At 41.1% G+C, this 121,896-nt stretch overlaps 4 protein-coding genes across 4 annotated transcripts; all 4 read right to left on the bottom strand.

Annotated features, from left to right (window-relative positions):
- Positions 1-8,395: 8,395 nt before the first annotated feature.
- Positions 8,396-23,104, bottom strand: LOC108415505. Its single transcript, XM_037533869.1, has 9 exons — positions 22,801-23,104; positions 20,441-20,534; positions 20,059-20,113; positions 18,581-18,714; positions 16,854-16,970; positions 11,781-11,897; positions 11,025-11,079; positions 8,723-8,778; positions 8,396-8,582 (listed from the first exon to the last, which is right to left on the bottom strand). Exons 1-9 carry the CDS (start codon positions 23,081-23,083, stop codon positions 8,522-8,524), a joined length of 972 nt encoding a protein of 323 aa, XP_037389766.1. The 5' UTR covers positions 23,084-23,104; the 3' UTR covers positions 8,396-8,521.
- Positions 23,105-23,571: 467 nt separating this feature from the next.
- LOC119262341 lies at positions 23,572-54,042 on the bottom strand. The gene is made up of 5 exons (XM_037533790.1): positions 53,932-54,042; positions 41,449-41,808; positions 40,673-40,927; positions 23,761-23,932; positions 23,572-23,575 (listed from the first exon to the last, which is right to left on the bottom strand). The coding sequence occupies exons 1-5, from the start codon at positions 54,032-54,034 to the stop codon at positions 23,572-23,574; spliced, it is 894 nt and encodes a 297-aa protein (XP_037389687.1). The 5' UTR covers positions 54,035-54,042.
- A 7,318-nt stretch (positions 54,043-61,360) lies between these two features.
- LOC108415195 (cell adhesion molecule 4-like) lies at positions 61,361-69,334 on the bottom strand. Its single transcript, XM_037533872.1, has 8 exons — positions 69,207-69,334; positions 68,435-68,692; positions 66,129-66,222; positions 65,739-65,793; positions 64,259-64,392; positions 63,967-64,021; positions 61,688-61,743; positions 61,361-61,547 (listed from the first exon to the last, which is right to left on the bottom strand). The coding sequence occupies exons 2-8, from the start codon at positions 68,673-68,675 to the stop codon at positions 61,487-61,489; spliced, it is 696 nt and encodes a 231-aa protein (XP_037389769.1). The 5' UTR covers positions 68,676-68,692; positions 69,207-69,334; the 3' UTR covers positions 61,361-61,486.
- A 22,939-nt stretch (positions 69,335-92,273) lies between these two features.
- Positions 92,274-109,973, bottom strand: LOC119262357 (sialoadhesin-like). The gene is made up of 5 exons (XM_037533870.1): positions 109,863-109,973; positions 97,591-97,953; positions 96,819-97,073; positions 94,550-94,628; positions 92,274-92,390 (listed from the first exon to the last, which is right to left on the bottom strand). The coding sequence occupies exons 1-5, from the start codon at positions 109,963-109,965 to the stop codon at positions 92,318-92,320; spliced, it is 873 nt and encodes a 290-aa protein (XP_037389767.1). The 5' UTR covers positions 109,966-109,973; the 3' UTR covers positions 92,274-92,317.
- Between the last annotated feature and the right edge of the window lie 11,923 nt (positions 109,974-121,896).

The raw sequence follows: 121,896 nt of genomic DNA, 5'->3' as shown, positions 1-121,896 counted from the left end.
AAAACAAACCTAGAACTATTCATGCACCCTTAAAACTACCTCAAACTAAGTAGAATCAAAACTCAAAATGAAAAAAAAAATCCTAAAAACAAAAAGTGATGAAAATGTCAAAGCTATAATGAATGTATGAAACTAAAGGGGCAGCAATAATTCCAGTGTGAGCAGAGTCAGAACCAGAAGCTGTAGCGTTTTCATCTCTCTTCTGGAGCGCATGCCACTTCTCAGAAGGCAGTGCAGGTTCTGTGAGAACATGTGCTCAGTGTGGGGTCTTGTACTGACAGTGAGAACTAAAAGAGCTTCTCCTTATAGAACAATAAAACAAACCATGTCTTAAGAAGGAAGTCCACAAAGCCGAATACCACAAATGTATATTCCCAGCATTAGAAGGAGAGGCGGAGACGCACAACCTCCTGCAAGATTTCATATTTGCACCTTCACCACATCTGTGTTCTTTAAAACATTACATCAGAATGATGCACAGGCCCAAAATATGACATTGTTAAAAGCTAAAAAAAGTTTTTAAAGCAGGGAGGACAATAAAAACAGGCTAAAATATGGTGCTTTGTGCTTATGACAATTTTAATAGGCATGAGCGTCACTAATTAATGACATTCTATTAAAAGACTGGTTTAGCAAGAGAGACACTGGAGGATTTTCACTTAAAATTAGTTCATGAAGCGAGTCTTGTTACAAAAATGATAACAGGACATTAGAGTCATAATTACTCTTTTAGTACTTTTACTTTCAATGCTTAAGTAGATTTGAAGGAAAATACTTTTATACTTTTACTCAAGTTGAGGTCTAATGGGAGGAACTTCTACTTTTACTGGAGTAATATTTTACCTTAGGTATCTAAACTTTAACTCAAGTACGTGGTTTGTGTACTTTGTCCACCACTGGATAATTCACTCACATCCTCAGAAGACACAAACTTCACCAAGTTTAGACTGAGTTCACTTTGAATTCTCTTTCAATTGTGAGATTCATTTGCTTGGGGAAGGGGTACGAACAACAACCCACACTACTAAATGTTCTTCATGCAATTACACATTTCCACCAAAGAGGTCTCCAAATCCCCAAATCTTACACAGTGCAGTTGTAAGTAAGGTGAACCACTTTGTTTGTTGCTTAAAAATGTAGGAAATGACTTTAGAGCAGATACCTCAACTGAACCAATGATGGAACAAACATATATTTATTTTATATGTAAATTATTACATTCTTAATTTCCTTTTAAAATAATTTTGAAGCATTTTAGTCCAAATGTATAGCATAAAGTTACAAAATACATTTTTTATTTTTACACTCCTCTGGCCTAAAACAATGGGCCAAGTCCAAAATATAATGGTATTAACTGATGGTTTTGGTTGTTCAAAGTCCTGAATTAAAACCCTATAGAGAATGCTTGGTTAAACACAAACCAGCTTTGCAATGTTTTTCAGCTGTATAAAGCCATCAGTGCTGAGTGAAACAATATTTATTCTTCTTTCTGTAAAAAAATGAACATTTTTAAAGTTCTCTTTAATCTGATCTGAAGCACAACCCATGCTACAAAATGTTCATGCAGTTACACATTCCCACCAGAGGTGTCTCCAAATCCCCAAATCATACGTAGTGCGTCTATAACTAAAGTGAACACTGACTCTTCTTTCTGTAAAAGACCATCTGCTAGTTTAAACTTCAACTTTTAAAGAAATCTAATAGAAAAACTGCCCCACTTACGGCAGCTGTTTGTTTAATTCTGGCTCATTTACTGACCAGCAATTTATTGTTATGACCATTAAAATCTTAATGTTGTTTCATTTTTCATTACATTGTTTTTATCATTGCACTTTGGCCCCTCCCTACAAGACAGAATATTTTTGCACCCCTGTTTCACGTGTGGTGAATTTGATCTTATTAATTCTATAGTCATAACATTATTTTCTATCATATTGGTTATACTGTTTAGATTCTGGTTGAGTTTACTCTGTGGGCCTCTGACTGAATTGGTAGTGGAGCTGCTGCAGGAGGCAGCTGGACACGATAGGGGCCCCCTGAACGTCAACAATGCTATATATGGGGGTTAGACGACCGGGGCCATTTTGGAGAAGAACGTATGTTTATACCTAATATGGCTTGAGAGGATCCATACATCGAACTAGGGGCTATATTAACAGAAACCAGATATGAGCTACATGTTCACGGCAGGTATAAAACCTGGAGTTGTAAATGTATGTGTCAGAGAAACTATTGGCGGTTCTCTCCAAGGTGTTTCGCAAAGGCTTGTTTGTGACTTCGACCTCTCAATGCTAATAAACATCTTTATATGCAAGAGACGAGTGTCACCGAAGAGTTTGTTCCTACACCTTCACAGCATCGCTACTAAAGAAACCACACACGTTTGTCCTCACTCTTGTATGTTTTCACCAAGTGAGGTTTCCACATCTTTAGTTTCAGGATGTTTGGCAGTGTTTCTCACTTTGGTAATTTGGTATCTGACATCACTGAACTGCAACCACCATCAATAACCCATCCCCCCTCCACCCCCATAAGACCAACGTCTTCCTCAAAACCCGCTCCCTGTTCGCTTCAGTCCAACCGCAGTGCAGATAAACCTAAGGTGGTGACCACTGAGGCCAAATTTGTCACAAGATAAGGATCAACTTTTTTGTGCAGTGTCGTCTGAGAGCTGGTGACAGACAGCAGCACCTCACCAACTCAAACTTAACAACACCAGGCCTCATTCGCCAACTGTTCTTAAGAAGAAATTTCTTCTCATGTTGGATTTATTCTTAGATTATAGAATATAGAAAATAATCTACACACACTGAAGAGCAGAAAGGTGAGAACAGTTCTGTGCTTTAAGAACACGTCATGAATCTGACGCTGACTTTTTCTTAGGACCTTTATCATGAACACACTTAGGAAGATGTTGGTGAATGAGGCCTAGTACTGTGCATTCAATGTTATATGTTGATGAAGATCTGATTCACTTCCATCCAAAAAGCAAAAACCATCGTAGTTTTGCTGAGGAACCTCCAGAAAAGAGAATATGGGATACATTCCAGCTCATTTCAGCCTCTGATTATTGTTGATATGAGTCAGTTACACATTCCTAGAAATCATCACATGCTGAAGGACCCACAGAAACAGTTCAGGAGGAAAATATGGTTTATTTAATGCTTACATTCTCAATCCTATAGTCCATTCAAGAACTCTTAAGGCCCAAATAGCTCATATAGTGATAAGCAGACCAAAGATCTCATCAAAGATCATCATCAAAATAATCATAAATAAGGCACCAAGCATGAAATTGTCATAAATCAGAATCTAGCTTTTGTTCCTATAATAGTTTATTATGAAAACCAGCATAGTGGAATAAATAAACAAGTTCACAGTAATAAATATATCTGTTGTGTGTCTTTATAATGATAATGACTATAATTAGGCCTTTTGTGTACTTTTGTGTTTAAAGGCATTATTCTGTGGTCACTGTACTGTAGATAACGGTGGTGTAGGTGTCTTCTTTCTGCTGGTCAGTGCTGACAGACCTGCAATCACAGAAGCCCAATTAGCCCAAAAAGCACATTAACACTATTAACACCACAATATACACCGATCAGGCATGATATTTATTTTGACGCTCATTGTCCATTTAATCAGTTCCACTTACTATATAGATGCACTTTGTAGTTCTACAGTTACAGACTGTAGTCCATCTCTGCACACTCTGTTAGGCCCCTTTTACCCTGTTCTTCAGTGGCCAGGACCCCCATGGACCCTCACAGAGCAGATATTGTTTGGGTGGTGGATCATTCTCAGCACTGCAGTAACACTGACGTGGCGATGGTGTGTTAGTGTGTATTGTGCTGGTCTGAGTGGATCAGATACAGCAGGGCTGCTGTGTCACTGTGTCACTGCTAGCCTGAGAATATTCCACCAACCAAAAGTATCCAGCCAACAGCATCCCTAGTTTGTACAAAGGAGTTTGTAACTGTCCTTGATTGCGGTGTAGCAGTGGTCAAGAGTCTGTTCTCCTCGGGTGGGAAATTTAATGTGCTGGTAGTATTTTTGCAGAACCTTCTTCATGTTTGCCCTGTTAAAATCCCCAACCGCAATGAAAACAGCCCCCGGGGGGCGAATGTTCTGAAGTCCATCAATGGTCTCGTGCAAAACTTCCAATGCACGTGACTTATCTGCCTGAGTGGGATGTAGACTGTAGTGAGAATGACTGAGCTAAAGTCTCTGTGCAAAAAAAAAAGGGTCGAACTTTGACTGTTATGAGTTCAATGTCTGGAGAGCAGTGACTGGCAAGAACCGTTACATCTGTTCCCCATTGAGAGTTCACCATAACACATAATCCGCCGCCTCTGCCCTTACCAGAGTCCAGAGTTCTGTCCTGGTGATAGATGGAGATGCTGGCTGGTGTGATGCCATTATTTAGTATTGCCGCAGAGAGCCACGTCTCTATGAGCGCTAAAACACAGCAGCTCTCAATGTCACGCTGAAACCTAATCTGTGCATTCAGCTCGTCTACTTTTGTTTTGCTGGGATTGAAGAAGAGCTCCAAAATTCAGTATTATGAAGAGAATTCTGAAGAGTTTGGAGGGCAAGCCAGCACAGCTACATACACTATATTGCCAAATGTATTCACTCACTCATCCAAATCATTGAATTCAGGTGTTCCAATCACTTCCATGGCCACAGATGTATAAAACCAAGCACCTAGGCCTGCAGACTGCTCCTCAGTCTTCTCAGCTCAGTGAATTCCAGCGTGGTACCGTGATCGGACGCCACCTGTGCAGCAAGTCCAGTCACAAAATTTCCTCACTACTACATATTCCACAGTCAACTGTCAGTGGGATTATAACAAAGTGGAAGCGATTGGGAATGACAGCAACTCAGCCATGAAGAGGTAGACCACGGAAAATGACAGAGCAGGGTCAGTGGAGGCTGAGGCCCGTAGTGCGCGGAGGTCGCCAACTTTCTGCAGAGTCAATCTCTATAGACCTCCAAACTTAATGTGGACTTCAGATTCAGATTATGGAATAAGTTTCCAAGGCCGAGCAGCTGCATCCAAGCCTTACATCCAAGCGCAATGCAAAGCGTTGAATGCAGTGCAGCGGAGACGTGTTCTCTGGAGTGACTAATCACGCTTATCCGTCTGGCAATCCGATAGATTATTTCCAGTGCAAGGAACATTTAATGCTTCAGCAGACCAAGAGACTTTGGACAACTTCATGCTCCCAATTTTGTGGGAACAGTTTGAGGACGACCATTTCCTGTTCCAACCTGACTGCACACCAGTGCACAAAGCAAGGTCCGTAAAGACATGAATGAATGAGTGTGGTGTGGAAGAATCCTTTGGGATGAATTAGAGCGAAGACTGCGAGCCAGGTCTTCTCATCCAACATCAGTGCCTGACCTCACAAATGCACTTCTGGAAGAATGGCCAAAAATTCCCATAAACACATTGTTGAATTCATTGTTGACAACAAGCCTTGTGGAAAGCCTTCCCAGAAGAGTTGAAGCTGCTATAGCTGCTTCAGATGGGTTAAATGCAGAGGTGGGCCAACATCATATTAAATCCTTTGGATTAAGAACCCATGCAGATAGACTGGTGATGTCTGGACACACAAATCAGATCTGATCACTCGCAATTAACAGAGAGGTCATTTGTCTCAAAATATCTGATTTGAGAAATAAATCTGATTTGCCTGCAGTCTGAACACAACCTGGAGTATCACAAACTCATTCAAAATCTTTGTTCACCAAAACCTGCAGCCTGATCAAAGTACGCTACACATATGGGAGGATGTTCCAATACAGAATGGCCCTTATTCATCAGAGTTACATGAAAAGAACATAAAATGGATGTATGCGTATTTCAGTCATTACTGGTTTCTTCTGTGGTGCAACAGGAATAATAATAATATCTATAATAGCTGCACAGAATCTAACAGTTTGAACATGGTCAACATGTAATTTGTAAATGTGAACTGAAATTTGTCGATCTGGATGTTCATTCGATCATTAGCTCTTCATTTGAGTAGATTTCTAAAATCATACAGCATATGTCCAACTTAAAATGACAAGTCGTCATTCGGGACAGGTTAGGGACCCATCCCTGTGTCCAGAAGGTTGCTGGTTCGATCCCCTGAGCCAACAGTACATGACTAAAGTGCCCTTGAGCAAGGCACCTAACCCCCAACTGCTCCCTGGGTGCTCTGGATATGGCTGCCCACTGCTCTGGAGAAGTGTGCTTACTGCCCCCTACTGTATGTGGTATTTCACTGCACAGATGGGTTTAATGCAGAGGCAAATTTTCTAGTTGTGGGATTATTAAAGGATAACTTAAAAGCTTAAGGATTGGGCACACATTCATCTGTTAATGATGTCTGTAAATTTTCTTTTTACATTTTTTGTTCATTTTTATTTAAGATTATTGTGCTTATTGTATTTAACCTTTGAGAATTTAGATAGATAGATAGATAGATAGATAGATAGATACATACATACATACATACATACATACACACACAATTGATCCCCAAGGAAATTCTGCAGCCAGTAGCACGCACACAACACAGGACATTAATAGTAAAAAGAGTTCAAAATATTACACAGAAATGTGGAAATTTTGCCTAAATTCTACAGCCTTATTATTTGCTAATGTCATATTATTCATATGGGAAACAATACAAGTTATGGTAGAGGGGAGTGGAAGTCTGGCCTGGCCGGTGGCTCACAATCATTTGAGGGGACACAATAAAAAGTGTGTTTAGACAAAGTGACAGGTTCACACATTTATGCTAGCAGTGTGACTTCTTAAATATAATCCAGTATAAATAACAGGGTTTAAGTGCAGAGGGAGGTGTTAAGTAGTTACAGGCACTTCTACTTTTCTTACTTCAATTCCTACTAAAATATACGTGTCTTTGTAAACATTTCTCTCTTTTCTTAGATTTAACTTAGTTCTGCTGTGTTGGTTGAGCGCCTGTTCGGATTTACTGTTGATCACTCCTTTCATTTTGTAGCTGTGGGGTTTTATTTTACACCAAAACAGTCTAAAAAATGAGAAGAGTCGAATAAACTTCAGCTCTTATATTACAGATTAAGAACTTCCTCTGCAGTCGTATAGGGGAGGCTCTGGGCCTGAAATAGTACTAAAGTCACTTTTTACTTTTACCTGAGTCACCATTTCAGTGAAATAACACTTTTGTTGATTTTAACAGATTTTAGTGCAGTTTTATTCTTCTCTACGCACCTCCGTGTTTGTTTATGTGGACGGCTGCTCTGCTCCGTTGAGTCTACTTCCGTGTTATCGCGTCGTCGCCATGGTAACGGCTGAAGCGTGAGTTCTGGCCTCTAGTCGGCGATAAAGTCGGGAAAATAACGCGTGTTGTGATGAAAACAATACTAGAGAACTTGCAGAGAGGAGAATTACCACAGCCGGTTAACGAGGAGCCTGGCCTATTTGATCAATTTTATCAAAAACACGGCTGCGAAACGCCAGAGGGCGCACACGAGCGAGTCCTCAGTGAATGGGAGTAAATGAACGGATAAAAACGGAAAGTTCAAATACTTTCTTATCACTCGCCCAGGACTTTCCTTTAGTTTTAGAAAGTAGAAGGGTGTATTTTATTTTAAAAAAGATAAGGAAACTATGTTTAAGAAAACTGTTTATTTTATTCTACAACAAACGGGTTTTGGGCAGCAGGAGGCGGGCTTTACTGCTACTGAGTGCTGATTGATTGGCGAGCAGAGCAGCTCATTGGCTGTTCGCGCCCTCTGACGTCATGGACCTACATGAGGCGCCGTTTTAAACTCCTATAACCTATAAGCTCTTAAAAAATATAACAGCGGTGCTAAAACGTTTTATGCTGTTCTGTGTTCAGTAAAGGATTGTATTCTTATGCATTAAAAATGTTTAAGTATTTATAAACTACAATTTTGCTCAAATGCTCCATCTTAACCCATTCATTCTGGGCTTGCTCAGGAGCGCCCTCTAGAGTTTAGAAACCTGGAATTCTCCTCTCTACAAGTTCTCTGGAATTAATAATGTAACGTCTAGTTAGCTAGCCCAGCATTCTTGTACAAGTTGCAACTACAAAATATAAAACCACTTAACATTTAATTTACAAATAAAAATCATTCTGTATTTTATTTGAAGTCAACCGACTCCAATTTAATGTTAATATCCACACATTCTCACGGCTCTTCAGATGTTTGAGGACTCACAGGAACAGTTCAGGGAGGCAAATACTTTAATGGTTACAGTACATTTTGTTTGTACAGTACATTTTTATACCAAAAAGCTGTTTAAAAAAGGTCATAAAAATGTATATCTCTTATAAAAACTAAATTAAAACAAAGAAGCAACTAAATTATATCAGAAAGTGCAAGGTTTAAGTTTCAATAAATTTCTTTTATAGTTTCCACCTAGTGGTTCACAGCAGATGTTTCATAGCAAGCGATTTTCTAATGATATACAAATACGCCCAAATGCTTTGTGGTTACATAACGTGCGGAGCTGTGATCAGTTTGTCTTCACTGCGCTGTAGATAATGGAATCATCTTCTTGGACAGTGTGGACAGGTCTGCAATCACACAGAAGCTTATTTATGAGCAACAAAATGCTTTTGTGTGGTTAAATTGCTTTTAGCACCTTAAAGCAGATCATTGTAGAGAATGAACATAGAAAATACAACTTCCTTTACAGTTCTCCATCAGTTCTTACCCTTTTTTAGGTATAGTGGGTTGGATGGACACAGAAGCGTACATCACGTCTTCATCCTGCAGCAGAGATCCAACATCAACCTGATCAGATCTGCAGTAAACCTGCTGACAATCTACACTGATGCTGTTCTCAGGTTTAATAATGATTATAATATAGCTTCATTCAGTGGTCACAAAGGTCATGTTCCACCAGTTACAGCACAGAGTTAAAATACATGAATCATGAATAAACACAGTTTAAACTAGTGAGAAAATGTAACGTCAGAACTCAACTTACAAAATATCTAAATGACTAAAGTCTTAGCAAACCAAACCTCAATGTGATTAAATGTGGACGATATTGATCGGACTATTCAAGATAGATTTGGATGTAAACTCTCACATCACTCCACTGACTTTCACATAGTTGCAGTTATTGCAACATTTCTGCTGAACCTCATCTGTGATGAAAGCTATATGACACCAAAACAAACCCGAGTGTGTAGAGGAGGAGATACATCCCTCATATTAAACATTTAGCCATAAGTAAAAAACATAATACCTATTTTAAAACTACACTATGTAAGTTTTTGGGATTTGGAGACCTCTCTGGTGGAAATGTGTAACTGCACGCAATGTGTGGAAGAACACTTTGTAGCACGAGTTGTGCTTCAGTGCCCTTCCCTGAGCAAATTATTCTGATTGAAAGAGAATTTGAAGAGAACTCAGAATCAAATTTAGGGAAGAACGCAGCTTCTGAGGATGTGAGTGAATTATCTATTGCATCTTATCTTTTGACAGCTGGGATAGGCTCCAGAAGGAGAAGCGGCTTAGACGATGTGTGTGTGTGTGTGTGTGTGTGTTTGTGTGTGTGTGTGCGATCATATCTTTTTTATTAGCATATCAATTTTCTCCCCAATTTAGTTGTCTCCAATTCTACCCGCTAGTTAGGACCTCCCCCAGTCACACGACACTACCAACGCTAGGAGGGCGAAGGCTAACATAGGCTTCCTCTGAGACCTGTGAAGCATCACCGCATCTTTTCGAACCACCGCTCACGCAACGTCATTGGACAGCCAAACGAGTTCGGAGGAAAGCGGCAACCACCAGATCTGTTACATCAGCTAAGAGACGCCTGCGCTGACAACCATCACGTTGAGTGATGGAGGGAAAAGGGGGCCATCCTACCCACCCAGAGAGAGAGAGAGAGACCAACTGTGCTCTGTTGGACTCTGAAGCATCACCAGGAATCAAACTCGCCATTGTGTCACATCTTCATCGGAATATCGTTGATTTTGCATTTGAGGCCTAAACATTGATCTGGACCTTCCTTCTGAGCCTGTGCATGTGACGTTAATGGTTTGTAAGTGGGACTATAAATGGACTGGCCTTTATACACCTCTTGTAAACGTCTGTGTTCAGTCTTAGACTAAGAACTTATTTGGGCTATTTTGAGCAAGAAAACATAGGTAATGATAACAGACTGGGTGTGTTTATTTTTTGTGTAATCAAAGTTTTTACGAGAACATTTCATTTATAGGCTAAGCAATAACGTTCATTAGCTTAAACTGTTTTCACGTTGCTAGGTAGCTAAGTTAACACCGTAGCCATGCACTAATAACTAATGTAGCTTTGCTGAAGTTAATTTGCTAACAGCATTTTCCATGTTGTAATGCCATATATCACTGCTGTCAGAACAAAACCTTGTATCTGTCATTTTTCAGTTGTATGGCATAATTTGAAAATACATGAAAATACATACAATATTTCAATATTTCAATAGATCAATACAGGTCCAAAATACTTAGACAAAAAGTCTGATTCCATTGGCTTCCAGTAAAAGTAAATTATGTTTTTCCTTCTCCTGTAAAGTTACTATTTTGGAGATTGGAGGTTTTGTTCCAACAGCAGCGATATATTGACATTATGGCAAAAAAAAACCCCCAGAAAGTCAAGCTCTTCTACGACAGCAAAGAAAGACAAATGGAAGTTTAGTAAGCAATATTAAAACATCTAAAAGAGATGACCTTCTGCTTAGAATAGCAGATATTTATCTGTAAAAAGTTTGCAACACAAAAAAATACAAAATAGACATCATTTCAAATATCACATATTTAGTTATTTGACAACTTGTGCTACATTTTCTAATTATATGTAACACTTTTGTCCAACCTCACAACAGTAGCTATGGAAGACCACATTTGTGGGCGGAGCCTGAACAATGTAATTCTCAGATTAAACCTGATGTGCTGAATGTGCAAAACAGTAAACTGCAGCACTGCATTCACACAGGATTGGAGTTTTAACAGTTATTTAGGTCAAACCTGGGTTTTCCAGCCACTTCTGCTGTTCTCTTCTTCTTCTCGAGCGTTTACCTCCCTGATAGATGCAGAAAAATACACAGAGGAAAGAGCAGCTTCAGTTAGATCCAGTGTAATCTCATACACCTCAGTAACCACAGAGATCTTTTTTTTTTTTTTTTTTTTTTTTAACCTGTCATGTCTGGCCATTTTTGCAATCGGAATGGTAATCCGAATGTACTGATGTACCAAACATATTTGTTTTCACAAGAAAAAGCTCTATAGGTTACTAAAGCCTATTCTTGTTAAAGTTTTTATTTTATTTGTTTGGCCAGGCCTGACAGGCAATAAAAAAGAGGACAGGAAAGAAAGAGAAGAAGGGAGGAGAGAGTAAAAAAAAAAAAAAATAATAATAATAATAATAATAATAATAAATCATAATAATGATAATTAAGTAAGTAAATAAATAAATAGAAAAAAAATTATAATAATTAAAAAAAAAAGAGAGAAAAAACAAATAAAATAAGTAAATAAACAGACAACTAAATAAAAATAAATAGATAAATAAGTAAGTTAAAAAAAAAAAAAAAGGGGAGGGGAAAAAAACAATTATACAGATATACATACATATACATATTCACATATACATATATACACCCAGACATAATTCTACTATTTGCTGCTTGTGATGAGGTCAGTAGGTCTACCCCATCACCAGTGTTATAAAAGATATTTAAGTACTTGTTTTTAAATTAAACGATTGATGTATGTGATACTTACCTGTGATCTCTTCGGTCCTGTTCCTTAGGGGAACGCGGGCGCCTTCCGGGGCTTCCCTTATACTGGCTGGTAAAGCCCACAGCCGTGTGTAGAGGGGGGGAGGCGAAATCCGGGAACCTAAAGGGGAAAGGAAAGAGAATGGTTATAAGGTGTAGAAATTAAGATTCATCACTAGATCATGATTGTGTAGGGTTGTTGTTGTTATTGTTATCTGTGTAAGATGGCCATCGTGTTATGTTGTGTGTGTTTTGTATGTTGTAACCCCTGCTAGCCCGGGAATGGATCATGCTAATGTTTGGGGTGGGGCTAGAGGTTTATAAGGGGGATTTTTCTTTCTTGGTTTTTTTTTTCCCCTTTCCTTTGGGTAGAGGACAATGGTCGTGTCTATGTGGCCTTGCGGCCACCGACACTAGCTGGCTGCTGGATGCCGGTGGAGACCAGCCAGAACTGCATGGATTGGTGCTGGCCGATCAGTTCTGGATTTATTTGGTTTATTTATTTTCTCTTTGCTCAGCGTTTTTGCTTTTCTACTTGTATCGTCTCTACTTGGAAATAAAAGTGCTCAAGTGTGCATCTGGCTCTTGGAGTCTGATCCGATTTTTGTAAGGTAAAACCCATGCTCACGCCAACACTACCAAAATGGAAGAAATCCCCTTAACATTCCCACAAATGGTGGCAGCGGAACAGTCTTGAAGGCGGACACAAGGAAGCGACATGAAGTGAAGCCAGCTGGAACTCAAGACAACTCTTAACGGAAAATGGCTCCAAAGAAACAGCTAGCCACACAGAGTTCACAACCAGGTGAGCAGAGAGCGGAAGAAGACGATTCAAGTAATCAACCCATAGAGCTAACACCGAGCAGTTCGGTATATAATCTCGAGCAAGTATGCGGTATGCTGCAAGACTTCATGAAGGAGCAGAGAGGGAAAGAGGACCTCATGCGAAAAGAAGCAGCTAAAAATGAGCAAAGAGATGGCGGACAATGCAGCACCAGTTCAGCTTGCTGCAAGGAGAAGTGCACAGACGCAACGTGGAAAAGAATCAAGGGAGTCGAGAGAATGAGGCGGGCGAGGAGCCGAACGAACCAGCTCAGAGTCAGATCCTGCGAAGAACTCACACAACCAGTGGTACACAGCGGAGTAACGCCGCAAGTCCACCCCAACAGCAGTTTGCAACAAATGCGATGTGGCCGTCGCCAAGAATGCCAATGCTCAAAGAGTCAGATGACATTGAGCAGTATTTGACTATGTTCGAGCGTATGGCTCAAGCGGCTAAATGGCCAGTTGAGAACTGGGCAGTACACCTTGTCCCCCTGCTAGACGGCAAAGCACGAGCCGCCTATGTAGCCATGGAAGGAGAAGAAACGGGAGATTACAGCAAAATCAAGGGCGCTATCCTGCGAAAGTATGAGATCAATAAAGAGACTTACCGCCAAAGATTCAGAGACTGCGTAGTACAAGATGGCGAGACCCCAAAAGAGCTGTTCACTAGGCTCAAATCCTTCTATGAAAAGTGGATGACCCCGCAGGCAAAAAGTAAGGAGGAGATCGGAGCCACGATCATCATGGAGCAGTACCTGAGCATGGTAAGCCCTGAGCTGAGGCGCTGGCTCATCGAGCGGAATCCATTCACGGCTGAGGAAGCCGTAGACATGGCGGAGGCGTCTGTAGCTGCGAGGCTAGCGGACGGAGCATTCACGCTGGGGAAGACTGTAAACAAACCACGCCATCACTATGAATCAGGTGGGTCTGGGGGCATGGTCTGGGGTGGAACTAAGCCGCAATTTAGCAATACAGCTACACAGGGGAGCTGGCGTAACTCGAATAGACAAACAAGCAGGGATTCAGCTTGTGGTAAAAATCGCTCGGAAAAAGTTTTTAAGTGTTTCAATTGTAACCAATTTGGACACAAAATGAGTGCATGCCCTGCGTCACATAATAGCTCAGCTCGTCTGTGTTATTCACCAGTGAAAGAGAATAGCTTTATACCTGCAGTAGACAATAAAGAGTCTGTAATCAATGTAAAAATAGACAACAAAATGGTTAAAGCATTGATAGACACGGGAGCCAGTCAGACGTTAGTGGCAGCAAAATGTGTACCAAATGTCCAATTGAAACATGAATCTCAGTTGAGAGTCAAATGTATTCATGGGGATGAGCAAATTTACCCAACTGCTGATGTGAACATTGAAATTGATGGTCAAACTTACCTGCTGAACGTAGGTGTTTTGGAGAAAACGCCATATGCAGTTATTCTGGGTAGAGATCTGCCCATTCTAATTGATTTGTTAGCTGCTACATGTAATACAGCAGAGGCTTATGTGGTCACTCGTGGACAGGCTAAACAGAGTCAGATTGAAAATTCTTTGATAATGCAAGAACTGCCCTTTAATGAAACCCCTAAATCCAAAAAGTCTGTAAAGAGAGGAGGAGGGATAGAGTTAGAGGCACGGTTATGGTAGAGCAGCTAATTGAGCCTGAAGGTAGCACGGGAGACATCCCAGGTAACATCAGAGAGCTACAGGAACAAGATGAGTCTCTAAAACCTTTGTTTTTAAAATGCAGCCAAGGCAACAGTTTGAGTAAATGTGACATGCAGTTCGTTGTGAGAAACAACATTTTATACAGAGTGAAAAATGATGTTGAGCAGCTTGTAGTACCTACCTGTATGCGACAGAACGTGCTAAAAATGGGTCATTCGGAGCCGTGGGCAGGTCATTTGGGACAGGATAAAACTCTGAACAGAATAGCCGCCAGATTTTTCTGGCCACGTTTACATTTGGACGTAGTAGAGTTTTGTAGAACATGCCCTCAGTGTCAATTGACAGCTCCTCAGAAGAAGTCTGACAGGGTCCCCATGATTAACATGCCCATAATTGATGTTCCATTTGCTCGTATTGCTATGGATGTGGTTGGTCCTCTTCCTAGAAGTAGGACTGGTAACCGTTACATTCTTGTGATTAGTGATTATGCCTCTAGATATCCGGAGGCGTTCGCACTTAGGAAAGTGAAAACGCGGCAAATAGCTAACGCTTTGATTCAGCTAATTTCTAGAGTGGGGATACCGCGGGAGGTATTAACGGATCTGGGCACCAATTTTACGTCTAAACAGCTTAGAGAGGTCTTCTCACTGCTAGGCATAAAAGGCTTGAATTCCACTCCATTCCATCCTCAGACTGACGGGCTCGTAGAGCGCTTTAACAAAACTCTGAAATGTATGCTCAAGAAGTTTGTTTCAGAGACTGGTGCTGATTGGGACACATGGCTGCCATACCTGCTCTTCGCCTACAGGGAAGTGCCCCAAGCATCTACAGGATTCTCACCCTTCCACCTCCTGTATGGTAGAGAAGTGAGAGGCCCTCTGGATGTTTTGAAGGAAACCTGGGAGGGGCAAGGCAAGGAGCAAAAGAGTAATGTGCTGTCGTACGTGCTCAAGATGAGGGACAAGATGGCTCAGTTGGTGGAGTTGGTCAGGAGCAACATGGAGGATGCACAGCATCGCCAAAAATGCGGCTATGACAAGCTTGCAAAGGACAGAGAGCTGCAGCCAGGAGATCGCGCTCTCATTCTTCTCCCCACTTCAGACACTGCGTTGCTGGCAAAGTGGCAGGGCCCATATGAAGTGTTGCGTAGAGTTAACAAGACCACATATGAACTGTTGCTTCCCGATAGGAGGAAACAACACAGAACTTTCCATATCAACATGCTGAGACTGTGGAGAGAGCCCAAGCAGGGCACTTCGGAACAGCTGTGGATAAGAGCAGTTGAAGAAGAGGAAGAATTTAAAGAGCAATACTTACCAGGTACAATAGGACATAATGTCCCACTCGAGCTGTCACATCTCAGCACACAGCAACAGAAGGACCTTGTTAGCGTGTTTCCTCCAAACCTTTTCAGGGATGAGCCTGGCAAGACCAGCATTATGCAGCATAACATTCGTCTGCTGAAATCGGATCCAATCAGACAGACGAACTGCAGAGTGCCGGCACGCCTGATTCCAGACTTGAAAAAGGAGGTGCAAACTATGCTAGAGCTGGGAGTGATCGAGCCATCAAAGAGCGAGTGGTGTAGTCCGGTGGTCTTAGTGCCTAAGAAGGACGGTGGCCTAAGATTTTGCATTGACTTTTCTAAACTCAATTTGGTCTCTGCTTTTGACCCATACCCCATGCCTAGAGCAGATGAGTTGATCGAGCGACTTGGGAAGGCGAAGTACCTCAGCACTCTGGATTTGTGCAAGGGGTATTGGCAGGTGCCGCTCTGCCCAGCAGCTCGTGAGTTGACTGCTTTTCGTGTTCCATCTGGGCTGTACCATTTTGCGGTCATGCCCTTTGGCCTGCATGGAGCGGGTGCAACATTCCAGAGACTTATGGACAAAGTGTTAAAGGGGACAGAGGGCTTTGCGGCTGCGTTTATCGATGACGTGGTTCCGAACTTCTCGGACCGAGCGGCGCCACTGACTAACTTGACTAAAAAGGGCATGCCTCAGCGCGTTAAGTGGACGCCGGAGTGTGAGGCGGCATTCAAAGATCTGAAACAGACTCTGTGTACGGAACCGGTTCTGCGCAGCCCTGACTTTGAGAAGCAGTTTGTGGTCCAGACTGATGCTTCAGGGTGCGGGTTAAGGGCTGTGTTGCTTCAGGGAGAAGCAGATGCGCTGCAGCCAGTCCTGTACATCAGCAGGAAGATGTTTCCACGAGAGATGAACTATTCTACAGTAGAGAAAGAGGCCCTTGCTGTGAAGTGGGCTCTTGATTCCCTTAGATACTACCTGACTGGCGCTGACTTCATCCTGGAGACCGACCATCGGGCGTTGCAATGGATGCAGAGGATGAAGGATAGCAACGCTCGAATAACGAGGTGGTATCTTTCATTGCAATCTTTTAAGTTCCAGGTGCGTTACCGGAAGGGGGCGCATAATGTGACTGCGGATTTCCTCTCACGTCCCTCTAGTGAGTGACTTAGTCTAAGGGGGGGGGTGTGTGATGAGGTCAGTAGGTCTACCCCATCACCAGTGTTATAAAAGATATTTAAGTACTTGTTTTTAAATTAAACGATTGATGTATGTGATACTTACCTGTGATCTCTTCGGTCCTGTTCCTTAGGGGAACGCGGGCGCCTTCCGGGGCTTCCCTTATACTGGCTGGTAAAGCCCACAGCCGTGTGTAGAGGGGGGGAGGCGAAATCCGGGAACCTAAAGGGGAAAGGAAAGAGAATGGTTATAAGGTGTAGAAATTAAGATTCATCACTAGATCATGATTGTGTAGGGTTGTTGTTGTTATTGTTATCTGTGTAAGATGGCCATCGTGTTATGTTGTGTGTGTTTTGTATGTTGTAACCCCTGCTAGCCCGGGAATGGATCATGCTAATGTTTGGGGTGGGGCTAGAGGTTTATAAGGGGGATTTTTCTTTCTTGGTTTTTTTTTTCCCCTTTCCTTTGGGTAGAGGACAATGGTCGTGTCTGTGGCCTTGCGGCCACCGACACTAGCTGGCTGCTGGATGCCGGTGGAGACCAGCCAGAACTGCATGGATTGGTGCAGGCCGATCAGTTCTGGATTTATTTGGTTTATTTATTTTCTCTTTGCTCAGCGTTTTTGCTTTTCTACTTGTATCGTCTCTACTTGGAAATAAAAGTGCTCAAGTGTGCATCTGGCTCTTGGAGTCTGATCCGATTTCGGCAAGCAGCGGGGAGCGGTGGGGAGGGGTAACTCCTGCCCACCACCATGTACCACAGATGTCCAGGCTCAGCAAGTCATAGACCCAGGCCCAGCTGTCCACACACACATGTTCACATGCACCCACACACACCCACACCCACACTCGCACACACCAGTCACCCACTCATGCATACACACGGAACATACATGGACTCACAGTATCGGCGGGCGGACACCAGCACGGGTCAGCGGTAACCCAGGGAGGCAGCCACCCCGGCCCCGAATGACCGGCCGGTCTCCCCACCAGGCAGGGTGCACCAAACCGGGGTGTGAGAGGACCCGCCCACCCCCCCCACACACTCAATATGTGTGTGAAATGAAAAGAATGTGTGTGAGCTACAGTGCAATTAAAATTGGAGGGACAGAGGCAATGTAGTACTGAATAAGAGCACACTGCCACACTGACCCCCAAGGCCCTCAATGTCTAATGTGTAAATAAAATTGAGGGGCAGGTAGCAGTGAGCAGATAAGTGAGGTCACATCAGCAGCGCCACCCACCATCCACTGAGTGATACCTGCCCCCCAAAGCCCTGTGTGTACTGTACTGTGTCATGAAATGTGTCATTGTAAGGGGGGAAAAAAGGGGAGGAGTGGGACATCACGCATCACAGCGAGCAGAGCCAGGTAGGTGGCCCTACTCACTGTAGCATGGGCCCCCCTCCCCCAGAACCCCCATGTGTAGTGTGATGTTTGACTGAGTGGGAGGAGGGGAAGGGTCAGGATAAGAAAGACCGAGAGGCAGAGAACTACCCCTCGGAGGAAGAGAGCCAGCTGGCGCTAGCTCACTAGGCACCCCGGTTTCCTACACCCGGCCGCGGCGCAGGGAAGGCCGGCCCTGGGCCCGAAGCGGCCACGACCCCAGGACACCACCGTGCTCCAGGCCGGCGCCCGCCCACACAGCTGACACAGCACAAAACATACACACACCACAGAGATCTCTAAACTGATGTTCCAAGTATTCTTTGTTTGGTATGAAGTGCATTATGGACTTTTTACAGTCCCCTAACCTGTTACAATGCTCTTGGTTCATATCAAATGAAATATGTCTAGAAAGGAATTAGACATTATATATGATGTTAGTTCTTACCTTTCTTTTGGTTTATTAGGTTTTGTGCACACAGAGGCATACGTAATTTCGTCCTCCAGCAGCTCGGCTTCAGCAGCCTCATTAACATGGTTATCCTGAAGCTTTGTTTGTTTACCCTGTGTTCTTTCTCCAACCTATAAAAACACGACCTTGTCAGCATTAGTTCATAACATAAATACACAGGTGCTGATAATCTGGCATGAGTCCCTGTCCCATACACTATATGGACAAAAGTATTGGGACACCTACACGTTACACCTACAGGAGCTTCTGTGAATTCCATTCTAAATCCATAGGCATTAATATGGAGTTGGTCCCCCTTTGCAGCTCTAACTGCTTCTACTCCTCTAGGAAGCTTCCTACAAGATTTTGGAGTGTGTCTTGTAACGATTGCCTACATGTATTGTACTACTGCGCATGCGCGAGGGAGTTGTAGCCCCTCCGTGCAAGATGGTGAGCTGCTGTATCCCAGCCGCCGGTCTGCTGTAACTATCTTCTGAGTTATCTGGACAGTGATGGTGAGATAAGTGGGTGACCTACCATTAAATACGTCTTCTACCCCGCACGGAGTGTATTCCTCTCTGTGTGCCTCCAAAGAAGCCAGGAATCCTTGCTATCTCTTCTACCACTCGCCCCCCCCCTTTTTTCACCATTACAGTCTGGGAATTTTTGCCCATTCATCCAGAATAGCATTTGTGAGGACGAGAGGGCCTGGATCACAATCTCTGTTCTAGTTCATCCCAAAGGCATTTGATGGGGTTAAGGTCAGTGCTCTGTGAGGGACAATAAAGTTCTTCCACACCAGACTCACCCAGTCATGCTTTTATGGAGCTGCTTTGTGCTCTGGGCCTCAGTCATGCTGGAACAGAAAAGGATCTTCCCCAAATTGTTCACAGAAAGTTGGAAGTGTATGTTGTCCAGAATGTCTTGGTTTGCGGAATCATTAAGATTTCCCTTCACTGGAACTAAGGGTTCTAAACGAACCCATGAAAAACAACCCCATAATCATTATTCCTCCTCTACCAAACTTTACAGCTGGCACAGTGCAGTTAGGCAGATAACGTTCTTCTGGCATTCGCCAAACCCAGACTCATCCATCCGACTGACAGACAGAGAAGTGTGATTGGTCACTCCACAGAACACGTTTCCACTGTTCCAGAGTCCAGTAGTGGCGCTTTACACCACTCCATCCATCGCTTGGCCTTTTGCATTTTGATCTTAGGCTTGTGTGCAGCTGCTAAATGACTTACTTTGTGAAAGTTCACTCAGTTAGGGTACATTTGTCATGTAGTCATGCTTTTTAGGGCTAAACATTTGATTGATATGCTAACATTGCTAGCTAGCTACATTAACATCATAGCGCTTTTGTGAGTGGAGCATAAATAGATTAGTAATAAGACTGAACCAGGTGTGTTAGAGTAACAGTAGCACTGCAGCCACATAGAAATTAAATCTAGAAATGCTTTTCTGGGTCTAACCTGGGTTTCCCTGTCACTTCCTCTAATGTCTTCTTCTGGAGCTTTTGCCTTCTTCCTAATGGATACAGAAGAGTATGAAATACAGTTGGAGGAACAGCATCTAGGGCATACAGAATCATCTGATACATCTCTGATTAGACTGTTTTACTGACCACAGAGACATTTAAACCAATACCCTTTTGAATATCTGATGTTAGAAGACCAAATCTAATCTATTAAATTATCTGTATTCAGCTGTACAGTGTCACATGTCAAAGTACTTCAAGTAGCACCCAGTATAGTTATGAATCCTGTAGGCTGATTAAAGTGTAACACACTTGTTGTCATCTTTTAGTTTTACACTGTATACATTCGTAATGTGTGCAAATATGTTCAGTCTCACCTCCTTTTGTAAACTACAGCTAAGATAGCCACAAGTAGCATAAATAGAATTACTCCAAGGACAATCCAAACAATGCCCAAAACTGGGAAAGGTCCTGTTGAAAGAAACAAATAACAGTTTGGTTTTGGTTTAACCAGTTAGTTTAGTTCACTGACACATATGACAAGACCCAAAGATTTATTACACGCTACTACACAGTTAGAAATAAAGGTTCTATGCAGGTACATTTTTCTTTCATCAAGGTACAAACAGTGTAAATGTTCCCTCAAAGGGACTACAGTGGTTTTAAGGTCTGATTGTGAACTTTAAATGAGTTTTTCCAGGTGAAAAGTTTGTATTTGTACCTTTTCATAACCGAATGTTTTAAAACAGAACAGTAAAATAAATGTCCTGGAGAAGAGACTAAAGGTACTGAGCTGTACCCTCGAGGGTCCCTCCTCAGTGACAAGAGAGGTACTGCCCCAGTGACAGTTTACTACCTTTATTTCTGAGACTCTGTAACTAAGAACAGCTCAGCCTGTTTGCGTTGAAGCCCCTGTAGTTTCTAAATAATAAGCCTTAGTATGTAATAAGCCTGTGATTTTAAGGGGTTATACAGGTTAAACTCTAAAGTAGGCAGTTATTTTGGGTAATATGATGATAAGCAAGTAACTCAATTACACTGAAATACCCAACAGGTTCTAGATATGAACTGAGTAAGTGTGCGGTGAAAACTGTTATTTTATTAGTTAAAAGATTGTAGATGAATAAAGTACAGAGTCTTAAACAGCATATGGCTGTTTATGATCTATAAACTAAAGTGAATCTGGGCTTCTTTTTTTTTTGGCTCTACTAGTTTCATATTGTTATTTTACTCCATATAACTTCCTTGTTACTTGGAGGTGTTTCCTAATTACTTTCCTGCTTAAATGTGTGACATTACAGTGAAAATGTTTTACTGACCAGCTTATTACTGCAAATAATTATGGGATATTGGTCTCACTTTATTTGGATAGTCCACTATATTCCCCTATAGATCAACTACAGATGTTCAAATTGTTAACAAACTATCCGTTGAAACCCTAAACAGTGGTGGTGTTAGGGTTAGGATTTGGTCCAGGATTAGGGCTAGCAGCTGGGTGAGGGTTGGGTTTAGGTTTTGGGTTGAAGTTAAGGTGAGGGTTAGGATAAGAGCAGGTTTAGAGTCAATGGTCAATTTAGTAGATATGTAGTTGAATGTAACTTGAATGTACATTAAATATTTACAAAGCATTCAAAGTGGACAATCCAAAAAAAGGGTTACTGAGATATTTTGACTATGTAAAAGCTTTATCGGCTTAACATCTAGATGCTGTTAGCCTCTCATTCACCAGCTTCTTATTTGAATTTTTCTGTTCCACCTTAAATGGTGTCTAAGGCGCTAGAACTGAGCTAACCGTTGCACAATTTAAGGTGGAATGTGAAAATTCGAACAAGAAGCTGAATACAGCTTCATGACTTTTTAGTGTTTGTCAGTTTCTTGTTGAAGATAAAACGTATCAGGAAACCAGCTGGAGTGAATATAAACGCAAATAACTCCATTCATCTCCAAATTATTGATGTTCATCTAAAATCCTTACCGTTTCATTAGCTACTAGCTAGGCGAGACAGTTGTCTGCGTTGCTATGTAACCAACAGTCTGATCTTCATGGTTAAATGTCAGCAGATTAATTAGCAGTTAATTCAGCCATTTAAGACCATTTATTGTTAAACTATGTTGAACGATCAGCAGAGCTTTATTTTACTGTAAAGGAGGATTCTTTTATTTTTACCTATAAATTCTGCTGTGGAGCCACAACAGGTGCATATTGTCGACCCCTGCTGTGAGCTAAGGCTACTGTGAGCTAGGCTAGTGTATAGTAGCAGCCGCTAAAAGAAGATTCTTGTGAAGCCATGAATTCTGATCCAAGAACAGCAGAACAGTTGCTAATGCTAAAGCTTCAGTCTTGAGGCTGTCAAGGTCACTGCTGCTTGTTAATAATTGTTAGCTGCTGCTTGTTAATTAAATATTTGTTCATTTCTAGAAAAACATGATTCAACCACTTAAAATCTCAGGCTTGTTTTATACTAAGCCTTATTAGTCAGTAACTACAAGAATTTAAGTGCAAATTAGCTGAGCTACTCTTAGGTTTTAGAAGTGTGTAATAAAACCAGTGGGCCCTGGCCATTTAAGTGGTTAATAAAACTGTAAAAAAAATTATTTTTTGTCCAGATTCTGGAGATATAGTCTGCACGAACATGCAGACCACTGAACTAGCTAGTCTTAGTCAGTTTACTTCAGTTAATGTAATTATAATGGCTGTATTTGTTCTGTAGACAATGTTCAGAGCAGCTTGGCCTACCTTCCACGTCAAGGCTGATCATTTCAGACGTGAAGGTCTCGTAGTTCCTCAAAGCACAGGAATAATTCCCAGAGTTCCTCACAGTCAGAGCAGGGAGGTGAAGAACAGAGCCTGATTCAGGTAAACGGTCTGTATTCTGAAACCACACAAACTGTGGAGAGCTGAGAGTGCAGTTCACAGCGCAAGTCAGATTTACAGAGTCTCCTTCTTTTAGAGTCCCGTTTCCAGACAGTCTGATCATCGACACCTGCACAACTTTTAGAGAGCAAGAAAGAGTCCACATGAGTGTGACATTAAGAGCTTATTACCACATGAAAACACTCTGCATGTTTGTGAAGATAATAATGCTTTTTCATATGCAGCCACTTTATCAGAAACCCCTCTCTTGTAGCTCTACCTTGTTGGTGTATAGATAGAGACTATAGATCATCTGTTAATGTACAGTTTGTGTGATTAATAATCAGTTTCTGAACACAGATCCTCTCTTGTCTGGAGGTTTTTTGGGTGGTGCTCCACTCTCAGCCTAGTTGAGTGTCAGTGTTACTGCTGTGCTGTGCTGAGAATGGACCAACACCAAAATAATACCTGGACAATAGCACCCCTGTGGTCAGAAACTGACCAGTGATGAATGGGTAGAGGAGGTGATAAACTGTACACCTACATAGTGGTGCTATAAGGTAGGTGTTTCTAATAAAGTGGCCAGAGCGGAAGCACAAAGTAGGTGTTTTTAATACACATTAATAATTTGGAGCTTGATTTTAATCTGAATGCTTACCTGTCACGTTAAGAGTCACTCCAGGGTCACCTGTCCATTTATTGACATTAGTTATAAATCTGAATCTATACTCTCCAGAGTGATTGAACTGTACATTACTGATTAATAAATTACAGTTTGATGTTTTGTCACCAACATACTTAAAGTCTCCTGAAGCTGCAGTAGAGGTACTGTTATAAACATACGGTCCGTCCAGACACTTTCCTGAATTTGAGTTCATTGAGCACCAGAGAACTCTTTCCACCTGCTGCCCAGACTTTGGGTAGAAATAAGTGCAGGAAATGATGACATCAGATCTTCTCACAGCGCAGATCGGCACAGAATAATTCACACCATATTCACCATCTGAGAGAACACCTGCAAAATATGAGTGTCATAAAATCTAAGAAATCAGTGAGGACTGAAGAAGAAAAAAAATGTTTTTTAACTTTTAACTCAAATCTTCTCTCTCACTCTAACAACCTGTCAGATACTTAAGATCATTAGTATTACATTTAGTTTTCTTTTTAATCAGTGTTATCTGCCACGCCTCCTGCCAAGGTTACCTCCTCTGTCTGCTCCCTTTCTCCTGCAGAGTCACTTGAGTACATGGACTGACTAGAGGACTCCAACTCCCATGAGTCAGTGGGAGATCACATGACTCCCCTACCATCACCAACCACCAACGAACATTCATTCCAGCACTCCTCCTCACTGGAGTTCTAATCTTTCACGTCATTTCATGCCATTAGTTAGTTAGAATAAAAGCCCAGGCTTTAGTCTAGTTCTTTGTGAAGCATTGCAAACCCCTTTGGTTGCATAATGAGCTGTGTTTTTTGTGAAAAAAGCCTTTTTTTTGTATGACCTGCCATTTTGTGCTGCCCTTTTGGACTGAATTGCTGTGCATTACTTGCTCTCTTGGTTTTCAATCCTGGACTAGTTTTGCTTTTTCTCTAGATGCCACTCTTGTTTTGGTTATCCTGCCTGTCCTTAACTGTCCTGAGCAGTCAAGAAAACTTAAACCTTCTGTTTTTATCTGCGAGTGTCTGATCTGCACTGACTTTGCAACATTAGATGGATTGTCCATTTTATCAGCTCCACTTACTATACAGGTGCACTTTGTAGTTCTACAGTTACAGACTGTAGTCCATCTGTTTCTCTGATACTTTGTTAGCCCCCTTTTACCCTGTTCTTCAGTGGTCAGGACCTCCATGGACCTTCACAGAGCAGGTACTATTTGGGTGGTGGTTCATTTTCAGCACTGCAGTAACACTGATGTGGTGGTGGTGTGTGTTGTGCTGGTGCGAGTGGATCAGACACAGCAGTTCACCTTCATCAGTGGTGACAGGACGGTGTATGCTGGTGGACTATTCTCAGTCCAGCAGTGACACCGAGGTGTTTAAAAACTCCAGCAGCACTCCTGCATCTGATCCACTCATACCAGCACAACACACACTAAAACACCACCACCAGTGTTATTGCAGTGTTGAGAATGATCCACCACCCAAATCATTTTTCAATAGTTAATTTATAACATATTTTAATATATATATAGTTTCAGCTCACAGACCAATATCCTGGCATTGACAAGAATGGAATAGAATTTGCTGGTATAATTCAGACAGAGTTCATTGTTCCATCAATGATGGCAAGCCGTCATGACCCAGATGCAGCAAACAGGCCCAAACCATGACACTACCACCATCATGTTTCACACATGGGATAAGGCTTTTATGCTGGAATGCAGTGTTCTGCTTTCTCCACACATAACGCTACTCATTTAAACAAAAAAGATCTACTTTGATCTCATCCGTCCACAAAACATTGTTCCAATAGCCTTAGGTTTGTCCATGTGATCTTTAGCAAACTGCAGATGGGCAGCAGTGTTCTTTCTGGAGAGCAGAAGCTTTCTACTTGCAACCCTGCCATGCACACCTTTGTTGTTCAATGTTCTCCTGAAGGTGGACTCAAACATTAACAGTAGCTACTGTGAAAAAGGCCTTTAGGTACCCTGGATTCCTTTGTGGCCTCACAGACTATTACACACCATGTTCTTGGTGTGATCTTTGTTGGTTGACCACTCCTGGGTAGCGTAATGAACTTGAATTTCCACCATTTGTACTATAGTCTGTCTGATTGTGGATTGGTGGGGTCCCAACTCTTTAGAGATGGTCTTTTAACCTTTTAGAGCCTGACAAGCATCAACAGCTCTTCTTTTGATGTCCTCAGAAATCTCCTTTGTTCGTGTCATGATACACTTTCACAAACGTGTTGTGAAGGTCAGACTGTGACAGATCCCTGTTCTTTACATAAAACAGGTTGGTCACTCACATGACGAACTGAACACAGAACTCCAAACAGACCAATAAACAAATAAACAAAACTCTTCAAACAATACATACACTTTGAACAGTACATCCAACAAACCATACAAACAAACAAAGACCAGCAAAACACAGGGTTTAAATACAAACCAGGACAACGAGGGACAGGTGGGAAACAGATGGGAACAATCAGGGGTGGAGCCATGAAACTAGACGGCAGGACTGAAAACCAAAACAGAAGCACATGGACAGGACTGGAAAGTAAACAAAACAAGCACATGGACTAGACTGGGAGGGGCCAATCGTGACACTTTTATATTGTGTGTAAATTTCATGAAAGAGGGACCAAAATAAATGGCCAAAAATGACTTGGACAAAAAGGTCTGGTTCCATTGACATTGAAAGTAATATATGTTTGTTTCCTTCTGTAAAGTTTCCATTTTGGAAATACGAGGTTTTGTTCCGACTGCAATGATATAAAACTCAGAAGACACAAGTAAGCTCACTGGTGGTTTAACAAATAAAATTCCCTTTAAAATTGTATTAAAATAAAATTCTCCATTCCCAGCACTTGTAGAAACAAAATGAAAAAGACAGGAAAGACTGACTGGCAGGCGAGAGATTTTTTATAAATAAATAAAATATCTATATGTGTGTTGTAGTCATGGCGACCCCTGGTTCCTATCACCACCACTGAACCATTTCACACCAAACCACTCTGAATCACTCTGTTTACATCTCACACACTGATATTATGCATAAAATGTGATAAATTAGTGGCCTCCCCATTATTTTCTGTTCTCTTTCATTTACTGCATAATTTTTTTGTAATTGTTTTGACCACATTTAACGATTTACTTTACATAATTGTTCTAATTTAAGAATCAAAACTTCACCAACAAGTTAACTACACACCTTTATACTTTCAACAACACTTTTAAAGATTGTAACAAGATTATAACAGTCTGGCAAAGAATGCTAGACAATATGCAAATGAGACAAAAACTGCAGTGCATGAGATCTGCTCTCCAGCAGAGAGAGAAAAAGAAAAGCTCGGCCAGAAGAAGAACCTTCACGCCAGTTTAGCAATACTTTGGTTTCCAACCCAATGAATGTGAAGCTGTACTGAATGTTGCTTAACAGTCTTCTCTCTGTGCTTGTATCTAAGCAGCAACCAGCTCCAGTTACTCAGTTACATATATTTTCCAGCAAATCTTTCATGGATTTGCACTCAGTATTTACAAATAATAATAGTTTTACTTAAGTGCAGTTCACTCACAGTCATAAAGGTACTAACTACTCACTGGGGCAGTTCCCCTCTTGTCACTGGGGTGGGACCCTTAAGGGTACAGCTCAGTACCTTTAGTCCGGGAACATAACTGTACCCTAATCCACTGAAATGATGGTTTCTAAGCTGTACTGACTCCACACACCCCGTCTCATCTCCAGCCTTTTTATTTTACTGTTAAGTTTTAAAACATTCAATCGTGAAAAGGTACAAATATGAACTTTTCACCTGGAAAAACTTGTTTCACCCTTTCTATTCAATTATCAGGGTGGCATGGTGGCACAGAGGCACAGTGGGTAGTGCTGTCGCCTCACAGCAAGAAAGGTCTGGGTTCAATTCCCGCATTCAGCCACAACAAAACGCAGCAAAGCGTTTATTTAAATGCAAATGGTGATGTGTTGAAGACTCTGTTGTATAGCGCGAGCAACTGTGGCCACTGAGAAGGACACTCTGTGTTCTTTTTAAAGAATTTTCTTTTCAAAGAGTTTAAATATGAAAACGTGTCTTTTAACATCTTTAATTCTAGTGTTCATTTTTTCGAATCCATTGTGTGCATTGCCTTTTTAATATGATGGGGTTTATATACACTGCATGTCACTGCTGATTGAGCGACACCTCTGACACATGCAGTACACCAGAGGACAAAGCCTGGTCCAAGCTGGAAACCATAGCAAAACAGTGCACAACAGAGATTAGACGTGCCCCAGGTACACGACAAACACTGTCCCCGTCAGGAAACAAATCAAACAAAGAAGCTGAACAATGGACTGACCACCCCAGAGTTCAGATCTCAATAACAATAAATACACCAGGATTATTACAGAAAATGCTAAACCATGGTTTGCAACCCAAATGCCAAGAAGAGCCATTTTGTCCTTTCACCAAAAATCAAACCACCTTGGGAGTCACCTTGGGAGTTAATGTGCATTTTACCATCTTGGCTGTAAATATGTCTCAGTATGTGCTGATGTGCTGGTAAAGGCTAATAAATCTAATATAAATGAAAACACAGACTTACTTTGCTCTGCTTTAATCTTTAGCTCAGCTACAGCCACTTTTCTCACATCTCCAGCAGGAAACTTTTCCACAAACGTAGAACAGTTTCTTGTAAAATGTCTCAACATTCAACTTTTTTGCTTCTCATTCGCCAGCTTCTTGTTCAATTGTACCCATTCCACCTTGTTCTGCAGTTACATTCTGGCACCTCAGACACCATTTAAGGTGGAACGAGAAGCTGGAAACTGAGAAACTGACTTCAGCTTCATGACATTTTCATTGCTTTGTCAGTTTCTCATTGCAGATTAAACATATCAGGAAACCAGCTGGAGTGATTATAAACACAAATAAGTTTGTCTCCAAATTATCGATGCTCATTTTAAATCATTCTCTTTGCATTTCATTGGCTACTAGCTAGGCAAGATTGTTGTCTGCATTGTTATGGTGACCAGCAGTCTGTGCTGATCTTTGGGGTTAAAGCCTGAATTAGCAGTTCTACATTAACTCCAATGTTTAAGATCATTTATTGTTAAAACTGTGTTGAACAATCAGCAGAGCTTTATTTAACTGTAAAGGAAATATTTTATTTTTACCTAAAAATCTAATTCTCATGTGGAGACATTTTACATGAAAGTAAAAGAGCCACATGTTGCCGAACTTGGGCTAAACCAACTTCTAAGACTGAACTTTGGAGGTGTGCCTATAGATTCTTTGAGGAACTGAAAGTGAGTCTCGCGAAAAGAATGGAAGCTAAAATAAAGGTAAAGAGTGATTCACTGACTGAACACAGCTGAGATTAGATGAAGTAGTTGATGCTTCTTTTTTTTCTTGATGTTTGATGCTTTTGTTTTTTTCTTGATGTTTGGACATGAATAATTTGTACATTATGGCTAATTTGACTAAAAATGTTATAAACACTAATGCAGTCTCTGACTTTTACGCGGTACTGCACATCTGTGAAGAACATAATCTACTTCAGACTCAGTTTCAATTTAGCCAATCACACTTTTTTCTGTTTCTATTATGTTGGTGACCTATATTCTGCATTATTGTTGCTCAGATCTCTCACGTTGCCTCAGCAAACTTCACTTCCTGTACAGACTGACACTTGGTGGAGTAAGAAGTTCCTTTAAGATAAAAATAAACGTTGCTAAAAGTTTACAGACTTTGGTGTGTGGACTCACATTCAATTTGACAGACTTATTACAGTCTAAACAGATGTGTGGAAAGCAGCCTAAACCCATATTCCTATTCTTCTTCCTGTGAAATAATCATTCATGTAAAAGCACGTTTCCAAAAACCAGCTTGAGTAGAAGAACAAAAGTGCTGAGTAATTTGTAGAAGCGCAGTGGAACGTCTTACTCCATCCAGCTTCTATCAGCATAAGAAGTGAAATCTTTTAGTCTATTCTTCCCTTTTTTACAACTTTTTTACAACAAAGCTTCACATTGTAACAATAACAGAACCCTTCTTGGTGCTATATGCAACCATCTAAAGTACAGTCTCCATCCATCTGAAGAACCCTGTCACCATGCAAATAAGGGTTCTTTGAGTGTTCTTGCTTCTATATAGAACCATTTTCTTTACTAAAGAACCCTCTTTTTTAAGAGTGGACGCACCGGGAGGATGTTTAGGTCTTTGCTTTGGCTTTTTAATAATGCTACTTTAAGAAGCTCTTCCACTTTCATTATTCATCATTTGTTATGTGCAATCTTCTCAACCAACGGCAACATCTTTTATAATGACCGTAAATTACATTAACTTTTTTTGCAGTATTAACATGTAGCAATGAAGAACTTGATTGATTTCTGACCTTAACTAACCACAAACAAGTGTCTGAACACTTCTTTCCCCTCACTGTACTGTATCAGTATCACCAGTTAAAAATACTTTAAGGGGTTAAAAAGGTTCTTCACACTTGCTCACACCTTCTTTCATTGTTTTTATCTCAGATTAACTAAGTGACTCTACCCATTTCTGCATGTAAGAAACTCAAAGAGCAGCAATAATTCCTACCGGTCAGTGTGAGCAGAGTCAGAACCAAAAGGTGCAGCATCTTCATCTCTCCTCTGGAGCGCGAGCCACTTTTCAACAGGTGGTGAAGGTTCTGTGAGCGCTTGCGTCTGCTTATCTCTGTGGGAACTTAAAGTGCTGGTTCTTACAAAAAAAACTGCTTCTAAAGAAGAACAAACCCAAACACCACAGCTGTTCCCTCCCCTTCACACTTTAGAATCAATGATGCAGACAGCAAAACTACCACAAAATTTTATGCTTATATCTAAACTGTGCTCTATGGCCACATCTGGGGCCGTATTGCAGAAACTTCTTAAGTCAGTATCACAGAAACATTCTAATTAGACTAAACCTCCCTAAATACTGTCCTAAGTATAGGATAAACTTTCTGTTTAAGGTCCGTTTCTATGGTTTTTAGCCAGCTGTGTCAGGCAGCATAGCTCACTACCAGCATAATGAGCTACATTTATTTCTACTTTAAAATGCTGCTTTCACTGTAAGATGGTTTTCTTTTCTAACTCTGTGTTTTAAAAATCTCAAACGCTGCAGACTTGAACTCAACTATCCCTCTTATTACCTTCGTGTGTTAATGTTGGTGATGAAATATTACAGTGATGATGGTGAATAATGAGGAGAAAGAGCTGAACGTCTGCCTGTTTATTAGGAGGAATAATGTTAGCGTGCTCAGCTAAAGCATTTGGGAAATAGAGACTGAAACTGGGGACACTCTGATAAACACCACAGAGTGCAGCCACCATATTCTTAACTTCAAGTTTAGCACATTTTAGTTTTTTTAACCTTTTTTACACCAGTCTGGCTAACTAACTTGATTATCCTAATTATGTGTTCATGTTTCAGTTGTGTTTGTGGTCGGTTGCTAGGTAATAGACATGACAGTTGATTGTCGACTTTAATGAAGTGGGATTAAGATTTCCTAACTTGGGGGCACAGTGGAGCAGGCAATGAGTAGGATGTGTAGAACATGGCTCCTGCTTACTTACTCCTGCTTACTCCTTACTTCAATTACTTCTTTATTTTATTGCACATTATTTTCATAAGTACGGAATAAGTTGTACGTCATTGCATGTAAGAACACCTCAAAGCTAGTCAGAGTTATAAATATTACACCTATGGCCGCCAGTCTCCGTAAATACAAACATAACGGGACCACAAGTAGCAGGCCTAAAACGCCAGTATCGCTAAAAGTGTGTGAGTCAGCAGTGGACACCGCGGCCCTGAGAACAGACGTCCTTGCCTCATTGAAAATGGACATCTCTGCAATTATCAAGTCAGAGCTAAAGAGTGCACTTGCTGAAGAATTCAGCTCTCTGTGAGCTGAAAGAAATTAAGGCCGAAATTGTAAACAACACAGCGGCTATTCGTACTGGAATGGACCCCATGAAGCACACCGTCAGCGACATGGAAGAGGGCCTGTCTTCATGGTCAGTGAGGTAATTGAGCTGCGGACTACAGTGGCGGGGCTCAAAACCGAGATGGCTGAACTGAAGGAGAAGTGCGAGGATTTAGAGGGGAGAATGCAAAGATGCAATATCTGTATCGTGGGGATCGCGGAAGAATCCGGCTCATGATCAATTACAGTCTCTATTCTTCTGAAAGAAGTGTTGCATCTGGAAAAAGACATTCGTGTCGACTGCTTGCACAGGGGTCTAACTCTGGGAAAGCCAAACGGGAAAGCATGTGTTGTTATCGCCAATCTCTATTACTACCAGGACTGTGTCACGATTGGCCCCTCCTTGTCCTGTCCATGTGTTCTTGTTCTGGTTTAGCCCATGTGCGTTTGTTTTGGTTTAGCCCCCTCGTTTCATGACTCCACCCCTGATTGTGTCCACCTGTTTTGCACCTGTCCCTCATTTTGCATGTGTATTTAAGCCCTGTGTTTCCCTCTTGTCTTTGCTGGTCTTTGTTTGCTGTTTGTTTGAATCTCTTTGCTGTGTTGGTGTTATCTGCATTGTTGTGTGTTGGCTGTCTTGTTATTTGTTTGTTTGTGATGTTATTCTGGTTTTTGTCATGTCTGCCCCCCCGATCTATCCGTATTGGCTCTATGACCCTGGACTGTCTTGACCCTGATTTTGGATTTGCCCATGATAAAAGTCACTTATCTCTGCACGTGCGTCCGCCTCCTCGCTCCCTGTCACAGACTGTGTTCATGTGCTGTGCCGAGTTCGGGAGAGTGGACCACTTCGCTACAAGGGAGAACCATCTTCCCAGACTACACCACAAAGGTAGCCAAGGCCTGCGCGGCACTCAAGGATGTTCATGCGAGCCTCGAAGGAGATTCCCATGTTCGCTATGGTATAATATTCCCTGCTCGGCTCCGCATTTCATTCAACGGTGACATGAAGGAATTTCTGGATCCTCAAAAGGCGATGAACTACGTGAAAGGCATCACTGCATTTTGACTCATTTTGTTCTGAATGCCTCAGTTCATGCGTTTTCTATTTCAGTCAGCGATGATCATACAGACGGGCTCTTCTTGTTTCTTTGATTGTAGAGGGTTTGGCAGGAGCCAACAGGCTGGTCACTGAGTCGTTCCCCATTGCTAAGACGTCATGTGTGAACTTTATTGTGAGGGGTGTGACAGTCACCATGTTCTTTTGGTTAACAGGGTTGGGGACCTATCAGACCTGTACTTACAACTGTTTATTTTGCTAACTAACTCTTTTTTTTCTTTATGTGCTTTTGATTCTATTATTTGGTTCAATGGGTCAGAACTGTGATTGTTATTCCTTATTATGCCCAATGGAAGATACAAATAGCTTAAGAAGACCTAAAGGTTGCTTGGTTAACTTTATAAGCTGGAATGTTAAGTCTCTAAAGAATCGATTAGGAGTATGTAAAGCAGTGGATCTCCTGGGCCAGATGGCTATCCCTCTGAGTTCTTTAAAGCATTTTCAGAACAACTTGCTCCACTCCTTTTATCTATATTTCAGGAATCGCTTGCCTCTCAGTCCCTCCCCCCTACTGTGCGTGAAGCAACCATTTTGCTTATATTAAAGAAGGACAAAAATCCTCTTCAATGCAGTTCATATTGTCCAATATCACTCTTGAATACAGACGTAAAGATTCTTGCAAAACTTTTAGCCCTCCGTCTTGAACAGCCTCTACCCTCCATTATCTCTACAGACCAAACAGATTTTATGAAGAATAGATATTTTTTCTTTAACAGTAGGCGTCTTCTTAATATTCTTTATGACCCCTCTCCATCCGCCACCAGAGATTTTACTATCACTCGATGCCGAAAAAGCTTTCAACAGGGTGGAGTGGGGTTATCTTTATTGTACACTCGAGAAGATTGGTTTCGGATCAAATATATATCCTGTATTAAGACAATATATTCTTCATTATTCTATGGCTGTGGTACGCACGAATAACAACCTGTCTGCTCACTTTCATCTACAATGAGGCACGCAACAAGGTTGTCCATTATCCCCCTTATTGTTCAATATAGCTATCGAACCATTAGTGTCAGCCCTGCGTCAGGATATTCTTATAAAAGTATTTATCATGGGGACCAGGAGCATAAATTATCACTTTATGCTGACGATTTATTACTTTAAATCTCTGATCCTATGGAGAGCCTTCCTAGGTTGTTAGATTTATTTGGTGAATTTGGGAAAATATCAGGCTACAAGATAAATCTTTCTAAAAGTGAACTGATGCCAGTTAATGCCACTGCCAAGGGCTTTCACTACAGCTTAACCACTTTCAAAATTAGTAAAGTGATGTTTAGGTACTTGGGAATATGGATTACACACAACTACAAAGATCTCTGTAAATTAAACTTTCTTCCCATGATATCCTGCTTAAAACAGGATTTCAAACATTGGGATTTGCTACCCCTCTCTTTATGTGGAAGGATCAATACAGTTTAAGATTTTTTAAGAAGTTTTATATTTATTTCAGAGCCTTCCTATTTTCTTAACCAGTTCTTTCTTTAGATATTTGAATGCGCTAATTTCAGACTTCATATGGAATAAAAGACTCCCGAATTTTCGATTTTATTAATGGGCAGCCAATATTAGAAATTTGCTGTACTGGATGGAGAGTATAGAGGAGTCTCACACCCCTAAGCGGGTGATCTTAGAAAATTCATCCTGTAACTCCACCTCCTTGTCAGCACTATTATGCTCCAGGCTCCCATGGGAAAAGCCTATCTCCTATTACAGCAAGAATCCCATTGTTATACAATCAGTTAAAATTTGGAACCAGTTTAAACAGGCTTTCGCTCTTTTCTGTGCCTCAGTTCATACTCCAATATTTTAAAAAATCATATGTTTACCCCCTCAATAGTAGATGGAGTATTTAATAACTGGTCTAGGAATGAAATTTCATCAATACAGAATCTATATATATAAATAAACATTTTGCATTCTTTGAACAGCTGGTGAATAAATTTAATATGCCTAGGACACATTTTTTCAGTTATTTACTCTTTGATTGCTTTCACTCGTACCCTCCTCTTTCCCTACTAGACCTCATTTTAAAACTTGGGATAGACTCTAGACAAGCTATAGGTAGGATATACGAGCTCCTTATTTCACACAACACAATCATTTTAAATGATCTTAAAAGCAGGTGGGAAGAGGTCCTGAATGACCAAATCCCAGAAGAAATGTGGCACAGAATTATTCGAAGATCATCCTCTATTTGTCAACGACATTTTGTAATGCAGTTTAAGGTAGTACATCAACTTCACTGGAGTAAAGTAAAATCAGTTAAGTTTAAACCAAGTCTGGATACAACATGTGATAGGTCCAAACAAGATTCTGCTCATTTGTTACACATGTTTTGGACATGTCCATAACTATGTCAATTCTGGCAGTAAATTTTCAACACTCTTTCGAGAATTTTAGAAATCCCAATAGACCACTCTCCTTATGCTGCATTATTTGGTGTCTTACCATTAGACTCTCATCTAAGCACATATAACGACAATATGTTAGCCTTCTGCAGGCGACTGATACTATTCAGGTGGAAAGATCCTCATCCCCCTACTTTCTCTCAATGGATCAAAGAGGTTATGCAATATCTCAAGCTTGAGAAGATAAGATACTCTCTTCAAGGGTCACTACAGAGATTTTATACAATCTGGCAGCCCTTCTTAGTTTTCCTGGACAACATAGAGGCTGAGAATCTGACCCTATAATAGGTATTTATTTTATCTTAAAATGCTATGTGTTTTAGTTTTATATAAATATTGCACAGCGTACAAGGTTTTGTTACAGGTCTGAGGGCTGGGTGGGAGTGGGTGGAACTTGGGAATGGGATTGTTTGTATTTTGCGTATTATAAAACTTCAATAAAAAGACTTTGATTAAAAAAAAAAAAAGATTTCCTAACTTGAGATAAGATGCTGTAAGATAAGATCTCTAAATTGAGGCAAGATTTACTGTAAATATCTTAAGTTAAAATAAAATGGTAGGAAGCCCCAGGAAAACATGGTAACATTAATCACTCCAAGGAAATTTTTTAGAAAGTGGGCAAATGTTGCACCCATGAAGAACAAAGAAGAAATGGAGCGGCTTTCATTGTCAGTAAGGATGTTACCAGGGCTGTGAAAGATCAATTTCTTGCAGAACCACTCAGAATTACAGTCATATAGGTTTACAAACCAAAAATAGAAGAAATCAAGCCACTTTATGATGAGGCTCTGTCCTAAATTGATATCCTGCAAACATGATCTACTGATTGAGATGGGAATCAGGAATGTCAAGGTTGGAAATGAGAAAGGAACAAAGCAGGAGGACGACTTATCAACTTCTGCAAACAAAATGACAGTTTTATTACTAATATGCTCTTCAAGCAACCAAAACAACATCTGTACACCTGGACGTCACTTGATGGACACTAAAACCTACCTGATTAGATGCTTTAACCATGGAAGAGCTCTGTTTTGATAGCAAAGACATTGTCCCTTAGCTGACTGTGGGACAGATCGCAACTTCTGAAAGTGGAGCTGAAAAAACAATCAAGCCATCAGATTTCTGGAGTATGATGAAGAAGATATCAGAATATATTCCCTTTCGTTAAAGAAAACATCGGGAACCATTTTCAGATAATGGACAGAGAGCCAGAACAGCTGTGATTGGAACTGGAAACCATTTTCAAAGAAGAATCACAGAAAGGAAGAATGACAAGGAGAAATAAATTAACCCCTCGAATGGCCAGGGTCCAACTGACCAATATTGAAAATGGACAAACTTAGAATACATGTGAAATAAAAAATAAATTTCAGGATACGCTAAGAGATGCCAACAAGGAAGTCATAACGAAGATAATCTAAACGAAGATAGAGGAACAGACTAACTCTAAAAAAAAGTGTTGAGGTCAGCTATGCAGAAGAGAGAGTGCTATAAAATGAAGTCAGACAGGCCTTGAGATCATCACAAAGAAAGAAACCACAAGAACCACTAAGATTGCAACAGAAATATCTCAAGTTTCTGATGAAGATTCAGTTGAAGTGCTGACCAAACTATTCCACCAAATATGGAAAACCACTCAATGGCCAGTAAACTGGAGGTCAGTTTATATCTTAATACCAGAGAAAGGAGACCAGGAAGAATGCGTAAGCTTACCCTTCTATCACATGCAGCAAAATCACGCAGAAGATCAATCTATGAAGACTAGAGCCTTTTAAGAATGCTGCCTGGTGTGTAGCAAGCAGTATTCAGGGATATCAAAATAACAACAGATATCACTGCTGGATGTTTGCTGGATAATTTAACGCTCTGGGATCCACAAACACACCCATGCGTCAAATTCAGTGTTTTTATATTTGTTTCTGTGTCTTTGAGATGATCGAGCACAGAAATCCACTTCAAACACTTCCTGAATCTGTAGAGTCACCCTTTCCATTCCATCTTATCACGAGATCATACGAGACTCACATGCGGAGTTATGAGCCTATGAAGAGGAGCTGAGATACACATCATCTGCCTCTCACCATGCGGAACATATGGATTCATGTGTCCATCTAAATTCTGTGTGAAACTGACCAATGGACACACAGTAAATCACTAAGGACTGACCATCACCCCAGAAACCCTTCATTCTTCATTCAGTCCACATCGAAGACACATTTGAAATGCAGAGAGTTTACAGCTACTGAAGTTGCAGCAGCACTTTTGGAATGTAGTGATGAAGATAACGGAGCATTTTGATATGAAAAATATGAGGATCATGTGATATGAAGAGACTTTAAAGCAGAGTTTAAGAAGATATGAACAAATCGAGAAAATGACCCCAGGTGGTTAAAAATGTGCTTTATTGGCTACAGTAAAGCCTATACAGCAAGGACCCGAGCTTCGCTGCCCAGGCCCCACTTCCCCGGTCTGTAGCGAGGGTGCTTCACTACACCTCACGTTTGGTGAGAAGGAGGCGGAACAATGAGCACTCTTTCCCGAAAAGAAAAAGATTAGTGTCTGAGCCCCCATGAGTGTCACCAATGGCAACAGTGGCAAGGACTCCCCAAGAGCAAGAGGAAGAAACGTTGAGAGGAACCAAGGCTCAAAAGGGGAACCCATCCTCATCTCGTCGACAGTTTTAAAAGCCAGTGAAAAGTGACCAGCTTAGCTTTGGATTTGGATGAACACAGATCATTTGGAGACAAATGGAGTCACTCCGTCTGGTTTCCTGATATTTAATCTGCAACTATAAACTGTCAAACACTAAAAAGTGTCTCAAGTCACTTTTCATTCCCCAACTTCTTGTTCAAATTTTCATGTTTAACCTTAAATGGTGCAAGAGTTAGCTACATAGTTAGCTACATACTGGCGCCTCAGGCACCATTTAAGGTGAAACAGGAAAATTTAAATGAGACGTGACTTCAGTCTTATCAAATATTGAATCCTGAATATGTATTGTAGTGTTCATGCGCTGTTTCTTGAAATATGAGGCACATGCATTTGCTTTGGCTCTCTATTGGAAAAAGTATTCAAATTTCCATTTCACCAAAATCACAGTCCTCAAAGGCTGCGGTCTTAGTAAATGGCCCTCAATCAGGCTGCAGGTTTAGTCAGAGAAGAAAGACCCCTAAAGACCCCAGGGAACCTAAATCTGTATGTTCTTTTTTATTAGGTTAATCTTGCTCTTGAGTCATTCTACAGAAATGTACACGTTTTTATCTGTCCCTAGGAGTCACTGGTGTTCGTCATAGGTGTTACACTTAAGAAAGGTAACACCAGAGACAATTTTAATGAACAATGCATTTTACAAAATGGCTGCTAAAAGCATCAAACCACCTGTGGTCAAACACGGAATGTCCACTAAAATATGTAGTTTAACCCATTTGTATTCTATTTTTTTTACAATTACCTCAGAATAAAGTCGGTCACACCAGTGACTTCAGCTAAAAGCTTCATATGAAATCATGAGCTAAATGAGAAAATCTCAGATAACGGAAAGACACAGTGGACTCACCATGTGCTTTTCTTCATAGATCCTCAGCAAACAGGTCAAAGGAAGTCAAGTGATGTCATCTGTGTGACTTTTATTTGAAAATAAGATTTCCTGTCATGTAGTAACACCAGTGACATGACCCCTGGGAAACTTTCATTATATACTTTATAATATTAATCTGGCATTTGTTTTCTTTGTTATTTAAATCATATATTCCATAGTCAGTAACTAAGAACAGCTCAGCCTGTTTGCGTTGAAGCCCCTGTAGTTTCTGAATAATAAGCCTTAGTATGTAATAAGCCTGTGATTTTAAGGGGTTATACAGGTTAAACTCTAAAGTAGGCAGTTATTTTGGGTAATATGATGATAAGCAAGTAACTCAATTACACTGAAATACCCAACAGGTTCTAGATATGAACTGAGTAAGTGTGCGGTGAAAACTGTTATTTTATTAGTTAAAAGATTGTAGATGAATAAAGTACAGAGTCTTAAACAGCATATGGCTGTTTATGATCTATAAACTAAAGTGAATCTGGGCTTTTTTTTGGCTCTACTAGTTTCATATTGTTATTTTACTCCGTATAACTTCCTTGTTACTTGGAGGTGTTTCTTAATTACTTTCCTGCTTAAATGTGACATTACAGTGAAAATGTTTTACTGACCAGCTTATTACTGCAAATAATTATGGGATATTGGTCTCACTTTATTTGGATAGTCCACTATAGTCCCCTATAGATCAACTACAGATGTTCAAATTGTTAACAAACTATCCGTTGAAACCCTAAACAGTGGTGGTGTTAGGGTTAAGATTTGGTCCAGGATTAGGGCTAGCAGCTGGGTGAGGGTTGGGTTTAGGTTTTGGGTTGAAGTTAAGGTGAGGGTTAGGATAAGAGCAGGTTTAGAGTCAATGGTCAATTTAGTAGATATGTAGTTGAATGTAACTTGAATGTACATTAAATATTTACAAAGCATTCAAAGTGGACAATCCAAAAAAAGGGTTACTGAGATATTTTGACTATGTAAAAGCTTTATCGGCTTAATATCTAGATGCTGTTAGCCTCTCATTCACCAGCTTCTTATTTGAATTTTTCTGTTCCACCTTAAATGGTGTCTAAGGCACTAGAACTGAGCTAACTGTTGCACAATTGAAGGTGGAATGTGAAAATTCGAACAAGAAGCTGAATACAGCTTCATGACTTTTTAGTGTTTGTCAGTTTCTTGTTGAAGATAAAACGTATCAGGAAACCAGCTGGAGTGAATATAAACGCAAAGAAGTCCATTCATCTCCAAATTATTGATGTTCATCTAAAATCCTTACCGTTTCGTTAGCTACTAGCTAGGCGAGATAGTTGTCTGCGTTGCTATGTAACCAACAGTCTGATCTTCAGGGTTAAATGTCAGCAGATTAATTAGCAGTTAATTCAGCCATTTAAGACCATTTATTGTTAAACTATGTTGAACGATCAGCAGAGCTTTATTTTACTGTACAGGAGGATTATTTTATTTTTACCTATAAATTCTGCTGTGGAGCCACAACAGGTGCATATTGTCGACCCCTGCTGTGAGCTAAGGCTACTGTGAGCTAGGCTAGTGTATAGTAGCAGCGGCTAAAAGACGATTCTTGTGAAGCCATGAATTCTGATCCAAGAGCAGCAGAACAGTTGCTAATGCTAAAGCTTCAGTCTTGAGGCTGTCAAGGTCACTGCTGCTTGTTAATAATTGTTAACTGCTGCTTGTTAATTAAATATTTGTTCATTTCTATAAAAACATGATTCAACCACTTAAAATCTCAGGCTTGTTTCATACTAAGCCTTATTAGTCAGTAACTACAAGAATTTAAGTGCAAATTAGCTGAGCTACTCTTAGGTTTTAGAAGTGTGTAATAAAACCAGTGGGCCCTGGCCATTTAAGTGGTTAATAAAACTGTAAAAAAATGTATTTTTTGTCCAGATTCTGGAGATATAGTCTGCACGAACATGCAGACCACTGAACTAGCTAGTCTTAGTCAGTTTACTTCAGTTAATCTAATTATAATGGCTGTATTTGTTCTGTAGACAATATTCAGAGCAGCTTGGCCTACCTTTCACATCAAGGCTGATCATTTCAGACGTGAAGTTCTCGTGGTTCCTCAAAGCACAGGAATAATTCCCAGAGTTCCTCACAGTCAGAGCAGGGAGGTGAAGAACAGAGCCTGATTCAGGTAAACGCTCTTTGTTCTTAAACCACACAAACTGTGGAGAGCTGAGAGTGCAGTTCTCAGCGCAAGTCAGATTTACAGAGTCTCCTTCTTTTAGAGTCCCGTTTCCAGACAGTCTGATCATCGACACCTTCACAACTTTTAGAGAGCAAGAAAGAGTCCACACGAGTGCGATATTAAGAGCTTATTACCACATGAAAACACTCTGCATGTTTGTGAAGATAATAATGCTTTTTCATATGCAGCCACTTTATCAGAAACCCATCTCTTGTAGCTCTACCTTGTTGGTGTATAGATAGAGACTGTAGATCATCTGTTAATGTACAGTTTGTGTGATTAATAATCAGTTTCTGAACACAGATCCTCTCTTGTCTGGAGGTTTTTTGGGTGGTGCTCCACTCTCAGCCTAGTTGAGTGTCAGTGTTACTGCTGTGCTGTGCTGAGAATGGACCAACACCAAAATAATACCTGGACAATAGCACCCCTGTGGTCAGAAACTGACCAGTGATGAATGGGTAGAGGGGGGTGATAAACTCTACACCTACATAGTGGTGCTATAAGGTAGGTGTTTCTAATAAAGTGGCCAGAGCAGAAGCACAAAGTAGGTGTTTTTAATACACATTAATAATTTGGAGCTTTATTTTAATCTGAATGCTTACCTGACACGTTAAGAGTCACTCCAGGGTCACCTGTCCATTTATCGACATTAGTTATAAATCTGAATTTATACTCTCCAGAGTGACTGAACTGTACATTACTGATTAATAAAGTACAGTTTGATGTTTTGTCACCAACATACTTAAAGTCTCCTGAAGCTGCAGGAGAGTCACTGTTATAAACATACGGTCCGTCGTGACACTTTTCTGAATTTGAGTTCATTGAGCACCAGAAAACTCTTTGCACCTGCTGCCCTGACTTTGGGTAGAAATAAGCGCAGGAAATGATGACATCAGATCCTCTCACAGTGCAGATCTCAGGCTCAGGATAATTCACACCATATTCACCATCTGAGAGAACACCTGCAAAATATGAGTGTCATAAAATCTAAGAAATCAGTGAGGACTGAAGAAGAAAAAATGTTTTTTAACTTTTAACTCAAATCTTCTCTCTCACTCTAACAACCTGTCAGATACTTAAGATCATTATTATTACATTTAGTTTTCTTTTTAATCAGTGTTATCTGCCACGCCTCCTGCCAAGGTTACCTCCTCTGTCTGCTCCCTTTCTCCTGCAGAGTCACTTGAGTGCATGGACTGACTAGAGGACTCCAACTCCCATGAGTCAGTGGGAGATCATACAACTCCCCTACCATCACCAACCACCAACGAACATTCATTCCAGCACTCCTCCTCACTGGAGTTCTAATCTTTCACGTCATTTCATGCCATTAGTTAGTTAGAATAAAAGCCCAGGCTTTAGTCCAGTTCTTTGTGAAGCATTGCAAACCCCTTTTGTTGCATAATGAGCTGTGTTTTTTGTGAAAAAAGCATTTTTTTGTATGACCTGCCATTTTGTGTTGCCCTTTTGGATTGAATTGCTGTGCATTACTTGCTCTCTTGGTTTTCAATCCTGGACTAGTTTTGTTTTTTCTCTAGATGCCACTCTTGTTTTGGTTATCCTGCCTGTCATTAACTTCATTCATAACTGTCATTAACTAATCAAGAAAACTTAAACCTTCTGTTTTTATCTGCGAGTGTCTGATCTGCACTGACTTTGCAACATTAGATGGATTGTCCATTTTATCAGCTCCACTTACTATACAGGTGCACTTTGTAGTTCTACAGTTACAGACTGTAGTCCATCTGTTTCTCTGATACTTTTGTTAGCCTCTTTTACCCTGTTCTTCAGTGGTCAGGACCTCCATGGACCTTCACAGAGCAGGTACTATTTGGGTGGTGGGTCATTTTCAGCACTGCAGTAACACTGATGTGGTGGTGGTGTGTGTTGTGCTGGTGCGAGTGGATCAGACACAGCAGTTCACCTTCATCAGTGGTGACAGGACGGTGTATGCTGGTGGCCTCACAGACTATTACACACCATGTTCTTGGTGTGATCTTTGTTGGTTGACCACTCCTGGGTAGCGTAATGAACTTGAATTTCCACCATTTGTACTATAGTCTGTCTGATTGTGGATTGGTGGGGTCCCAACTCTTTATAGATGGTCTTTTAACCTTTTCCAGCCTGACAAGCATCAACAGCTCTTCTTCTGATGTCCTCAGAAATCTCCTTTGTTCGTGTCATGATACACTTTCACAAACATGTGTTGTGAAGGTGAGACTGTGACAGATCCCTGTTCTTTAAATAAAACAGGTTGGTCACTCACATGACAAACTGAACACAGAACTCCAAGCAGACCAGAAATAAACAAAACTCTTTAAACAATACATACACTTTGAACAGTACATCCAACAAACCATACAAACAAACAAAGACCAGCAAACACAGGGTTTAAATACAAACCAGGACAACGAGGGACAGGTGGGAAACAGGTGGAAACAATCAGGGGTGGAGCCATGAAACTAGAGGGCAGGACTGAAAACCAAAACAGAAGCACATGGACAGGACTTGAAAGTAAACAAAACAAGCACATGGGAGGGGCCAATCGTGACACTTTTATATTGTGTGTAAATTTCATGAAAGAGGGACCAAAATAAATGGCCAAAAATGACTTGGAAAAAAATGTCTGGTTCCATTGACATTGAAAGTAATATATGTTTTTTTCCTTCTTCTGTAAAGATTCCATTTTGGAAATATGAGGTTTTGTTCCGACAGCAACGAAATAAAACTCAGAAGACACAAGTAAGCTCACTGGTGGTTTAACAAATAAAATTCCCTTTAATATTGTATTAAAATAAAATTCTCCATTCCCAGCACTTGTAGAAACAAAATGAAAAATGAAAAAGACAGGAAAGACTGACTGGCAGGCGAGAGATTTTTTATAAATAAATCAAATATCTATATGTGTGTTGTAGTCATGGCGACCCCTGGTTCCTATCACCACCACTGAACCATTTCACACCAAACCACTCTGAATCACTCTGTTTACATCTCACACACTGATATTATGCGTAAAATGTGATAAATTAGTGGCCTTCCCATTATTTTCTGTTCTCTTTCATTTACTACATTATTTTTTTTGTAATTGTTTTGATCACATTTAACGATTTACTTTACATAATTGTTCTAATTTAAGAATCAGAACTTCACCAACAAGTTAACTACACACCTTTATACTTTCAACAACACTTTTAAAGATTGTAACAAGATTATAACAGTCTGGCAAAGAATGCTAGAGAATATGCAAATGAGACAAAAACTGCAGTGCATGAGATCTGCTCTCCAGCAGAGAGAGAAAAAGACAAGCTCAGCCAGAATAAGAACCTACACGCCAGTTTAGCAATACTTTGGTTTCCAACCCAATGAATGTGAAGCTGTACTGAATGTTGCTTAACTGCTCTCTGTGCTTGTATCTAAGCAGCAACCAGCTCCAGTTACTCAGTTACATGTATTTTCCAGCAAATCTTTCATGGATTTGCACTTTTCTCAGTATTTACAAATAATAATAGTTTTACTTAAGTGCAGTTCACTCACAGTCATAAAGGTACTAACTACTCACTGGGGCAGTTCCCCTCTTGTCACTGGGGTGGGACCCTTAAGGGTACAGCTCAGTACCTTTAGTGCGGGAACATAACTGTACCCTAATCCACTGAAATGATGGTTTCTAAGCTGTACTGACTCCACACACCCCGTCTCATCTCCAGCCTTTTTATTTTACTGTTCAGTTTTAAAACATTCGATCGTGAAAAGGTACAAATATGAACTTTTCACCTGGAAAAACTTGTTTCACCCTTTCAATTATCAGGGTGGCATGGTGGCACAGAGGCACAGTGGGTAGTGCTGTCGCCTCACAGCAAGAAAGGTCTGGGTTCAATTCCTGGCTGGGCGAGTTTGCATGTTCTCCCTGTGTCTGTGTGGGTTTCCTCTGGGTTCTCCGGTTACCTCCCACTCTCCAAAGACATGCAGTCAGACTAACTGGACATTCTAAATTGCCCCTAGGTGTGAATGCGTGTGCATGTGTAATTCACTCTCAAGTCGAGATCACGAAACCAAGTCGTTCTTTGTATTACGGGCTTTAATCACACAAAGCATGATAGTGTGCTGTGAGAACTGTTAAGACATACAGAAAGAAAAACAAAAAAAAACAACTTATTTCCACATAAAGACTTCAAAGGAACAACGCGACCGTACTGTTACATGAAATTCGTCACATTACATCTTTACACTCTTACAAAATTACAGTAACAGAAAACATTAAATGTACCTCATTGGCCACTTTCCCTTGAGAGAAAATTAGAAATCTTCAGTCCTTAAACGCACTATGCACTTTATCCAATCTTCCTTCATCACTGCTGATCTTAGGCAGGGGAATCAGCGAGGTGTCTGCCTGCTAGCTTGGTCCAGCATGTTACAAGTATAACCCTCAAAAGTAACACCCTATCAAACCGCGGCAGCAAACTTTGGTTCCCCCCTATCAAAACAAACAATATACATGAAATATATGAAATTATGCTTGTAATATTTAACTATTTTACTAGAAATGTATGTATTTATGAACTCTATATTTTTTAACCTAATATTTATTAATCTATTATTTATTTATTTATTCTGACTTCGATGGCAGCTACAGCATGTATGTCTGTCTGCCTGCCCTGCAATGGACTGGCGACCCGTCCAGGTTGTATCAGCTGGGATAGGCTCCAGCGACCCAGATAGAAGATATGTATTCAATTATCTGTCAAAATGACAATTAATGTTTTCAAAAGGTCCTCTGAGTGTTCATGGTTCTGTATTTGCACATTACATTTACTGATGAAGCCTTGAAGAACCATTTTTTGAAGAGTGTTACAGCCATGCAGGACCTGAGCCGCATTCAGCCACAACAAAACGCAGCAAAGCGTTTATTTAAATGGAAATGGTGATGTGTTGAAGACTCTGTTGTATAGCGCGAGCAACTGTGGCCACTGAGAAGGACACTCTGTGTTTTTTTTAAAGAATTTTCTTTTCAAAGAGTTTAAATATTAAAACGTGTCTTTTAACATCTTTAATTCTAGTGTTCATTTTTTTAGAATCCATTGTGTGCATTGCCTTTTTAATATGATGGGGTTTATATATACTGCATATCACTGCTGATTGAGCGACACCTCTGACACATGCAGTACACCAGAGGACAAAGCCTGGTCCAAGCTGGAAACCATAGCAAAACAGTGCACAACAGAGATTAAACGTGCCCCAGGTACATGATAAACACTGTCCCCGTCAGGAAACAAATCAAACAAAGAAGCTGAACAATGGACTGACCACCCCAGAGTTCAGATCTCAATAACAATAAATACACCAGGATTATTACAGAAAATGCTAAACCATGGTCGCAACCCAAATGCCAAGAAGAGCCATTTTGTCCTTTCACCAAAAATCAAACCACCTTGGGAGTCACCTTGGGAGTTAATGTGCATTTTACCATCTTGGCTGTAAATATGTCTCAGTATGTGTTGATGTGCTGGTAAAGGCTAACAAATCTAATATACATGAAAACACAGACTTACTTTGCTCTGCTTTAATCTTTAGCTCAGCTACAGCCACTTTTCTCACATCTCCAGCAGGAAACTTTTCCACAAACGTAGAACAGTTTCTTGTAAAATGTCTCAACATTCAACTTTTTTGCTTCTCATTCGCCAGCTTCTTGTTCAATTGTACCCATTCCACCTTGTTCTGCAGTTACATTCTGGCACCTCAGACACCATTTAAGGTGGAACGAGAAGCTGGAAACTGAGAAACTGACTTCAGCTTCATGACATTTTCATTGTTTTGTCAGTTTCTCATTGCAGATTAAACATATCAGGAAACCAGCTGGAGTGATTATAAACACAAATAAGTTTGTCTCCAAATTATCGATGCTCATTTTAAATCATTCTCTTTGCATTTCATTGGCTACTAGCTAGGCAAGATTGTTGTCTGCGTTGTTATGGTGACCAGCAGTCTGTGCTGATCTTTGGGGTTAAAGCCTGAATTAGCAGTTCTACATTAACTCCAATGTTTAAGATCATTTATTGTTAAAACTGTGTTGAACAATTAGCAGAGCTTTATTTAACTGTAAAGGAAATATTTTATTTTTACCTAAAAATCTAATTCTCATGTGGAGACATTTTACATGAAAGTAAAAGAGCCACATGTTGCCGAACTTGGGCTAAACCAACTTCTAAGACTGAACTTTGGAGGTGTGCCTACAGATTCTTTGAGGAACTGAAAGTGAGTCTCGCGAAAAGAATGGAAGCTAAAATAAAGGTAAAGAGTGATTCACTGACTGAACACAGCTGAGATTAGATGAAGTAGTTGATGCTTCTGTTTTTTTCTTGATGTTTGGACATGAATAACTTGTACATTTTGGCTAATTTGACTAAAAATGTTATAAACACTAATGCAGTCTCTGACTTTTACGCGGTACTGCACATCTGTGAAGAACATAATCTACTTCAGACTCAGTTTCAATTTAGCCAATCACACTTTTTTCTGTTTCTATTATGTTGGTGACAGACCTATATTCTGCATTATTGTTGCTCAGATCTCTCACGTTGCCTCAGCAAACTTCACTTCCTGTACAGACTGACACTTGGTGGAGTAAGAAGTTCCTTTAAGATAAAAATAAACGTTGCTAAAAGTTTACAGACTTTGGTGTGTGGACTCACATTCAATTTGACAGACTTATTACAGTCTAAACAGATGTGTGGAAAGCAGCCTAAACCCATATTCCTATTCTTCTTCCTGTGAAATAATCATTCATGTAAAAGCACGTTTCCAAAAACCAGCTTGAGTAGAAGAACAAAAGTGCTGAGTAATTTGTAGAAGCGCAGTGGAACGTGTTACTCCATCCAGCTTCTATCAGCATAAGAAGTGAAGTCTTTTAGTCTATTCTTCCCTTTTTTACAACTTTTTTACAACAAAGCTTCACATTGTAACAATAACAGAACCCTTCTTGGTGCTATATGCAACCATCTAAAGTACAGTCTCCATCCATCTGAAGAACCCTGTCACCATGCAAATAAGGGTTCTTTGAGTGTTCTTGCTTCTATATAGAACCATTTTCTTTACTAAAGAACCCTCTTTTTTAAGAGTGGACGCACCGGGAGGATGTTTAGGTCTTTGCTTTGGCTTTTTAATAATGCTACTTTAAGAAGCTCTTCCACTTTCATTATTCATCATTTGTTATGTGCAATCTTCTCAACCAACGGCAACATCTTTTATAATGACCGTAAATTACATTAACTTTTTTTGCAGTATTAACATGTAGCAATGAAGAACTTGATTGATTTCTGACCTTAACTAACCACAAACAAGTGCCTGAACACTTCTTTCCCCTCACTGTACTGTATCAGTATCACCAGTTAAAAACACTTTAAGGGGTTAAAAAGGTTCTTCACACTTGCTCACACCTTCTTTCATTGTTTTTATCTCAGATTAACTAAGTGACTCTACCCACTTCTGCATGTAAGAAACTAAAAGAGCAGCAATAATTCCTACCGGTCAGTGTGAGCAGAGTCAGAACCAAAAGGTGCAGCATCTTCATCTCTCCTCTGGAGCGCGAGCCACTTTTCAACATGTGGTGAAGTTTCTGTGAGCGCTCGCGTCTGCTTATCTCTGTGGGAACTTAAAGTGCTGGTTCTTACAAAAAAAACTGCTTCTAAAGAAGAACAAACCCAAACACCACAGCTGTTCCCTCCCCTTCACACGTTAGAATCAATGATGCAGACAGCAAAACTACCACAACATTTTATGCTTATATCTAAACTGTGCTCTATGGCCACATCTGGGGCCGTATTGTAGAAACTTCTTAAGTCAGTATCACACAAACATTCTAATTAGACTAAACCTCCCTAAATACTGTCCTAAGTTTAGGATAAACTTTCTGTTTAAGGTCTGTTTCTATGGTTTTTAGGCAGCTGTGTCAGGCAGCATAGCTCACTACCAGCATAATGAGCTACATTTATTTCTACTTTAAAATGCTGCTTTCACTGTAAGATACTTTTCTTTTCTAACTCTGCGTTTTAAAAATCTCAAACGCTGCAGACTCACACTCAACTATCCCTCTTATTACCTTTGTGTTTTAATGTTGATGATGAAATATTACAGTGATGATGGTGAATAATGAGGAGAAAGAGCTGAACGCCTGCCTGTTTATTAGGAGGAATAATGTTAGCGTGCTCAGCTAAAGCATTTGGGAAATGGAGACTGAAACTGGGGACATTCTGATAAACACCACAGAGTGCAGCCACCATATTCTTAACTTCACGTTTAGCACATTTTAGTTTTTTTAACCTTTTTTACACAAGTCTGGCTAACTAACTTGATTATCCTAATTATGTGTTCATGTTTCAGTTGTGTTTGTGGTCGGTTGCTAGGTAATAGACATGACAGTTGATTGTCGACTTTAATGAAGTGGGATTAAGATTTCCTAACTTGGGGCCACAGTGGAGCAGGCAATGAGTAGGATGTGTAGAACATGGCTCCTGCTTACTTACTCCTGCTTACTCCTTACTTCAATTACTTCTTTATTTTATTGCACATTATTTTCATAATAGCCCACAGCCAGAGTCAGCAGTGGACACCGCGGCCCTGAGAGCAGACGTCCTTACCTCATTGAAAATGGACATCCCTGCAATTATCAAGTCAGAGCTAAAGAGTGCACTTGCTGAAGAATTCAGCTCTCTGTGAGCTGAAAGAAGTTAAGGCCGAAATTGTAAACAACACAGCGGCTATTCGTACTGGAATGGACCCCATGAAGCAAACCGTCAGCGACATGGTAGAGGGCCTGTCTTCATGGCCAGTGAGGTAATTGAGCTGCGGACTACAGTGGCGGGGCTCAAAACCGAGATGGCTGAACTGAAGGAGAAGTGCGAGGATTTGGAGGGGAGAATACGAAGATGCAATATCCATATCGTGGGGATCGCGGAAGAATCCGGCTCATGCTCAACTACAGTCTCTAATCTTCTTAAAGAAGTGTTGCATCTGGAAAAAGACATTCGTGTCGACTGCTTGCACAGGGGTCTAACTCTGGGAAAGCCGAACGGGAAAGCATGTGTTGTTATCGCCAATCTGTATTACTACCAGGACTGTGTCACGATTGGCCCCTCCTAGTCCTGTCCATGTGTTCTTGTTCTGGTTTAGCCCATGTGCGTTTGTTTTGGTTTAGCCCCCTCGTTTCATGACTCCGCCCCTGATTGTGTCCACCTGTTTTGCACCTGTCCCTCATTTTCCATGTGTATTTAAGCCCTGTGTTTGCCCCTTGTCTTTGCTGGTCTTTGTTTGCTGTTTGTTTGAATATCTTTGCTGTGTTGGTGTTATCTACATTGTTGTGTGTTGGCTGTCTTGTTATTTGTTTGTTTGTGATGTTATTCTGGTTTTTGTCATGTCTGCCCCCCCGATCTATCCGTATTGGCTCTATGACCCTTGACTGTCTTGACCCTGATTTTGGATTTGCCCATGATAAAAGTCACTTATCTCTGCACGTGCGTCCGCCTCCTCGCTCCCTGTCACAGACTGTGTTCATGTGCTGTGCCGAGTTCGGGAGAGCGGACCACTTCTCTACAAGGGAGAACCGATAGCCATCTTCCCAGACTACACCACAAAGGTCGCCAAGGCCTGCGCGGCATTCAAGGATGTTTGGAATCTCCTTCGAGGCTGGCATGATGTTCGCTATGGCATAATATTCCTGGCTCGGCTCCGCATTTCATTCAACGGTGACATGAAGGAATTTCTGGATCCTGAAAAGGCGATGAACTACGTGAAAGGCATCACTGCATTTTGACTCATTTTGTTCTGAATGCCTCAGTTCATGCGTTTTCTATTTCAGTCAGCGATGATCATACAGACGGGCTCTTCTTGTTTCTTTGATTGTAGAGGGTTTGGCAGGAGCCAACAGGCTGGTCACTGAGTCGTTCCCCATTGCTAAGACGTCATGTGTGAACTTTATTGTGAGGGGTGTGACAGTCACCATGTTCTTTTGGTTAACAGGGTTGGGGACCTATCAGACCTGTACTTACAACTGTTTATTTTGCTAACTTACTATCTCTTTTTTCTTTATGTGCTTTTGATTCTATTATTTGGTTCAATGGGTCAGAACTGTGATTATGTTATTCCTTATTATGCCCAATGGAAGATACAAATAGCTTAAGAAGACCTAAAGGTTGCTTGGTTAACTTTATAAGCTGGAATGTTAAGTCTTTAAAGAATCGATTAGGAGTATGCAAAGCAGTAGATCTCCTGGGCCAGATGGCTATCCCTCTGAGTTCTTTAAAGCATTTTCAGAACAACTTGCTCCACTCCTTTTATCTATATTTCAGGAATCGCTTGCCTCTCAGTCCCTCCCCCCTACTGTGCGTGAAGCAACCATTTTGCTTATATTAAAGAAGGACAAAAATCCTCTTCAATGCAGTTCATATTGTCCAATATCACTCTTGAATACAGACGTAAAGATTCTTGCAAAACTTTTAGCCCTCCGTCTTGAACAGCCTCTACCCTCCATTATCTCTACAGACCAAACAGATTTTATGAAGAATAGATATTTTTTCTTTAACAGTAGGCGTCTTCTTAATATTCTTTATGACCCCTCTCCATCCGCCACCAGAGATTTTACTATCACTCGATGCCGAAAAAGCTTTCAACAGGGTGGAGTGGGGTTATCTTTATTGTACACTCGAGAAGATTGGTTTCGGATCAAATATATATCCTGTATTAAGACAATATATTCTTCATTATTCTATGGCTGTGGTACGCACGAATAACAACCTGTCTGCTCACTTTCATCTACAATGAGGCATGCAACAAGGTTGTCCATTATCCCCCTTATTGTTCAATATAGCTATCGAACCATTAGTATCAGCCCTGCGTCAGGATATTCTTATAAAAGTATTTATCATGGGGACCAGGAGCATAAATTATCACTTTATGCTGACGATTTATTACTTTAAATCTCTGATCCTATGGAGAGCCTTCCTAGGTTGTTAGATTTATTTGGTGAATTTGGGAAAATATCAGGCTACAAGATAAATCTTTCTAAAAGTGAACTGATGCCAGTTAATGCCACTGCCAAGGGCTTTCACTACAGCTTAACCACTTTCAAAATTAGTAAAGAGATGTTTAGGTACTTGGGAATATGGATTACACACAACTACAAAGATCTCTGTAAATTAAACTTTCTTCCCATGATATCCTGCTTAAAACAGGATTTCAAACATTGGGAATTGCTACCCCTCTCTTTATGTGGAAGGATCAATACAGTTTAAGATTTTTTAAGATGTTTTATATTTATTTCAGAGCCTTCCTATTTTCTTAACCAGTTCTTTCTTTAGATATTTGAATGCGCTAATTTCAGACTTCATATGGAATAAAAAATAAAAGACTCCACGTATACAGAAGTGTATATTGCCAAAATCTCAATCCCAGGATGGTATGGCGCTCCCCAATTTTCGATTTTATTAATGGGCAGCCAATATTAGAAATTTGCTGTACTGGATGGAGAGTATAGAGGAGTCTCACACCCCTAAGCGGGTGATCTTAGAAAATTCATCCTATCACTCCACCTCCTTGTCAGCACTATTATGCTCCAGGCTCCCATGGGAAAAGCCTATCTCCTATTACAGCAAGAATCCCATTGTTATACAATCAGTTAAAATTTGGAACCAGTTTAAACGGGCTTTCGCTCTTTTCTGTGCCTCAGTTCATGAATGTAGCTCCTTCTGACCTTCTCTGTACTTCTCTACCAACACTCTCAACGCAAAAATTGCATCTGTGGTACTCTTTCTGGGCATGAAACCAAACTGCTGCTCACTGATCTGGACCTCTCGCCTTAGCCTTGCTTCAACAATGCTTTCCCATACCTTCAGATAAGATAAGATAAGATAATCCTTTATTAGTCCCACAGCGGGGAAATTCACAGTATTACAGCAGCAGCAGAATAACAGGAGTAAGGCACTCAGTAATAGAAACGGGAAACAGTATAAACCTTATCAACATTATAAATAATAAAAATTTAAGCTAAATCTCTAGACTATTTACAACAAAATAAGGATAATAATAAAATAAAATAAAATAAAATAAGAGTTGCATAGGAATCTGTATTGCACTTAGCATATTGCACAATGAAAAATGTTCGCATTCTGAATGTAAGTGTATATTGTATGTGGTCTACTGGGAGCAGTGCTGGTTGTACAGTCTCACAGCAGCAGGAAGGAAGGACCTGCGATAGCGCTCCTTCACACACTTGGGGTGAAGGAGCCAGTCACTGAAGGAACTGCCCAGTGCTGCCAGAGTCTCACGCATGGGGTGGGAGTCGTTCTCCAGCATGGATGCTAGCTCCACAGGTATGTCATCTGGACCAACTGCCTTTCCATTCTTCATCCTTTTTAAAGCTGCCCTCACTTCCACCTTACTAATTCTCTGCACTTCCTGATCCACTACCTCTCCCCCCGTTGTCCTCCTCTCTCTCTCGTTTTCCTCATTCATTCGTTCTTCAAAGTACTCCTTCCATCTACTCAACACTCTCTGTTCACTCACTAGTACATTTCCCTCTCTTTATCAGCCTAACCTGCTGTACATCCTTTCCAGCTCTATCTCTCTGTTTAGCCAAACGATACAAGTCCTTTACTCCTTCTTTACTGTCCTACAGGAACAGTGAAAGTGCAAATAAACACTGCGGCGACTATCTTGACCACTGGAATTCTCCCTTTTGCCCAATGTTAATAACAGAACATCACAATAGTATTGATATAAGTGTAACTGTAATGTGAAACTTTTCTGTGTTCAGCCGTCTTTAAGGACTCTCATTCGTTTTATTCCACTTTTATCAAACACCTACTATAGTAGCATTCATCATAATACTAACAACTAAAAGTAAAACTACACTAAAGATAAACTAAAAGTCATTTTTCAGAAAATAAAAACAAACCTAGAACTATTCATACACCCTTAAAACTACCTCAAACTAAGTAGAATCAAAACACAAAATGAAAAAAATCCTAAAAACAAAAAATAATGAAAATGTCAAAGCTATAATGAATGTAGGAAACTAAAGGGGCAGCAATAATTCCTACCGGTCAGTGTGAGCAGAGTCAGAACCAGAAGCTGTAGCGTTTTCATCTCTCTTCTGGAGCGCATGCCACTTCTCAGAAGGCAGTGCAGGTTCTGTGAGAACATGTGCTCAGTGTGGGGTCTTGTACTGACAGTGAGAACTAAAAGAGCTTCTCTTTATAGAACAATAAAACAAACCATGTCTTAAGAAGGAAGTCCACAAACCCGAATACCACAAATGTACATTCCCAGCATTAGAACGAGAGGCGGAGTACAGTATCTCTACTTTAACTCAAGTACGTGGTTTGTGTACTTTGTCCACCACTGGATAATTCACTCACATCCTCAGAAGACACGAACTTCACCAAGTTTAGACTGAGTTCACTTTGAATTCTCTTTCAATTGTGATATTAATTTGCTTGGGGAAGGGGTACGAACAACAACCCACGCTACTAAATGTTTTTCATGCAATTACACATTTCCACCAAAGAGGTCTCCAAATCCCCAAATCGTGCAGTTGTAAGTAAGGTGAACCACTTTGTTTGTTGCTTAAAAATGTAGGAAATGACTTTAGAGCAGATACCTCAACTGAACCAATGATGGAACAAACATATATTTATTTTATGTATTTTATGCAATTTTAAGAATGTAAATTATTACATTCTTAGTTTCCTTTTAAAATAATTTTGAAGTATTTTAGTCCAAATGTATAGCATAAAGTTACAACATACATTTTGTTTTATTTTTACACTCCTGTGGCCCAAAAAAATGGGCCAAGCCCAAAATATAATGGTATTAACTGATGGTTTTGGTTGTTCAAAGTCCTGATTTAAACCCTATAGAGAATGCTTGGTTAAACACAAACCAGCTTTGCAATGTTTTTCAGCTGTATAAAGCCATCAGTGCTGAGTGAAACAATATTTATTCTTCTTTCTGTAAAAAAAATGAACATATTTAAAGTTTCTCTTTGAATTCATTTGTTTGGGGAAGAGATCTGAAGCACAACCCATGCTACAAAATGTTCATGCAGTTACACATTTCCACCAGAGGTGTCTCCAAATCCCCAAATCATACGTAGTGCGTCTATAACTAAAGTGAACACTGACTCTTCTTTCTGTAAAAGACCATCTGCTAGTTTAAACTTCAACTTTTAAAGAAATCAAATAGAAAAACTGCCCCACACTAACTTACGGCAGCTGTTTGTTTAATTCTGGCTCATTTACTGACCAGCAATTTATTGTTATCCATCCATCCATCCATCCATTATCTTCCGCTTCTCCGGGGTTCGGGTCGCGGGGGCAGGATCCTAAGCAATGAAGCCCAGACCTCCCTTTCCCCAGCCACTTCCACTAGCTCTCCAAGGGGGATTCCGAGGCGCTCCCAGGACAGCTGGGCGATATAGTCACGCCAACGTGTCCTGGGTCTTCCCCGGGGTCTCCTCCCAGGTGGACTTGCCTGTGACACCTCCCGAGGGAGGCATCCAGGAGGCATCCTAACCAGATGCCCGAACCACCTCAGCTGGCTCCTCTCGACGTGAAGAAGCAGCGGCTCTACTCCGAGTCCCTCCCGGATGACCAAACTTCTCAACCTATCTCTAAGGGAGAGTCCAGACACCCTGCGGAGGAAACTCATTTCGGCACCTTGTATTCGCGATCTCATTCTTTCGGTCATTACCCAAAGCTCATGACCATAGGTGAGGGTGGGAACGTAGATCGACTGGTAAATCGAGAGCCTTACCTTATGGCTCAGCTCTTTCTTTACCACAACAGACCGGTAAAGAGCTCGCATCACTGCTGACCCAGCACCAATCCGCCTGTCAAGTGGAGGAGTTCAAGTATCTCTGGGTCTTGTTTACATGTGATGGAATTTATTGTTATGACCATTAAAATCTTAATGTTGTTTCATTTTTCATTACATTTTTTTTATCATTGCACTTTGTCCCCTCCCTACAAGACAGAATATTTTTGCACCCCTGTTTCACGTTTGTCCTCACTCTTGTATGTTTTCACCAAGTGAGGTTTCCACATCTTTAGTTTCAGGATGTTTGGCAGTGTTTCTCACTGGTAATTTGGTATCTGACATCACTGAACTGCAACCACCATCAACAACCCATCCCCCCTCCACCACCATAAGACCAACTTCTTCCTCAAAACCTGCTCCCTGTTCGCATCAGTCCAACCGCAGTGCAGATAAACTTAAAGTGGTGACCACTGAGGCCAAATTTGTCACGAGATAAGGATCAACTTTTTTGTGCAGTGTCGTCTGAGAGCTGGTGACAGACAGCAGCACCTCACCAACTCAAACTTAACAACACCAGGCCTCATTCTCCAACCGTTCTTAAGAAGAAATTTCTTCTCATGTTGGATTTGTTTTTCTTTGAAATATATTGTATAATTTAACAATATTTAAGAGCAAAAACCATCGTAGTTTTGCTGAGGAACCTCCAGAAAAGAGAATATGGGATTATACATTCCAGCTCATTTCAGCCTCTGATTATTGTTGATATGAGTCAGCTACACATTCCTAGAAATCATCACATGCTGAAGGACCCACAGAAACAGTTCAGGAGGAAAACATTGTTTATTTAATGCTTACATTCTCAATCCTATAGTCCATTCAAGAACTCTTAAGGCCCAAATAGCTCATATAGTGATACACAGACCAAAGATCATCTCATCAAAGATCATCATCAAAATAATCATAAATAAGGCACCAAGCATGAAATTGTCATAAATCAGAATCTAGCTTTTGTTCCTATAATAGTTTATTATGAAAACCAGCATAGTGGAATAAATAAACAAGTTCACACTAACAAATATATCATATCTGTTTTGTAGCCGGTGTCTTTATAATGATAATGACTATAAATTAGGCCTTTTGTGTACTTTTGTGTTTAAAGGCATTATTCTGTGGTCACTGTACTGTAGATAATGGTGGTGTAGGTGTCTTCTTTCTGCTGGTCAGTGCTGACAGACCTGCAATCACAGAAGCCCAATTAGCCCAAAAAGCACATTAACACTATTAACACCACAATATACACCGATCAGGCATGATCTTTATTTTGACGCTCATTGTCCATTTAATCAGTTCCACTTACTATATAGATGCACTTTGTAGTTCTACAGTTACAGACTGTAGTCCATCTCTGCACACTCTGTTAGGCCCCTTTTACCCTGTTCTTCAGTGGCCAGGACCCCCATGGACCCTCACAGAGCAGATACTGTTTGGGTGGTGGATCATTCTCAGCACTGCAGTAACACTGACGTGGTGATGGTGTGTTAGTGTGTATTGTGCTGGTCTGAGTGGATCAGATACAGCAGGGCTGCTGTGTCGCTGTGTCACTGCTAGCCTGAGAATATTCCACCAACCAAAAGTATCCAGCCAACAGCATCCTAAGTTTGTAGTTTGTAACTGTCCTTGATTGCGGTGTAGCAGTGGTCAAGAGTCTGTTCTCCTCGGGTGGGAAATTTAATGTGCTGGTAGTATTTTTGCAGAACCTTCTTCAAGTTTGCCCTGTTAAAATCCCCAACCACAATGAAAACAGCCGCAGGTCGAATGTTCTGAAGTCCATTAATGGTCTCATGCAAAACTTCCAATGCATGTGACTTATCTGCCTGAGTGGGATGTAGACTGTAGTGAGAATGACTGAGCTAAAGTCTCTGTGCAAAACTCGTAACTTTGACTGTTACGAGTTCAATGTCTGGAGATCAGTGACTGGCAAGAACCGTTACATCTGTTCCCCATTGAGAGTTCACCATAACACATAATCCGCCGCCTCTGCCCTTACCAGAGTCCAGAATTCTGTCCTGGTGATAGATGGAGATGCTGGCTGGTGTGATGCCATTATTTAGTATTGCCGCAGAGAGCCACGTCTCTATGAGCGCTAAAACACAGCAGCTCACGATGTCACGCTGAAACCTTATCTGTGCATTCAGCTCGTCTACTTTGTTTTGCTGGGATTGAAGAAGAGCTCCAAAATTCAGGATTATGAAGAGAATTTTGAAGAGTTTGGAGGGCAAGCCAGCACAGCTACATACACTATATTGCCAAATGTATTCACTCACTCATCCGAATCATTGAATTCAGGTGTTCCAATCACTTCCATGGCCACAGATGTATAAAACCAAGCACCTAGGCCTGCAGACTGCTCCTCAGTCTTCTCAGCTCAGTGAATTCCAGCGTGGTACCGTGATCGGACGCCACCTGTGCAGCAAGTCCAGTCACGAAATTTCCTCACATACATATTCCACAGTCAACTGTCAGTGGGATTATAACAAAGTGGAAGCGATTGGGAATGACAGCAACTCAGCCATGAAGAGGTAGACCACGGAAAATGACAGAGCAGGGTCAGTGGAGGCTGAGGCCCATAGTGCGCGGAGGTCGCCAACTTTCTGCAGAGTCAATCTCTATAGACCTCCAAACTTCATGTGGACTTCAGATTCAGATTATGGAATAAGTTTCCAAGGCCGAGCAGCTGCATCCAAGCCTTACATCCAAGTGCAATGCAAAGCGTTGAATGCAGTCGTGTAAAGCGCCGCCACTGGACTATAGAGCAGCGGAGACGTGTTCTCTGGAGTGACTAATCACGCATATCCATCTGGCAATCCGATTATTTCCAGTGCAAGGAACATTTAATGCTTCAGCAGACCAAGAGACTTTGGACAACTTCATGCTCCCAACTTTGTGGGAACAGTTTGAGGACGACCATTTCCTGTTCCAACCTGACTGCACACCAGTGCACAAAGCAAGGTCCGTAAAGACATGGATGAGTGAGTGTGGTGTGGAAGAATCCTTTAGGATGAATTAGAGCGAACACTGCGAGCCAGGTCTTCTCATCCAACATCAGTGCCTGACCTCACAAATGCACTTCTGGAAGAATGGCCAAAAATTCCCATAAACACATTGTTGAATTCATTGTTGACAACACATTCCTAAGCCTTGTGGAAAGTCTTCCCAGAAGAGTTGAAGCTGCTATAGCTGCTTCAGATGGGTTAAATGCAGAGGTGGGCCAACATCATATTAAACCCTTTGGATTAAGAACCCATGCAGATAGACTGGTGATGTCTGGACACACAAATCAGATCTGATCACTCGCAATTAACAGAGAGGTCATTTGTCTCAAAATATCTGATTTGAGAAATAAATCTGATTTGCCTGCAGTCTGAACACAACCTGGAGTATCACAAACTCATTCAAACTCTTTGTTCACCAAAACCTGCAGCCTGATCAAAGTACGCTACACATATGGGAGGATGTTCCAATACAGAATGGCCCTTATTCGTCAGAGTTACATGAAAAGAACATAAAATGGATGTATGCGTATTTCAGTCATTACTGGTTTCTTCTGTGGTGCAACAGGAATAATAACAATATCTATAATAGCTGCACAGAATCTAACAGTTTGAACATGGTCAACATGTAATTTGTAAATGTGAACTGAAATTTGTCGATCTGGATGTTCATTCGATCATTAGCTCTTCATTTGAGTAGATTTCTAAAATCATACAGCATATGTCCAACTTAAAATGACAAGTCGTCATTCGGGACAGTTGTGTGATGAAGGTTAGGGACCCATCCCTGTGTCCAGAAGGTTGCTGGTTCGGTCCCCTGAGCCAACAGTACATGACTAAAGTGCCCTTGAGCAAGGCACCTAACCCCCAACTGCTCCCTGGGTGCTCTGGATATGGCTGCCCACTGCTCTGGAGAAGTGTGCTTACTGCCCCCTACTGTATGTGGTATTTCACTGCACAGATTTAAGATTATTGTGCTTATTGTATTTAACCTTTGAGAATTTAGATAGATAGATAGATAGATAGATAGATAGATAGATAGATAGATAGATAGATAGATAGATACATACATACATACATACATACATACATACATACATAATTGGTCCCCAAGGAAATTCTGCAGCCAGTAGCCCGCACTTTATTTTACACCAAAACAGTCTAAAAATTAGAAGAGTCGAATAAATTTCAGCTCTTATATTACAGATTAAGAACTTCCTCAGCAGTCGTATAGGGGAGGCTCTGGGCCTGAAATAGTACTAAAGTCACTTTTTACTTTTACCTGAGTCCCCATTTCAGTGAAATAAGAACACTTTTGTTGATTTTAACAGATTTTAGTGCAGTTTTATTCTTCTCTACGCACCTCCGTGTTTGTTTATGTGGACGGCTACTCTGCTCCGTTGAGACTACTTCCGTGTTATCGCGTCGTCGCCATGGTAACGGCTGAAGCGTGAGTTCTGGCCTCTAGTCGGCGATAAAGTCGGGAAAATAACGCGTGTTGTGATGAAAACAATACTAGAGAACAGGGCTGCGAAACGCCAGAGGGCGCACACGAGCGAGTCCTCAATGAATGGGAGTAAATGAACGGATAAAAACGGAAAGTTCAAATAGTTTCTTATCACTCGCCCAGGACTTTCCTTTAGTTTTAGAAAGTAGAAGGGTGTATTTTATTTTAAAAAAGCAAAGGAAACTATGTTTAAGAAAACAGTTTAATTTATTCTACAACAAACGCGTTTTGGGCAGCAGGAGGCGGGCTTTACTGCTACTGAGTGCTGATTGATTGGCGAGCGGAGCAGCTCATTGGCTGTTCGCGCCCTCTGACGTCATGGACCTACATGAGGCGCCGTTTTAAACTCCTATAACGTATAAACTCTTAAAAAATATAACAGCGGTGCTAAAACGTTTTATGCAGTTCTGTGTTCAGTAAAGGATTGTATTCTTATGCATTAAAAATGTTTAAGTATTTATAAACTACAATTTGCTCAAATGCTCCTTCTTAACCCATTCATTCTGGGCTTGCTCAGGAGCACCCTCTAGAGTTGAGAAACCCGGAATTCTCCTCTCTACGAGTTCTCTGGAATTAATAATGTAACGTCTAGTTAGCTAGCCCAGCATTCTTGTACAAGTTGCAACTACAAAATATAAAACCACTTAACATTTAATTTACAAATAAAAATCATTCTGTATTTTATTTGAAGTCAACCGACTCCAGTTTAATGTTAATAGGTGGTAGCTTTTTTTTTTTTACATCGTAAAAAATATATGCTAGCTAGTCTAGTCTTGATAACAGCTGGGCAGGTGCTAGGTGCGCTGTTGTAAAGGGTTAAGTTGTACAATCAAAGTCTCTGACTTTTCCATTTTGCTGCTTTGGCACAGATGAACATGCAGATATTTCTGCTAAAACCATTAGTGCATTCCAGTTCCTATGCTAACCATTGGTGATAAGTTATCCACACATTCTCACGGCTCTTCAGATGTTTGAGGACTCACAGGAACAGTTCAGGGAGGCAAATACTTTAATGGTTACAGTCCATTTTGTTTGTACAGTACATTTTTATACCAAAAAGCTGTTTAAAAAAGGTCATAAAAATGTATATCTCTTATAAAAACTAAATTACAACAAAGAAGCAACTAAATTATATCAGAAAGTGCAAGGTTTAAGTTTCAATAAATTTCTTTTATAGTTTCCACCTAGTGGTTCACAGCAGATGTTTCATAGCAAGCGATTTTCTAATGATATACAAATACGCCCAAATGCTTTGGGGTTACATGACGTGCGGAGCTGTGATCAGTTTGTCTTCACTGCGCTGTAGATAATGGAATCATCTTCTTGGACAGTGTGGACAGGTCTGCAATCACACAGAAGCTTATTTATGAGCAACAAAATGCTTTTGTGTGGTTAAATTGCTTTTAGCACCTTAAAGCAGATCATTGTAGAGAATGAACATAGAAAATACAACTTCATTTACAGTTCTCCGTCAGTTCTTACCCTTTTTTAGGTATAGTGGGTTGGATGGACACAGAAGCGTACATCACGTCTTCATCCTGCAGCAGAGATCCCATCATCAACCTGATCAGATCTGCAGTAAACCTGCTGACAATCTACACTGACGCTGTTCTCAGGTTTAATAATGATTATAATATAGCTTCATTCAGTGGTCACAAAGGTCATGTTCCACCAGTTACAGCACAGAGTTAAAATACATGAATCATGAATAAACACAGTTTAAACTAGTGAGAAAATGTAACGTCAGAGCTCAACTTACAAAATATCTAAATGACTAAAGTCTTAGCAAACCAAACCTCAATGTGATTAAATGTGGACGATATTGATCGGACTATTCAAGATAGATTTGGATGTAAACTCTCACATCACTCCACTGACTTTCACATAGTTGCAGTTATTGCAACATTTCTGCTGAACCTCATCTGGGATGAAAGCTATATGACACCAAAACAAATCAGAGTGTGTAGAGGAGGAGATACATCCCTCATATTAAACATTTAGCCGTAAGTAAAAAACATAATACCTATTTTAAAACTACACTATGTAAGTTTTTGGGATTTGGAGACCTCTCTGGTGGAAATGTGTAACTGCACGCAATGTGTAGAAGAACACTTTGTAGCACGAGTTGTGCTTCAGTGCCCTTCCCTGAGCAAATTATTCTGATTGAAAGAGAATTCAAAGAGAACTCAGAATCGAATTTAGGGAAGAACACAGCTTCTGAGGATGTGAGTGAATTATCTATTGCATCTTATCTTTTGACAGCTGGGATAGGCTCCAGAAGGAGAAGCGGCTTAGACGATGTGTGTGTGTGTGTGTGTGTTTGTGTGTGTGTGTGCGATCATATCTTTTTTATTAGCATATCAATTTTCTCCCCAATTTAGTTGTCTCCAATTCTACCCGCTAGTTAGGACCTCCCCCAGTCACACGACACTACCAACGCTAGGAGGGCGAAGGCTAACATAGGCTTCCTCTGAGACCTGTGAAGCATCACCGCATCTTTTCGAACCACCGCTCATGCAACGTCATTGGACAGCCAAACGAGTTCGGAGGAAAGCGGCAACCACCAGATCTGTTACATCAGCTAAGAGACGCCTGCGCTGACAACCATCACGTTGATTGATGGAGGGAAAAGGGGGCCATCCTACCCACCCAGAGAGAGCGAGACCAACTGTGCTCTCTTGGACTCTGAAGCATCACCGGGAATCAAACCATTGTGTCACATCTTCATCGGAATATCGTTGATTTTGCATTTGAGGCCTAAACATTGACCTGGACCTTCCTTATGAGCCTGTGCATGTGACGTTAATGGTTTGTAAGTGGGACTATAAATGGACTGGCCTTTATACACCTCTTGTAAACGTCTGTGTTCAGTCTTAGACTAACAACTTATTTGGGCTATTTTGAGCATGAAAACATAGGTAATGATAACATAGACTGGGTGTGTGTTTATTTTTTGTGTAATCAAAGTTTTTACGAGAACATTTCATTTATAGGCTAAGCAATAACGTTCATTAGCTTAAACTGTTTTCACGTTGCTAGGTAGCTAAGTTAACACCGTAGCCATGCACTAATAACTAATGTAGCTTTGCTGAAGTTAATTTGCTAACAGCATTTTCCATGTTGTAATGCCATATATCACTGCTGTCAGAACAAAACCTTGTATCTGTCATTTTTCAGTTGTATGGCATAATTTGAAAATACATGTTCAATATTTCAATAGATCAATACAGGTCCAAAATACTTAGACAAAAAGTCTGGTTCCATTGGCTTCCAGTAAAAGTAAATTATGTTTTTCCTTCTCCTGTAAAGTTACTATTTTGGAGATTGGAGGTTTTGTTCCAACAGCAGCGATATATTGACATTATGGCAAAAAAAAAAACCCAGAAAGTCAAGCTCTTCTGCGACAGCAAAGAAAGACAAATGGAAGTTTAGTAAGCAATATTAAAACATCTAAAAGAGATGACCTTCTGCTTAGAATAGCAGATATTTATCTGTAAAAAGTTTGCAACACAAAAAAATACAAAATAGATATCATTTCAAATATCACATATTTAGTTATTTGACAACTTGTGCTACATTTTCTAATTATATGTAACACTTTTGTCCAACCTCACAACAGTAGCTATGGAAGACCACATTTGTGGGCGGAGCCTGGACAATGTAATTCTCAGATTAAACCTGATGTGCTGAATGTGCAAAACAGTAAACTGCAGCACTGCATTCACACAGGATTGGAGTTTTAACAGTTATTTAGGTCAAACCTGGGTTTTCCAGCCACTTCTGCTGTTCTCTTCTTCTTCTCGAGCGTTTACCTCCCTGATAGATGCAGAAAAATACACAGAGGAAAGAGCAGCTTCAGTTAGATCCAGTGTAATCTCATACACCTCAGTAACCACAGAGATCTCTAAACTGATGTTCCAAGTATTCTTTGTTTGGTATGAAGTGCATTATGGACTTTTTACAGTCCCCTAACCTGTTACAATGCTCTTGGTTCATATCAAATGAAATATGTCTAGAAAGGAATTAGACATTATATATGATGTTAGTTCTTACCTTTCTTTTGGTTTTTTAGCTTTTGTGCACACAGAGGCATACGTAATTTCGTCCTCCAGCAGCTCGGCTTCAGCAGCCTCATTAACATGGTTATCCTGAAGCTTTGTTTGTTTACCCTGTGTTCTTTCTCCAACCTATAAAAACATGACCTTGTCAGCATTAGTTCATAACATAAATACACAGGTGCTGATAATCTGGCGTGAGTCCCTGTCCCATACACTATATGGACAAAAGTATTGGGACACCTACACATTACACCTACAGGAGCTTCTGTGAATTCCATTCTAAATCCATAGGCATTAATATGGAGTTGGTCCCCCTTTGCAGCTCTAACAGCTTCTACTCCTCTAGGAAGCTTCCTACAAGATTTTGGAGTGTGTCTTGTAAAGATTGCCTACATGTATTGTACTACTGTGCATGCGCGAGGGAGTTGTAGCCCCTCCATACAAGATGGTGAGCTGCTGTAGCCCAGCCGCCGGTCTGCTGTAAATATCTTCTGAGTTATCTGGACAGTGATGGTGAGATAAGTGGGTGACCTACCATTAAATATGTCTTCTACCCCGCACGGAGTGTATTCCTCTCTGTGTGCCTCCAAAGAAGCCAGGAATCCTTGCTATCTCTTCTACCACTCGCCCCCCCCCTTTTTACACCATTACAGTCTGTGGGAATTTTTGCCCATTCATCAAGAATAGCATTTGTGAGGACGAGAGGGCCTGGATCACAATCTCTGTTCTAGTTCATCCCAAAGGCATTTGATGGGGTTAAGGTCAGTGCTCTGTGAGGGACAATAAAGTTCTTCCACACCAGACTCACCCAGTCATGCTTTTATGGAGCTGCTTTGTGCTCTGGGCCTCAGTCATGCTGGAACAGAAAAGGATCTTCCCCAAATTGTTCACAGAAAGTTGGAAGTGTATGTTGTCCAGAATGTCTTGGTTTGCGGAATCATTAAGATTTCCCTTCACTGGAACTAGGGGTTCTAAACGAACCCATGAAAAACAACCCCATAATCATTATTCCTCCTCTACCAAACTTTACAGCTGGCACAGTGCAGTTAGGCAGATAACGTTCTTCTGGCATTCGCCAAACCCAGACTCATCCATCCGACTGACAGACAGAGAAGTGTGATTGGTCACTTCACAGAACATGTTTCCACTGTTCCAGAGTCCAGTGGTGGCGCTTTACACCACTCCATCCATCGCTTGGCCTTTTGCATTTTGATCTTAGGCTTGTGTGCAGCTGCTAAATGACTTACTTTGTGAAAGTTCACTCAGTTAGGATACATTTGTCATGTAGTCATGCTTTTTAGGGCTAAACATTTGATTGATATGCTAACATTGCTAGCTAGCTACATTAACATCATAGCGCTTTTGTGAGTGGAGCATAAATAGATTAGTAATAAGACTGAACCAGGTGTGTTAGAGTAACAGTAGCACTGCAGCCACGTAGAAATTAAATCTAGAAATGCTTTTCTGGGTCTAACCTGGGTTTCCCTGTCACTTCCTCTAATGTCTTCTTCTGGAGCTTTTGCCTTCTTCCTAATGGATACAGAAGAGTATGAAATACAGTTGGAGGAACAGCATCTAGGGCATACAGAATCATCTGATACATCTCTGATTAGACTGTTTTACTGACCACAGAGACATTTAAACCAATACCCTTTTGAATATCTGATGTTATAAGACCAAATCTAATCTATTCAAGTATCTGTATTTGGCTGTACAGTTGTACAGTGTCACATGTCAAAGTACTTCAAGTAGCACCCAGTATAGTTATGAATCCTGTAGGCTGATTAAAGTGTAACACACTTGTTGTCATCTTTTAGTTTTACACTGTATACATTCGTAATGTGTGCAAATATGTTCAGTCTCACCTCCTTTTGTAAACTACAGCTAAGATAGCCACAAGTAGCATAAATAGAATTACTCCAAGGACAATCCAAACAATGCCCAAAACTGGGAAATGTCCTGTTGAAAGAAACAAATAACAGTTTGGTTTTGGTTTAACCAGTTAGTTCAGTTCACTGACACATATGACAAGGCCCAAAGATTTATTACACGCTACTACACAGTTAGAAATAAAGGTTCTATGCAGGTACATTTTTCTTTCATCAAGGTACAAACAGTGTAAATGTTCCCTCAAAGGGACTACAGTGGTTTTAAGGTCTGATTGTGAACTTTAAATAAGTTTTTCCAGGTGAAAAGTTTGTATTTGTACCTTTTCATAACTGAATGTTTTAAAACAGAACAGTAAAATAAAAGTCCTGGAGACAAGACTAAAGGTACTGAGCTGTACCCTCGAGGGTCCCGCCTCAGTGACAAGAGAGGTACTGCCCCAGTGACAGTTTACTACCTTTATTTCTGAGACTCTGTAACTAAGAACAGCTCAGCCTGTTTGCGTTGAAGCCCCTGTAGTTTCTGAATAATAAGCCTTAGTATGTAATAAGCCTGTGATTTTAAGGGGTTATACAGGTTAAACTCTAAAGTAGGCAGTTATTTTGGGTAATATGATGATAAGCAAGTAACTCAATTACACTGAAATGCCCAACAGGTTCTAGATATGAACTGAGTAAGTGTGCGGTGAAAACTGTTATTTTATTAGTTAAAAGATTGTAGATGAATAAAATACAGTCTTAAACAGCATATGGCTGTTTATGATCTATAAACTAAAGTGAATCTGGGCTTTTTTTTTTTTGGCTCTACTAGTTTCATATTGTTATTTTACTCCATATAACTTCCTTGTTACTTGGAGGTGTTTCTTAATTACTTTCCTGCTTAAATGTGACATTACAGTGAAAATGTTTTACTGACCAGCTTATTACTGCAAATAATTATGGGATACTGGTCCACTATAGTCCCCTATAGATCAACTACAGATGTTCAAATTGTTAACAAACTATCCGTTGAAACCCTAACCAGTGGTGGTGTTAGGGTTAGGATTTGGTCCAGGATTAGGTTTTGGGTTGAAGTTAAGGTGAGGGTTAGGATAAGAGCAGGTTTAGAGTCAATGGTCAATTTAGTAGATATGTAGTTGAATGTAACTTAAATGTACATTAAATATTTACAAAGCATTCAAAGTGGACAATCCAAAAAAAGGGTTACTGAGATATTTTGACTATGTAAAAGCTTTATCGGCTTAATATCTAGATGCTGTTAGCCTCTCATTCACCAGCTTCTTATTTGAATTTTTCTGTTCCACCTTAAATGGTGTCTAAGGCACTAGAACTGAGCTAACTGTTGCACAATTTAAGGTGGAATGTGAAAATTCGAACAAGAAGCTGAATACAGCTTCATGACTTTTTAGTGTTTGTCAGTTTCTTGTAGAAGATAAAACGTATCAGGAAACCAGCTGGAATGAATATAAACGCAAATAAGTCCATTCATCTCCAAATTATCGATGTTCATCTAAAATCCTTACCGTTTCGTTAGCTACTACCTAGGCGAGATATTTGTCTGCGTTGCTATGTAACCAACAGTCTGATCTTCAGGGTTAAATGTCAGTAGATTAATTAGCAGTTAATTCAGCCATTTAAGACCATTTATTGTTAAACTGTGTTGAACGGTCAGCAGAGCTTTATTTTACTGTAAAGGAGGATTATTTTATTTTTACCTATAAATTCTGCTGTGGAGCCACAACAGGTGCATATTGTCGACCCCTGCTGTGAGCTAAGGCTACTGTGAGCTAGGCTAGTGTATAGTAGCAGCGGCTAAAAGACGATTCTTGTGAAGCCATGAATTCTGATCCAAGAACAGCAGAACAGTTGCTAATGCTAAAGCTTCAGCCTTGAGGCTGTCAAGGTCACTGCTGCTTGTTAATAATTGTTAACTGCTGCTTGTTAATTAAATATTTGTTCATTTCTATAAAAACATGATTCAACCACATAAAATCTCAGGCTTGTTTCATACTAAGCCTTATTAGTCAGTAACTACAAGAATTTAAGTGCAAATTAGCTGAGCTATTCTTAGGTTTTAGAAGTGTGTAATAAAACCAGTGGGCCCTGGCCTTTTAAGTGGTTAATAAAACTGTAAAAAATTGTATTTTTTGTCCAGATTCTGGAGATATAGTCTGCACGAACATGTAGACCACTGAACTAGCTAGTCTTAGTCAGGTTACTTCAGTTAATGTAATTATAATCGCTGTATTTGTTCTGTAGACAATATTCAGAGCAGCTTGGCCTACCTTCGACATCAAGGCTGATCATTTCAGACGTGAAGTTCTCGTAGTTCCTCAAAGCACAGGAATAATTCCCAGAGTTCCTCACAGTCAGAGCAGGAAGGTGAATAACAGAGCCTGATTCAGGTAAACGCTCTGTATTCTGAAACCACACAAACTGTGGAGAGCTGAGAATGCAGTTCACAGCGCAAGTCAGATTTACAGAGTCTCCTTCCTTTAGAGTCCCGTTTCCAGACAGTCTGATCATCGACACCTGCACAACTTTTAGAGAGCAAGAAAGAGTCCACACGAGTGCGATATTAAGAGCTTATTACCACATGAAAACACTCTGCATGTTTGTGAAGATAATAATGCTTTTTCATATGCAGCCACTTTATCAGAAACCCCTCTCTTGTAGCTCTACCTTGTTGGTGTATAGATAGAGACTGTAGATCATCTGTTAATGTACAGTTTGTGTGATTAATAATCAGTTTCTGAACACAGATCCTCTCTTGTCTGGAGGTTTTTTGGGTGGTGCTCCACTCTCAGCCTAGTTGAGTGTCAGTGTTACTGCTGTGCTGTGCTGAGAATGGACCAACACCAAAATAATACCTGGACAATAGCACCCCTATGGTCAGAAACTGACCGGTGATGAATGGGTAGAGGGGGGTGATAAACTGTAGACCTACATAGTGGTGCTATAAGGTAGGTGTTTCTAATAAAGTGGCCAGAGCAGAAGCACAAAGTGTTTTTAATACACATTAATAATTTGGAGCTTTATTTTAATCTGAATGCTTACCTGACACTTCAAGAGTCACTCCAGGGTCACCTGTCCATCTTCCTTTCTCGACATTAGTTATAAATCTGAATTTATACTCTCCAGCGTGACTGAACTGTACATTACTGATTAATAAAGCACAGTTTGATGTTTTGTCTCCAACATACTTAAAGTCTCCTGAAGCTGCATTAGAGTCACTGTTATAAACATACGATCCGTCATGACACTTTCCTGAATTTGAGTTCATTGAGCACCAGAGAACGTTTTTCACCTGCTTCACTGACTTTGGGTAGAAATAAGTGCAGGAAATGATGACATCAGATCTTCTCACAGCGCAGATCGGCTCAGAATAATTCACACCATATTCACCATCTGAGAGAACACCTGCAAAATATGAGTGTCATAAAATCTAAGAAATCAGTGAGGACTGAAGAAGAAAAAATGTTTTTTAACTTTTAACTCAAATCTTCTCTCTCACTCTAACAACCTGTCAGATACTTAAGATCATTAGTATTACATTTAGTTTTCTTTTTAATCAGTGTTATCTGCCACGCCTCCTGCCAAGGTTACCTCCTCTGTCTGCTCCCTTTCTCCTGCAGAGTCACTTGAGTGCATGGACTGACTAGAGGACTCCAACTCCCATGAGTCAGTGGGAGATCACATGACTCCCCTACCACCTTCCAACCACCAACGAACATTCATTCCAGCACTCCTCCTCACTGGAGTTCTAATCTTTCACGCCTGTTTGTCATTTCATGCCATTAGTTAGTTAGAATAAAAGCCCAGGCTTTAGTCTAGTTCTTTGTGAAGCATTGCAAACCCCTTTGGTTGCATAATGAGCTGTGTTTTTTGTGAAAAAAGCCTTTTTTTTTGTATGACCTGCCATTTTGTGTTGCCCTTATGGATTGAATTGCTGTGCATTACTTGCTCTCTTGGTTTTCAATCCTGGACTAGTTTTGTTTTTTCTCTAGATGCCACTCTTGTTTTGGTTATCCTGCCTGTCCTTAACTGTCCTGAGCAGTCAAGAAAACTTAAACCTTCCTTTTTTTATCTGCGAGTGTCTGATCTGCACTGACTTTGCAACATTAGATGGATACTCATTGTCCATTTAATCAGCTCCACTTACTATACAGGTGCACTTTGTAGTTCTACAGTTACAGACTGTAGTCCATCTGTTTCTCTGATACTTTTGTTAGCCTCTTTTACCCTGTTCTTCAGTGGTCAGGACCTCTATGGACCTTCACAGAGCAGGTACTATTTGGGTGGTGGGTCATTTTCAGCACTGCAGTAACACTGATGTGGTGGTGGTGTGTGTTGTGCTGGTGCGAGTGGATCAGACACAGCAGTTCACCTTCATCAGTGGTGACAGGACGGTGTATGCTGGTGGACTATTCTCAGTCCAGCAGTGACACCGAGGTGTTTAAAAACTCCAGCAGCACTCCTGCATCTGATCCACTCATACCAGCACAACACACTAACACACCACCACCAGTGTTATTGCAGTGTTGAGAATGATCCACCACCCAAATCATTTTTCAATGGTTAATTTATAACATATTTTAATATATATACAGTTTCAGCTCACAGACCAATGTCCTGGCATTGACAAGAATGGAATAGAATTTGCTGGTATAATTCAGAGTTCATTGTTCCATCAATGATGGCAAGCCGTCATGACCCAGATGCAGCAAACAGGCCCAAACCATGACACTACCACCACCATGTTTCACACATGGGATAAGGCTTTTATGCTGGAATGCAGTGTTCTCCTTTCTCCACACATAACGCTACTCATTTAAACAAAAAAGATCTATTTTGATCTCATCCGTCCACAAAACATTGTTCCAATAGCCTTAGGTTTGTCCATGTGATCTTTAGCAAAATGCAGATGGGCAGCAGTGCACAACAGAGATTAAACGTGCCCCAGGTACATGATAAACACTGTCCCTGTCAGGAAACAAATCAAGCAAAGAAGCTGAACAATGGACTGACCACCCCAGAGTTCAGATCTCAATAACAATAAATACACCAGGATTATTACAGAAAATGCTAAACCATGGTCGCAACCCAAATGCCAAGAAGAGCCATTTTGTCCTTTCAACAAAAATTAAACCACCTTGGGAGTCACCTTGGGAGTTAATGTGCATTTTACCATCTTGGCCGTAAATATGTCTCAGTATGTGCTTATGTGCTGGTAAAGGCTAACAAATCTAATATACATGAAAACACAGACTTACTTTGCTCTGCTTTAACCTTTAGCTCAGCTACAGCCACTTTTCTCACATCTCCAGCAGGAAACTTTTCCACAAACGTAGAACAGTTTCTTGTAAAATGTCTCTCAACATTCAACTTTTTTGCTTCACATTCGCCAGCTTCTTGTTCAATTGTACCCATTCCACCTTGTTCTGCAGTTACATTCTGGCACCTCATACACCATTTAAGGTGGAACGAGAAGCTGGAAACTGAGAAACTGACTTCAGCTTCATGACATTTTCATTGTTTTGTCAGTTTCTCATTGCAGATTAAACATATCAGGAAACCAGCTGGAGTGATTATAAACACAAATAAGTTTGTCTACAAATTATCGATGCTCATTTTAAATCATTCTCTTTGCATTTCATTGGCTACTAGCTAGGCGAGATTGTTGTCTGCGTTGTTATGGTGACCAGCAGTCTGTGCTTCGGGGTTAAATCCTGAATTAGCAGTTCTACATTAACTCCAATGTTTAAGACCATTTATTGTTAAAACTGTGTTGACCAATTAGCAGAGCTTTATTTAACTGTAAAGGAAATATTTTATTTTTACCTAAACATCTAATTCTCATGTGGAGACATTTTACATGACAGTAAAAGAGCCATATGTTGCCGAACTTGGGCTAAACCAACTTCTAAGACTGAATTTTGGAGGTGTGCCTACAGATTCTTTGAGGAACTGAAAGTGAGTCTCGTGAAAAGAATGGAAGCTAAAATAAAGGTAAAGAGTGATTCACTGACTGAACACAGCTGAGATTAGATGAAGTAGCTGATGCTTCTGTTTTTTTCCTGTTGTTTGGACATGAATAACTTGTACATTATGGCTAATTTGACTAAAAATGTTATAAACACTAATGCAGTCTCTGACTTTTACGTGGTACTGCACATCTGTGAAGAACATAATCTACTTCAGACTCAGTTTCAATTTAGCCAATCACACTTTTTTCTGTTTCTATTATGTTGGTGACCTATATTCTGCATTATTGTTGCTCAGATCTCTCACGTTGCCTCAGCAAACTTCACTTCCTGTACAGACTGACACTTGGTGGAGTAAGAAGTTCCTTTAAGATAAAAATAAACGTTGCTAAAAGTTTACAGACTTTGGTGTGTGGACTCACATTCAGTTTGACAGACTTATTACAGTCTAAACAGATGTGTGGAAAGCAGCCTAAACCCATATTCCTATTCTTCTTCCTGTGAAATAATCATTCATGTAAAAGCACGTTTCCAAAAACCAGCTTGAGTAGAAGAACAAAAGTGCTGAGTAACTTGTAAAAGCGCAGTGGAACGTCTTACTCCATCCAGCTTCTATCAGCATAAGAAGTGAAGTCTTTTAGTCTATTCTTCCCTTTTTTACAACTTTTTTACAACAAAGCTTGACAACAATAACAGAACCCTTCTTGGTGCTATATACAACCATCTAAAGTACATTCTGCATCCATCTGAAGAACCTGTCACCATGCAAATAAGGGTTCTTTGAGTGTTCTTGCTTCTATATAGAACCATTTTCTTTACTAAAGAACCCTCTTTTTTAAGAGTGGACGCACCTGGGGGATGTTTAGGTCTTTGCATCGGCTTTTAATAATGCTACTTTAAGAAGCTCTTCCACTTTCATTATTCATCATTTGTTATCTGCAATCTTCTCAACCAACAGCAACATCTTTTATAATGACCGTAAATTACATTTACTTTTTTTGCAGTATTAACATGTAGCAATGAAGAACTTGATTGATTTCTGACCTTAACTAACCACAAACAAGTGTCTGAACACTTGTTTCCCCTCACTGTACTGTATCAGTATCACCAGTTAAAAATACTTTAAGGGGTTAAAAAGGTTCTTCACACTTGCTCACACCTTCTTTCATTGTTTTTATCTCAGATTAACTAAGTGACTCTACCCACTTCTGCATGTAAGAAACTAAAAGAGCAGCAATAATTCCTACCGGTCAGTGTGAGCAGAGTCAGAACCAAAAGGTGCAGCATCTTCATCTCTCCTCTGGAGCGCATGACACTTTTCAACATGTGGTGAAGTTTCTGTGAGCGCTCGCGTCTGCTTATCTCTGTGGTAACTTAAAGTGTTGGTTCTTACAAAAAAAAATGCTTCTAAAGAAGAACAAACCCAAACACCACAGCTGTTCCCTCCCCTTCACACGTTAGAATCAATGATGCAGACAGCAAAACTACCACAACATTTTATGCTTATATCTAAACTGTGCTCTATGGCCACATCTGGGGCCATATTGCAGAAACTTCTTAAGTCAGTATCACACAAACATTCTAATTAGACTAAACCTCCCTAAATACTGTCCTAAGTTTAGGATAAACTTTCTGTTTAAGGTCCGTTTCTATGGTTTTTAGCCAGCTGTGTCAGGCAGCATAGCTCACTACCAGCATAATGAGCTACATTTATTTCTACTGTAAAATGCTGCTTTCACTGTAAGATGCTTTTCTTTTCTAACTCTGTGTTTTAAAAATCTCAAACGCTGCAGACTTGAACTCAACTATCCCTCTTATTACCTTCGTGTGTTAATGTTGGTGATGAAATATTACAGTGATGATGGTGAATAATGAGGAGAAAGAGCTGAAAGTCTGCCTGTTTATTAGGAGGAATAATGTTAGCGTGCTCAGCTAAAGCATTTGGGAAATGGAGACTGAAACTGGGGACACTCTGATAAGCACCACAGAGTGCGGCCACCAAATTCTTAACTTCAAGTTTAGCACATTTTAGTTTTGTTTAACCTTTTTTACACAAGTCTGGCTAACTAACTTGATTATCCTAATTATATGTTCATGTTTCAGTTGTGTTTGTGGTCGGTTGTTAGGTAATAGACATGACAGTTGATTGTCGACTTTAATGAAGTGGGATTAAGATTTCCTAACTTGGGGGCACAGTGGAGCAGGCAATGAGTAGGATGTGTAGAACATGGCTCCTGCTTACTTACTCCTGCTTACTCCTTACTTCAATTACTTCTTTATTTTATTGCACATTATTTTCATAAGTACGGAATAAGTTGTACATCATTGCATGTAAGAACACCTCAAAGCTAGTCAGAGTTATAAATATTACACCTATGGCCGCCAGTCTCCGTAAATACAAGTATAACAGGACCACAAGTAGCAGGCCTAAAATGCCAGTATCGCTAAAAGTGTGTGAGTCAGCAGTGGACACCGCGGCCCTGAGAACAGACGTCCTTGCCTCATTGAAAATGGACATCTCTGCAATTATCAAGTCAGAGCTAAAGAGTGCACTTGCTGAAGAATTCAGCTCTCTGTGAGCTGAAAGAAATTAAGGCCGAAATTGTAAACAACACAGCGGCTATTTGTACTGGAATGGACCCCATGAAGCACACCATCAGCGACAAGGAAGAGGGCCTGTCTTCATGGTCAGTGAGGTAATTGAGTTGCGGACTACAGTGGCGGGGCTCAAAACCGAGATGGCTGAACTGAAGGAGAAGTGCGAGGATTTGGAGGGGAGAATGCGAAGATGCCCTCTCCTTGGATCACCACCTTATCGTGGTGGAGGGGTTTGCGTGCTTGAATGATCTTAGGAGCTATGTTGTCTGGAGCAAAAGCTCCTGGTAGGGTCTCCCATGGCAAACTGGTCCTAGGTGACAGGTCAGACAAAGTGTGATCCATAATAACCCCTATGAAGACACAAAAGCAGGACTTGTGTACCCTGCCCGGAACAGGGTTACCGGGGCCCCACCCTGGAGCCATGCCTGGGGGAGGGGCTCGCCAGCGAGCGTCTGGTGGCCGGGCATTTACTCTTGGTGCCCGGCCGGGCCCAGCCCGAAGGAGTTACATGAGTCCCCCCTCCCATCGACCCACCACCAATGGGAGGGGCAGTAGTAGGGGTTCGGTGCGTTGTGGATCGGGCAGTGTCCGAAGGCGTGGGCCTTGGCGTTCTGATCCTCGGTTGCTGAAACTGGCTTTTGGTACTTGGAAAGTTACCTCACTGGCGGGGAAAGAGCCTGAGTTGGTGCGCGAGGTTGAGAGATACCGGCTAGATATAGTCGGGCTCACCTCAACACACAGCTTGGGCTCTGGGTCCAATCTCCTTGAGAGGGGCTGGACTTTTTTCTTTTCTGGAGTTGCCCATGGTGAGAGGCGGCGGGCAGGTGTGGGCTTTCTCATAGCCCCTCGACTCGGTGCCTGTATGTTGGGGTTTTCTCCGGTGGACGAGAGGGTAGCTTCCCTATGCCTTCGGGTTGGGGAATGGGTCCTGACTGTTGTCTGTGCTTATGCACCGAACAGCAGTTCAGAGTACCCAGCCTTCATAGAGTCCTTGGGAAGGGTGCTTGAAAGTGCTCTTCCTGGAGACTCTATTGTCCTACTGGGGGACTTCAACGCTCACGTGGGCAATGACAGTGAGACCTGGAGGGGTGTGATTGGGAGGAATGGCCTCTCTGATCTGAACCCGAGTGGTGTTCAGTTTTTGGACTTCTGCGCAAACCACAGTTTGTCCATCGCGAACACCATGTTCGAACACAAGGATGTCCATAAGTGCACATGGCACCAGGACACCCTAGGCCGCAGTTCAATGATTGACTTTGTAGTCGTGTCATCGGACTTGCGGCCATGTGTTTTGGACACTCGGGTAAAGAGAGGAGCTGAGCTGTCAACTGATCACCACCTGGTGGTTAGTTGGATCAGGTGGTGGGGGAAGATGCCGGTCAGACCAGGCAAGCCCAAATGTATAGTGAGGGTTTGCTGGGAACGTCTAGCAGAAGAACCTGTCAGATTGATTTTCAACTCACACCTCCGTCAGAACTTTGACCAGATATCTGGGGAGGTGGGGGACATTGACTTAGAATGGGTCATGTTCCGTTCCTCCATTGCTGAAGCGGCTGACTGTAGCTGTGGCCGTAAGGTAGTTGGTGCCTGTCGGGGCGGTAATCCTCGAACCCGGTGGTGGACACCCCAGGTGAGAGATGCCGTCAAGCTGAAGAAGGAGTCCTACCGGGCATGGTTGGCCTGTGGGACACCAGAGGCAGCTGGCAGGTATCGACAGGCCAAGCGATCTGCGGCTTCAGTTGTCGCCAAGGCAAAAACCCGTGTATGGGAGGAGTTTGGTGAGGCCTTGGAAAGTGACTTTAAGTCGGCTCCGAAAAGATTCTGGCAAACCGTCAGGCGGCTCAGAAGGGGAAAGCAGTGTGCCACTAGCACTGTATATAGTGGAGATGGTGTGCTGCTGACTTCGACTGAAGACGTCATTGGGCGGTGGAAGGAATACTTTGAGGACCTTCTCAATCCCACCGACACGTTCTCCAGTGAGGAGGCTGAGTCTGGGGACATGGGAATAGGCTTGTCCATTACTGAGGCTGAAGTCGCTAAGGTAGTTAAGAAGCTCCTTGGTGGCAAGGCTCCAGGGGTGGATGAGATCCGCCCTGAGTTCCTCAAGGCTCTGGATGTTGTGGGGCTGTCTTGGCTGACACGCCTTTTCAACATTGCGTGGACATCGGGGGCGGTGCCACTGGATTGGCAGACTGGGGTGGTGGTGCCTCTTTTTAAAAAAGGGGACCGGAGGGTGTGTTCCAACTACAGGGGAATCACACTCCTCAGCCTCCCTGGCAAGGTCTATGCAGGGGTACTGGAGAAGAGAGTCCGGCTTATAGTCGAACCTCGGATCCAGGAGGAACAGTGCGGGTTCCGCCCTGGTCGTGGAACACTGGACCAACTCTTCACCCTCTCCAGGATTCTGGAGGGTTCATGGGAGTTTGCCCAACCAGTCCACATGTGCTTTGTGGATCTGGAGAAGGCATTCGACTGTGTTCCCCGGGGTATTCTGTGGGAGGTGCTTCGGGAGTACGGGGTACATGGCTCTTTGCTACGAGCCATTCAGGCCCTGTACAAACAAAGCTGGAGTTTGGTTCGCATAGCCGGCAGTAAGTCAGACTCGTTCCCAGTGAGAGTTGGACTCCGTCAGGGCTGCCCTTTGGCACCGATTCTATTCATAATTTTTATGGATAGAATTTCTAGGCGCAGTCAAGGGATGGAGGGTGTCCGGTTTGGTGACCTCAGGGTCACATCGCTGCTGTTTGCAGATGATGTGGTCCTATTGGGGACATCAGGCCGCGAACTTCAGCTTTCGCTGGATCGGTTTGCAGCCGAGTGTGAAGCGGCTGGGATGAGAATCAGTACCTCTAAATCTGAGACCATGGTTCTCAGGCGGAAAAGGGTGGAGAGCCCTCTCTGGGTCGGGGATAGGCTCTTGCCTCAAGTGGAGGAGTTCAAGTATATCGGGGTCTTGTTCACGAGTGATGGTACAAGGGAGCAGGAGATTGACAGGCGGATTGGTGCTGGGTCAGCAGTGATGCGGGCTCTTTACCGTTCTGTTGTGGTAAAGAAAGAGCTGAGCCATAAGGCAAGGCTCTCGATTTACTGGGCGATCTACGTTCCCACCTTCACCTATGGTCATGAGCTTTGGGTAATGACCGAAAGAATAAGATCGCGAATACAAGCGGCCGAAATGAGTTTCCTCCGCAGGGTGTCTGGACTCTCCCTTAGAGATAGGGTGAGAAGTTCAGTCATCCGGGAGGGACTCGGAGTAGAGCCGCTGCTTCTTCACGTCGAGAGGAGCCAGCTGAGGTGGTTCGGGCATCTGGTTAGGATGCCTCCTGGACGCCTCCCTCGGGAGGTGTCACAGGCGAGTCCACCTGGGAGGAGACCCCGGGGAAGACCCAGGACACGCTGGCGTGACTATATCGCCCAGCTGGCCTGGGAGCGCCTCGGAATCCCCCTTGGAGAGCTGGTGGAAGTGGCTGGGGAAAGGGAGGTCTGGGCTTCATTGCTTAGGATGCTGCCCCCGCGACCCGAAAACCGGAGAAGCGGAAGATAATGGATGGATGGATGGATGGAATGCGAAGATGCAATATCCGTATCATGGGGATCGCGAAAGAATCCAGCTCATGCTCAACTACAGTCTCTCATCTTCTGAAAGAATGTTGCATCTGGAAAAAGACATTCGTGTCGACTGCTTGCACAGGGGTCTATCTCTGGGAAAGCCAAATGGGAAAGCATGTGTTGTTATCGCCAATCTCCATTCCTACCAGGACTGTGTCACGATTGGCCCCTCCTAGTCCTGTGTTCTTGTTCTGGTTTAGCCCATGTGCGTTTGTTTTGGTTTAGCCCCCTCGTTTCATGACTCCACCCCTGATTGTGTCCACCTGTTTTGCACCTGTCCCTCATTTACAATGTGTATTTAAGCCCTGTGTTTGCCCCTTGTCTTTGCTGGTCTTTGTTTGCTGTTTGTTTGAATCTCTTTGCTGTGTTGGTGTTTTCTGCATTGTTGTGTGTTGGCTGTCTTGTTATTTCTTTGTTTGTTATTTCTTTGTTTGTGATGTTATTCTGGTTTTTGTCATGTCTGCCCCCCCGATCTATCCGTATTGGCTCTATGACCCTGGACTGTCTTGACCCTGATTTTGGATTTGCCCATGATAAAAGTCACTTATCTCTGCACGTGCGTCTGCCTCCTCGCTCCCTGTCACAGACTGTGTTCACTTCGCTACAAGGGAGAACCGATAGCCATCTTCCCAGACTACACCACAAAGGTCGCCAAGGCCTGCACGGCATTCAAGGATGTTCAGAATCTCCTTCGAGGTTGGCATGATGTTCGCTATGGCATAATATTCCCAGCTTGGCTCCGCATTTCATTCAACGGTGACATGAAGGAATTTCTGGATCCTGAAAAGGCGATGACCTACGTGAAAGGCATCACTGCAATTTGACTCATTTTGTTCTGAATGCCTCAGTTCATGCGTTTTCTATTTCAGTCAGCGATGATCATACGGACTACCTTCAGGTAGTACAAATCTCTATGCCTGTGATGTAGCCCTTGCATATTTCATTGACTCCAACAAACGCTAATATGCCAAGATGCGCCTTTCTACCTCCGGGCTCTTCTTGTTTCTTTGATTGTAGAGGGTTTGGCAGGAGCCAACAGGCTGGTCACGGAGTCGTTCCCCATTGCTAAGACGTCATGTGTGAACTTTATTGTGAGGGGTGTGACAGTCACCATGTTCTTTTGGTTAACAGGGTTGGGGACCTATCAGACCTGTACTTACAACTGTTTATTTTGCTAACTTACTATCTCTTTTTTTCTTTATGTGCTTTTGATTCTATTATTTGGTTCAATGGGTCAGAACTGTGATTGTTATTCCTTATTATGCCCAATGGAAGATACAAATAGCTTAAGAAGACCTAAAGGTTGCTTGGTTAACTTTATAAGCTGGAATGTTAAATCTCTAAAGAATCGATTAGGAGTATGCAAAGCAGTAGATCCCCTGGGCCAAATGGCTATCCCTCTGAGTTCTTTAAAGCATTTTCAGAACAACTTGCTCCACTCCTTTTATCTGTATTTCAGGAATCGCTTGCCTCTCAGTCCCTCCCCCCGCTGAAGCAACCATTTTGCTTATATTAAAGAAGGACAAAAATCCTCTTCAATGCAGTTCATATCGTCCAATATCACTCTTGAATACAGACGTAAAGATTCTTGCAAAACTTTTAGCCCTCCGTCTTGAACAGCCTCTACCCTCCATTATCTCTACAGACCAAACAGATTTTATGAAGAATAGATATTCTTTCTTTAACATTTGATGTCTTCTTAATATTCTTTATGACCCCTCTCCATCTGCCACCCCAGAGATTTTACTATCACTCGATGCCGAAAAAGCTTTCGACAGGATGGAGTGGGGTTATCTTTTTTTTACGCTCAAGAAGATTGGTTTTGGACCAAAATATATATCCTATATTAAGACACTATATTCTTCATTATTCTATGGCTGTGTTCCGCACGAATAACAACTTGTCTGCTCACTTTCATCTACAACGAGGCACGCAACAAGGTTGTCCATTATCCCCCTTATTGTTCAATATAGCTATCGAACCATTAGTGCTAGCCCTGCGTCAGGATATTCTTATAAAAGTATTTATCATGGGGACCAGGAGCATAAATTATCACTTTATGCTGACGATTTATTACTTTACATCTCTGATCCTATGGAGAGCCTTCCTAGGTTGTTAGATTTAATTGGTGAATTTGGGAAAATATCAGGCTACAAGATAAATCTTTCTAAAAGTGAACTGATGCCAGTTAATGCCACTGCCAAGGGCTTTCACTACAGCTTAACCACTTTCAAAATTAGTAAAGAGATGTTTAGGTACTTGGGAATATGGATTACACACAACTACAAAGATCTCTGTAAATTAAACTTTCTTCCCATGATATCCTGCTTAAAACAGGGTTTCAAACATTGGGATTTGCTACCCCTCTCTTTATGTGGAAGGATCAATACAGTTAAGATGAATGTGCTACCTAGATTTTTATATTTATTTCAGAGCCTTCCTATTTTCTTAACCAGTTCTTTCTTTAGATATTTGGATGCGCTAATTTCAGACTTCATATGGAATAAAAGACTCCACTTATACAGAAGTGTATATTGCCAAAACCTCGATCCCAGGATGGTATGGCGCTCCCGAATTTTCGATTTTATTAATGGGCAGCCAATATTAGAAATTTGCTGTACTGGATGGAGAGTATAGAGGAGTCTCACACCCCTAAGCGGGTGATCTTAGAAAATTCATCCTGTAACTCCACCTCCTTGTCAGCACTATTATGCTCCAGGCTCCCATGGGAAAAGCCTATCTCCTATTACAGCATGTGGAATTATTAGCCTTAGTATTGTTCATATTACTCTTTTAAGATGTATTAAAGAAAGCTTATGTCTAGCATTGAAAGCTTAATGGTTATATTGTACAATTCTAAGAGCTAAGAGTCAGCACATAAGGCTGTGTGCTGACTAATGGTGGAATACACAAGGACGTCAGATAACAGGAAATACCTCAAAGCTAATAGTAGTAGACCCTGGGATTAGCACACCACACATGTGGTTCATCTGGTCAGATAAGCAGAGCCATTGTCTGGAAAACGGGGGGAGTTGGTAAACACAGGGAATACCTTAAGCTGACCTTGCAGACGCACTCACGTCTCGAGCGCATCCTTAAACTTTTATGATGTGGATTGGTGAGATGGCCTAACACACACATTTGGAGGCTTGATGGAATCTACTGATATCTTGGGTAAGGAAGGAGCGGTCATGCGACTATAAAAAGGGAGTCAGATGAGAAGAGGTCAGAGCTTACTTGGGAGATACATGATGCATGTTCTCTGTTTGTAACCTCTCCAGAATTCTGTAATAAAACCGTTTGTTTCACTTCAGTCTGATCTACTCGTCTCATTTATTTTGCATCAACGAACACGCAGGACTGGTTTCGTCCACAAGCAAGAATCCCATTGTTATACAATCAGTTAAAATTTGGAACCAGTTTAAACAGGCTTTCGCTCTTTTCTGTGCCTCAGTTCATACTCCAATATTTTAAAGAATCATATGTTTACCCCCTCAATAGCAGATGGAGTATTTAACAACTGGTCTAGGAATGGAATTTCATCAATACAGAATCTATATATATAAATAAACATTTTGCATCCTTTGAACAGCTGGTGAATAAATTTAATATCCCTAGGAAACATTTTATTTACAGTTATTTACAGGTGCGAAGCTTTGTAACATCACTCTTTGATTGCTTTCCCTCGAACCCTCCTATTTCCCTACTAGACCTCATTTTAAAACTTGGGATAGAATCTAGACAAGCTATAGGTAGGATATACGAGCTCCTTATTTCACACAACACAATCATTTTAAATGATCTTAAAAGCAGGTGGGAAGAGGATCTGAATGACCAAATCCCAGAAGAAATGTGGCACAGAATTATTCGAAGATCATCATCCTCTATTTGTCAACGACATTCTGTAATGCAGTTTAAGGTAGTACATCAACTTCATTGGAGTAAAGTAAAATTAGTTAAGTTTAAACCAAGTCTGGATACAACATGTGATAGGTCCAAACAAGATTCTGCTCATTTGTTACACATGTTTTGGACATGTCCAAAACTATGTCAATTCTGGCAGTAAATTTTCAACACTCTTTCAAGAATTTTAGAAATCCCAATAGACCACTCTCCTTATGCTGCATTATTTGGTGTCTTACCATTAGACTCTCATCTAAGCACATATAAAGACAATATGTTAGCCTTCTGCAGGCGACTGATACTATTCAGGTGGAAAGATCCTCATCCCCCTACTTACTCTCAATGGATCAAAGAGGTTATGCAATATCTCAAGCTTGAGAAGATAAGACACTCTCTTCAAGGGTCACTACAGAGATTTTATACAATCTGGCAGCCCTTCTTAGTTTTCCTGGAGAATATAGAGGCTGAGAATCTGACCCTATAATAGGTATTTACTTTATCTTAAAATGCTATGTGTTTTAGTTTTATATAAATATTGCACAGCGTACAAGGTTTTGTTATAGATCTGAGGGCTGGGTGGGAGTGGGTGGAACTTGGGAATGGGATTGCAAACATGATCTACTGATTGAGATGGGAATCAGGAATGTCAAGGTTGGAAATGAGAAAGGAACAAAGCAGGAGGACGACTTATCAACTTCTGCAAACAAAATGACAGTTTTATTACTAATATGCTCTTCAAGCAACCAAACCAACATCTGTACACCTGGACGTCACTTGATGGACACTAAAACCTACCTGATTAGATGCTTTGACAATGGAAAAGCTCTGTTTTGATAGCAAAGACATTGTCCCTTAGCTGACTGTGGGACAGATCGCAACTTCTGAAAGTGGAGCTGAAAAAACAATCAAGCCATCAGATTTCTGGAGTATGATGAAGAAGATATCAGAATATATTCCCTTTCGTTAAAGAAAACATCGGGAACCATTTTCAGATAATGGACAGAGAGCCAGAACAGCTGTGATTGGAACTGGAAACCATTTTCAAAGAAGAATCACAGAAAGGAAGAATGACAAGGAGAAAGAAATTAACCCCTCGAATGGCCAGGGTCCAACTGACCAATATTGAAAATGGACAAACTTAGAATACATGTGAAATAAAAAATAAATTTCAGGATACGCTAAGAGATGCCAACAAGGAAGTCATAACAGAAAATCTAAACGAAGATAGAGGAACAGACTAACTCTAAAAAAAAGTGTTGAGGTCAGCTATGCAGAAGAGAGAGTGCTATAAAATGAAGTGAGACAGGCCTTGAGATCATAAGAAAGAAAGAAACCACAAGAACCAATAAGATCGTAACAGAAATATCTCAAGTTTCTGATGAAGATTCAGTTGAAGTGCTGACCAATCTATTCCACCAAATATGGAAAACCACTCAATGGCCAGTAAACTGGAGGTCAGTTTATATCTTAATACCAGAGAAAGGAGACCAGGAAGAATGCGTAAGCTTACCCTTCTATCACATGCAGCAAAATCACGCAGAAGATCAATCTATGAAGACTAGAGCCTTTTAAGAATGCTGCCTGGTGTGTAGCAAGCAGTATTCAGGGATATCAAAATAACAACAGATATCACTGCTGGATGTTTGCTGGATAATTTAACGCTCTGGGATCCACAAACACACCCATGCGTCAAATTCAGTGTTTTTATATTTGTTTCTGTGTCTTTGAGATGATCCAGCACAGAAATCCAGTTCAAACACTTCCTGAATCTGTAGAGTCACCCTTTCCATTCCATCTTATCACGAGATCATGAGCCTATGAAGAGGAGCTGAGATACACGTCATCTGCCTCTCACCATGCGGAACTTATGGATTCATGTGTCCATCTAAATTCTGTGTGAAACTGACCAATGGACACACAGTAAATCACTAAGGACTGACCATCACCCCGGAAACCCTTCATTCTTCATTCAGTCCACATCGAAGACACGTTTGAAATGCAGAGAGTTTACAGCTACTGAAGTTGCAGCAGCACTTTTGGAATGTCCTGACACGTTCCTGAATTTGAGTTCATTGAGCACCAGAGAACTCTTTCCACCTGATGCCCTGACTTTGACTTTAAGTGCAGGAAATGATGACATCAGATCCTCTCACAGCGCAGATTGGCTCAGAAAAATCCACTTTAGTGTTCTCGTGCAGTGTGTTGAAACTCTGACTAAACACCAAGCTAAACCATATCCAATGAAGACAGAGTCGTAGTAAGGTTGACCATTTACTGTAACTCTTTCTTATTGGCGTGCAGCTAAAAACTGAAAATAAACAGTACAAATCACATTCAGCATCTACGTTCTTAATTATACATTCTGCATAGTTGAGAACATTGCCGTATACATTCCTGTTTATGAAACTAAATGGTTTAACTAACTTATTACTCACCATTGCTTATGTATGAAGTGCAATGTTTAATTCTAAAAGAACTTACGACATTGCCTCTTTGATGCTTCACAAGACTAGGACGCTACTTTCAGAGCAATAACTCGTGTCTGCCTCATCTCATCCTTTTTTTTTGCTGCCCCCTCATCGTGCGCAATGCATTACTAAACTAAAGATTCATTATGAAGGTCCCTCCTTCTCACTCAAGACAAAACATAAGCACCAACAATTCTTTAAATACGAGAAAGAAAGGTAAAAATGAAAAGATTAACGAAATGGCTTAAGGGAATCACATCCACACCCCATCCACCATCTGAGAGAACAGATGTAAAGAATGTAGTAAATCAGTGAATAAAGTGCACTGAATGTCTAATAAACCTGATATTTGCTCATTTTTCATCTCTTAAAATGACTAAAAAGAACTTAAATTGAGCTTTAATGGATTTTAAACTGTTCTATCAACACTAATGGAACTAATGGAACTAGGTATTGCTGTCTAAAACCAGTATATATGATAATTATATCACAAGGTACTAACTAGAATAATCTTTGATATTTAATACAATAGTATTGTTATAAGTGTAACTGTAATGTGAAACTCTTCTGTGTTCAGCCGTCTTTAAGGACTCTCATTCGTTTTATTCCACTTTTATCAAACAGCTACTATAGTAGCATTCATCATAATACTAACAACTAAAAGTAAAACTACACTAAAGATAAACTAAAAGTCATTTTTCAGAAAATAAAAACAAACCTAGAACTATTCATGCACCCTTAAAACTACCTCAAACTAAGTAGAATCAAAACACAAAATGAAAAAAAAAATCCTAAAAACAAAAAGTAATGAAAATGTCAAAGCTATAATGAATGTAGGAAACTAAAGGGGCAGCAATAATTCCTACCGGTCAATGTGAGCAGAGTCAGAACCAGAAGCTGTAGCGTTTTCATCTCTCTTCTGGAGCGCATGCCACTTCTCAGAAGGCAGTGCAGGTTCTGTGAGAACATGTGCTCAGTGTGGGGTCTTGCACTGACAGTGAGAACTAAAAGAGCTTCTCCTTATAGAACAATAAAACAAACCATGTCTTCAGAAGGAAGTCCACAAACCCGAATACCACAAATGTATATTCCCAGCATTAGAAGGAGAGGCGGAGGCGCACAACCTACTGCAAAATTTCATATTTGCACCTTCACCACATCTGTGTGCTTTAAAACATTACATCAGAATGATGCACAGGCCCAAAATATGACATTGTTAAAAGCTAAAAAAAGTTTTTAAAGCAGGGAGGACAATAAAAACAGGCTAAAATATGGTGCTTTGTGCTTATGACAATTTTAATAGGCATGAGCGTCACTAATTAATGACGTTCTATTAAAAGACTGGTTTAGCAAGAGAGACACTGGAGTATTTTCACTTAAAATTAGTTCATGAAGCGAGTCTTGTTACAAAAATGATAACAGGACATTAGAGTCATAATTACTCTTTTAGTACTTTTACTTTCAATGCTTAAGTTCATTTGAAGGCAAATACTTTTGTACTTTTACTCAAGTGGAGGTCTAAAGGGGAGGAACGTCTACTTTTACTGGAGTAATATTTTACCTTGGGTATCTAAACTTTAACTCAAGTACGTGGTTTGTGTACTTTGTCCACCACAGGATAATTCACTCACATCCTCAGAAGACACGAACTTCACCAAGTTTAGACTGAGTTCACTTTGAATTCTCTTTCAATTGTTATATTCATTTGCTTGGGGAAGGGGTAAGAACAACAACCCACGCTACTAAATGTTCTTCATGCAATTACACATTTCCACCAAAGAGGTCTCCAAATCCCCAAATCTTACACAGTGCAGTTGTAAGTAAGGTGAACCACTTTGTTTGTTGCTTAAAAATGTAGGAAATGACTTTAGAGCAGATACCTCAACTGAACCAATGATGGAACAAACATATTTATTTTATATGTAAATTATTACATTCTTAATTTCCTTTTAAAATAATTTTGAAGCATTTTAGTCCAAATGTATAGCATCCATCCATCCATCCATCCATCCATCATCTTCCGCTTCTCCGGGGTTCGGGTCGCGGGGGCAGCATCCTGAGCAATGAAGCCCAGACCTCCCTTTCCCCAGCCACTTCCACTAGCTCCCTGGGAGGGATTCCGAGGCGCTCCCAGGCCAGCTGGGCGATATAGTCACGCCAGCGTGTCCTGGGTCTTCCCCGGGGTCTCCTCCCCGGTGGACTTGCCTGTGACACCTCCCAAGGGAGGCGTCCAGGAGGCATCCTAACAAGATGCCCGAACCACCTCAACTGGCTCCTCTCGACGTGAAGAAGCAGCGGCTCTACTCCGAGTCCCTCCCGGATGACCGAACTTCTCACCCTATCTCTAAGGGAGAGTCCAGCCACCCTGCGGAGGAAACTCATTTCAGCCGCTTGTATTCGCGATCTCGTTCTTTTGGTCATTACCCAAAGCTCATGACCATAGGTGAGGGTGGGAACGTAGATCGACCAGTAAATCGAGAGCCTTGCCTTATGGCTCAGCTCTTTCTTTACCACAACAGACCGGTAAAGAGCCCGCATCACTGCTGACCCAGCACCAATCCGCCTGTCAATCTCCCGCTCCCTTGTACCATCACTCGTGAACAAGACCCCGAGATACTTAAACTCCTCCACTTGAGGCAAGAGCTCATCCCCGACCCAGAGAGGGCTCTCCACCCTTTCCCATGGCCTCGGATTTGGAGGTACTGATCCTCATCCCGGCCGCTTCACACTCGGCTGCAAACCGATCCAGTGAAAGCTGAAGTTCACGGCCTGATGTCCCCAATAGGACCACATCATCTGCAAACAGCAGCGATGTGACCCTGAGGTCACCAAACCGGACACCCTCCATCCCCTGACTGCGCCTAGAAATTCTATCCATAAAAATTATGAATAGAATCGGTGACAAAGGGCAGCCCTGACGGAGTCCAACTCTCACTGGGAAAAAGTCTGACTTACTGCCGGCCATGCGAACCAAGCTCCTGCTTTGTTTGTACAGGGCCTGAATGGCTCGTAGCAAAGAGCCATGTACCCCGTACTCCCGAAGCACCGCCCACAGAATACCCCGGGGAACACAGTGGAATGCCTTCTCCAAATCCACAAAGCACATGTGGACTGGTTGGGCAAACTCCCATGAACCCTCAAGAATCCTGGAGAGGGTAAAGAGTTGGTCCAGTGTTCCACGACCAGGGCGGAACCCGCACTGCTCCTCCTGAATCCGAGGTTCGACTATAAGCCGGACTCTCTTCTCCAGTACCCTTGCATAGACCTTACCAGGGAGGCTGAGGAGTGTGATTCCCCTGTAGTCGGAACACACCCTCCGGTTCCCCTTTTTAAAAAGAGGCACCACCACCCCAGTCTGCCAATCAAGTGGCACCACCCCCGATGTCCACGCAATGTTGAAAAGGCGTGTCAGCCAAGACAGCCCCACAACATCCAGAGCCTTGAGGAACTCGGGACGGATCTCATCCACCCCTGCAGCCTTGCCGCCAAGGAGCTTCTTAACTACCTTAGCGACTTCGGCCTCAGTAATGGACAAGCCTATTCCCGTGTCCCCAGACTCTGCCTCCTCACTGGAGAACGTGTTGGTGGGATTGAGAAGGTCCTCAAAGTATTCCTTCCACCGCCCAATGACGTCTTCAGTCGAAGTCAGCAGCACACCATCTCCACTATATACAGTGCTAGTGGCACACTGCTTTCCCCTTCTGAGTCGCCTGACGGTTTGCCAGAATCTTTTCGGAGCCGTCACAAGTCACTTTCCAAGGCCTCACCGAACTCTTCCCACACCCGGGTTTTTGCCTTGGCAACGACTGAAGCCGCAGATCGCTTGGCCTGTCGATACCTGCCAGCTGCCTCTGGTGTCCTACAGGCCAACCATGTCCGGTAGGACTCCTTCTTCAGCTTGACGGCATCTCTCACCTGGGGTGTCCACCACCGGGTTCGAGGATTACCGCCCCGACAGGCACCAACTACCTTGCAACCACAGCTACAGTCAGCCGCTTCAACAATGGAGGAGCGGAACATGGCCCATTCTGAGTCAATGTCCCCCTCCTCCCCCGATATCTGGTCAAAGTTCTGACGGAGGTGTGAGTTGAAGATCAATCTGACAGGTTCTTCTGCCAGACGTTCCCAGCAAACCCTCACTATACGTTTGGGTTTGCCTGGTCTGACTGGCATCTTCCCCCACCACCTGATCCAACTCACCACCAGGTGGTGATCAGTTGACAGCTCAGCTCCTCTCTTTACCCGAGTGTCCAGTACACATGGCCACAAGTCCACTGACATGACTACAAAGTCAATCATTGAACTGCGGCCTAGGGTGTCCTGGTGCCATGTGCACTTATGGACATCCTTGTGTTCAAACATGGTGTTCGTTATGGACAAACTGTGGTTTGCACAGAAGTCCAAAAACTGAACACCACTCGGGTTCAGATCAGAGAGGCCATTCCTCCCAATCACACCCCTCCAGGTCTTACTGTCGTTGCCCACGTGAGCGTTGAAGTCCCCCAGTAGGACAATCGAGTCTCCAGGAGGAGCACTTTCAAGCACCCCTTCCAAGGACTCTATGAAGGCTGGGTATTCTGAACTGCTGTTCGGTGCATAAGCACAGACAACAGTCAGGACCCGTTCCCCAACCCGAAGGCGTAGGGAAGCTACCCTCTCGTCCACCGGGGAAAACCCCAACATACAGGCGCCGAGTCGAGGGGCTATGAGAAAGCCCACACCTGCCCGCCGCCTCTCACCATGGGCAACTCCAGAAAAGAAAAAAGTCCAGCCCCTCTCAAGGAGATTGGACCCAGAGCCCAAGCTGTGTGTTGAGGTGAGCCCGACTATATCTAGCCGGTACCTCTCGACCTCGCGCACCAACTCAGGCTCCTTCCCCACCAGTGAGGTAACGTTCCAAGTTCCAAAAGCCAGTTTCAGCAACCGAGGATCAGAACGCCAAGGCCCACGCCTTCGGACACTGCCCGATCCACAATGCACCGCACCCCTACTACTACCCCTCCCATCGGTGGTGGGTCGATGGGAGGGGGGACTCATGTAGCTCCTTCGGGCTGGGCCCGGCCGGGCACCATGAGTGAATGCCCGGCCACCAGACGCTCGCTGGCGAGCCCCTCCCCCAGGCCTGGCTCCAGGGTGGGGCCCCGGTAACCCTGATCTGGGCAGGGTACACAAGTCCTGCTTTGTTGTCCTCATAGGGGTGGTTATGGATCACACTTTGTCTGGCCTGTCACCTAGGACCAGTTTGCCATGGGAGACCCTACCAGGAGCTTTTGCTCCAGACAACATAGCTCCTAGGGTCCTTCAAGCACACAAACCTCTCCACCACGTTAAGGTGGTGATCCATGGAGAGGATGTATAGCATAAAGTTACAAAATACATTTTGTTTTATTTTTACACTCCTGTGGCCCTAAAAAATGGGCCAAGCCCAAAATATAATGGTATTAACTGATGGTTTTCTTTGTTCAAAGTCCTGATTTAAACCCTATAGAGAATGCTTGGTTAAACACAAACCAGCTTTGCAATGTTTTTCAGCTGTATAAAGCCATCAGTGCTGAGTGAAACAATATTTATTCTTCTTTCTGTACAAAAAAATGAACATTTTAAAAGTTCTCTTTGAATTCATCTGTTTGGGGAAGAGATCTGAAGCACAACCCATGCTACAAAATGTACATGCAGTTACACATTTCCACCAGAGGTGTCTCCAAATCCCCAAATCATACCTAGTGTGTCTATAGCTAAAGTGAACACTGACTGTTCTTTCTGTAAAAGACCATCTGCTAGTTTAAACTTCAACTTTTAAAGAAATCAAATAGAAAAACTGCCCCACACTAACTTACGGCAGCTGTTTGTTTAATTCTGGCTCATTTACTGACCAGCAATTTATTGTTATGACCATTAAAATCTTAATGTTGTTTCATTTTTCATTACATTGTTTTTATCATTGCACTTTGGCCCCTCCCTACAAGACAGAATATTTTTGCACCCCTGTTTCACGTGTGGTGAATTTGATCTTATTAATTCTATAGTCGTAACATTATTTTCTATCATATTGGTTGTACTGTGTAGATTCTGGTTGAGTTTACTCTGTGGGCCTCTGACTGAAATGGTAGTGGAGCTGATGCAGGAGGCAGCTGGACACGATAGGGGCCCCCTGAACGTCAACAATGCTATATATGGGGGTTAGACTACCGGGGCCATTTTGGAGACATCGAACTAGGGGCTATCTTAACAGAAACCAGATATGAGCTACACGTTCACGGCAGGTATAAAACCTGGAGTTGTAAATGTATGTGTCAGAGAAACTATTGGCGGTTCTCTCCAAGGTGTTTCACGAAGGCTTGTTTGTGATTTCGACCTCTCAATGCTAATAAACATCTTTATATGCAAGAGACGAGTGTCACCGAAGAGTTTGTTCCTACACCTTCACAGCATCGCTACTAAAGAAACCACACACGTTTGTCCTCACTCTTGTATGTTTTCACCAAGTGAGGTTTCCACATCTTTAGTTTCAGGATGTTTGGCAGTGTTTCTCACTTTGGTAATTTGGTATCTGACATCACTGAACTGCAACCACCATCAACAACCCATCCCCCCTCCACCCCCATAAGACCAACGTCTTCCTCAAAACCCGCTCCCTGTTCGCTTCAGTCCAACCGCAGCGCAGATAAACCTAAAGTGGTGACCACTGAGGCCAAATTTGTCACGAGATAAGGATCAACTTTTTTGTGCAGTGTCGTCTGAGAGCTGGTGACAGACAGCAGCACCTCACCAACTCAAACTTAACAACACCAGGCCTCATTCGCCAACTGTTCTTAAGAAGAAATTTCTTCTCATGTTGGATTTATTCTTAGATTATAGAATATAGAAAATAATCTACACACACTGAAGAGCAGAAAGGAGAGAACAGTTCTGCGCTTTAAGAACACGTCATGAATCTGACGCTGACTTTTTCTTAGGACCTTTATCATGAACACACTTAGGAAGATGTTGGTGAATGAGGCCTAGTACTGTGCATTCAGTGTTATATGTTGATGAAGATCTGATTCACTTCCATTTTTTTTTAAATCATACAATTTTTCTTTGAAATATATTGTATAAAAAAACCATCAAAAAAAGCAAAAACCATTGTAGTTTTGCTGAGGAACCTCCAGAAAAGAGAATATGGGATTATACATTCCAGCTCATTTCAGCCTCTGATTATTGTTGATATGAGTCAGCTACACATTCCTAGAAATCATCACATGCTGAAGGACCCACAGAAACAGTTCAGGAGGAAAATATGGTTTATTTAATGCTTACATTCTCAATCCTATAGTCCATTCAAGACCTCTTAAGGCCCAAATAGCTCATATAGCGATAAGCAGACCAAAGATCATCTCATCAAAGATCATCATCAAAATAATCATAAATAAGGCACCAAGCATGAAATTGTCATAAATCAGAATCTAGCTTTTGTTCCTATAATAGTTTTTTATGAAAACCAGCATAGTGGAATAAATAAACAAGTTCACACTAACAAATATATCATATCTGTTGAGTAGCCTGTGTCTTTATAATGATAATGACTATAAATTAGGGCTTTTGTGTACTTTTGTGTTTAAAGGCATTATTCTGTGGTCACTGTACTGTAGATAATGGTGGTGTAGGTGTCTTCTTTCTGCTGGTCAGTGCCGACAGACCTGCAATCACAGAAGCCCAATTAGCCCAAAAAGCACATTAACATTATTAACACCACAATATACACCGATCAGGCATGACCTTTATTTTGACGCTCATTGTCCATTTAATCAGTTCCACTTACTATATAGATGCACTTTGTAGTTCTACAGTTACAGACTGTAGTCCATCTCTGCACATTCTGTTAGGCCCCTTTTACCCTGTTCTTCAGTGGCCAGGACCCCCATGGACCCTCACAGAGCAGATACTGTTTGGGTGGTGGATCATTCTCAGCACTGCAGTAACACTGATGTGGTGATGGTGTGTTAGCGTGTATTGTGCTGGTCTGAGTGGATCAGACACAGCAGTGCTGCTGTGTCGCTGTGTCACTGCTAGCCTGAGCTCTTCATTTGAGTAGATTTCTAAAATCATACAGCATATGTCCAACTTAAAATGACAAGTCGTCATTCGGGACAGTTGTGTGATGAAGGTTAGGGACCCATCCCTGTGTCCAGAAGGTTGCTGGTTCGATCCCCTGAGCCAACAGTACATGACTAAAGTGCCCTTGAGCAAGGCACCTAACCCCCAACTGCTCCCTGGGTGCTCTGGATATGGCTGCCCACTGCTCTGGAGAAGTGTGCTTACTGCCCCCTAGTGTATGTGGTATTTCACTGCACAGATGGGTTTAATGCAGAGGCGAATTTTCTAGTTGTGGGATTATTAAAGGATAACTTAAAATCTTAAGGATTGGGCACACATTCATCTGTTAATGATGTCTGTGAATTTTTTTTACATTTTTTGTTCATTGTTATTTAAGATTATTGTGCTTATTGTATTTAAACTTTCCGAATTTAGATAGATAGATAGATAGATAGATAGATAGATAGATAGATAGATAGATAGATAGATAGATAGATAGATAGATAGATAGATAGAAATAAATCTAGGCATAAGTTAAAGTACAAGAGAAATAAAATCAATTATAAAAGTAAAAAAGTATATCTATTTAAATATCTAAGTTAATTACTATAATACTACTTAATATTACTATATATGTTTAGTATTAATGCTCTAATTTCACTGTAATGTTTTCCCTGGACACAAAATGGTTAAATTAATGAACCTCCCAAAAGAAATGGATCCAATTAGGTTTGTTTTCTCTGTGGTATCTAGGTAGATACAGCCTAGCAAGCTCTCCCATTGGTCAGGACTTCAGGAGCTGGACTGAAGGCTTTGCCCCTTAGATCACCTACCAACCTGATTAGAAATTAAATTGTCAGTTGACCAATCATGCTCTGATTTACAATGAGACCAATTTTACAAAAACACATCACTCTGGTTCTTCTAGATACCTCTAGAAACAGTGGCGGTAGCTCTATGTCAGAACTCTTCACTGAAAGAGTCACTGGAATTATGTAACTGATACATACAAGCTCAAATATCTGTTAGTGTCTTTAACAAGCTTCACATGTCCGTGTGTAATATAAAGCAGCCGAAAAACACCACAAGAAATCCCCCAGGGCTGCTAGCAGAAATTAGCATTAGTACTTTTTGGACATTTTTGGGCTGAACTGAAGGCCTCACTGTAACAGTCGCAGCTGGCCACCGATATGTGAGTAAATAGGATGTGTTGTTTGGACATACGTACATACAGAACTAGTGCATAACTGCAGTTACATCATTATTTCTCATTTCCTACATTTTTCATGTGTTTATTCTGTTCACTTCTGCCTTCTATGTGGTTTTATAGACTAAAATCAGGTGTAAGTCATTTGTTTATGATCATTTTCCAAACCTCTCTTCATCTCTTAGACATGCTGTTTATGTTACAGTGCCTTTGGAAATATATGAAAATAACCTCTGTTCTGATTGGCTGCCACATTCAAGAAGCAGTCCAGGCTGAAAGGCCAAGTGGGTGGAGCTATATAAGGTGAATAGATGCATATATGTGTAAATATGATTATAAATGTTTTTCAGACAGCTGGGTTCCTGACTACGCTGGTGGAGATCTACCAGTATGAGGAGTTTAGATCAAACCCTAATACAGCACATCTGATCCCACCAATCCAGGCCTTCAGGAGCTTCTGAATATCACAGACTGGTGTTGTTAGAACTCAGTAGATCTCCATGACTGAGCTGGTCACCCTGATAAACACACTGAAAGATATGAAAATATTCTCACCACATGCAGTAAAGTACAGCAGTCAAGGTCAGTATGACTACTATCAACCCAAGTGAGACCATGCTTGACAAAAAGAGACCTGTTAATAAAGAAACAGCAGGATTAGACCTGTAACTGAACACAATCCAGCTAAAGCAAGAGCATCCCCCATGACCTAAAGGGGAAATCCAGCAACTTTTTATAATCTCTGCATAATTAACTGGTGAAGATGTAAACAGAGTCGTTCAGAGCAGTTTAGTGTGGAACGCACTGGTCTAGAGAAACTTGCAGAGTCAGAACTGTTCACGGTGGAGGTGATAGGAACCAGACGTCCGCCTCTAAAAGCCTCACAGAAAGTTCCTATATGGAATCATTATGAATTCACTGGCTGATGCCTGAGACATTGATCTACAATAGCAATTCATGGTTGAGGGATACATGAAGGGTATTTTAAGGCAAATTAGTCCCCAAAGATTTTTTTTTTCAGATGCATCACTATTACCATCATTTACATTTACATTTACAGTATTTAGCAGACACTCTTATCCAGAGCAATTTACAAAAAGTGCTTTGTCTATCTAAAGAAAGTATCTTTGCTAGTTACCAACAGGCAAGATAGAAAGCTGGTATTGAGCTCTGGTACTGCTAGAAATACAATACAATACAATACAATACAATACATAAGTACAGTACAATACATTACAATCAATACTTATTTAAATTTAATTTAAGTGCTGTTGTATAAAGAGATGGTCTTCAGTCTGTGTTTGTAGACCGTGAGAGACTCTGATGTTCGGACAGACAGTGGGAGTTCTTTCCGCCACCTGGGTGCCAGTACAAAGAACAGTCTTGATGCTTGTCTTCCGCATACCTTGAAGGAATGGTGAGTCAAGCCGAGCTGTACTCGAACCTCGAAGGACTCATGATACAGTTTGAGATTTCACCATTGCCATCAATGTGTAGGGAGGGGCTGGTCCATTTTTGGCTTTGTACACAAGCATTAGGGTTTTAAATCTGATCCGTGCAGCTACAGGAAGCCAGTTAAGGAAGAGCAGCTGTGGGGTTACATGGCTGAACTTGCGGAGATTGAAGACGAGCTGTGCAGCTGTATTCTGAATGAGCTGCGGAGGCCTGATGGCCTGCTTAGGAAAACTATCTTAGTCAAGATGACCGGAGACTGAATGAGCACCTGGGGGGCCTCTCGAGTAAGGAAGGGTCAGATCCTCTGGATGTTGTACATGAACCTACATGACCATGTTAGGTGAGTGGAGAATGATAACTGGCCATCCAGGATCACACCAAGACTTCATGCCTCTACAGACGGAACAATCAGGGAGTTCTCGAATGAGATGGGAAGATCATGATGAGGACCATCAGCGCTACATATAAACTCAGACAAGACAAGTAGGTTGACTGGTGGTTTTGGATTGTAAATAAAATGTCTATATTTGTGTTGGAGTCATGGCAACCCCTGGGTCCTATCACCACCACTGTAAAGCCATCTGAACCATTTTATACCAAACCACTCTGAATCTCTCTGTTTACATCACAATCACTAAGATTATTGGGGAATTTAGAAAATTCAGGATTCTCCAGCTAGTTCTTTCTTTTCCTGCAGTGGTAAAGATTTTTAAACGTTATGAACTTTCTGAACATGCTGATCAGGATCAGAGCTCCCTCCTCGTTACAGAATCAATGCTCTTAAAAAAGATGGTTCTTCAAGGGTACAATATAGAACCATGAGACTCAAAGACCCCTTTACATACTTAAATGGTTTTATATAGCACCTGCTAACTTTTGGAAAATCCAGTTAGACATGAGTGGACATGAACTGACCAAACACACTGAAATAAACAGATTTCTGCTGTTTATGATGACGACTTAAGAAAAGACATGTTATAGATACAATTCATTAAACTAGTCTGAAAAAATTATTAACAGGACCAAAATCAACATTTCACCCTTAAAATAACTGTGTGTGATTTTTTTGTTGGTTTTTTTTTGGCTACTGTCTGAACACAGTCTAAAGTCTCCTTTTATTTGTGTCTGTAAACTATAGTCCAGTGGTCTCATTATCAAGATATGACTGTGTATCAGATGCTTCCTGATTGACATTTAAAATCTTTGTATGTTTTCATGAAAACTCTGAACAGAGCGCTAGAACATGTTAGTCAATAAGCAGATCACGTAATGTAGTTTAGTTGTTTATCATACGTTATATTACTATTTTACAAACAACTGTACCACATTTTAAAGCCTCGTCAGCATAGCTGCTTAGGGTTTGACCCACCTTCCACGTCAAGGCAGATCATTTCAGACGTGAAGTTCTCGTAGTTCCTCAAAGCACAGGAATAATTCCCAGAGTTCCTCATAGTCAGAGCAGGAAGGTGAAGAACAGAGCCTGATTCAGGTAAACGCTCTCTGTTCTTAAACCACACAAACTGTGGAGAGCTGAGAGTGCAGTTCACAGCGCAAGTCAGATTTACAGAGTCTCCTTCTTTTAGAGTCCCGTTTCCAGAGAGTCTGATCATCGACACCTGCACAACTTTTAGAGAGCAAGAAAGAGTCCACATGAGTGTGACATTAAGAGCTTATTACCACATGAAAACACTGCATGTTTGTGAAGATAATAATGCTTTTTCATATGCAGCCACTTTATCAGAAACCCCTCTCTTGTAGCTCTACCTTGTTGGTGTATAGATAGAGACTGTAGATCATCTGTTAATGTACAGTTTGTGTGATTAATAATCAGTTTCTGAACACAGATCCTCTCTTGTCTGGAGGTTTTTTGGGTGGTGCTCCACTCTCAGCCTAGTTGAGTGTCAGTGTTACTGCTGTGCTGTGCTGAGAATGGACCAACACCAAAATAATACCTGGACAATAGCACCCCTATGGTCAGAAACTGACCGGTGATGAATGGGTAGAGGGGGGTGATAAACTGTACACCTACATAGTGGTGCTATAAGGTAGGTGTTTCTAATAAAGTGGCCAGAGTGGAAGCAAAGTAGGTGTTTTTAATACACATTAATAATTTGGAGCTTTATTTTAATCTGAATGCTTACCTGCCACTTCAACAGTAACTCCAGGGTCACCTGTCCATCTTCCACCCTCAACATTAGTTATAAATCTGAATTTATACTCTCCAGAGTGACTGAACTGTACATTACTGATTAATAAAGTACAGTTTGATGTTTTGTCACCAACATACTTAAAGTCTCCTGAAGCTGCAGTAGAGTCACTGTTATAAACATACGATCCGTTCAGACACTTTTCTGAATTTGAGTTCATTGAGCACCAGAGAACTCTTTCCACCTGTTGCCCTAACTTTGGGTAGAAATAAGTGCAGGAAATGATGACATCAGATCCTCTCACAGCGCAGATCGGCTCAGGATAATTCACACCATATTCACCATCTGAGAGAACACCTGCAAAATATGAGTGTCATAAAACCTAATAAATCAGTGAGGACTGAAGAAGAAAAAAAATGTTTTTTAACTTTTAACTCAAATCTTCACTCTCACTCTAACAACCTGTCAGATACTTAAGATCATTAGTATTACATTTAGTTTTCTTTTTAATCAGTGTTATCTGCCACGCCTCCTGCCAAGGTTACCTCCTCTGTCTGCTCCCTTTCTTCTGCAGAGTCACTTGAGTACATAGACTGACTAGAGGACTCCAACTCCCATGAGTCAGTGGGAGATCATATGACTCCCCTACCATCACCAACCACCAACGAACATTCATTCCAGCACTCCTCCTCACTGGAGTTCTAATCTTTCATGTCATTTCATGCCATTAGTTAGTTAGAATAAAAGCCCAGGCTTTAGTCTAGTTCTTTGTGAAGCATTGCAAACCCATTTTGTTGCATAATGAGCGGTGTTTTTTGTGAAAAAAGCATTTTTTTGTATGACCTGCCATTTTGTGTTGCCCTTTTGGATTGAATTGCTGTGCATTACAGTTTTCAATCCTGGACTAGTTTTGTTTTTTCTCTAGATGCCACTCTTGTTTTGGTTATCCTGCCTGTCCTTAACTGTCCTGAGCAGTCAAGAAAACTTAACCCTTCTGTTTTTATCTGCGAGTGTCTGATCTGCACTGACTTTGCAACATTAGATGGATACTCATTGTCCATTTAATCAGCTCCACTTACTATACAGGTGCACTTTGTAGTTCTACAGTTACAGACTGTAGTGCATCTGTTTCTCTGATACTTTTGTTAGCCTCTTTTACCCTGTTCTTCAGTGGTCAGGACCTCCATCGACCTTCACAGAGCAGGTACTATTTGGGTGGTGGGTCATTTTCAGCACTGCAGTAACACTGATGTGGTGGTGGTGTGTGTTGTGCTGGTGTGAGTGGATCAGACACAGCAGTTCACCTTCATCAGTGGTGACAGGACGGTGTATGCTGGTGGACTATTCTCAGTCCAGCAGTGACAAGGAGGTGTTTAAAAACTCCAGCAGCACTCCTGCATCTGATCCACTCATACCAGCACAACACACACTAACACACCACCACCAGTGTTACTGCAGTGCTGAGAATGATCCACCACCCAAATAATTTTTTTCAATAGTTAATTTATAACATATTTTAATATATATATAGTTTCAGCTCACAGACCAATGTCCTGGCATTGACAAGAATGGAATAGAATTTGCTGGTATAATTCAGAGTTCATTGTTCCATCAATGATGGCAAGCCGTCATGGCCCAGATGCAGCAAACAGGCCCAAACCACGAAACTACCACCACCATGTTTCACACATGGGATAAGGCTTTTATGCTGGAATGCCGTGTTCTCCTTTCTCCACACATAACGCTACTCATTTAAACAAAAAAGATCTACTTTGATCTCATCCGTCCACAAAACATTGTTCCAATAGCCTTAGGTTTGTCCATGTGATCTTTAGCAAACTGCAGATGGGCAGCAGTGTTCTTTCTGGGGAGCAGAAGCTTTCTACTTGCAACCCTGCCATGCACACCTTTGTTGTTCAATGTTTTCCTGAAGGTGAACTCATAAACATTAACAGTAGCTACTGTGAAAAAGGCCTTTAGGTACCCTGGATTCCTTTCTGGCCTCACAGACTATTACACACCATGTTCTTGGTGTGATCTTTGTTGGTTGACCACTCCTGGGTAGCGTAATGAACTTGAATTTCCACCATTTGTACTATAGTCTGTCTGATTGTGGATTGGTGGGGTCCCAACTCTTTAGAGATGGTTTTTTTAACCTTTTCCAGCCTGACAAGCATCAACAGCTCTTCTTCTGATGTCCTCAGAAATCTCCTTTGTTCGTGTCATGATACACTTTCACAAACATGTGTTGTGAAGGTCAGACTGTGACAGATCCCTGTTCTTTAAATAAAACAGGTTGGTCACTCACATGACAAACTGAACACAGAACTCCAAACAGACCAGAAATAAACAAAACTCTTCAAACAATACATACACTTTGAACAGTACATCCAACAAACCATCCAAACAAACAAAGACCAGCAAACACAGGGTTTAAATACAAACCAGGACAACAAGGGACAGGTGGGAAACAGGTGGAAACAATCAGGGGTGGAGCCATGAAACTAGAGGGCAGGACTGAAAACCAAAACAGAAGCACATGGACAGGACTGGAAAGTAAACAAAACAAGCACATGGACCGGACTGGATTTTCTGTTCTCTTTCATTTACTACATTATTTTTTTTGTAATTGTTTTGACCACATTTAACGATTTACTTTACATAATTGTTCTAATTTAAGAATCAGAACTTCACCAACAAGTTAACTACACACCTTTATACTTTCAACAACACTTTTAAAGATTGTAACAAGGTTATAACAGTCTGGCAAAGAATGCTAGAGAATATGCAAATGAGACAAAAACTGCAGTGCATGAGATCTGCTCTCCAGCAGAGAGAGAAAAAGACAAGCTCGTCCAGAAGAAGAACCTTCACGCCAGTTTAGCAATACTTTGGTTTCCAACCCAATGAATGTGAAGCTGTACTGAATGTTGCTTAACAGTCTTCTCTCTGTGCTTGTATCTAAGCAGCAACCAGCTCCAGTTACTCAGTTACATGTATTTTCCAGCAAATCTTTCATGGATTTGCACTTTTCTCAGTATTTACAAATAATAATAGTTTTACTTAAGTGCAGTTCACTCACAGTCATAAAGGTACTAACTACTCACTGGGGCAGTTCCCCTCTTGTCACTGGGGTGGGACCCTTAAGGGTACAGCTCAGTACCTTTAGTGCGTGAACATAACTGTACCCTAATCCACTGAAATGATGGTTTCTAAGCTGCACTGACTCCACACACCCCGTCTCATCTCCAGCCTTTTTATTTTACTGTTCAGTTTTAAAACATTCGATCGTGAAAAGGTACAAATATGAACTTTTCACCTGGAAAAACTTGTTTCACCCTTTCTATTCAATTATCAGGGTGGCATGGTGGCACAGAGGCACAGTGGGTAGTGCTGTCGCCTCACAGCAAGAAAGGTCTGGGTTCAATTCCTGGCTGGGCGAGTTTGCATGTTCTCCCTGTGTCTGTGTGGGTTTCTTCTGGGTTCTCCGGTTACCTCCCACTCTCCAAAGACATGCAGTCAGACTAATTGGACATTCTAAATTGCCCCTAGGTGTGAATGCGTGTGCATGTATGTCTGTCTGCCTGCCCTGCGATGGACTGGCGACCCGTCCAGGTTGTATCAGCTGGGATAGGCTCCCGCGACCCTGATAGATGATATGTATTCAATTATCTGTCAAAATGACAATTAAGTATTTTTAATTTTCCAGCATCAGGAAAAAAGCAGAAAACATAAAATGACAATGATATAAATACTATCAATAATATAATAATATCCAAATACACCCAGCAAAAAAGCTTCTGTATAGTATTGATAAAGGGTTCTTTGACTGCAGCAATAGTGGAACCCTTTTATAGTGCTACATAGAGCCATTTTAGAAGGGTTGTTTAAAGAACCATCATAGAGCAGAACAATTTAACCATGCAAAGAACCATTAATGCTTTAAAAAGGTCCTCTGAGTGTTCATGGTTCTGTATTGACACATTGCATTTACTGATGAAGCCTTGAAGAACCATTTTTTGAACAGTGTTACAGCCATGCAGGACCTGAGCCGCATTCAGCCACAACAAAACGCAGCAAATCGTTTATTTAAATGGAAATGGTGATGTGTTGAAGACTCTGTTGTATTGCGCGAACAACTGTGGCCACTGAGAAGGACACTCTGTGTTCTTTTAAAAGAATTTTCTTTTCAAAGAGTTTAAATATGAAAACGTGTCTTTTAACATCTTTAATTCTAGTGTTCATTTTTTTAGAATCCATTGTGTGCATTGCCTTTTTAATATGATGGGGTTTATATACACTGCATGTCACTGCTGATTGAGCGACACCTCTGACACATGCAGTACACCAGAGGACAAAGCCTGGTCCAAGCTGGAAACCATAGCAAAACAGTACACAACAGAGATTAAACGTGCCCCAGGTACACGACAAACACTGTCCCCGTCAGGAAACAAATCAAACAAAGAAGCTGAACAATGGACTGACCACCCCAGAGTTCAGATCTCAATAACAATAAATACACCAGGATTATTACAGAAAATGCTAAACCATGGTTCGCAACCCAAATGCCAAGAAGAGCCATTTTGTCCTTTCACCAAAAATCAAACCACCTTGGGAGTCACCTTGGGAGTTAATGTGCATTTTACCATCTTGGCTGTAAATATGTCTCAGTATGTGCTGATGTGCTGGTAAAGGCTAACAAATCTAATATACATGAAAACACAGACTTACTTTGCTCTGCTTTAATCTTTAGCTCAGCTACAGCCACTTTTCTCACATCTCCAGCAGGAAACTTTTCCACAAATGTAGAACAGTTTCTTGTAAAATGTCTCAACATTCAACTTTTTTGCTTCTCATTCGCCAGCTTCTTGTTCAATTGTACCCATTCCACCTTGTTCTGCAGTTACATTCTGGCACCTCAGACACCATTTAAGGTGGAACGAGAAGCTGGAAACTGAGAAACTGACTTCAGCTTCATGACATTTTCATTGTTTTGTCAGTTTCTCATTGCAGATTAAACATATCAGGAAACCAGCTGGAGTGATTATAAACACAAATAAGTTTGTCTCCAAATTATCGATGCTCATTTTAAATCATTCTCTTTGCATTTCATTGGCTACTAGCTAGGCGAGATTGTTGTCTGCATTGTTATGGTGACCAGCAGTCTGTGCTGATCTTCGGGGTTAAAGCCTGAATTAGCAGTTCTACATTAACTCCAATGTTTAAGATCATTTATTGTTAAAACTGTGTTGAACAATTAGCAGAGCTTTATTTAACTGTAAAGGAAGATTATTTTATTTCTACCTAAACATCTAATTCTCATGTGGAGACATTTTACATGACAGTAAAAGAGCCACATGTTGCCGAACTTGGGCTAAACCAACTTCTAAGACTGAACTTTGGAGGTGTGCCTATAGATTCTTTGAGGAACTGAAAGTGAGTCTTGTGAAAAGAATGGAAGCTGAAATAAAGGTAAAGAGTGATTCACTGACTGAACACAGCTGAGATTAGATGAAGTAGTTGATGCTTCTGTTTTTTTCCTGATGTTTGGACATGAATAACTTGTACATTATGGCTAATTTGACTAAAAATGTTATAAACACTAATGCAGTCTCTGACTTTTACGCGGTACTGCACATCTGTGAAGAACATAATCTACTTCAGACTCAGTTTCAATTTAGCCAATCACACTTTTTTCTGTTTCTATTATGTTATTGACAGACCTATATTCTGGATTATTGTTGCTCAGATCTCTCACGTTGCCTCAGCAAACTTCGCTTCCTGTACAGACTGACACTCGGTGGAGTAAGAAGTTCCTTTAAGATAAAAATAAACGTTGCTAAAAGTTTACAGACTTTGGTGTGTGGACCTACATTCAACTTTGACAGACTTATTACAGTCTAAACAGATGTGTGGAAAGCAGCCTAAACCCATATTCCTATTCTTCTTCCTGTGAAATAATCATTCATGTAAAAGCACGTTTCCAAAAACCAGCTTGAGTAGAAGAACAAAAGTGCTGAGTAACTTGTAGAAGCGCAGTGGAACGTCTTACTCCATCCAGCTTCTATCAGCATAAGAAGTGAAGTCTTTTAGTCTATTCTTCCCTTTTTTACAACATTTTTACAACAAAGCTTGACATTGTAACAATAACAGAACCCTTCTTGGTGCTATATACAACCATCATTCTCCATCATTCTCCATACATTCTCCATCCATCTGAAGAACCCTGTCACCATGCAAATAAGGGTTCTTTGAGTGTTCTTGCTTCTATATAGAACCATTTTCTTTACTAAAGAACCCTCTTTTTTAAGAGTGGACGCACCTGGGGATGTTTAGGTCTTTGCTTCGGCTTTTTAATAATGCTACTTTAAGAAGCTCTTCCACTTTCATTATTCATCATTTGTTATGTGCAATCTTCTCAACCAACGGCAACATCTTTTATAATGACCGTAAATTACATTAACTTTTTTTTGCAGTATTAACATGTAGCAATGAAGAACTTGATTGATTTCTGACCTTAACTAACCACAAACAAGTGTCTGAACACTTGTTTCCCCTCACTGTACTGTATCAGTATCACCAGTTAAAAACACTTTAAGGGGTTAAAAAGGTTCTTCACACTTGCTCACACCTTCTTTCATTGTTTTTATCTCAGATTAACTAAGTGACTCTACCCACTTCTGCATGTAAGAAACTAAAAGAGCAGCAATAATTCCTACCGGTCAGTGTGAGCAGAGTCAGAACCAAAAGGTGCAGCATCTTCATCTCTCCTCTGGAGCGCATGCCACTTTTCAACATGTGGTGAAGGTTCTGTGAGCGCTTGCGTCTGCTTATCTCTGTGGGAACTTAAAGTGCTGGTCCTTACAAAAAAAAACTGCTTCTAAAGAAGAACAAACCCAAACACCACAGCTGTTCCCTCCCCTTCACACGTTAGAATCAATGATGCAGACAGCAAAACTACCACAACATTTTATGCTTATATCTAAACTGTGCTCTATGGCCACATCTGGGGCCGTATTGCAGAAACTTCTTAAGTCAGTATCACAGAAACATTCTAATTAGACTAAACCTCCCTAAATACTGTCCTAAGTTTAGGATAAACTTTCTGTTTAAGGTCCGTTTCTATGGTTTTTAGGCAGCTGTGTCAGGCAGCATAGCTCACTACCAGCATAATGAGCTACATTTATTTCTACTGTAAAATGCTGCTTTCACTGTAAGATGCTTTTCTTTTCTAACTCTGCGTTTTAAAAATCTCAAACGCTGCAGACTCACACTCAACTATCCCTCTTATTACCTTCGTGTGTTAATGTTGATGATGAAATATTACAGTGATGACGGTGAATAATGAGGAGAAAGAGCTGAACGTCTGCCTGTTTATTAGGAGGAATGATGTTAGCGTGCTCAGCTAAAGCATTTGGGAAATGGAGACTGAAACTGGGGACACTCTGATAAACACCACAGAGTGCAGCCACCATATTCTTAACTTCAAGTTTAGCACATTTTAGTTTTTTTAACCTTTTTTACACCAGTCTGGCTAACTAACTTGATTATCCTAATTATGTGTTCATGTTTCAGTTGTGTTTGTGGTCGGTTGCTAGGTAATAGACATGACAGTTGATTGTCGACTTTAATGAAGTGGGATTAAGATTTCCTAACTTGGGGGCACAGTGGAGAAGGCAATGAGTAGGATGTGTAGAACATGGCTTACTTACTCCTGCTTACTCCTTACTTCAATTACTTCTTTATTTTATTGCACATTATTTTCATAATAGCCCACAGCCAGAGTCAGCAGTGGACACTGCGGCCCTGAGAGCAGACGTCCTTGCCTCATTGAAAATGGACATCCCTGCAATTATCAAGTCAGAGCTAAAGAGTGCACTTGCTGAAGAATTCAGCTCTCTGTGAGCTGAAAGAAGTTAAGGCCGAAATTGTAAACAACACAGCGGCTATTCGTACTGGAATGGACCCCATGAAGCACACCGTCAGCGACATGGTAGAGGGCCTGTCTTCATGGCCAGTGAGGTAATTGAGCTGCGGACTACAGTGGCGGGGCTCAAAACCGAGATGGCTGAACTGAAGGAGAAGTGCGAGGATTTGGAGGGGAGAATACGAAGATGCAATATCCATATCATGGGGATCGCGGAAGAATCCGGCTCATGCTCAACTACAGTCTCTAATCTTCTGAAAGAAGTGTTGCATCTGGAAAAAGACATTCGTGTCGACTACTTGCACAGGGGTCTAACTCTGGGAAAGCCGAACGGGAAAGCATGTGTTGTTATCGCCAATCTGTATTACTACCAGGACTGTGTCACGATTGGCCCCTCCTAGTCCTGTCCATGTGTTCTTGTTCTGGTTTAGCCCATGTGCGTTTGTTTTGGTTTAGCCCCCTCGTTTCATGACTCCGCCCCTGATTGTGTCCACCTGTTTTGCACCTGTCCCTCATTTTCCATGTGTATTTAAGCCCTGTGTTTGCCTCTTGTCTTTGCTGGTCTTTGTTTGCTGTTTGTTTGAATCTCATTGCTGTGTTGGTGTTATCTGCATTGTTGTGTGTTGGCTGTCTTGTTATTTGTTTGTTTGTGATGTTATTCTGGTTTTTGTCATGTCTGCCCCCCCGATCTATCCGTATTGGCTCTATGACCCTTGACTGTCTCGACCCTGATTTTGGATTTGCCCATGATAAAAGTCACTTATCTCTGCACGTGCGTCCGCCTCCTCGCTCCCTGTCACAGACTGTGTTCATGTGCTGTGCCAAGTTCGGGAGAGCGGACCACTTCTCTACAAGGGAGAACCGATAGCCATCTTCCCAGACTACACCACAAAGGTCGCCAAGGCCTGCGCGGCATTCAAGGATGTTTGGAATCTCCTTCGAGGCTGGCATGATGTTCGCTATGGCATAATATTCCTGGCTCGGCTCCGCATTTCATTCAACGGTGACATGAAGGAATTTCTGGATCCTGAAAAGGCGATGAACTACGTGAAAGGCATCACTGCATTTTGACTCATTTTGTTCTGAATGCCTCAGTTCATGCGTTTTCTATTTCAGTCAGCGATGATCATACGGACGGGCTCTTCTTGTTTCTTTGATTGTAGAGGGTTTGGCAGGAGCCAACAGGCTGGTCACTGAGTCGTTCCCCATTGCTAAGACGTCATGTGTGAACTTTATTGTGAGGGGTGTGACAGTCACCATGTTCTTTTGGTTAACAGGGTTGGGGACCTATCAGACCTGTACTTACAACTGTTTATTTTGCTAACTTACTATCTCTTTTTTCTTTATGTGCTTTTGATTCTATTATTTGGTTCAATGGGTCAGAACTGTGATTATGTTATTCCTTATTATGCCCAATGGAAGATACAAATAGCTTAAGAAGACCTAAAGGTTGCTTGGTTAACTTTATAAGCTGGAATGTTAAGTCTCTAAAGAATCGATTAGGAGTATGCAAAGCAGTAGATCTCCTGGGCCAGATGGCTATCCCTCTGAGTTCTTTAAAGCATTTTCAGAACAACTTGCTCCACTCCTTTTATCTATATTTCAGGAATCACTTGACTCTCAGTCCCTCCCCCCTACTGTGCGTGAAGCACCCATTTTGCTTATATTAAAGAAGGACAAAAATCCTCTTCAATGCAGTTCATATCGTCCAATATCAGTCTTGAATACAGACGTAAAGATTCTTGCAAAACTTTTAGCCCTTCGTCTTGAACAGCCTCTACCCTCCATTATCTCTACAGACCAAACAGATGAAGAATAGATATTCTTTCTTTAACAGTAGGCGTCTTCTTAATATTCTTTATGACCCCTCTCCATCCGCCACCCGAGATTTTACTATCACTCGATGCCGAAAAAGCTTTCGACAGGGTGGAGTGGGGTTATCTTTATTGTACGCTCGAGAAGATTGGTTTCGGATCAAAATATATATCCTATATTAAGACAATATATTCTTCATTATTCTATGGCTGTGGTACGCACGAATAACAACCTGTCTGCTCACTTTCATCTACAACGAGGCACGCAACAAGGTTGTCCATTATCCCCCTTATTGTTCAATATAGCTATCGAACCATTAGTGTCAGCCCTGCGTCAGGATATTCTTATAAAAGTATTTATCATGGGGACCAGGAGCATAAATTATCACTTTATGCTGACGATTTATTACTTTACATCTCTGATCCTATGGAGAGCCTTCCTAGGTTGTTAGATTTATTTGGTGAATTTGGGAAAATATCGGGCTACAAGATAAATCTTTCTGAAGTGATGCCAGTTAATGCCACTGCCAAGGGCTTTCACTACAGCTTAACCCCTTTCAAAATTAGTAAAGAGATGTTTAGGTACTTGGGAATATGGATTACACACAACTACAAAGATCTCTGTAAATTAAACTTTCTTCCCATGATATCCTGCTTAAAACAGGATTTCAAACATTGGGAATTGCTACCCCTCTCTTTATGTGGAAGGATCAATACAGTTTAAGATTTTTTAAGACGTTTTATATTTATTTCAGAGCCTTCCTATTTTCTTAACCAGTTCTTTCTTTAGATATTTGGATGCGCTAATTTCAGACTTCATATGGAATAAAAAATAAAAGACTCCACGTATACAGAAGTGTATATTGCCAAAATCTCAATCCCAGGATGGTATGGCGCTCCCCAATTTTCGATTTTATTAATGGGCAGCCAATATTAGAAATTTGCTGTACTGGATGGAGAGTATAGAGGAGTCTCACACCCCTAAGCGGGTGATCTTAGAAAATTCATCCTATCACTCCACCTCCTTGTCAGCACTATTATGCTCCAGGCTCCCATGGGAAAAGCCTATCTCCTATTACAGCAAGAATCCCATTGTTATACAATCAATTAAAATTTGGAACCAGTTTAAACGGGCTTTCGCTCTTTTCTGTGCCTCAGTTCATGAATGTAGCTCCTTCTGACCTTCTCTGTACTTCTCTACCAACACTCTCAACGCAAAAATTGCATCTGTGGTACTCTTTCTGGGCATGAAACCAAACTGCTGCTCACTGATCTGGACCTCTCGCCTTAGCCTTGCTTCAACAATGCTTTCCCATACCTTCAGATAAGATAAGATAAGATAATCCTTTATTAGTCCCACAGCGGGGAAATTCACAGTATTACAGCAGCAGCAGAATAACAGGAGTAAGGCACTCAGTAATAGAAACGGGAAACAGTATAAACCTTATCAACATTATAAATAATAAAAATTTAAGCTAAATCTCTAGACTATTTACAACAAAATAAGGATAATAATAAAATAAAATAAAATAAGAGTTGCATAGGAATCTGTATTGCACTTAGCATATTGCACAATGAAAAATGTTTGCATTCTGAATGTAAGTGTATATTGTATGTGGTCTACTGGGAGCAGTGCTGGTTGTACAGTCTCACAGCAGCAGGAAGGAAGGACCTGCGATAGCGCTCCTTCACACACTTGGGGTGAAGGAGCCAGTCACTGAAGGAACTGCCCAGTGCTGCCAGAGTCTCACGCATGGGGTGGGAGTCGTTCTCCAGCATGGATGCTAGCTCCACAGGTATGTCATCTGGACCAACTGCCTTTCCATTCTTCATCCTTTTTAAAGCTGCCCTCACTTCCACCTTACTAATTCTCTGCACTTCCTGATCCACTACCTCTCCCCCCGTTGTCCTCCTCTCTCTCTCGTTTTCCTCATTCATTCGTTCTTCAAAGTACTCCTTCCATCTACTCAACACTCTCTGTTCACTCACTAGTACATTTCCCTCTCTTTATCAGCCTAACCTGCTGTACATCCTTTCCAGCTCTATCTCTCTGTTTAGCCAAACGATACAAGTCCTTTACTCCTTCTTTACTGTCCTACAGGAACAGTGAAAGTGCAAATAAACACTGCGGCGACTATCTTGACCACTGGAATTCTCCCTTTTGCCCAATGTTAATAACAGAACATCACAATAGTATTGATATAAGTGTAACTGTAATGTGAAACTTTTCTGTGTTCAGCCGTCTTTAAGGACTCTCATTCGTTTTATTCCACTTTTATCAAACACCTACTATAGTAGCATTCATCATAATACTAACAACTAAAAGTAAAACTACACTAAAGATAAACTAAAAGTCATTTTTCAGAAAATAAAAACAAACCTAGAACTATTCATACACCCTTAAAACTACCTCAAACTAAGTAGAATCAAAACACAAAATGAAAAAAATCCTAAAAACAAAAAGTAATGAAAATGTCAAAGCTATAATGAATGTAGGAAACTAAAGGGGCAGCAATAATTCCTACCGGTCAGTGTGAGCAGAGTCAGAACCAGAAGCTGTAGCGTTTTCATCTCTCTTCTGGAGCGCATGCCACTTCTCAGAAGGCAGTGCAGGTTCTGTGAGAACATGTGCTCAGTGTGGGGTCTTGTACTGACAGTGAGAACTAAAAGAGCTTCTCTTTATAGAACAGTAAAACAAGCCATGTCTTAAGAAGGAAGTCCACAAACCCGAATACCACAAATGTACATTCCCAGCATTAGAACGAGAGGCGGAGTACAGTATCTCTACTTTAACTCAAGTACGTGGTTTGTGTACTTTGTCCACCACTGGATAATTCACTCACATCCTCAGAAGACACGAACTTCACCAAGTTTAGACTGAGTTCACTTTGAATTCTCTTTCAATTGTGAGATTCATTTGCTTGGGGAAGGGGTACGAACAACAACCCACGCTACTAAATGTTTTTCATGCAATTACACATTTCCACCAAAGAGGTCTCCAAATCCCCAAATCGTGCAGTTGTAAGTAAGGTGAACCACTTTGTTTGTTGCTTAAAAATGTAGGAAATGACTTTAGAGCAGATACCTCAACTGAACCAATGATGGAACAAACATATATTTATTTTATGTATTTTATGCAATTTTAAGAATGTAAATTATTACATTCTTAGTTTCCTTTTAAAATAATTTTGAAGTATTTTAGTCCAAATGTATAGCATAAAGTTACAACATACATTTTGTTTTATTTTTACACTCCTGTGGCCCAAAAAAATGGGCCAAGCCCAAAATATAATGGTATTAACTGATGGTTTTGGTTGTTCAAAGTCCTGATTTAAACCCTATAGAGAATGCTTGGTTAAACACAAACCAGCTTTGCAATGTTTTTCAGCTGTATAAAGCCATCAGTGCTGAGTGAAACAATATTTATTCTTCTTTCTGTAAAAAAAATGAACATTTTAAAAGTTCTCTTTGAATTCATCTGTTTGGGGAAGAGATCTGAAGCACAACCCATGCTACAAAATGTTCATGCAGTTACACATTTCCACCAGAGGTGTCTCCAAATCCCCAAATCATACGTAGTGCATCTATAACTAAAGTGAACACTGACTCTTATTTCTGTAAAAGACCATCTGCTAGTTTAAACTTCAACTTTTAAATAAATCAAATAGAAATCTTGTATACCAAGTGAGGTTTCCACATCTTTAGTTTCAGGATGTTTGGCAGTGTTTCTCACTGGTAATTTGGTATCTGACATCACTGAACTGCAACCACCATCAACAACCCATCCCCCCTCCACCCCCATAAGACCAACTTCTTCCTCAAAACCTGCTCCCTGTTCGCTTCAGTCCAACTGCAGTGCAGATAAACCTAAAGTGGTGACCACTGAGGCCAAATTTGTCACGAGATAAGGATCAACTTTTTTGTGCAGTGTCGTCTGAGAGCTGGTGACAGACAGCAGCACCTCACCAACTCAAACTTAACAACACCAGGCCTCATTCGCCAACCGTTCTTAAGAAGAAATTTCTTCTCATGTTGGATTTGTTCTTAGGTGAGAAAATAATCTACACACACTGAAGAGCAGAAAGGTGAGAACAGTTCTGCGCTTTAAGAACACGTCATGAATCTGACGCTGACTTTTTCTTAGGACCTTTATCATGAACACACTTAGGAAGATGTTGGTGAATGAGGCCTAGTACTGTGCATTCAATGTTATATGTTGATGAAGATCTGATTCACTTCCATTTTTTTTAAATCATACAATTTTTCTTTGAAATATATTGTATAATTTAACAATATTTAAGAGCAAAAACCGTCGTAGTTTTGCTGAGGAACCTCCAGAAAAGAGAATATGGGATTATACATTCCAGCTCATTTCAGCCTCTGATTATTGTTGATATGAGTCAGCTACACATTCCTAGAAATCATCACATGCTGAAGGACCCACAGAAACAGTTCAGGAGGAAAACATTGTTTATTTAATGCTTACATTCTCAATCCTATAGTCCATTCAAGAACTCTTAAGGCCCAAATAGCTCATATAGTGAGACGCAGACCAAAGATCATCTCATCAAAGATCATCATCAAAATAATCATAAATAAGGCACCAAGCATGAAATTGTCATAAATCAGAATCTAGCTTTTGTTCCTATAATAGTTTATTATGAAAACCAGCATAGTGGAATAAATAAACACTAACACTAACAAATATCATATCGTTGTGTAGCCTGTGTCTTTATAATGATAATGACTATAAATTAGGCCTTTTGTGTACTTTTGTGTTTAAAGGCATTATTCTGTGGTCACTGTACTGTAGATAATGGTGGTGTAGGTGTTTTCTTTCTGCTGGTCAGTGCTGACAGACCTGCAATCACAGAAGCCCAATTAGCCCAAAAAGCACATTAACACTATTAACACCACAATATACACCGATCAGGCATGACCTTTATTTTGACGCTCATTGTCCATTTAATCAGTTCCACTTACTATATAGATGCACTTTGTAGTTCTACAGTTACAGACTGTAGTCCATCTCTGCACACTCTGTTAGGCCCCTTTTACCCTGTTCTTCAGTGGCCAGGACCCCCATGGACCCTCACAGAGCAGATACTGTTTGGGTGGTGGATCATTCTCAGCACTGCAGTAACACTGACGTGGTGATGGTGTGTTAGTGTGTATTGTGCTGGTCTGAGTGGATCAGATACAGCAGGGCTGCTGTGTCGCTGTTTCACTGCTAGCCTGAGAATATTCCACCAACCAAAAGTATCCAGCCAACAGCATCCTAAGTTTGTACAAAGGAGTTTGTAACTGTCCTTGATTGCGGTGTAGCAGTGGTCAAGAGTCTGCTCTCCTCGGGTGTGAAATTTAATGTGCTGGTAGTATTTTTGCAGAACCTTCTTCAAGTTTGCCCTGTTAAAATCCCCAACCACAATGAAAACAGCCGCAGGGCAAATGTTCTGAAGTCCATCAATGATCTCGTGCAAAACTTCCAATGCACGTGACTTATCTGCCTGAGTGGGATGTAGACTGTAGTGAGAATGACTGAGCTTAAGCCTCTGTGCAAAAAAAAAGGGTCATACTTTAACTGTTATGAGTTCAGTGACTGGCAAGAACCGTTACATCTGTTCCCCATTGAGAGTTCACCATAACACATAATCCGCCGCCTCTGCCCTTACCAGAGTCCAGAGTTCTGTCCTGGTGATAGATGGAGATGCTGGCTGGTGTGATGCCATTATTTAGTATTGCCGCAGAGAGCCACGTCTCTATGAGCGCTAAAACACAGCAGCTCTCAATGTCACGCTGAAACCTGATCTGTGCATTCAGCTCGTCTACTTTTGTTTTGCTGGGATTGAAGAAGAGCTCCAAAATTCAGGATTATGAAGAGAATTCTGAAGAGTTTGGAGGGCAAGCCAGCACAGCTACATACACTATATTGCCAAATGTATTCACTCACTCATCCAAATCATTGAATTCAGGTGTTCCAATCACTTCCATGGCCACAGATGTATAAAACCAAGCACCTAGGCCTGCAGACTGCTCCTCAGTCTTCTCAGCTCAGTGAATTCCAGCGTGGTACCGTGATCGGACGCCACCTGTGCAGCAAGTCCAGTCACGAAATTTCCTCACTACTACATATTCCACAGTCAACTGTCAGTGGGATTATAACAAAGTGGAAGCGATTGGGAATGACAGCAACTCAGCCATGAAGAGGTAGACCACGGAAAATGACAGAGCAGGGTCAGTGGTGGCTGAGGCCCGTAGTGCGCGGAGGTCGCCAACTTTCTGCAGAGTCAATCTCTATAGACCTCCAAACTTCATGTGGACTTCAGATTCAGATTATGGAATAAGTTTCCAAGGCCGAGCAGCTGCATCCAAGCCTTACATCCAAGCACAATGCAAAGCGTTGAATGCAGTCGTGTAAAGCACCGCCACTGGACTATAGAGCAGCGGAGACGTGTTCTCTGGAGTGACTAATCACGCGTATCTGTCTGGCAATCCGATTATTTCCAGTGCAAGGAACATTTAATGCTTCAGCAGACCAAGAGACTTTGGACAACTTCATGCTCCCAACTTTGTGGGAACAGTTTGAGGACCACCATTTCCTGTTCCAACCTGACTGCACACCAGTGCACAAAGCAAGGTCCGTAAAGACATGAATGAATGAGTGTGGTGTGGAAGAATCCTTTGGGATGAATTAGAGCGAACACTGCGAGCCAGGTCTTCTCATCCAACATCAGTGCCTGACCTCACAAATGCACTTCTGGAAGAATGGCCAAAAATTCCCATAAACACATTGTTGAATTCATTGTTGACAACACATTCCTAAGCTTTGTGGAAAGCCTTCCCAGAAGAGTTGAAGCTGCTATAGCTGCTTCAGATGGGTTAAATGCAGAGGTGGACCGACATCATATTAAATCCTTTGGATTAAGAACCCATGCAGATAGACTGGTGATGTCTGGACACACAAATCAGATCTGATCACTCGCAATTAACAGAGAGGTCATTTGTCTCAAAATATCTGATTTGAGAAATAAATCTGATTTGCCTGCAGTCTGAACACAACCTGGAGTATCACAAACTCATTCAAACTCTTTGTTCACCAAAACCTGCAGCCTGATCAAAGTACGCTACACATATGGGAGGATGTTCCAATACAGAATGGCCCTTATTCGTCAGAGTTACATGAAAAGAACATGAAATGGATGTATGCGTATTTCAGTCATTACTGGTTTCTTCTGTGGTGCAACAGGAATAATAACAATATCTATAATAGCTGCACAGAATCTAACAGTTTGAACATGGTCAACATGTAATTTGTAAATGTGAACTGAAATTCGTCGATCTGGATGTTCATTCGATCATTAGCTCTTCATTTGAGTAGATTTCTAAAATCATACAGCATATGTCCAACTTAAAATGACAAGTCGTCATTCGGGACAGTTGTGTGCTGAAGGTTAGGGACCCATCCCTGTGTCCAGAAGGTTGCTGGTTCGATCCCCTGAGCCAACAGTACATGACTAAAGTGCCCTTGAGCAAGGCACCTAACCCCCAACTGCTCCCTGGGTGCTCTGGATATGGCTGCCCACTGCTCTGGAGAAGTGTGCTTACTGCCCCCTACTGTATGTGGTATTTCACTGCACAGATGGGTTTAATGCAGAGGCAAATTTTCTAGTTGTGGGATTATTAAAGGATAACTTAAAAGCTTAAGGATTGGGCACACATTCATCTGTTAATGATGTCTGTGAATTTTTCTTTTTACATTTCTTGTTCATTTTTATTTAAGATTATTGTGCTTATTGTATTTAACCTTTGAGAATTTAGATAGATAGATAGATAGATAGATAGATAGATAGATACATACATACATACATACATACATACATACACAATTGATCCCCAAGGAAATTCTGCAGCCAGTAGCACGCACACAACACAGGACATTAATAGTAAAAAGAGTTCAAAATATTACACAGAAATGTGGAAATTTTGCCTAAATTCTACAGCCTTATTATTTACTAATGTCATATTATTCATATGGGAAACAATACAAGTTATGGTAGAGGGGAGTGGAAGTCTGGCCTGGCCGGTGGCTCACAATCATTTGAGGGGACACAATAAAAAGTGTGTTTAGACAAAGTGACAGGTTCACACATTTATGCTAGCAGTGTGACTTCTTAAATATAATCCAGTATAAATAACAGGGTTTAAGTGCAGAGGGAGGTGTTAAGTAGTTACAGGCACTTCTACTTTTCTTACTTCAATTCCTACTAAAATATACGTGTCTTTGTAAACGTTTCTCTCTTTTCTTAGATTTAACTTAGTTCTGCTGTGTTGGTTGAGCGCCTGTTCGGATTTACTGTTGATCACTCCTCTCATTTTGTAGCTGTGGGGTTTTATTTTACACCAAAACAGTCTAAAAGATTAGAAGAGTCGAATAAATTTCAGCTCTTATATTACAGATTAAGAACTGCCTCAGCAGTCGTATAGGGGAGGCTCTGGGCCTGAAATAGTACTAAAGTCACTTTTTACTTTTACCTGAGTCACCATTTCAGTGAAATAAGAACACAGGAGTCCGGCCTATTTTATCAATTTTCTCAAAAACAGGGCTGCGAAACGCCAGAGGGCGCACACGAGCGAGTCCTCAGTGAATGGGAGTAAATGAACGGCTAAAAACGGAAAGTTCAAATAGTTTCTTATTACTTGCCCAGGACTTTCCTTTAGTTTTAGAAAGTAGAAGGGTGTATTTTATTTTAAAAAAGCAAAGGAAACTATGTTTAAGAAAACTGTTTAATTTATTCTACAACAAACGGGTTTTGGGCAGCAGGGGGCGGGCTTTACTGCTACTGAGTGCTGATTGATTGGCGAGCAGAGCAGCTCATTGGCTGTTCGCGCCCTCTGACGTCATGGACCTACATGAGGCGCCGTTTTAAACTCCTAGAACCTATAAGCTCTTAAAAAATATAACAGCGGTGCTAAAACGTTTTATGCTGTTCTGTGTTCAGTAAAGGATTGTATTCTTATGCATTAAAAATGTTTAAGTATTTATAAACTACAATTTTGCTCAAATGCTCCATCTTAACCCATTCATTCTGGGCTTGCTCAGGAGCGCCCTCTAGAGTTTAGAAACCCAGAATTCTCCTCTCTACGAGTTCTCTGGAATTAATAATGTAACGTCTAGTTAGCTAGCCCAGCATTCTTGTACAAGTTGCAACTACAAAATATAAAACCACTTAACATTTAACACTAGCCCTCCTGAGATTTCAAGATCCTCAGGACATCACCCCTCCTTCTTGCCAGCAATTAGCAGGACCATACATCACCCTTTATTATGTTAATTCACAGAGGAGGACTGAGACAGCAGCTCTGTGTGTGAACCTTGTTTGCTGGCTAGTTCACTTCGACCTTGCCAACAGTATGAACGACTGACTGAACAAACTAACGAAACGAAATTAAACTCGTACAAGGAAATGTTGAAATTATGTTAAACTGAAACAAGGAAATACTAGGAGTGTGTTTTATTTACACAATGAACAACGGAAATGCACAAGTAATTTCACCAAGTAAACGCCAAGAAATGGGTTGCAGTTTGTCTTTTGACGTAAATGGGTAAAAATAGCTGTCAATCAAAACAGGATTCAGCCTTTCGTCTGATCCTTCAATCATTTTGCAGAAGCTCCACGTCCAGACCCGCCCACAGCTCCATTCACCACAGAGACGCTCTGCGTTCGGGGGCGGGACAAAATCGTGGCATTTATCCAATGACCAGCGAGTTTCAAAGCAATGAAAAAAATGTCCCGTTTGAATGAGCGGTCCTGTTGAAGTGAAAAGACACTCAGCTTTTAACGCATTTGTAGTGAACGAAATGTTAACACAACTGAACATATTTGACATTTTAGGGCAAGCTGAGCTTCCCTTGCAGTCTTAGAGAAATCGCCACTGCTCCGTCCGTCGCTACTAAGCGCCCTTGAATTATAACTTTTGAAACACGATTCTACAGATTTTCCGTCGCGCTGTCGGATCGGTAATACACTCGGGTTGTAACTTGAAGTTCACCTTCAAGTTGTGTCATGTTAGGTGCTTTGGGAGCTGTAGGAGCTTTCTGTGGGCATGGGGGGTTTCCACTTCCACCGCACTCCATATCATTACCAAGACAATGAGCGTTAATCGCTTCACAGCAGGGGAGTGGGCTACATGGTCGCTGGTTTCCCTTACGAAAATTTTCGTAGCTCGCAGAAGATTAGTGTTAATTTACAAATAAAAATTATTCTGTATTTTATTTGAAGTCAACCGACTCCAATTTAATGTTAATAGGTGGTAGCTTTTTTTTTTACATCGTAAAAAATATGTGCTAGCTAGGCTAGTCTTGATAACAGCTGGGCAGGTGCTAGGTGCGCTGTTGTAAAGCGTTAAGTTGTACAATCAAAGTCTCTGACTTTTCCATTTTGCTGCTTTGGCACAGATGAACATGCAGATATTTCTGCTAAAACCATTAGTGCATTCCAGTTCCTATGCTAACCATTGGTGATAAGTTATCCACACATTCTCACGGCTCTTCAGATGTTTGAGGACTTACAGGAACAGTTCAGGGAGGCAAATACTTTAATGGTTACAGTCCATTTTGTTTGTACAGTACATTTTTATACCAAAAAGCTGTTTAAAAAAGGTCATAAAAATGTATATCTCTTATAAAAACTAAATTAAAACAAAGAAGCAACTAAATTATATCAGAAAGTGCAAGGTTTAAGTTTCAATAAATTTCTTTTATAGTTTCCACCTAGTGGTTCACAGCAGATGTTTCATAGCAAGCGATTTTCTAATGATATACAAATATGCCCAAATGCTTTGTGGTTACATGACGTGCGGAGCTGTGATCAGTTTGTCTTCACTGCGCTGTAGATAATGGAATCATCTTCTTGGACAGTGTGGACAGGTCTGCAATCACACAGAAGCTTATTTATGAGCAACAAAATGCTTTTGTGTGGTTAAATTGCTTTTAGCACCTTAAAGCAGATCATTGTAGAGAATGAACATAGAAAATACAACTTCATTTACAGTTCTCCATCAGTTCTTACCCTTTTTTAGGTATAGTGGGTTGGATGGACACAGAAGCGTACATCACGTCTTCATCCTGCAGCAGAGATCCAACATCAACCTGATCAGATCTGCAGTAAACCTGCTGACAATCTACACTGACGCTGTTCTCAGGTTTAATAATGATTATAATATAGCTTCATTCAGTGGTCACAAAGGTCATGTTCCACCAGTTACAGCACAGAGTTAAAATACATGAATCATGAATAAACATAGTTTAAACTAGTGAGAAAATGTAACATCAGAACTCAACTTACAAAATATCTAAATGACTAAAGTCTTAGCAAACCAAACCTCAATGTGATTAAATGTGGACGATATTGATCGGACTATTCAAGATAGATTTGGATGTAAACTCTCACATCACTCCACTGACTTTCACATAGTTGCAGTTATTGCAACATTTCTGCTGAACCTCATCTGTGATGAAAGCTATATGACACCAAAACAAATCAGAGTGTGTAGAGGAGGAGATACATCCCTCATATTAAACATTTAGCTGTAAGTAAAAAACATAATACCTATTTTAAAACTACACTATGTAAGTTTTTGGGATTTGGAGACCTCTCTGGTGGAAATGTGTAACTGCACGCAATGTGTGGAAGAACACTTTGTAGCACGAGTTGTGCTTCAGTGCCCTTCCCTGAGCAAATTATTCTGATTGAAAGAGAATTCAAAGAGAACTCAGAATCAAATTTAGGGAAGAACGCAGCTTCTGAGGATGTGAGTGAATTATCTATTGCATCTTATCTTTTGACAGCTGGGATAGGCTCCAGAAGGAGAAGAGGCTTAGACGATGTGTGTGTGTGTGTGTGTGTGTGTGTGTGTGTGTGTGTGTGTGTGTGTGTGTGTGTGTGTGTGCGCGATCTTTTTTATTAGCATATCAATTTTCTCCCCAATTTAGTTGTCTCCAATTCTACCCGCTAGTTAGGACCTCCCCCAGTCACACGACACTACCAATGCTAGGAGGGCGAAGGCTAACATAGGCTTCCTCTGAGACCTGTGAAGCATCACCGCATCTTTTCGAACCACCGCTCACGCAACGTCATTGGACAGCCAAACGAGTTCGGAGGAAATCGGCAACCACCAGATCTGTTACATCAGCTAAGAGACGCCTGCGCTGACAACCATCACGTTGAGTGATGGAGGGAAAAGGGGGCCATCCTACCCACCCAGAGAGAGAGAGAGACCAACTGAATCAAACTCGCCATTGTGTCACATCTTGATCGGAATATCGTTGATTTTGCATTTGAGGCCTAAACATTGATCTGGACCTTCCTTCTGAGCCTGTGCATGTGACGTTAATGGTTTGTAAGTGGGACTATAAATGGACTGGCCTTTATACACCTCTTGTAAACGTCTGTGTTCAGTCTTAGACTAAGAACTTATTTGGGCTATTTTGAGCATGAAAACATAGGTAATGATAACATAGACTGGCTGTGTGTTTATTTTTTGTGTAATCAAAGTTTTTACGAGAACATTTCATTTATAGGCTAAGCAATAACGTTCACTAGCTTAAACTGTTTTCACGTTGCTAGGTAGCTAAGTTAACACCGTAGCCATGCACTAATAACTAATGTAGCTTTGCTGAAGTTAATTTGCTAACAGCATTTTCCATGTTGTAATGCCATATATCACTGCTGTCAGAACAAAACCTTGTATCTGTCATTTTTCAGTTGTATGGCATAATTTGAAAATACATGTTCAATATTTCAATAGATCAATACAGGTCCAAAATACTTAGACAAAAAGTCTGGTTCCATTGGCTTCCAGTAAAAGTAAATTATGTTTTTCCTTCTCCTGTAAAGTTACTATTTTGGAGATTGGAGGTTTTGTTCCAACAGCAGCGATATATTGACATTATGGCAAAAAAAAAAAACCCAGAAAGTCAAGCTCTTCTGCGACAGCAAAGAAAGACAAATGGAAGTTTAGTAAGCAATATTAAAACATCTAAAAGAGATGACCTTCTGCTTAGAATAGCAGATATTTATCTGTAAAAAGTTTGCAACACAAAAAAATACAAAATAGATATCATTTCAAATATCACATATTTTGTTATTTGACAACTTGTGCTACATTTTCTAATTATATGTAACACTTTTGTCCAACCTCACAACAGTAGCTATGGAAGACCACATTTGTGGGCGGAGCCTGGACAATGTAATTCTCAGATTAAACCTGATGTGCTGAATGTGCAAAACAGTAAACTGCAGCACTGCATTCACACAGGATTGGGGTTTTAACAGTTATTTAGGTCAAACCTGGGTTTTCCAGCCACTTCTGCTGTTCTCTTCTTCTTCTCGAGCGTTTACCTCCCTGATAGATGCAGAAAAATACACAGAGGAAAGAGCAGCTTCAGTTAGATCCAGTGTAATCTCATACACCTCAGTAACCACAGAGATCTCTAAACTGATATTCCTAGTATTCTTTGTTTGGTATGAAGTGCATTATGGACTTTTTACAGTCCCCTAACCTGTTACAATGCTCTTGGTTCATATCAAATGAAATATGTCTAGAAAGGAATTAGACATTATATATGATGTTAGTTCTTACCTTTCTTTTGGTTTTTTAGCTTTTGTGCACACAGAGGCATACGTAATTTCGTCCTCCAGCAGCTCGGCTTCAGCAGCCTCATTAACATGGTTATCCTGAAGCTTTGTTTGTTTACCCTGTGTTCTTTCTCCAACCTATAAAAACACGACCTTGTCAGCATTAGTTCATAAGATAAATACACAGGTGCTGATAATCTGGCATGAGTCCCTGTCCCATACACTATATGGACAAAAGTATTGGGACACCTACACGTTACACCTACAGGAGCTTCTGTGAATTCCATTCTAAATCCATAGGCATTAATATGGAGTTGGTCCCCCTTTGCAGCTCTAACAGCTTCTACTCCTCTAGGAAGCTTCCTACAAGATTTTGGAGTGTGTCTTGTAACGATTGCCTACATCTATTGTACTACTGCGCATGCACGAGGGAGTTGTAGCCCCTCCGTGCAAGATGGTGAGCTGCTGTAGCCCAGCCGCCGGTCTGCTGTAACTATCTTCTGAGTTATCTGGACAGTGATGGTGAGATAAGTGGGTGACCTACCATTAAATACGTCTTCTACCCCGCACGGAGTGTATTCCTGTCTTTGTGCCTCCAAAGAAGCCAGGAATCCTTGCTATCTCTTCTACCACTCACCCCCCCCCCTTTTTTCACCATTACAGTCCGTGGGAATTTTTGCCCATTCATCCAGAATAGCATTTGTGAGGACGAGAGGGCCTGGATCACAATCTCTGTTCTAGTTCATCCCAAAGGCATTTGATGGGGTTAAGGTCAGTGCTCTGTGAGGGACAATAAAGTTCTTCCACACCAGGCTCACCCAGTCATGCTTTTATGGAGCTGCTTTGTGCTCTGGGCCTCAGTCATGCTGGAACAGAAAAGGATCTTCCCCAAATTGTTCACAGAAAGTTGGAAGTGTATGTT

Source organism: Pygocentrus nattereri, chromosome 24 (genome assembly GCF_015220715.1).
Source record: "Pygocentrus nattereri isolate fPygNat1 chromosome 24, fPygNat1.pri, whole genome shotgun sequence".
Taxonomy (NCBI): Eukaryota; Metazoa; Chordata; class Actinopteri; order Characiformes; family Serrasalmidae; genus Pygocentrus; species Pygocentrus nattereri.
This window is presented reverse-complemented; position numbering and strand designations above follow the sequence as displayed.

Coding starts and splice junctions, on each gene's coding strand:
- LOC108415505 (XM_037533869.1), bottom strand. CDS start 23,083: ATGTGGACTCTTTCTTGCTCTCTAAAAGTTGTGCAGGTGTCGATGATC. Junction 8,779..11,024: donor GAAGTGGCTGGAAAACCCAG/GTTTGACCTAAA, acceptor TCTCTGCTGCAG/GATGAAGACGTGATGTACGC. Junction 8,583..8,722: donor CCCACTATACCTAAAAAAGG/GTAAGAACTGAT, acceptor GTGTGATTGCAG/ACCTGTCCACACTGTCCAAG.
- LOC119262341 (XM_037533790.1), bottom strand. CDS start 54,034: ATGTTCTCACAGAACCTGCACTGCCTTCTGAGAAGTGGCATGCGCTCC. Junction 41,809..53,931: donor GACTCTGCTCACACTGACCG/GTAGGAATTATT, acceptor CATATTTTGCAG/GTGTTCTCTCAGATGGTGAA. Junction 40,928..41,448: donor AGTGACTCTTAACGTGTCAG/GTAAGCATTCAG, acceptor GCTCTCTAAAAG/TTGTGAAGGTGTCGATGATC.
- LOC108415195 (XM_037533872.1), bottom strand. CDS start 68,675: ATGATCAGACTGTCTGGAAACGGGACTCTAAAGGAAGGAGACTCTGTA. Junction 65,794..66,128: donor GCTGTAGTTTACAAAAGGAG/GTGAGACTGAAC, acceptor TGTATCCATTAG/GAAGAAGGCAAAAGCTCCAG. Junction 64,022..64,258: donor GCTAAAAAACCAAAAGAAAG/GTAAGAACTAAC, acceptor TGCATCTATCAG/GGAGGTAAACGCTCGAGAAG.
- LOC119262357 (XM_037533870.1), bottom strand. CDS start 109,965: ATGTTCTCACAGAACCTGCACTGCCTTCTGAGAAGTGGCATGCGCTCC. Junction 97,074..97,590: donor AGTTACTGTTGAAGTGGCAG/GTAAGCATTCAG, acceptor GCTCTCTAAAAG/TTGTGCAGGTGTCGATGATC. Junction 92,391..94,549: donor GCTGTACTTTACTGCATGTG/GTGAGAATATTT, acceptor CTGTGATTGCAG/GTCTGTCGGCACTGACCAGC.